This window comes from Quercus suber, unplaced genomic scaffold (genome assembly GCF_002906115.3).
Source record: "Quercus suber isolate HL8 unplaced genomic scaffold, Cork oak 2.0 scaffold_607, whole genome shotgun sequence".
Lineage (NCBI taxonomy): Eukaryota > Viridiplantae > Streptophyta > Magnoliopsida > Fagales > Fagaceae > Quercus > Quercus suber.
Window position 1 is genome coordinate 204,550 of NW_027070050.1, and position 144,179 is coordinate 348,728.

At 34.9% G+C, this 144,179-nt stretch overlaps 5 protein-coding genes, 3 long non-coding RNA genes and 3 pseudogenes across 12 annotated transcripts in view; 1 reads left to right on the plus strand and 10 right to left on the minus strand.

The window, feature by feature from the left end:
- Nucleotides 1-10,985: 10,985 nt before the first annotated feature.
- LOC136063999 (uncharacterized) lies at nucleotides 10,986-11,720 on the minus strand. The gene has a single exon (XM_065765093.1). The coding sequence runs from the start codon at nucleotides 11,718-11,720 to the stop codon at nucleotides 10,986-10,988; it is 735 nt and encodes a 244-aa protein (XP_065621165.1).
- An 11,460-nt stretch (nucleotides 11,721-23,180) lies between these two features.
- LOC136064002 (uncharacterized) lies at nucleotides 23,181-26,272 on the minus strand. 2 transcript variants are annotated; one of them, XR_010625641.1, is made up of 2 exons: nucleotides 25,327-26,272; nucleotides 23,181-23,359 (listed from the first exon to the last, which is right to left on the minus strand). It is a non-coding gene; the product is annotated as an uncharacterized LOC136064002 (long non-coding RNA). The 2 variants fall into 2 exon arrangements; XR_010625642.1 differs by having other exon boundaries at nucleotides 25,322-26,272.
- A 774-nt stretch (nucleotides 26,273-27,046) lies between these two features.
- On the minus strand, nucleotides 27,047-27,967 carry LOC111987669 (uncharacterized). Its single transcript, XR_002880324.2, has 2 exons — nucleotides 27,583-27,967; nucleotides 27,047-27,352 (listed from the first exon to the last, which is right to left on the minus strand). It is a non-coding gene; the product is annotated as an uncharacterized LOC111987669 (long non-coding RNA).
- A 6,998-nt stretch (nucleotides 27,968-34,965) lies between these two features.
- On the minus strand, nucleotides 34,966-40,039 carry LOC112001634 (tetraspanin-6). Of its 3 annotated transcripts, none has more exons than XM_065765107.1 (3): nucleotides 39,331-40,039; nucleotides 37,882-38,198; nucleotides 34,966-35,581 (listed from the first exon to the last, which is right to left on the minus strand). In XM_065765107.1, exons 1-3 carry the CDS (start codon nucleotides 39,820-39,822, stop codon nucleotides 35,299-35,301), a joined length of 1,092 nt encoding a protein of 363 aa, XP_065621179.1. In that variant the 5' UTR covers nucleotides 39,823-40,039; the 3' UTR covers nucleotides 34,966-35,298. The 3 variants fall into 3 exon arrangements, with proteins under 3 accessions (XP_065621179.1, XP_065621180.1, XP_023889576.1); XM_065765108.1 differs by lacking the exon at nucleotides 34,966-35,581 and adding an exon at nucleotides 35,625-35,881 and having other exon boundaries at nucleotides 39,331-40,035; XM_024033808.2 differs by lacking the exon at nucleotides 34,966-35,581 and adding an exon at nucleotides 37,204-37,439 and having other exon boundaries at nucleotides 39,331-40,032.
- A 9,033-nt stretch (nucleotides 40,040-49,072) lies between these two features.
- Nucleotides 49,073-53,709, minus strand: LOC112001624 (serine carboxypeptidase-like 27). Of its 2 annotated transcripts, XM_024033796.2 has the most exons (9): nucleotides 52,804-53,704; nucleotides 52,616-52,711; nucleotides 52,290-52,382; nucleotides 52,088-52,173; nucleotides 51,723-51,983; nucleotides 50,581-50,708; nucleotides 50,401-50,496; nucleotides 49,978-50,083; nucleotides 49,073-49,645 (listed from the first exon to the last, which is right to left on the minus strand). In XM_024033796.2, exons 1-9 carry the CDS (start codon nucleotides 53,156-53,158, stop codon nucleotides 49,505-49,507), a joined length of 1,362 nt encoding a protein of 453 aa, XP_023889564.1. In that variant the 5' UTR covers nucleotides 53,159-53,704; the 3' UTR covers nucleotides 49,073-49,504. The 2 variants fall into 2 exon arrangements, with proteins under 2 accessions (XP_023889564.1, XP_065621175.1); XM_065765103.1 differs by lacking the exon at nucleotides 49,978-50,083 and having other exon boundaries at nucleotides 49,500-49,645; nucleotides 52,804-53,709.
- A 9,210-nt stretch (nucleotides 53,710-62,919) lies between these two features.
- On the minus strand, nucleotides 62,920-92,058 carry LOC111986113 (G-type lectin S-receptor-like serine/threonine-protein kinase At1g11410; annotated as a pseudogene).
- Nucleotides 72,845-75,273, plus strand: LOC111986129 (G-type lectin S-receptor-like serine/threonine-protein kinase At1g11410). The gene is made up of 7 exons (XM_065765109.1): nucleotides 72,845-72,908; nucleotides 72,974-73,150; nucleotides 73,770-73,912; nucleotides 74,192-74,402; nucleotides 74,568-74,805; nucleotides 74,927-75,077; nucleotides 75,157-75,273. The coding sequence occupies exons 1-7, from the start codon at nucleotides 72,845-72,847 to the stop codon at nucleotides 75,271-75,273; spliced, it is 1,101 nt and encodes a 366-aa protein (XP_065621181.1).
- A 26,008-nt stretch (nucleotides 92,059-118,066) lies between the features above and the next one.
- Nucleotides 118,067-120,373, minus strand: LOC112037862 (uncharacterized; annotated as a pseudogene).
- A 3,174-nt stretch (nucleotides 120,374-123,547) lies between these two features.
- Nucleotides 123,548-126,788, minus strand: LOC112037861 (G-type lectin S-receptor-like serine/threonine-protein kinase At1g11410; annotated as a pseudogene).
- A 13,024-nt stretch (nucleotides 126,789-139,812) lies between these two features.
- LOC111986127 (G-type lectin S-receptor-like serine/threonine-protein kinase RKS1) lies at nucleotides 139,813-143,359 on the minus strand. Its single transcript, XM_024017756.2, has 7 exons — nucleotides 142,051-143,359; nucleotides 141,796-141,933; nucleotides 141,443-141,633; nucleotides 141,020-141,230; nucleotides 140,631-140,868; nucleotides 140,360-140,510; nucleotides 139,813-140,280 (listed from the first exon to the last, which is right to left on the minus strand). The coding sequence occupies exons 1-7, from the start codon at nucleotides 143,330-143,332 to the stop codon at nucleotides 139,978-139,980; spliced, it is 2,514 nt and encodes an 837-aa protein (XP_023873524.2). The 5' UTR covers nucleotides 143,333-143,359; the 3' UTR covers nucleotides 139,813-139,977.
- A 410-nt stretch (nucleotides 143,360-143,769) lies between these two features.
- LOC112015062 (uncharacterized) overlaps nucleotides 143,770-144,179 on the minus strand; it is a 2,165-nt gene continuing 1,755 nt past the window's right edge. The window contains exon 3 of the long non-coding RNA XR_002883145.2: nucleotides 143,770-143,830. This is a non-coding gene — a long non-coding RNA (uncharacterized LOC112015062). The remainder of the gene's footprint in view (nucleotides 143,831-144,179) is intronic.

Sequence of the window (144,179 nt, forward strand, 5' to 3'; positions counted from 1 at the left end):
TAAGGGTAGTGAGTGAGAGAGTGTAAAGAAATGCTCAAGATTGTGCAAGGATGCAGGGATTTGTGGTTGGGACTCGCAAGTGACTCGCGATTGGCAAGCCGCCAACTATAGCACATGAGTGAAGCGTACGAGAAGATGAACAGTCATGCCAGCTGGTGCACTATAGGACAAAAGGTCCAGCCTAGCTGTTCTGTTATCTCGCGGCTTGAACTCGTGACTCAATCAAGTTGTGAGGCCAAGCCACCAACCAGCTCTATTTTGAAAAACCTAACTCTTCGCATTCCTTTCTCACTCTAGTATAAATACCCCTTATACCCACAAAATGTAGAGAGTTTCCAAAGAGAATTTTGAGAGAGAAATTTTTGAGAAAAACAAGATTGATTCATCTACAATCTTCACCTAAGAGACACTTTAAATTCCCCTACTCTCACCTTCTCCATTGATACATCCTTGAGAGGTTCTTGACTAAATCCTTTTCTCACCATACCCACGTCTGTAAGAAGGTCTTTTGGTGCTTAGGGAAGCAGTTTGGAGAGTCTATTGCTGTTCATGTATCCCAACTTCATTTTCTAGTGGATTATTGACCCCTTGGAGGGTGGCGGAGAGTTTTTACGCTAAGGGCTTCGGTTTCCTCTTCGATAACACATCGCCCTGTTGTCTTTGTATTTGCATCTCTCTTCCCTTAATCTTTACCATTTAATTTCTGCTGTGGATGTGATTCTAAATTGGTTTAGATTGTTTATCAATTTTGTTATTGGCTTATGTTTATGTTTCACACATTTATTGTTTGATTATAAGCTTGAATTGATAATTTGTAATTTGGGGGTCTAAATGTTCATTGTGTTTTACATTGTTTTTGAACATTCAATATTAACAGCTACATTTTTTAGAATATTATAATCATAATATGAACCTTAAAAACAATGAAAAAAGAAAAAGAACAAGAATTCGTTGACAACAGGATATCAATATCACGTAGGCACGAGGGAGGGATTCAAAATAGAAATGACATGTAGTTTGACACTCTCAATTCCCACCATTCAATTTTCCACTATCCTTTGTCATTTCCAATGCAGTCACATGCTTGGGTTCATAAAATTAAAAATCAGTACAAAAGAAAGCCAAAAAAAGAAGAAGAAAAAGAAGAAGAAGAAGAAGAAGAAGAAGAAGAGGTTAGCATCTGGAGGTGAGGGCGAAACAAAGAAGAAGAGTAAGATGCTTGGGTTAGTCATCTAGAAGTTAGTCACATGGTTGGGTTCACATGATGAAGGCTGCTTGCTGTGAGGGTTGATTTCTTCATTTTTGCTTTTTCCCTTCTTCTTCGTTGTCTTCTTCTTTCTCTACTTCTTCTTCTTCTTCTTCTCTATTTTTTTATTTTTATTTTTCTCCCTTTCATTTGGTTCTAGATCTAAAAAAACCCAAAGTACTGCTGAAGTATTGGCCGAAACTTTGCCCCAAAAAAGGAACCATCTGAACCTCAAAAACCGGTCACGGTTCTCAGAACCATACAGTCCGACCACGGTTCGCATGAGTCCCTATTTTTTTCCCATAGAGCGATTCTTAAAGCTAAAAAACCACAAAACTGAGAGGTTCGCAGTTTTCCCGATTAGACCGTACGGTCCTATCCGAGTTTCAAAAAAAGAAAAAAAGAAGGAGAAGAAGGAAACTGTTGAATTATAAAATGAAATACTAAAAATGATACCTGTAGGGACTGGGTTTGAGCACTATTCCTAAGGGATAAGTGAACTCAAGCCCAACAAGCCCAATACAATAAATTTGTAGAGAATGGGTAGAAGAACTGGGCTTTGATGAGTGTAACAACAGTTGGAGATGATTTAAAGAATGAATAAGTGAAACAAATAGGGACTTGGGCAAGCCATTCAATCCTCGGCACTAGTCCAAGGAGTTTCAACTTATTATTTCTTGAGTGATAGTGACAATGGTTACAAAGTTAGTTTAGATTGCTACAATGCTTTCTCTGATAAAATTTTCGATCCCTTTTCTCAGAGCTCCTTCTTCCTTATATACTACTTTCTTCTTTCATCTCGACCATACACGTGCAGGTTAGATTTGCTGTTGCTGGTCTTTGTCACATCAACCTCCTACCAAAGCTCTTAGGTAGTAGCTGTGACTTTGAAAAGTCACTGATCAAGTATCATTTCCACATTAATGTGGTCAGAGTGTCAGTTGGGGAGCATTTAATGTGAAGGCAGCAACTTTTCCTGGAATTGCTCTACCGCCATGCTCTAGTGTGCTTACTTGCTGTACTTATCATTTTCCTTTGAGTGCTTTGGAGGATTGTCTTTGCTAGTAAATCACTTTTCTTCTACCTCGACTTTGGCTAGCCAGGGATAGAGTTGTCCTCGGCATGGTTTCCTAGGTTGCCATGGTCACCACTGTCTTTGTCATATGCATTTATGGATCTCGGCATGGGCCTCAGGCCCAGTACAAAAGGTAGATGTATATCACTGGGTTTTATGACCCCACAATAGCCCCTTAAAATTCTGCTGTCTAGCACTTCGGACAGAAATGAGGATTTTGATGTCTTCGGGCGTACCTTAGGCTTATCACGTCTTGTCTTCTGCCGGCATCAGTGCCTTTTTAACTGCCCAAGGCATGTTCCTGACGCTTCAGCATCTGGAGCGCCCCCTCATTAAATTCCTGTGGTTGGTTGCCCCCCCCTCCACGTTCTACAGTGCGATGGCAATCCAACAGTGGAGAGATTTTTTTTTTTTTTTTAAAAAAAAAAAACTCTTGAGCAGGAAAACTCCTGCTGCTACTTCGACTTGGGTATAAATACCCATTTAAATCAATTTGCCCAAATTACCTTTGCATCCAAGAGCTCCTGCGCACATACGTTGAATCTGCCAATATTTCTCACTCATTCGTGTCTCTTCAAAAGCCTGTCCGAGGATACTTTCCTCATCCTTGTAAGTTTTTTCCAAACTTTTCAAACTTTCTTTACTTTCCTTTCTCTGTGTCTTTCTTCCTTCGCCTCTTTTTCCCAACTTTCTTTAGCTTCTCTAAACTTTTCCTAGGGATGGGTAGATTTAAGAGTTTGGTAGAGTCTGAGGAAGGGATGGAAAAATTTAAGGCTGACTACAAGATTCCACCCAATGTGGATCTAAGATATTGTAAGGAGGACGAATGGCATTTTCGAAGGGAAGAAGGTGAGGTGGTGATTCCTATGATCGCCTTCATAGAAGGTGGTGTGAGAATCCCTTCGGGGCTGGTGATGAGGGATTACCTTAGGTTTGTTAGGTTAGCCTCCACTCAATGCGTCCCAAACGTCTTCAGAATATTAGGGTGTGTAGACGCCGTAAATGAGAAAATGGAGCTACAGTTGACCCATTAAGATGTGAATTAGGTCTACAGCCTTCACCAATTGAAGGGGAAGGGGTTAAAAACAAGTCAGCCTAAAATCAGGCTCATACAGTGCCTTCCTAAGTCTAGCAAGGGACTAAATAAAGATTTTCTGATTATGTCCGGGGAGTAGCATGATGGCATCCCTTGCCCGACGGAAGAGGGGCAACCAGGTAGGGCTCTAGGGATAGGAGTAGGACTTGTTCACTGCCTTATCGTGATTTGTGTTGTTAGGCTGCTAACCCATTCCTTTTCATGGTTCTGCAGATAGACGTGCCATTGAACCAAACTTCAGTTTGGTTAACAAGGAGAGCTTGGACAACATCCTCAAGGCCGAGGTGTTTATGAACGAGGACGACAATCAGCTCAAGGCCTCTCACTTGATACTGGGATATACGACAATCTCTCATGCTTTCCAACCTCCAAAGTGTGTTATTAAGACTCGTGATCCACATCTCTATAGGATCAGTGTCGCAGTTGAGGTTTCCTGCTCCCTGAGGGTGCTTTAATTCCAGAGGGCGTACCCTTGGTTGGTTCTTCTTCTTCTCATCCCGAGGTAAAGGGAGAGGAAGAAAAAATAGAGAAAAAAGAAGAAAACGTTGAGTTAGGTTCGTTCGAGGATGAATTTGAGGTGTTCAATAGAGCTCAGTCGTCTGAGGCCCCTTCTGGTGATTTCAGCGACCCAAACTGTACTGAAGTAGACTTCCCCTTAGCAATAGCTCCTTTTGAAGAAGATATGGGAATATAGAGGAGACAAAAAAAAAGTTGCTGAACTTGATAGAGTCCCAGCCAGGAAGGAGACACAAGGGAGAACAGCTCAAAACAAACCACCTTCCCCTTCTTAGAGCAAGCTCCCTTCTGCTACATCCAAACTTCCTCCTCCTCCTCCTAAGCCAACCCTACCGCCGAGACCTGAGCCTTTCGACCCCAAATGAAAAAGGGAGTCAAAGGGCAAGGAGGTGATGGAGGTTGAAAAGTCTCGCCCCACACTGGAAGAGGAGGCCCAACAAGCCGCCAAGTAACAGAAAGTTAGGCACAGGGGATCTGAGAAGAGGGTCAATCCTCTGCCTGAGCCCCAGGCCTGGCTCCTAGCTCCAATGCTCGATGGGGCCCCCCTGATGGACAATGCTTCCATCAGGGACTTCTAGGAAGGCACCGGCAGTCATGTGGCTGATGCTTTAAAGAGGGCCCTATTGCTACCCTCGGACATAGCCGAGCTGCGATACTTTAGGAGGCAGGAGGTCTTCCTCAGCCTCAAGAGGTACTTGGGCATGGTAAGGTTTCCAACTTACTTAGCCTTTGTTCTCTGTTTACCTTGTACTTGTTCTTTTTTTTTTTTTTTTTTAGCCTTTGTTCTCTATTTACCTTCCATTTGTTCCCTTTTTTAGGCTGTTCAGGCCACGTTTAGGGTAGAGGAGATAGCCAACAACTGCGGCAGACAACTAAAAGATGAGAGGAATAGGCATGTTGCGGCTGTAGAAGCCTTTAGCATTGCCGTCCAATCTACCAAGGACCTGAGAAACAAGTTGTAGGACAAGGAGAGGGCGCGAAAAAGTGCAGATTTGGCTTTAGTGGGTGCGTAGAAGCAAGTCGAAGACCAAAGGCTACTTCTTCACAAGGCTGAGGACCAATTGGCTGCTGCCAAAGGGCAGATTGAGTCCTTGAAGAAAAAACTGGAAGGTGCAGAGAAAGCCAAGGACACTATGGAGAAGGCTAGTGACAAGGAAGTGAAAGCTCAGGCGGAGGCAGAGAAAGATAGGGAGCAAGTAGAGGAGACTAAAGAGCGAGCCGAGCAGGAAGCTTATGAGATAGGGGTGGCTGAAACTGAGACCAATCTCAAAGCCCAAGTAACAGGGCTATGCAGGCTCTACTGCTTCCAAGTTTAGGTCGAAGCCCTTAACAAAACTAGGGTTGAGGCTTCATCTGAACTTAGGAGAGCAGAGAACGTGTATTACCCCCTGCTCTCCGAGAGTCTGCTCCTACCATTTTTGAAGCCGATACTGCCCCCGAAGCAGTAGAGGCAGGTCAAGATAGTGCCACCAACGCTCTTACTCCCCTTAACAAGCCTGCCAAGGAGACTGAGCATCCTGGGGTGTCAGAGAAAGAGAAAACCATTAACCAGGAAGTACCCCAGGATGTGATGAAGCCTCCAACTGACCCTCAAGTTGTTCCTGCCGAGAAGGAGGCCCTTGAGAAAGTGGAATTAGTCTTGGCCTCCCTTGTTGTGCCCCTCAAAGTCATTCCCCTAAGCTAGGATTCTAAAGCCTCTAACACAGCCTCTCAGCAGCCTTCCAAGGACAAGTTGACTATAAAGCTGAAGAAATAGGCTATTTTTTGTTTATTTGTGTTGTTGTTGTTGTTGTTTTTTCTTCTTCTTTTTTTTTTTTTTAGGTGTACTTGAATTTTTTGTAATGAAACTGCCATTTTTGTAATGAAACGTGTGCACTTCTTTCAATGATAAGGCCCTTTGCTTATATAATTCGTGTTTTTACTAACATTTGAGTAATCCTAGTAGTGTGACTCATCTTTCATTGAACAAACAATCAAAAAAATACTAAGTCCACAATGTAAATTCCAACTTAGGCTTTAATTGATAATTGAGTAATCTCAGTAATGCAATTTGCTTTCTATAGGGTGGGCCACAAAAGAATTTAAGTTTATAATGTAGATCCCATACCTTCTAGGTTCATGCATTATGGCAGGCCATGCAAACGTACATTTTTTATAAACTTATTGATCTCAAGGAGACTCTATAATATTGACTATAAAGGAAAGATAAGCCTAGTGTACCTTGAAATGCTTTAAGTGATGCTCATGGATGGACATTTGTTTACATCTTTGTTGAATAAGGACATGGCAGGTGATCTAAGGAGTCAGGCTTTATTTAGGGTCCTGTTTATCACTTAGATAAATGTCTAAAGTAGCTCATTTCCTCAAGGCTTGTGGTCTGAGGATCCATGCAATACCTTGGTTCTGTGTAACACTTAGATAGTTGCTAGAAGTTATTAGTTTTCCCAAGGTTTGTGGTTCGAGGATCCATGCAAGACCTTGGTTCTGTCTAATACCCAGAAGTTATTAGTTTCCCAAGGTTTGTGGTCTGAGGATCCATGCAAGACCTTGGTTCTGTCTAATACTTAGATAGTAATGAATTGCATGACATGTAATTACAATAAATCAAAGTGCAAACAGAACTGCTTTCATTAATAATAATACATTCTTAGGTTATTTACATTCCATGGGCGGAGTACAGCTTTCTCATCTAAGTCTTCTAAATAATATGCACCCATTCTTGCTACTGAAGTGATGCGATATGGTCCTTCTCAGTTGGGCCCCAACTTTCCCCAGGTCGGGTTCTTGGCACTACCCAAAACTTTTCTCAGCACTAAGTCTCCTAGTGCTAGTGGCCGTAGCTTTACAATAGCATCATACCCTTGCTTGATTTTCTGGTGGTAATAGGCTAGTTGGATCATTGTCTTTTCTCTTTTATCTTCAATTAAATCCAAACTCTTTCCTAGCAGTTCATCGTTGTTGCTCAGAGTGAAAGTACTTGTTCTCAGCGTTGGGAAGCTAGTCTCTAGGGGGATAATAGCCTCGGAACCATAAGTCATGGAAAAGGGAGTCTCTTCTATTGACCGACATGGTGTAGTCTGATATATCCACAGGACGTGTCGCAGCTCTTCCACCCATCTTCCCTTCGCATCATCCAACCTCTTTTTCAGTCCATTGACTATGACCTTATTAACAGCCTTAGCCTGTCCATTTCCTTGGGAGTAGGCCGGAGTAGAATACCTGTTTGTAATTTCCAAGTCACAATAGTATCTCCTGAAGGCCTTGCTATCAAATTGAAGGCCGTTATCCTAGATGAGGGTATGAGGGACCCCAAATCGAGTAATGATGTTCATCTAGATAAACTTCTTAGCATTCACATTCCTGATGTTAGCCAGGGGCTCGGCTTTAACCCATTTGGTGAATTAGTCTGTGTCGACCAATAGGTATCTCTTATTACCTACGACTTTAGGGAAATGGCCTACAATATCCAAGCCCCACTGAGCAAACAACCAAGGACTAGAGAGAGGATTGAAGACCCCTCCTGGTTAGTGGATGTTTGGAGCAAACCTTTGGCATTGGTCACACTTCTTGACATATTCTTGGGCTTCCTTATGCATACCTGACTACCAATATCCTTGAGTGATGGCTCTGTGAGACAGCGATCTTCCTCCTATGTGACTCCCACAAATTCCTTCATGCAACTCATCAGCAATAATTCTGATGCTTCAAGGTGTATACATAGCAAATACGACCTAAAATAAGAGCGCTTGTACAACTTGTGATCCTCGAATAGCCAGAACCGATGAGCTTTTCTTCATATTTTCTCAACTTTTGATTCCTCTTCAGGTAGTGTATCATCTTTAAGAAAACTCACTATAGGATCCATCCAGCTTGGACCCACTCTGACTTGATGGATTTGAACCATGACCTTCTTGACTCTATCTGCTCTGCACAAGTCCTCAACAAGGATGATTCAAGGTAAACCCTGCGCCGAAGAGGTGGCAAGAGTGTCCAATGAATCTGTGTGCATGTTTCCACTCCTGAAGACATGTGACAAGTTGAAGAATTCAAAATCCGATTGCAAGCACCTGACCTGACTCAGGTACTCTTGTATTCTGACATCTCTAGCCTCTAGCTCCCCCTTCACTTGGCCCACAACCAATCTCGAGTCCAAGAATACTTCCACTGCCTTTCCCTCCATTTTCTGTACCATGGTCATTCCTTGCAATAAAGCCTCATATTCGACTTCATTGTCTGTGGCCGAGAATCCTAGTCTCAATGATTTCTCTATGGTAATCTTCTCATGAGATATTAGAAACAGCCCCACCTCGGACCCCCTTTGGTTTGCTGCGCTATCAATATACACTTTCCAGCGTGAGGGTCCTTGCGTGAAGATTGTGCTAACCGATTTTCCATCCATGTTTTGCTCCTCTGTTACCATTTTTATCGAGGGTTCGGCAAATTCAGATATTAAATCGGCGAGGACCTAGCCCTTGACAGAAGTCCGAAGCATGTATTTGATATCAAAAGCCCCTAGAGCTGTGCTCCACATGGCAATTCTTCCTGTGTAATCAGCAATTTGGAGTACAAACTTAAGTGGAAGTTGAGTTAGAACAATAACTGTATGCGCTTGGAAGCAATAAGGGAGTTTTTGCGTGGCATACACTACTGCCAAAATTGCCTTCTCCAATGGTAAATAACGCACCTCGGCCTCATGTAATGATTTACTCACATAATAGACTGGCTATTGTATGCCACCATCAATTTGTATCAACACCAAGCTTATAGCATGAAGGGCCACCACATTATAGGTGAACAAAACCTCGTCGGCTTCAGGGCTGGACATGATGGGTGGTCGGGATAGGTATTCCTTAAGCTGCTGGAAGGCCAAAGTGCAGTCCTTAGACCACTCAAATCCTTTCCATTTTTTCATCAGGAGGTAAAAAGGTTGGCACCTATCCATAGATCTGGAAATAAACCAATTCAAGGCTGTGATCATTCTAGTGAGTTTTTGGACTTCTTTGGGGTTCCGAGGAGGTTGCAAATTATGAATTGCTTTGATCTAATTTGGGCTCACCTCAATTCCCCTATGAGTTACCATATAGCCCAAGAATTTGCTAGACCTTACACCAAATGAGCACTAAGAGGCATTGAGACGCAGTTTGTGTTTCCTTAAGATGTCAAAAATGACTCTAAGGTCTCCTACGTGCTCGAACACCACTTTACTTTTTACCACCATGTCGTCTATGTAGACTTCAATACTCTTGTCCAGCTGTGGGTCAAACATTCTAGTCATCATTCTTTGGTAGGTAGACCCCACATTCTTCAAACCAAAGGGCATCACTTTGTAGTGGTAATTTCCAATAGGAGTCACAAATGCTATTTTTTCTTAATCACCCAGGGCTAGTGGTATTTGACGATAGCCTTGAAAGGCATCTAAGAAGCTCATCCAATGATGGCCTACAGTTGCATCCACTAACTGATCTATCTGAGGTATGGGGAACCGGTCTTTTGGACACGCCTTGTTTAAGTCTGTGAAGTCCACACAAACTCGCCACTTCCCACTCTTCTTCTTTACAACCACGGTGATTGCCAACCACTCAGGGTAGAACACCTCCTTGATAGCCCCTACATGCTTGAGCTTTCTCACCTCGTCCTTGATAGTGTCGGTGTGCTCCTTGGATGGGTGCCGAGGTGGTTGTTTTTTAGGAGTGGCTAATGGATTTACATTTAAATGGTGACATATGAAGTTCGGATCAATTCTTGGGCATCATAAGCGTCCCATGCGAACACATCGATATTTGTTCTAAGGAACCCTATCAATACCTCCTTTTCCCGATGGGGTAGTTGAGATCCCACCTGGAAAAACCTCTCCGGGTCATCGCCAATGATCACCTTTTCTAAATCTTCACATTTTGCTTCCTCGGCTGGTGCATTAATAGGCAATGCCGGGGTCATTAATTGCTATGAGCTTTCTTTAACAAGGGCCGAGGGCTCTGCTCTAGGCTGATATGAGATAATGGCCATCAGGCACTCTCTTGCCGTAGCTTGGCAACCTCAAATTTCCAAGATCCGGCCCTCGGAAGGTAACTTCACTTTCTGATGCAGGGTGGAGGCAACGGCTCCTAAGGTATGAAGCCAAGGTCTGGCCACGATGGCAGTGTAAGGAGAGTAAGTATCCACCACAATGAAGTCGACCTTTACTACCTTCGGGCCAATTTACACAGGTAGTCTAATCTAATCCTTTGGCATGACAATCTTCCCATCAAAACTCATCAAGGGAGAGCTGTAGGGTGTCAAATCTTCTGGTCTCAACTTCAACCCCTTATAGAGATCAGGGTACATGATCTCGGCTCTACTACCATCATCTACCATTACCATTTTCACGTTGTAGCCCTTAATCCGAAGAGTGATTATCAACGCATCGTCGTGGGATTGGATGGTTCCAATTTTGTCTCCTTCGAAGAAACTCAAGACTAGATGAGGATACACTTTGGGTCTTTTCGGCTTTGGGCCAGAGTCATCGGAGAGTAGCCGAGCTACAGACATCATCCTAGAAGGGCATAAGCCCGTCCTTCCCAGAGCAGCAAAGATTTTGTTTATCGTTCTTATGGGTGGTCTTAAGGAAGTGTCTCTCCGAGACTTCTAGTTTACCTAGCCTTGATGATCACTGGAAGGATTCAAGAGGTGCCTCAGTTTCCCTTCTTGGACTAGCTAATCCAAGTGGCTCCAAAGGTTCCTGTAGTCTTCTGTAGTATGTCCGTGGTCCTGGTGGCACCGATAATACAAACTCTGATTACGCTTCATGGAGTCTCCAGCCATCTTATTCGGCCACTCGAAGAATGGCTCATTCTTGATTTTCTCCAAAACCTGATGTACCGGTTCTCTAAATACGGTGTTAATCATCTGCATGTTGGTTGATCCGGATTGCCCTACGAAATCTCTTCTCGGACGATCATTGTTGTATCGGTCCGACTTGAAATCCCTGCTCTTTTGAGGGATAACCTTCTCCGTCCTTTCCTTTGCAGCTAGTCCTCTTCCACTCTTTTGTGTTTGTCAATCCGGTCCATAAGCTAACGTACACTAGTGACAGGCTTGTTAGTCAAGGATTTCCTCAAGCCATGCTCGGTTGGGAGACCGCTTTTAAAAGTGCTGATGGCGACATCATCATAGTTGCCGTTCATCTCATTATACATTTCCCAATATTTATCCGAGTATGCTTTTAAAGTTACTCCCTCATGCATGGATAATGACAACAATGAACTCAGAGGTAGAGGAACCCTGCTATTCGTAATGAAGCAAGAGCCAAAGGCTTGGGTGAACTGCTTATAGGAGTCTATGGAGTTTGTTTTCAAGCTGTTGAACCACCTCATCGCTACAGGTCCAAGGCTAGACGGGAAAACCTTGCACATTAAAGCTTCGTTCTTGGAGTGGACGGCCATTCTTTGATTAAACTGGCTCACATGCTCTACAGGGTCTGTTCGACCATTATAAACAGTGAACATAGGCTGATGGAACCGCTGAGGTAGCCTAGCCCCTTCTATTTTATGCATGAAGGGTGACTTAGAGATTTGATCCAGAGCCTTGCTCATCGCATCATTACCCAAGTCCCTACTAGATGGGCCCTTGTATTTTCGTCTATGATGGTGCTCGTCTTCATAAGAGAAGGTCTCGCTTAGGGGAGTTCTTGATATCTGCCTGTAACTGCCGTCCTCTTCATCATTAGAAGATATGTCAGAACTGGAAGGAGACCGCCTCCACTGTGCATGGCACAGTTTCTTTTTCAAGTCATCTATCTCCTGCTGCATGGCTTGGTTATTGTTTTGTCTCTGGGATACGCGACTGCCCACTTGGGAGTGGCTTCTGCTCGTCTGGGTGGTATGCACACTCCCCTCTCGATTCCTTTCATTTTCCTGATTTTGTTCATATTCAGAGTCAGGAAAATTACCCTGTCACTAGGATCCTATGGGTTCTATCCGTTGGGGACCTGCTTGGCATGGGTTTTCTTGGTGTGGACCTGATCCTACCATGTCTAACTATTGCACTCACGAACACACAAATTCTTTCCCACAGACGGCGCCAATTGTAGGGACTGGGTTTGAGCACTATTCCTAAGGGATAAGTGAATTATAGCCCAGCAAGTCCAATAAAATAAATTTGTAGAAAGTGGATAGAAGAATTGGGCTTTGATGAGTGTAACAACAGTTGGAAATGATTTAAAGAATGAATAGGTGAAACAAATATGGACTTGGGCAAGCAATTCAATCCTCGGCACTAGTCCGAGGAGCTTTAACTTATTATTTCTTGAGTGACAGTGACAATAGTTACAAAGTTAGTTCAGATTGCTACAATGCTTTCTCTGGTAAAATTTTCGATTCCTTTTCTCAGAGCTCCTTCTTCCTTATATACTACTTTCTTCCTTCATCTCCACCATACATGTGCAGGTCAAATTTGCTATTGCTGGTCTTTGTCACATCAACCTCCTCCCAAAGCTCTTAAGTAATAGCTGTGAATTTGAAAAGTCATTCCTCAGGTATCATTTCCACATTAATGAGGCCAGAGTGTCAGTTGGGGAGCATTTAATGTGGAGGCAGCAGCTTTTCCTGGAATTGCTCTACCACTATGCTCCAGTGTGCTTACTTGCAGTACTTATCTTTTTCCTAGGAGTGCTTTGGAGGATTGTCTTTGTCGGTAAATCACTTTTCTTCTACCTCGGCTTTGGCTAGCCAAGGACAAAGTTGTCCTCGGCACGGTTTCGTGGGTTGCCATGATCACCATTGTCTTTTTCATATGCGTTTATGGGTCTCGGCATGGGCCTTAGGCCCAGTACAAAAGGTGGATGTATATCACTGGGCTCTATGACCCCACAATACCAATGGCTTCTTCTTTTTATTGTTTGGTTGATGTTCTTTAAATATAATTTTCAGAAAAATCGTATCCTATTTTTCTTGTTTATAACAAGATTTTGAAAATGGCTAAGAAGATGTTTTCAAAATAAAAATGTTTTTAATGATATAGTTGTAAATAAATTGAAAATAGTTGACCCCACAAGTTTGTCCAAACTCTTCCATCTCTTTAATAAAGGAGGTTATCTTTATTACAAAAAAATTCTCACACTTCAAGTTTGAAACTTATCATTATAAAAAATAAATAAATAAATAAAAAAAGGTACATGAGCTCTATTCCCTTATCATTATTAAAAAAATAAAAAAGTAATCTATAGATTATATACGTTTATTTTTTGTAAATTTTTTTTTTTAAATCTCAAAAATAAAAATGGTCACCCAAACAAATTTTTTTTTTCAATATTTTTAAAATTATTCTTAAAAGTGGGAGCTAAACATTTATGATGTAAAAATTATTATCTAAAAACTAGTTTCAATTTAAAAAATAATTATCTCCCAAACTAGTTTCAAAATAAATTTTTTGAAAAATGTTTTCAAAAAAAAAAAAATCACCTACCAAATAGGTCCTTAATGTTCTTGTCAAAATATTTTAAGAATGATAAAGTTAGAAGTTTTTTTACTTACATATGAACATGATAGTTAATTTTTTTTCTTTTTGAGAAGGTCATTTGAAGCGTGTGCATCATAAGGATGACCATCTGCGATATTCCAAGCTTCGGGTTTTTATTTGTAATTTTTGAGTAGTTCCAAGCTTCAGTTATCTCATTTGTGCGTCGCAGACAATATAATGTTTTCTACAGGCAATACGGTGTGCATTTTATAAGTACTTATACAATATGTATTTATGTATTTATTCACTTATTTGAATATGTGGGCTAACAATATTTGAACAAATATTCATTGGGTTATTTTACTTATTTATATACTGTTCTTTAGGATCTTGAATCTTGTTGTTTTGTGCACAGACTGGGTCGTAAGGCCCATCCTCTGAAGAGAACCAGACCCAACTCTCTTAAACTTGAAAAGTCTTAGACCAGTCCGCAAATAGCACAAAAAAGCCAACTATAGTTATCAAGAAATTTTTAGGCAAAAATGTAAAACTAACCTTCTAACTTTTAGTTTTTTTTATTTTATTTTAGCTCTCTAACTTTTAGTTTTGTCATTTCAGTCTTATAACTTTCGATTGTTATTAATTTGATACTCCGCTAAACTCTAATTATGTCCTGCCGTTTTTAAATAAATTTCGGAATTTAAAGAAAATTATAAAAAAAAAAAAAAAAAAAAAAGGGTAAGGGAACGACGACGTCGTTGTTCCCCTTGCCTGAAATCAAAACCCACGCACGCGGCTACCTTAAATCAAATCAATCAATGAAAACCGATGCCGACCGAATCATGTTCCTTTTGTAACTTTTAATAATTACCTCTCCCACCAAAATGCCGTCGACGACGACTCTCAATTCTGACAGTATAATAAATCCTTAAAACCAAATCTCAACTCTCGTATCTCTCATAAGTACAACAACAAACACAAAACACTACTTATTGGTGCCTTTTTCTCTGTGCCTTGCTTTTCTTACTCAGATTGTTCTTTTGGTGGGTTTTGATTTCAGTCCCCTAAATGTTTTCTTTATTTTTAATATCAGTTTTTTTTTTTTAATTTTCTTTAAATTCCGAAATTTATTTAAAAAAAAAAAAACCAAAACAACGTCATTTTGACTTAATTAATGGCAGAACATAACTAGAGTTTAACAGAGTACCAAATTGACAACAATTGAAAGTTAAAGGATTAAAATGATAAAACTGAAAATTAGAGGACTGAAATAAAAAAAACTAAAAATTAAAAGATCAGTTTTGTATTTTTGCCAATTTTTTAAATCTCATCCTAAAAAATTTTGTCCCATTTAACGGACGACATATGACCTGCCACTAGAGAGCCCCTACGATAGTTTGTTCTATAATATTTTAATTTGATAGCATTTTTAGTCACAACTGTGCTGTTTAGCATGGTCATGTTTACAGTTTTATATGTCGATTGTGCTTATGGCCGGAGTGACTTCTTCGTGTCATTAGCTGTTTCAAGCAATATTTTCTGTTTTGTTTTGTTTTTTGTTTTTTTTAATTATTTGTTCTTGAAAAGACTTTTATTATTAGGATTTGTTTATATTATTATAGATTTGAATTTTAATATTTTAATCCGACTATGCCTATGCCTTTTGAACTTTATAGTTTATACCGATTGATGCTAGACCCACAAAACCAAACAATATCTTGGATTCATGTATTGTTCAGCTGGTTGAAGTTGCTCGTTTGGTAACGCGGTTTCAGGCCGCACCTTTTTACAGTATAACTTTTTTCTAGGCATGGTTGCCTTCCAAACCTCCAAGCATTTTGCTCAATGGATTTTATTAATTGAAGTTGAAGATACATTAATAGTCAACAAGAATGCAGAAACACAACAATTGTGTATTAGTATTTATTTGAGAAATGATATGTCTACAACGTTTTTACAATAAATTCTAAGTGGTAAATTATTACTGGTTGTTATTATTGGGGCAAAAAAGTAATCTTAGTGTTAGTTTCAAATTTGAACCAATAACAACTAACTACCTATGATTTGTTATAAAATTGTTGTAGACGTAACATCTCTCTATTTATTTTACACAAGAATGCGGAAACACAGAAATTTATCACTGAGCAATCAAACAAACACACAAATTACATACGCTTTGGACCTATACTACTTTTGATAGTAAATATTGTTTGTAATAGAGTGAGTGCTAGAATAATAAAAGCCGTGATGGTAGCAGTTCCTTTCCAAGGAGAGTTAAAATATTGATGTATTAATTTCGCCTTATTTCTGTTCCAAAATCCCTCAGCGAATGCATTTAATTTTTCACAGAGATTGAAGTAATTAGCGTTCGTACCTCTCCTTATGATTCCTCTGTTAAGCTTGTTGATCATAGATGTCACTACTTCGCTGTCTCCTAAGCAATTAACAATGATTTCCTTCTTACTAAGCGAATCCACGTCTTTGGTAGTATTGATAAGATGATCCAAAATTATATAGAAATCAGTGAAGTATGTGTTTAATCTAATATTACATTGCTCTAATGCCATAACGTTTCTCACAAGAACTTCCATATCATCCTCGAAAGTTAAGGTTGGGATTTTCAATTCTCCATTTTTGAAATCCAAGTCCAGTACGCGTGTTGTTGGAGCCTTCGTAAACTTTACTCCTGCCTTATGCAGCTGGCTTTCTGTTTGAACCTTCGTAAACTTTACTCCTGCCTCATGCAGCTGTGTTGCAGAGTACTTAGGAAAAATTTTGTCTCCGTCTGTGTCTAATATCTTAGAGGATTCAGGTAGTTGAAAAGTTCTAAGCAGATAGGTGAAGTGATTTATTCCCTCATTAGAAACAGAAATGGGGGTTCTCTTATAAATGTTCAAGGTCTTAAAGAAGTCAAAAGTAAGATGAATCAAAGAACTGTCGTTTAAGCCACTGGGGAATGCAAGGTTGAATAGCATCTGAATAATAACAAAGAACGGAAGCTGATTTTCAAGTAATAACAAGTCGCGGAACACCGTATCAAGTAGCCATGCTTCCACTAATAAAGGATCTTCTCTTGGCCAACTTTCCGAATTAAATTTCAAGAAAAGCTCCAAAATGAAGCTCGCATCCACAGTGGCGACTCCAGAAAATTTTTTCAGGGTGTTCCTCAACAAGCATAAATTACACAATCTAATAAAATATATATATATATATATATATTGACAACAACAACAATAAAAAAAATACGCAAATACATAAAATTTACAATTGCCTTCTACAAGTTTTCATATTTTGAAATTATTGCATGATAGTCTCATTATCAATGCTACAAACTACATCTTTTTCAATATACACAACCAAGCAATCATTCTTCCACTGATCTTCCATTCGATTGCACAATTCATTCTTTATATATTTCATTACTGAAAAACTTCTTTCTACTAAAGGGTCAAATCTAACTTCACAAGCAAATAGACTAATGGATAAGTCTCATGCTTCCCTGTGCTTACTAACTTTTCAGTATGTTCACTAACTCCTTGAAGCTCTAAAAAGAAGTCATTGTTGCGCATATCAAAAATGTAATTCTGAAGTTGAGAGTCAAGTGCTAAAATATCTGGGATTTGTTTACAATTATAGCACACACTGTGTATTTTTTTTTTTTAAATTTTTTTTGCGAAGGACATGTTTTTTTTTTTGATAATCTTGCAAAGGATATGTTAAGATACCAACACACGTATTTAAAATTGGACATGTGCTATAAAAGGCACTTAACACCAACTTCACCCGCTGTTTTTTTTTTTTTTTTTTGAGAAACAAACACATATGAAGGAGAGAGAAATGAATTCTACCACAAAGTCGAAGCACAACTTCACCCGCTGTTGAAAATACAAATTAAACAGTGAAATCTCTTATAGTATTAGAATTTATTGACACCATTCTCTTTCTTCTACCTTGGTGTTAGAAATCTCTTAACTGACAAGGTGGAATCATGAATGTTATACACCTTCCCCAAACTACCCTTGACCAAAGAGTAAAAACTCAAGTCTTTTAGACTTAAAAAGAAAGCCCACAAATGTAAATATTTACTCTGAAACCCAACAACATCACACAACCAGAACTCTCAACATCTCAATTTATTATCCTACGGAAAAAAAACCACTCAATTTATTACAGATACCACCATTAAGACAAAACTAAACCCAAACAGACGTACACACATTTTCTGTTTGAAACTTACAATTGACTATACTCTGAATACAAACAGACATTGCAGATCACATCTGTTGGGTTTGGAAATCAATTCATCAAACAATAGACAGTCACTCTCTCTTCCTTACAAAAAGTCCTATCCGTAGGGGCGTTGACGACGACGATGCGGAGGGGCGAGCGAGCGATCTGATGATTCCGATCCCCGTCTGTTGCTCGGAGCGAGCAATCCGATCTGGCGATCTCAAGCGGCGTTGCAGCAAGCGAGCGAGCGAGCAAGCGATCAGCGATCCGATCTCAAGCGGCGTTGCAGCAAGCGAGCGATCCGATCTCAAGCGGCAACGGCATTGAAAAAAACCCGTTGCTCTGTCTTTAGGTTTGGACTGGATTTTAGTGATTTCTTTTCTTTTTGATAAAGCCTTTAGTGATTTCAGATTTAGACTTTAGGGATTGAGGTGTTGCTCTGGTTTTTTTTTTTTTTTTTGGAGAATCCGTGGGTTTGATACGTTGGGCTTGCCGTGGGCTCTGTTACAATTTTTTTTTTTTTTTTTTTTTTTAATTTGAGGATGTTCCTCATTCTGTGATTGAGGGTGTTCCTAATACAGAGGAAATATAAAAATTAAAAAAATAAAAAAAATTTTCAGGATTTTTTTCAAGTCAGGGTGTTCCTAGGAACACCCTAAGTTGTAAGTGGCGTCGCCACTGACTCCAATACCAAAAAGATCAGGTAACCTCGTCTCCCAGTTCATGCAAACCCTTAGACTACGCACTCTTATTGTATATGATCATTCTGCGTAACTAGGGGTATTCATGAACTAGCAGCCGTGGCCTACCATCACCACCTTTCAGAGTTGGAGTGCAGAGAGCTCCAATGGATCCACTTCAAAAACTCTAGAACAAATACATATACACCACTAACAAGTAGATATACACAACTAGATATGTAGAAGCACGACTAAATATGTAGAGGCAGATTGTGTAATATGTATATATACAGAGAAAGTCACAGATAGACAGGACTAAAAATTTAGAGGCAGATTGTCTAATACACATAGAGTCATAGATAAACACGACTAAATATGTAGAGGCAACTTGTGTAATATATATAGAGTCAAATTTGATTGCACGTGACCAAAACCTAAAAATAAGAAACTACTTTCCAATTTGAAATTGTGAAATGGACTAGTATATAGTCCTCATACCAATATTTAAGAGAACCTTTTCATACAAAACAAAATTGACAGATTACCCTAGATAAATCCAATTGATACAGGTGAATGTGAAGTAGAACTCATTGACCAATTGAAAATAATTTTTGGACCAAAATTCAATGAAGACATAATTAGATCATTTATGTATGTTTTTAGACCCCTTAAAATACAAGTTGTTTAACCTAGTTATTTAACCAAGTGATTACTTAGACAAATTATTCATTTCTAGGTTAACACATTCAAATCATATTATGTAAATAATGCGAAAATATAAAGAACACACGATATAATAATCTAGGAAAACCAAATCAGTAAAAAACCTAGGTAGGATTTAACCTAGTTATCTTCAAGGTAAAACAGATCCACTATGAAAGTATTGAACTTTTTACAATAGAATTTAGACCACTAATATTCTATTGCTACCTCGAGTAGAAAATTTACTACTATGACCACGTGATAGCTCCAAGTCCATAGACTACCTCTTTCTTTGATCCACTGCAACCACAAGTTCTCTTACTTGTAACTTTGAAACTCCACTCAAAGGTTTTAGATCTTCTTTAATTTCTTTATGCAGCAACTAAAGCGGTCACCAAGTTCTTGACATGAATCCTGATCTTGATAACTCTAAGTGTGTATTAAAGTAAACATCTCTAGATCTCACAAAAGATTCAACACATAGCACATCAAAGACCTCTAAAAAGTAGTTAGGGTTTTTCCTTTTATACTTGGAATAAAATATAAAAATCTACACATCAAACCGGGCTTGGGCTGAATTGGAAATTTTGCAGAAAAATTAATCTGCATGTGGTTTCATTGATCGAGTTTAATTTTCAATCGATCGAGCCTTGCAGATTTAGTCCAATAAATTCTGCAATCACTCGATTCCAATTTTACAAATAAAAATACTTTGAGCAAGCCTAAACCTTGACTCTATGTTTTGATCATAGTTTGCCAACATAATACAAAATGAAGTTCTAATACATTAGTTCCTAAAGTCTTAGAACCTAACAATCTACTTCAACCTCATACACCCTAAACAATATAAGTTTCACATTTGATTCTCAAAAAAAAAAAAAAAAAAAATCATACATTTTAGTACTACCAATATAAACTTAAAAATTAATTTTTTTATTAAGGAAAAAAAAGGTTACATTTCCTAATTTCCTTTTCATTTATAGTATGATCTATATTTGCTCCCAAGGAAATGAAAGCAAACATTGAATATTCCCACCTTACCTTTTCTTCTTGTCATTATGGTTGCGTGCAATTTCTGCTACTATTTTTTTTTTTTTTGGCAAAGCTAGCTCCCACCACTCCAATTTCTTCATCTCCCCTGTTTCTTATGCTCCCCTTCAATTCTTTTTGCCTTCCTCCTTACCCTCTCAACATTTGTCTCCACAACAACCTCTCTGATCATCTTTGCCACCTCTTCTCTTTCAAGCGTCCCATTCAAGTATCTCTTCACTTCTATAGACGTGGGGAAAAACGCGGCTATAGGACCAGTTTTTTGTAGTGTTGGTAGGTTATCTTTGGTCTCCCGAGAAATATCTACTTCTTGAGCTCCTCAGGCGGACTCATCCTAACTGGACTGGCCTAATCTAAGGAGTAGTTGGGTCCAGTTGTCCCTCAGGAGGATTTTTACTTCATGATTCCTTTTCTTTGGACTTCCCTCAGTATTAATTTATATATTCTCATTTCCAACCATCCAACTTTCATACCAAATACACAACGAGAAATAATATGGATCCCAATATGATGCTGGACCCAACAATGCTTAATTCTTAGAAAAATAGGACATGATAAAATGGAAACAGAATAATTAAAATATATTCTTTGATTTATTTTATATAAGTTTAGAGACATATATTATGGGATCTTTAAATGTTTACATTGTACTTATAATATAAAATTACGTTGTAGAAACGCAAATTTAGGACGTTGGTCATGTAGAACCATTTGTATCGGGGCCATGGTCCCAAAAAAAAAGAAAAGAAAAGAAAAGAAAAAAAATATATATATATATATATAATTTGGAAGAATTGGCTTACAAAATAGGGCCTGACTTCCTAAAAAAAATCCTTTGATCTTATATAAAAAAAAAAGTAATAAATTTGGGAGTATAATTTAGTGTTCGTTGAATGCGTAAATTTTTTCAAAAATTTGTGTTCGTAAGATGTGCAATATTTTCAGCCTTCCTTGATAAATGGTGTACTTTGAACGTATAAAATTATGTATACTCTTTGAGTAACATTGTATGTTGAATGTGCAACCTTTTTTTTTTTTTTATAAAGTGTGTACATTGAACGTGCATAATTTTGAGCGTTCTTCAAAACATTGCGTACTTCAAAAGTACAAAATTATGTAAATTCTTTGAATAATAGTGTTTGATGAATGCGAATTTTTTTTTTTCAATTGTGTGTGTTGAACATGTGGAATTTTGAGCGTTCTTTGAAAAATTGCGTAATTCGCATTTACAAAATTATGTAAATTGTTTGAGTCATAGTGTTTGTTGAATGTGCAATTTTTTTAGAAAAACTGTGTAAGTTGAACATGCAAAAGACTGAGAGCTTTTCGAAAAATTGCTTACTTCAAATGTACGTTATTATGTAAATTTTTTTACAAGAGTGTACATTGAATGTACAAATTTTTTCGAAAAATTGTATGTGTTCATTGAACGTGCAAAATTTTTAGCATTCGTCGATAATTACGTGCTTTGAACATACAAAATTATGTAAATTCTTTGAGTAACAGTGTACGATAAGTGCGCAACTTTTTTTAAAAAATGTGTGTACGTTGAATGTGTGCAATTTTGAGTGTTCTTTGAAACATTGAGTATTTTAAACGTACAAAATTATGTAGATTCTTTAAGTAATTGTGTGTATGTTGAAAGTAGAAATTTGAGTGTTATTCGAAAAATTGTATAATTTCTAATTAGAAAATTATGTAAATTGTTTGAACCATAGTGTTCTTTGAATGTGCAATTTCTTTTTGAAAAGTTGAGTACATTGAATGTGCGAAAGATTGATTGTTATTCAAAAAATTGCGTACTTCGAACGTACATTATTATGTAATTTCTTTGAGTAATAGTGTTCATTGAATGTGTAAAATTTTTTGAAAAATTGTGTTCGTAGGACATGCAAAATTTTTAGCATTCCTTGATAAATTGCATACTTTGAACGTAAAAAATTATGTAATTTCTTTGAGTAACAAACAATGTATGCTTAATGCACAATTTTTTTTTTTTTTTTAAAAAGTGTGTACTTTGAACATGCGTAATTTTGAGCATTTTTTGAAACATTGCGTACTTTAAACGTACAAAATTATGTAAATTCTTAGAGTATGTTTGGTGAATGCGCAATTCTTTTTTTTTTTTGGAAAAACTATGCGTATGTAGAAAGTATGAAATTTTAAGATTATTCGAAAAATTGTGTAATTCGCACTAACAAAATTATATAAATTGTTTGAGTCATAGTGTTTGTTCAATGTGCAATTTTATTTTTGAAATATTGTGTATGTTGAACGTACAAAAGATTGAGCATTCTTCGAAAAATTGCGTACTTCAAACACGCATTATTATGTAATTTCTTTGAGTAATAGTCTTCGTTGGTTGCGCAAAATTTTTCGAAAAATTTTGTTTGTAGGACGTGCAAAATTTTCAACATTCCTCGATAAATGGCATACTTTGAACATACAAAATTATGTAAATTCTTTGAGTAACAGTATACGTTGAATGTGCAACTTTTTTTTAATTATAAAAAAAGTTTCATTTTATTAATTAATTAATAAGTGTAAATAAATTATTTTATATATATTTTGTTTTAAGGGCATAAAAGTAAATTTATATAGACTATACTTTCTATCCTCTCACTTTTCTCTCAACCAAACAAGCTAGTTTTCCACCCACCCACTCAACCAAACATAAATGAGAGAACTTAAAGTCTCATTCTCTTTTTCCACTTTTTTGTCATCTTTTCATTTTTTATTCTACCACTTTTTCAACTTCCAACCAAACGGTCCTAAATGGCTGAACTCTCAATAGACTGCTTGTTATTCGGCTTTGAACAGTGAAAGCAACGGGTTTGCACATGTCATGGACAATAGGATATGAAGAGGGAATTCTCCGGTTGCATTTTACATAGAGTTGTTCAGGATGTACCTTTTTCGTTTCTGTTTTTGTGTATGACAATATGATATAAAAAAATCAAATTTTTGGGAGGGGGATTTAAACAAGTAACGCCTCAGTTAAAAATAACAAGACGTGCCAGAATACTATTATATCGTAATACAATATAAAGAAATTAAATTTTAAAAAAAAAACATTGGTTCTCTCAGGCCTCGAATATTAATAAAAATTTATATGATTCCTGTGTATTCTTCTGAATTTCTTTAGAGATATACAGTACAAAATACTTTCATTAAAAAGAACTAGCTGATACATTGCCAGCTCCTCCGAAAACACTGTTTACCATGAAAATCTATAATATGGCTTCTCCAAAGATGGCTGGCTTTTGAGTCACAATCAACTTGAAGAAGTTTTCATATGCAGAGCGAACCCAAACCTGCTGATCAGTGCGCTGCAACAATAAAAGAATTCCATCAATGAAAACAGATTTGGTTATAAATTAACTAATATTCTGAGTTAACTTTTTTTTCCCTGGCTAGGCCATGAAGATGCTTGGATTGAACCAGGAAATACAAACCAAACAAAAAAAAAAAAAAGCCAAAATAAATAAATAAATAAATCTATATAGTAACAAGAAAGAAAGGCAATCATAGAGAGATTTATATCTATCGCATCACACAAGTAGAGACCATGGGAGCTCCCTTCACTCCAATACCAAAAAGATCAGGTAACCTCGTCTCCCAGTACATGCAAACCCTTAGACTACGCACTCTTATTGTATATGATCATTCTGCGTAACTAGGGGTATTCATGAACTAGCAGCCGTGGCCTACCATCACCACCTTTCAGAGTTGGAGTGCAGAGAGCTCCAATGGACCCACTTCAAAAACTCTAGAACAAATACATATACACCACTAACAAATAGATATACACAACTAGATATGTAGAGGCACGACTAAATATGTAGGGGCAGATTGTGTAATATGTATATATATAGGGAGAGTCACAGATAGACAGGACTAAAAATTTAGAGGCAGATTGTCTAATACACATAGAGTCATAGATAGACACGACTAAATATGTAGAGGCAAATTGTGTAACATATGTAGTGTCAAATTTGATTGCATGAGACTAAAACCTAAAAATAAGAAACTACTTTCCAATTTGAAATTGTGAAATGGACTATTATATAGTCCTCATACCAATATTTAAGAGAACCTATTTATACAAAAGAAAATTGATAGATTACCCTAGATAAATCCAATTGATACTGGTGCATGTGAAATAGAACTCATTGACCAATTGAAAATAATTTTTAGGACCAAAATTCAATGAAAACATAATTAGATTATTTATGTACGTTTTTAGGCCCTTTAAAACACAAGTTGTTTAACCTAGTTATTTAACCAAGTGATTACTTAGATAAATTATTCAGTTATAGGTTAACACATTCAAATCATATCATGTAAATAATACGGAAATATAAAGAACAGACGATATGATAATCCAGGAAAACCAAATTGGTAAAAAACATGAGAGGATTTAACTTAGCTATCATCAAAGTAATACAGATCCACTATGAAAGAATTAAACTTTTTACAATAGAATTTAGACCACTAACATCCTATTGCTACCTTGAGTAGAAAAGTTACTACCATGACCACGTGATAGCTCCGAGTCCACGAGCTACTTCTTTCTTTGATTCTTTGAGATTCTACTCAAAGGTTTCAGATCTTCTTTAGCTTTTTATGCAGTAAAGGAAGCGATCACCAAGTTCTTGACATGAATCTTGATCTTGATAACCCTAAGTGTGTATGAAGGTAAATACTTCTAAATCTCACAAAAGGTTCAACACACAACACATCAAAGACCTCTAAAATGTAGTTAAAGTTTTTCCTTTTATACTTGGAGTAAAACATAAAATCTTACACGTCAAACTGGGTTTGGGCTTAATTGAAAATTCTGCAGAAAAATTAATCTACACGTGGTTCGATCAATTGAGTCTAATTTTCAATTGATCAAGTCTTGCAGATTTAATACAATAAATGCTGGAATCACTTGATTCCAATTTTACAAATAAACATACTTTAAGCAAACCTAAATCTAGACTCTATGTTTTGATCATGATTTGCCAACATAATGCAAAATGAAGTACTAATACATTAGTTCCTAAAGTCTTAGAACCTAACAATCTACTTCAACCTCATTCACCCTAAACCATATAAGTTTCACAATTGATTCTCAAAAAAAAAAAAAAAAAAAATCATACATTTTAGTACTACCAATATAAACTTAAAAATTAATTTTTTTTTATTACGGAAAAAAAAGGTTACATTTCCTAATTTCCTTTTCATTTATAGTATGATCTATATTTGCTCCCATGGAAATGAAAGAAAATATTGAATATGCCCACCTTACCTTTTCTTCTTGTCATTATGGTTGTGTGCAGTTTCTTGCTACTACTTAATATTTTTATTTTTCTGCAAAGCTGTACTTGCTCTTGCACCACTCCAATTTCTTCATCTTTCTTGTTTCTTATGTTCTCCTTCAAATCTTTTTGCCTTCCTCCTTACCCTCTCAACATTTGTCTCCACAACAACCTCTCTGATCATCTTTGCCACCTCTTCTCTTTCAAGCCTCCCATTCAAGTCTCTCTTCACTTCTACTGATGCGGGGAAAAACGCAGCTATAGAACCAGTTTTTTGTAGTGTTGGTAGGTTATCTCTGGTCTCCTAAGAAATATCTACTTCTTGGGCTCCTCAGGCGGATTGACCTCCTTGGTTTCCTTGACTATGTTATCCTAACTAGACTGGGCTTGATCTGAGGAGTAGTTGGGTCCAGTTGTCCCTCAGGAGGATTCTTACTTCATGATTCCTTTTCTATGGACTTCCCCCTCCCACAATATATATATATATATATATGTATGTATGTATTCTTTTTTTCAATTTTTTTTTTCTTCAGAAAGAACCATTCCAACTGTTCATACCCAATACACAACAAGAAAATACTATGGATTCCAATATGATGCAGGACCCAACAATGCATAATTCTTAGAAAAATAGGACATGATAAAATGGAAACACAATAATTAAAATATATTCTTTGATTTATTTTATATAAGTTTAAAGAAATATATTATGGGATTTTTAAATGTTTACATTGTACTTATAATATAAACTTACGTTGTAGAAACGCAAATTCAGGACGATGGTCATGTAGAATCATTTGTACCTTACGCAAAAATTGTTTGTAGGACATTCAAAATTTTAAGCGTTCCTTGATTGATGGCATACTTTGAATATACAAAATTATGTAAATTTTTTGAGTAACAGTATATGTTGAATGTGCAACTTTTTTTTTTTTAATAAAAAAAGTGTCATTTTATTAATTTTAAATAATAAATAATATTTTTAATTAATAAGTAATAAATTATTTTTTATATATTTTATTGTAAGGGCATAAAAGTAAATTTATACAGACTATACTTTATCCTCTCACTTTTCTCTCATTCAAACAAACAAGTTTTCCACCCATTCAACCATAAATGAGAGAAATTAAAATCTCTTTTATTTTTCCACTTTTCTATCATCTTTTCATTTTTTTTTTCCTACCACTTTTCCATCTTCTAACCAAACGGTCCTAAATGGCTGAAATCTCAAGAGAATGCTTGTTATTTGGCTTTGAATAGTGAAAGCTGCGGGTTTGCTCATGTCATGGACAATAGGATATGAAGAGGGAATTCTCTGGTTGCATTTTACCAAGAGTTGTTCTGATGTACCTTTTTTTGTTTCTGCTTTTGTGTATGACAATATCTATTTTATTTTCCCACTTTTCTATCATCTCTCATTTTCTATCTTACTACTTTTGCACTCTCCAACCAAACCGACCTAAATGGCTGAACTCTCAAGAGAATGCTTGTTATTTGGTTTTGAACAGTGAAAGCAACGGGTTTGCTCATGTCATGGACAATAGGATATGAAGAGGGAATTCTCCGGTTGCATTTTACATAGAGTTGTTCAGGATGTACCTTTTTCGTTTCTGTTTTTGTGTATGACAATATGATATAAAAAAATCAATTTTTTGGGAGGGGGGTTTAAACAAGTAACGCCTCAGTTGAAAATAACAAGATGTGCCATAATACTATTATGTCATAATACAATATAAAGAAATTAAATTTAAAAAAAAAAACATTGGTTCTCTCAGGCCTCGAATATTAATAAAAATTTATATGATTCTTGCGTATTCTTCTGAATTTCTCAGAGATACACAGTACAAAATACTTTCATTAGAAAGAACTAGCTGATACATTGCCAGCTCCTCCGAAGACACTGTTTACCATGAGAATCTATAATATGGCTTCTCCAAAGATGGCTGGCTTTTGAGTCACAATCAACTTGAAGAAGATTTCATATGCAGAGCGAATCCAAACCTGCTGATCAATGCACTGCAACAATAAAAGAATTCCATCAATGAAAACAGAATTGGTTATAAATTAACTAATATTCTGAGTTACTTTTTTTTCCCTGGCTAGGCCATGAAGATGCTTGGATTGAACCAGGAAATACACACCAAAAATTAAAAAAAGCCAAAATAAATAAAAAAAATCTATATAGCAACAAGAAAGAAAGACAATCATAGAGAATTGGTTATAAATTAACTAATATTCTGAGTTACTTTTTTTTTTCCCTGGCTAGGCCATGAAGATGCTTGGATTGAACCAGGAAATACACACCAAAAAAAAAAAAAAATCTATATAGCAACAAGAAAGAAAGACAATCATAGAGAGATTTATATCTATCGCATCACACACGTAGAGACCATGGGAGCTCCCTTCACTCCAATACCAAAAAGATCAGGTAACCTCGTCTCCCAGTTCATGCAAACCCTTAGACCACGCACTCTTATTATATATGATCATTCTGCGTGACTAGGGGTATTCATGAACTAGCAGCTGTGGCCTACCATCACCACCTTTCAGAGTTGGAGTGCAGAGAGCTCCAATGGGTCCACTTCAAAAACCCTAAAACAAATGCAAATACACCACTATCAAATAGATATACACAACTAGATATGTAGAGGCACGATTATATATGCAGAGGCACGACTAAATATGTAGAGGCAGATTGTGTAATATATATATAGAGAGAGTCACGGATAGACAGGACTAAAAATTTAGAGGCAGATTGTTTATTACATATAGAGTCATAGATAGACACGACTAAATATGAAGAGGCAAATTGTGTAATATATATAGAGTCATAGATACACAAAACTCCGAAATACTCTAGGGAAAGAAAAGTTTGTGTGACTAAGAAAAACTTAGGGTTCCTTATATAGGCTCAGGCCAGGAGTGTACACATGAAATCTTGGCCCTTGATTATAAAAAAAGAATCCTGACCGTTGAATTTGAAAGATTGTAGTAATTATAGCAAGAATCTGACGGGGATTTTGCTATCTAAAGTTTTTGAAACGTTGCATTATTTGCGAAATTAGTGCTGATTGAGCATCTTTTTTGTTTGTAGCTTTCTATATATGCGTTATTATTGGTTGGTGTGTATTATACAAACACAAATAGCTATATTATATTGGTGGTATATCTCAAAGATACAAGAGTACAATTTCCGGTCCCAATGAAGAGAGACTATTTAAGGGTGCTTGTGTGGCCATGACCACTTGCTTGGTTGATTTCCTATTTGCCAAAAAAATTGTGTTTAATATGACAAGTGGAATTGATGTCACCATATTACTATCCTTATCTCGAATCAAACAAATATATACATTTTACTATAATTATCATATTTTTCCATAAAAGAGAGAGTCGTTTTTCAAAAATTGATTCCTTTTAAGAGTTTAATATTAGATTCCCGCTTATTTTTATATATTTGTTAATTAGTACTACTTTTTACTTTGGTAAACCAAGGTTGGTTAAGATTTGAAATGGTTTAATTGTGGTGATTGGACATATAACCAAGTTTTAATTATTTTATATATTAGCATTTTCAATTTAAAAATAGAAATTTGAGAGTGAAAATGGCAATATACAAGAAAATTAAAAAGTTTCTTTTATCACCTTATTGCTTTGTTTTTTCATTTTTTGATTTTAGAATTGAGAATGATCCTCTCTTTATTTTTTTTTTTTTTTTTTTTTTTTTTTAAACAGAGGTATTCATAATTTTTTAAATATCTAACTATTTCCTCAAGTATGATCCTTTAAGAAAGGATTCTAAAAAAAAGGCATTTAAATTTAAATTTTTTTTATATGTTATGGTCATTTTTGTCACTGTAGTACCCATTGTATTTTGATACATTAATGGTTAGGCCTTGTTTCTTTGGGGGCAGTTGAGTCAGGTACTCATGTCAATGGATCACCGATTAGTTGTTAACATTGAGTTTTCTCCTAGGCAAAATGTAATTAGTGATGAAAATAACAAATTAATGAGAGAACCAGTTTTCTCAAGCTCAAGTAGTAATTTAGGCCATGAAGCATATAAAAAAAGATGAATAAATACGTTTATATATAGTAAGGTTAGATAAATATATTTAGTGAGACAAAACATATACATTAGTCAATGCCCAAGTAGATATATATTTCTTTCTCAAAAAAAAAAAAGTAGATATATATTTAGCAGCAAATCCATGCAATAAATGTATTTGGGAATTTCATGTAAAGGCATTTAGCAATAAATAAGGAGAGTAAAATTGAAATGGAGAAATTGAAATGGACTTCACAACAACCCAAGTATTGGGCATTATGTGGCTTCTTGTTTCGGGAAATTTGACTAATCTAGTTTTGCGCCGGAAAAGGTAATTTGGTTGGTCTGGCTGGTTTGGTTCAGTTTGTTTCTTTAAGGGAAACAAGAACAACAACATCTGGACCTGCTAAATTTAAGAGATCAAGAAAATAAACACCAGTTGTGATCATGCTAGCATTTTGTAAGGATTTGCAATTTGATGAGAACAAACTCACACCTAGACACAAGGATGCATTATATATAGGTGTGCTTTGGCTACTATATGGTGTGTTATTTATGAGATTATGAGTTTTAGAAATTCTCCAAACCCATTTACAAAATTTCCAAAGGATAAAAGATAGATGAGATGAGAAAAATCCTTTCATTGAGCAAGCTAGTGAGATTCTCCATTTAAGTCAACTTGTGCATTGTATACCTCTCCAAAAAATATTACACATAGGCGTTGTCCATTTGTTTGGGCTTTGTATATTTATTTATTCAGAATAAGTATTTTAACAAGTACACACACACAGTGGCGGAGCCAGGATTTCAATTTAGAGGGGGCAAGATTTAAAGACTATTTTTAAAAAGACAAAAACAAAAACAATTGTATATTAGAACTTTATTTGGACACATTATTATACTTAGGACTTTTCATAATTTCAATTAAGTACAAATATATATTTCATATCAAAACAAAAATAACCAATTCATAGTTACAAACAATTAAAGTAAGAGATTAATATAATTACATAAAATTTAGATACCTAATTTGATTCTTTAAAATTTAGATATCTAAAGTTGTATACATGTCTATTACTTTTGATTGCTTTTAAATAAGATGTACAATTCAAATTTTTTGTTCTCTATTCTTCAAAGTATTTAAATTTGGGTTCATAGTAAAAACCTAAACCTAGAGTTTAAAATTGAAATGTCTAAGAGATGGAGGAGAAAGAAGATAGTGGAGGTTTAGGGTCTGAAACTATAGTACCAATGTACAAGGACATTAGTTAGTTTAAAAAAAAAAAAATTATTTCGTATAAAATATTAAAATATAAGACCCACCATCAATTGAAAATTTATGAAATAAAAAAGAAAAGAAAGCTAGGATAAACTTTCCATGAATAGTAGTGACATGCTTAAATCTGGAACTTGATAAAAGTTTCTTCTTAAATCCATAATGATGTAGCAATGAGTCAATGTTGTGTAACATTTTTACCTTTTCTTTTTCAGTAATAGAGCTCTTTTAGGAACTACATTTTGTTTTTTTCTTTTTATCAAAGTGGGCAAATAGGTTAAACATTTAATAGAGTTTTTCTATCTTCTGCAAGATGGTACTTGTGATGAACTTTTTTTGGGTGGAGTCAAAGGGGGCAACTGCCCCCCGGAGTGGACCCCCCCGACTCCGCCCCTGGATACAGGTACAGCCAAAAAAAAAATAATAATAATAGAGGATGTAACTTCTGAACAACTCTATCTTGGAATTAATTCCTAGGCAGATGGACAAGTGGTGGGATTACCTCCCTCAATTCCATGACAACTCTGTTGCGAATTGCAATAGGACCACGATCGCATGGGACCATTGACCATGTATTAGCGCATCCTGTCAATTTCATGTTGAAAAATGAGCTTTGGTTATTGGTTTCATTCATCCCTCTATCTTCTGTACTCACTTGTCAGCCTCTTTATTGCAAAACATGGGTGACAATCTAGAGTAAAATTATTCTAGAAGTTGCAATTATTCTAAATTTTATGTATAAAATTTTATACATAAGATTTTTAATGAAATACAAAATTTAAAAAAAAAATTATTGTTAAGTCAATTTGATGGATAAGAACTCAAGAAAATACAAAAAAACAAATGGTGGTAGAGAGAAACAAACGGTGCCTGTAAACCCACGTCCTTTAAGAAGTCTACGACATCTATATTCTAATTTCTATCTCCCCACGATACCAATGATACCGCATGGTACTACCTGGTATATACAACTTGTTTACGCATACAATTTTTTTTTGGGATCTAAAATACTTCCAAAACTTTATTGAAACGAAGAAAACAATAATACATCATTTAGAAGAGTTTGTTTAAGGAAACAAGGACTCTCTTCCAGGAATGGACCTAAGATTTTAAGCTAGAAGGGGTTGAAGATAAGCGAAAAAAAAAAAAATCAAAAAAATTCAAATACACATCCATATAGTATTAAGAAACTTTCAACTAAAACAAATACACAAAAATCATTGTTTATTAATATATTAAGATGCAATCATCTATTAAAAAAGACAAAAGACACAGAACACTATTATTTCTTAATACACAAAACACAATTGTTTTTTTACATTTTTTTTTTAAGATTTACATGGGCTGGGTTGATAATTCATGATTTTGAAGAGGCCCAAGCTACAAAGTAAAGGAGCCCAAGTCTAAATTTTTTATTTTTTATTGAAAATTAAACTGCTAAAAAAAAAATTTTGGGCCCAGGAAGGGCCCGGGCCCCCACCTGGGTCCATCTCTACTCTTTTCTATACAAACAGAAAAGTCATCAATGCCTAGAGCATATTTAGCTAAGAGGTGGGCTAATCTATTGACTTGCCGACAAACATGGGAGAACTCCACTTGACGAAAATTATGAGAGGTAGACAAGGAACCATCCACAATAGCAGCGATTGAAGAAGGCAGGGAGGGAGATCTCTTTCAGCATTTATGAGAATCAACGAGTCTCCCTCCAAAACAAACTCTTGAATCAACATGTCCTTTGCAAATTGCAATCCGAATTCAATAGCCTTTGCAAATTGCTCCTGTTGTTGGTACTTGGAGTAAATTATTGACCACGAGTGGTCATGGATGGGGTCAACCACATCCCTAAGGTTGAATTTTGGAAAACGAGAGTTCTAAAGTTACTGGTTGAATAAAAATACTACATCCCTGTTTAGTTTTAAAAAGTGGTATATTTACCTTTTATTTTCTTTATTCTATATTCAAATCTTGAATTTGAATATAGAAAAAAGTATTTATTCCCACATTTGGTAATGTTTGGTAAGTTATTTTGAATATATAATTTGGATATAGAATACATTATACTTGGGTTTGGTCATTGTTTTTTTTTTTTTTTTTTTTAAACTAAATTTTCTCACTCACACACATCACATCACTAACAAAAAAGGTAATTTTGTGTCTTTACAATATTTACGAATATGCCACTGTATTTGTATTTATAGAAAATGAAAACGCTAAAAAGTTGTATTCATTTTTTGTATTCAAATCCAACTTTTAGGATACTGAAAAATGAAAACTGAATACAAATGTTAAAACTAAACTAGTTTTTAAGTGGTGGGACCCACTAAAAACTAAAAATGAAAACAAAAAAACAGTTTTTTTTTCCAGCTAACCAAACAGGCCTTAGTCTTTCACTTTGTTAAAATATGAAGAAGAAAAACATATAGAGAAGATGTAATTAAAGACTTGTGAAGGCTAAAGCAAGGAGAAAAGAAAGAAGACAAAGAACATGAAAGTTATGTAATTCAGTCTAGCAGCTTATGTCTGTAAGATAAAACCCTAGAAAATTACATATTTGATATTAGATTTGTGTGAAATACAAAGACCCCTAATTGGGTATATAAAGATGCTACAAGGTCTAGGGTTAGATGTTGATGAGCTTTACACTAAATTGGGCCACTTGGGCCAATGCATATAATAAACATAAACCCAATATCAATATGATCTTTAACACACTTTATATTTCACCAAATACAGGCTACACAACCTTCATACGACTAATTGTTTTCCTTATAAAATAACCCAAATTTAAAATAGAAGAAAAATTAAACACATAATATGATATATATTAGTTTTTGGTGGAGTATAGAAGGAAACATTGAGAGTAAGACATATTTTTTTTTCCCACTAGTCTTCTATTTGGCTAACATTTTTTTTTTGTTATGCGGAGAAGAGGCCCCTTTACAATTAAGAGGTTTGTGGTCATATCAATGCATAGGTTATCGGTGGGAAAGTACAAATTTATTGGTTAATAATATTTGTACCCTCGATATTTAATTTATGTTCAATTCCTCTTCACCTACGACATCTTACTCTCTAGAAAGTAGAAACTTGCTTCTCTTTTTCTTTTTCTTTTTTTTCTTTTTTTGAGTTATCTTGTGTTTGGCCCCATCCATGACCACTTGAGTTATCTCACTCATTGAGCATTCACATCAGCTCTTTTATAAATATGTAAAATACACATTTTGACCACTTTTACACATTTTGAACAAAAAAACACTCTATATCAGTCTTTTTAAAATCGGGTAAACTTGTGTAAAATTATCAACGAGCTACAGTACTCGTGTAAATTTACACGGGCACTGTAGCTCGTGTATTTAGTTTTTTAATAGTTTTTTCTCTTCCTCTTTACTTGACTCTCACCTCCCTCTCTCTCTCAGACGCTGTGCTCTCTCTTTCTCTCACAAAAAAAAACCCACTCCATCCTTTCATCCTCAGTTCTCTCTCCCTCTTTCACATCTCTCTCTCTCATTCAAAGCATGCCATCGAAGTTCATAGTGTGGCGAGATCGGCACTGTGGGTCACGGCGTGGTGAGATCGGCGCATGGCGTGGTCTCGATGGTGGCGGTGTGGGTTTGGGTCGATGATCGATGGCGGCGATGTGGGGAGGACTTGATGGTGGTTTAATTTGATTTTATGGTGTGAGTTGGTCTTGGTTTGTGTGGGTTTGTTTGGTCTGGGTTGATTTGGGTTGTGGGTTGATTTGGGTATGTGTGGAGGCATGGAGGCGTGGAGACAATGGCGTTTTGATCGGCGTTGATTTTTCTTTGTGTGGGTTGATCGGTGTTGGTTGATCTGATGTTGATTTTTCTTTGATTTTGGGTGGAGATCGGGGTTGATCTAATGTTGAATTTTCTTTGATTTTGGTTGATCTATGTGGGTTAATGGCTTTTGGTTTCTGATGATGGTGGTGATGGTGGCTGTGGGTCTGTGAGAGAGAGGGGCAGTGAGGGATTGAATAATAAAAAAATGTAAAATAATGAATATTTTATTGAATAAATGTGTAAAATAGATAAACTGATGTGGGTGTATTGTAAAAGTGAATGTGTAAAATAGAAAAAGTAGAATTTTTCGTGTAAAATAGACAAAAAATTTACAAAAACTGATGTAAATGCTCTTAATAGTTTACTCTAAGCATTAAATAGAAGCTTGATCTCTTTTTTCTTTTTCTTTTTTGGAAGGCAGCAATACCGACAAATTTATTTAATGCCCAAGTTGCATATACCAACAAATTTCTTTAATACCTAAGTTGGGGATTTTTTAGAAAACAACTACAAAACCCAAACAATATTATTAATTAGGCAACGTTTCAAACATATTGCATTTCTAACAATTCGACTTCAGAGGAGTCGATTTTACTATTCATATCGCCTATTTTTTGCGCCACGTAGATAAAGAAATCGAGTCTTTTGGACTCATTTTTTATACACAGAAACCGACTTCGCTGGAGTCGATTTCTGTACAAAGAAATCGACTTCAGTGAAGTCTATTTTCATGTGTAGAAACCGACTTCACTGAAGTCAATTTCTCTGTATACAAATTCAAAGAAATCCATTCACGAAGATTGCCATAATTCCCTGAACAACCAGAAGACCCCAGAAGAAATCAAATCCAAAATGGAGTTGTACCCGAGCGTGTTCTCCTCCACTGATCCGATCCGATCACCTGAAGCTTTCGCCGGGGTTTGGTCAGAATCGGCGCCTGGAGTTTGTTCTTCGTTTGCTGGGTTCGTTCTTTGTTCTTCGTGCTTCGCCGTCGGTGTTGCTGGGTTCGTCGGGGTTTGGTGAAATCGGAGCCTGGGTTCGTCGGGGTTTGGTAAAATCGGCGCCTGGGTTCGTCGTGGTTTGGTGAAATCGGCACCTGGGTTCGTCGGCGCCTACGAACCCTACTGCAAGTATTAAAATCTCCACCAATGTCAAAAGGCAGTAAAGTGAAAGTAAAAGCTACTAGCATTAACTATTAATACGATCTTTGATTAAAGTTAAATCCATCTTTGTACAAAAAGCAGCAAAAGAAGTCTGTAAAATAAAAAGAAGACATGGAGATCTCAAATGCAACACTGGAAAATAAACTACGTTGTCTGTCCCATCTGTATTAGAGCACTCAGGAACACAAACTCAATCTGAGAGAACATCAGAACTTCTTTAGCTAATAAAGCCCTTCTTTTTTGTCTTGCAACCATCTCCACCTGTAGAAAAGTAAGCCAAAAAAAGTATTTCTTAGCAGTGCCGGCTCAAGGCATAGGCAAGTTGGGCCTAGGCCTAAGGCCCCACCAAAAAATAAATTTTTCCTTAGAAAAAAAAGCCCCACTTTTCATAGTTAAAGACCCAAATTTTTATAAAATTATATATATATATATATTTTTTTTAAATGTTGTACATTTTTTTATTTTTTTTTTTTTTTTAATGTGGGTTTTTGTTCCGGTGGGATTTTGGTGGGCAGTGGTAGTGGTGGCGTGGTGGGCGTGGTGGTGGTGACTGGACAGTGGAGGAGCGGTATAGAGGTTGAGGGAAGGCGGAGAAATTCCCTGATGCTAGTGATTGGAAATAAAAAATAAAAAATATATCGTGGTGGCGGTGTGGGTCTGGGTCGATGATCGGGTCATGGAAGAGGATCGGGTCGTGGTGGCGATGGCTCCGGTGATTATTATTTTTGAATGGGTTTGCTCCGGCTGGGTTTCAAATCGGCGATTGTTGTTGATGGGTTTGCTCCAGTGGTTGTTGATGGGTTGAGGTGCCATGGCTGTGGTTGTTGATGGCTTGTGTGTTGCTAGAGGTTGAGGGAGAAGGAGAGGAAAAAAAAAAATTGTTGGAAAGCGCAGGAAACATGAGTCTGAAAAAAAAAAAAACAATTATAAAGAAATAGTAAAGAAAGATTAAAAAATAATATTTTAATAAAAATAGAGATTTGGAATGTATGAGGCATTGTAAAATTGGATGGTATAATGATAAAGTAAGGTTTTAGAATGGTAAAATAGAGTAGCATTAGCATTTTCCAATACTAATGCTCTTACAATTAAGGGGTTTGTGGTCATATCAATGCATAGGTTATCGGTGGGAAGGTACAAATTTATCAGTAAATAATATTTGTACCCTCAGAATTTAATTTATGTTCAATTCCTCTTCACCTACTACATCATCCTCTCTAGAAAGTAGAAACTTGCTTCTTCTTCTTTTTTTTCTTTTTTCTTTTTTCTTTTTTTTTTAGTTATCTTGAGTTTGGCCCAGTCCATGACCACTTGAGTTATCTCACTCGTTAATGGTTTACTCCAAGCATTAAGTAGAAGCTTGATCTCTTTTTTCTTTTTCTTTTTTGGAAGGCAGCAATACTTGATCTTAGCCAAAAAGCCAAAAAAGGTATTACCGACAAATTTATTTAATGCCCAAAGTTGCATATACCAACAAATTTCTTTAATGCCCAAGTTGCATATACTTCAACTAACCCTACTTTAAGTATTAAAATCTCCACCAATGTCAAAAGGCAGTAAAGTGAAAGTAAAAGCTACTGGTATTAACTATTAATATGATCTTTGATTAAAGTTAAATCCATCTTTGTACAAAAAGCAGCAAAAGAAGTCTGTAAAATAAAAAGAAGACATGGAGATCTCAAATGCAACACTGGAAAATAAACTGCATTGTCTGTCCCATCTGTATTAGAGCACTCAGGAACACAAACTGAATCTGAGAGAACATCAGAACTTCTTTAGCTAATAAAGCCCTTCTCTTTTGTCTTGCAACCATCTCCACCTGTAGAAAAGTAAGCCAAAAAAAGTATTTCTTAGCATGAGCAAGAGAAAGATAGAGAGAATGAAAAAGGTTAAAGTTCAAGTTTGAACTGGGCCTGCATATCCAAAACCAGTATGACAAAGCCTCTAAAGATACCTTGGACCAAGTTTAAGGCCCACCAGATCATTTAGGGTCCGTTAGGCCTTTGAAACTTGAAAAAATGATTCAAAACTAAGGGAAAAAGAGAAAAAGTGTCAATGTCCAATTTATTCAAAAACTCTTTGAATAACTTTTTTTTATGTTATCTAAAGCTTAAAAGTTAGTAATAAAATGTTTTTTTTTACCTTATCCCTTTCTTTTTTTTTCACCTAATAACCAAACAAATGTGAAATGCCCATGTAATTAAAAATGTGAGAGAATGGAACAATTGCAAGAGTGTTTCTCTCAATGCCTGAGTACTCACCAGTGATAATCCCATCTGGGTTTGATATGTTTGACTCGGTTTTCGCCATAAGGGTATTCAGTTTCAGCTCGTTTTGTGTTTCGGAAAGCACAGCAGCCGATTGAATAAATCCCAATAAGGAACACAAGCATGACAATGTTAAGAACAGAGAGCTTGTGCCAGTCCCTTCTCACATTCTCAAGCACCCCGGCCTTGCAAGAATCACACTCGTAGCACAACAAGTCGGGCGCATTGTTCCAATGGTAGCAATCCGGGTCTTGGGCTACCGCTGTTGCCATGTTGTAATTGCATGAAGTTGGTGGCTTACAACAACCAGACTGAATAGAAATTTATTATGATTAATATTAGCATAAACTTATTAATTTTGGCCCCACCCTAAAATTGAAATAAACATAGAAGGTTTATACTTTATACATATTTCTTTATTACTTGTACTAAGATGGTTTAAATATTTTCTTTTGTTGTTCTTTTAAGAGGAGGTGGGATATTCCACTTAGTTTAATTTTAAAGCTTTTTACTATCACATAAGGATCAAGATTCAAATTTCATTTCCATGAAAAGAAAATCAATTAGTGTCTTAGCTAGGTTGATGGCATTATAAATTCAAATCTTATCATATTTATTAATTTTTATAAAAAAAACTAAAAAGAAAAACTATGTTATTGAAAAATTAAGGACTTTTTGATTGGCTTGTATTATTAAGAGTGGCTATTTATGCTTATCACTCCTTTTCATTATTCCGTTTGAAAATTGATGTAAAAGTAACAATAATTTTTCTTTTTATTAGCAACCGAGTAAAAGAAGGTTGGAAAGATATTTTTACAAATTAAAGAAGCAAAAGGAAAGAAATTCAAAGGTTCTTTTTTTTTTTTTTTTTTAAGTATACGTATTTTTAACGTACACAGAAAGTGGGGAGAGTGAAAAAATTCAAGGTTGATACCACAAACTTCAAGACCTACAAATCTCTATATATGATTAGTTAAGAGACTATCTTAATAGAACACTCACCCAAACAAAAAACAAAAAAAAAACAAAACAAAAGAGATGTGCAAAATTATTGTATTAATAATAACGATTCTTGTCAACAAAGAATTGCAGAAAAATTTAATCAACCCCAGGAAAAAAGTTGATTCTTATTGTAGGGGAAGAAAATGAAGCAAATAAATTTACAATTTCTGACATTGAGATAATTTCTTAATTAAGAAAATTGTTTAATTTCCCATGCAGGAATTTATAGGACAAACAATTTGTACCCTTAAACCAGCTGAGAAAGTTTGAGACCTTACTGAAATATTTGCAACCAAAATAATGATTTCCCAAAAATGATAGAGTGGAACTTCAAATTAAAGACACCACCATATGTATAAGCCATAAAAGACAAAATCTTAGTAGTAAAGCTCAACAAATTCAAGCCTTGAAAGAAAAGAAGAAAAAAAAGAATAAATTCACCTGTATTGGAGACATGTCCTTCTCAAGATAATCAAGAGGTGTCCAAAGAGTAATCTTGGCACAAGTCTTAGAGCCCAATATACAACTCCTAATAGTCATCCAATAATTAGGATCCTTAATCCTATTCCTCAACCAAGGAGAGTAGTCCTGTAAACGATACTCCTTATAAACCCTACCAGGTACTTCAACACCACCACCTTGGCTAGTAACCACAAAACCAAACACAGTCAAAGCCATTAGAGTTCCAATAAGGAACAACATGACCACTAAGTAAACCCAAAGTGCCCATGCTACATGAAAGCATGCCCCAATGAAACCAGCTAGGGAAATAACAAGGACAACAAAACCCACAACTAGAAGTGGGGTTTGGAGGAAACTCTCACAGGATGTGCTATTCCTTGCCATCCATAAGCCTCCACCAATGATGGGTATTGAAGCTAAGAGTGTAAAAAGGTTCAGGAAGCCGATCACCGTGTTGCTTAACCGACGCATCTCTCTCTCTCTCTCTCTCTCTCTCTCTCTCTCTCTGTGGCTAATTTCTTTTTCTGATTCTTGTGATGTCTTCTTCAGCTTTCTCTCTCTTTTTAAATGGGTGGCATTGCTTTTCTTTGTTTCAGGTCCTGACACTTCGTGAATTCAAAATGTCCATCACCTTTGCTCTATTTGCTTTTCCTGTAATAGAGTATTGTGAAACTTTATTTGAGAAGAATGTGATGAAAATGACTATACTATACTTCTTAGTCATTAAGGAAGTTTGTTTAAACTTACAGAATGACTGAAATGCCATTCCTAGCACACTGTTAGAGTTTTATATAGCCCACGGTTTTAGGACAATAAGGAGAAATTAGTGTCTTTGGTCATCCGGTACAACCAACGTAACACACGTTAATCTTATACTATACATTCATCTTTTATATACTTTTATTTATATGTATCATACGTGGTATACACGTGTAGGATCCAATTTTATGCCAAAAGAACGTATTGTACACTATTAGAATTAAAAGTTATGCTAGAAATATTACAAGTTTTGATATATAAAGTTTACAAATTAATGTATCAATTTTTTAATAGGAAATAAAAATATAACATTTTTTTTTAATGTTGTTAATATGATGCCAATCATGCTATCACATCAATTCATAAACATTTTGATTTTGTAATAAATTGATAGTAATTTTGACATTTTCCTAATATTACATGTGTTTGGCAAATAATAGATTAATTGAAACAAATCATGTACTCTGAGAGCAAGCAACGCATTGCAGAATAGAATTGATTCAGTGATAACCTTTCTACTGTCAACAAACAAGCGGTAAGTGATTAGCTTATAAAAGATGCATCGATTCATTGTGCATTGTCCAAGGCAAGAAACGAATAATAGACATTTTGGTAATTTTAATATGGGGTTCAATGAGTTGCGAATGGTTTATGGGCCCCATTTTGGACTTCTTTTTGAAGCATGATCAGATGCAGAATTAGGCTATCTTTGGGTGGGAATGGAATATATAATCGATGCCTTTTTCTTATCCACTCAAATTCTTTTTTTAATTGCCTTTGATAATCTTTACGGCTCCACTATGCCCTTGTTTTTCAATATAAAAATATATATATATATATATATTCCACAATATGTTTTCAACCATTTGATTTGTCACTGACAAAAAATAAATTATCAAGTGGTTTTGATCATGTTTGTTATTGTATACTAGAATAATAGAAGTGCAAACACCTATCTTTGATTTCTTTTCTTTTCTTTACTTTTCATTTTCTTGCTTAAGAAATACTACTCCTATTCTATATAGGTCCAAAAATGAAAATAGTAAAGTGTACATAATAGAGTTGTAAAGAATGTATTCCTGAATTTTTCTTTTGCAAAATTTGTCATCATTCATTAAAGAAGACGTTTGCACCTTATCAAAAGCTAATAAATATTGTCTTCTTTTTCTTTTCTTTTCTTGTGTGTGAGATTTTTTTTGGTAGGCTTATTATCTAATAATTTAGATTTTTGGCCCCACAAGTAAAGTATGGAAACAAACTTTACCGGTATATACCTCTCTAATAGTATATTATATTAGTATAATTGAGATTTTTTTTTATCCCACAAACAAATGTAATAATTACACCTAAACAAGCATATATATATATATATATAACTAACTTCTAAAGTGGGTTTCAATTAGCACTAGGGTGTCCACTAACTCACTAGGGTGTCTACGAATCAAGTTCGTGTGGATTTTTGTTCCAACCGCCACCCTACTCAAAGATTTTGGGTTCAAAAAGAGATCATCAATTGTCAACCATATATCAACACTTAGGTGTTCTATTCACCAATGTTCTTTGATGAGCAGCTGTTTTGTAGGTGTGGTGTAGCAACAACAAGGAGGCATACCAAAGGGGCAATTGAGGGAGAACGAAAATCTCTAGATCTCCATTCCCCCTTTGAGTTCTCTGTCGAACGAGTTGGGATTGTTGGATTTCCAAGTGGTAAACCCAACACTCAAATGGATGAGATCATATTTCTAAGGATTTAACCCATCATCAACCGCTTCTAGAATCAAAATTAATTGAAACTTGTCTAGTTGGCTTGAGTTGTACAGGCATATCGATGGTTGATGTTCAAACAATTCTAATTAGCTCAATTGATCAAGTATCTGAAATCTTATTATTTATATCTACTAAAAATTGTCTTTCAGAGATATTATATATATTTGGACTAATAAGGGAAGATTTTATATCTCACGAGTGCATGTGGAATCCATATATATAGGATTCATACATATTGTGAGAAGAGGGTTTTAAAACTACAAACATTCCTTCGAGTCCGAAATGTTAAAACATTTAGATGGTTGATTTCTACGATCATCTTGGGTTTAATCAATTAGTGGAACTATAATAATATATCATCACGATACTGATAGGTGGCTCTCTTTTTCTTTTCTTTTTTTCTGGTATGAAAAGGACTAAACAGTACTAGAATGTTTAGTGCAAGGACTAAACCATGTTCCTCATAATCACATAGGTCAAACCCTTGTATACTATGGCTCTAGCTACGGCCTACCAAGTACCAACCTAAATCATCCGACAGCAAGAATCCAAAAAACAACCACTAGCTATATATTTTTAAATAATGAATTTCAATATAGTAATCGCATAAATTATCAAGAAAATACAAAAACAAACACAAAAAAAGTGTAGTCCTAAAAATTTTCAATAGTGTAATGGCATATATACCAAGCCCAAATTGGGTCCATTCTGCTTTAATTTATATAGTCCATAGTTATGCATATAGTCCATTCTACTTAACCCTAAAGTTATGCATATAGTCTATAGGCTTCTTTTGTACATTTTTATTATAATTAAATAATTTCCAGAAAAATAAAAATATAATATAACTCAATAATATACCCTCAATTTTTACTTTTTACAGTCAAATTTTGATGAATGACACCAAATTATATATACTTTATCCATATTAGAGGCGACTCTACAACCAGCTCAGGAGTTCAAATGAACCCCTTGACCTGGCCAAAAACCAAAAATTATATATGTTAGGTTCTAAAAGTTTAGGAATTTATGTATTTAGAACTCTAATTTGTAATATTGGCAAACCATGATCAAAACAATATGTTTAGTCTCGTTAAAGTGTGCTCAAAGTTGATTAATTATTGTAAAGTTGGAATCGAGAGACTGTAGATGCATTGGGGCATTTCGGTCTGGCTCAATCGATCGAAAAATAGATTCGATCGATCGAAAGTCGACTAGATTGCGTTTTCTGCAGTTTTTCCAACTCAGCCCTAACTCATTAAACGTTTAGGGTTTTATGTTTTTGCCCTATGTATATAAGGAAAAACCCTAGCCACGTTTTTAGAGTTGCTCCAGTTGTATTGTTGCTCATACATTACAGTTTTGTGTAAATCTCTTGTGAGATCTAGAGGAGTTTTCCTTTACACAAAACTTAGGATTTTCAAGATTGAGATTACTTCAACATCTTGATGATCAACTTAGTTGCTACCATTGAAGTTTAAAGAATATCAAGCGTGGGTGCTTGTAGCTGATTAAAGAATTCAAGAAAGAAGGAGTCCGTGAATTCGGAGCTTGCACGGGGTCGTGTCAATAAGTTCTACTGGTAGGTAGCATTAGGAAGTCGAGCGGGGAGCTTGTAAGTCCTTTTGTATGAACTTCGATTCTTTCATAGTGAATTTAAGTTTGCCTTGAGGATAGGTGGGTAAAATCCTCCCTAGGTTTTTTACCGGTTTGGTTTTCCTGGGAGATCATATCTTGTGTTATTTATTATTCCGCTGCTATATATTCTTGATATGATTGTTTGATTGTTTTAACCTAGAATTGCTTAATTTGACTAAGTAACAACTTGGCTAATTAACTAAGCTACTCAATCTGCTTGTGTGTTAAGGGGTCTAAATTTCCATCAATATATATAAAAAAAAAAAATTGACCCCTAAAATAAAATTTTGAACACTCTAACCCTACATTTTGTTTAATCCCAATTGAAATAAGCTTGAATATAATCATTTTAGTGTTATTTTCACAATAATTTTACAATAAAAGTTAAGTGGCAAGTTTTAATTAGTTTTTATCTAAATCCACAAATGACATCACTTTTTTATAATATCGTTACCAACTTGCTACCTAAATGTTGTTGTAAAAGTATTTTGTCAATAGCTAGCTATACTCTTAAAACTGCTGCTTTATTTTTAAAAATAAATAAATCTTCTCTCCGGACTCTGGCTTACTTTGCCATTGGCCACAAAATGTAATTGTTTTTCTTGCACTTTTCTTCTTCATTAGCAAAAAATTGCACAACTTTTAGCACACTAAAATTACAACACTATTGACCCCCCCTAGAATAAAATTCTGGAGCCGCCACTAATCCATATTGATATTAAGAACGTATATCATCTAATTCTCAAACATAATCTAAACATTTATTTAGTCACTGGTGTATGTTTTTAGACCCCTTAAAATACAAGTTGTTTAACCTAATACTAAGCCAAGTTGATTACTAAATTCATTAACAAGATCTAGGTTAAACATATTCAGATCATATCATGTGAACAATGCGAAAAAGTAAATAACACAACGATATGATAACCTAGGAAAACCAAACCAGTAAAAAACCTAGGGAGGATTTAACCTAATTATCCTCAAGGTAAAAAGCAAATCAACTATAAAAGAATTGAAGTTTATACAATAGAATATAGACCACAACATTCTATTACTATCTTGAGTAGAAAACTTACTACCACAACCCCATGATAACTCCAAGTCCACGGACTACTTCTTTTTTTGGCATTTGCAACAACACAAGCTCACCTGCTTGTTACTTTGAGACTCCACTCAAAGGTTTTGAATCTCCTTAGACGTTAATCTTGTATGCAGCAACTTTTACAATACCGAATCTTGAGATCTTCAAGGAATAACACCGGTAGAAGATATTAGAAAGCTTTTGGGTACAAAACCCTAGATCTACAAAAGAGGCACAAGATGCACTCTAATCCCTCTAAAAAAAACTCTGAAACCCTCTTTAGGGTTAGCTTATAATGTCTTTTAAATACTGGAAAAAATGGTTCGCGATTTGGGTTTCAAACGGTCAAGTTATGGCCTTTTTACGTTTGTTGATTTTTGCTGATCTGCGACTTTCAATCGATTGAGTACCAATCGAATGACTTTCGATCAATCGAGTACCAATCGAGTACCAATTGAACAAAACAGATTGTAACTCTCTTTTTTTTCATCCCAAACTTGAGTTTTTTGTCTTGGACTTCAATGTAGACCATTCTAAACCAATGAGACTTAGTTTTTGTCATAGTTTACCAACATTACAAACTCAAAACCTAACAACTGGGGCCATTAAAGTGATTTATTATACAAAATGAATTCAGAATTTTATTAAGGTAAAATAAATTAATTCTACCTTCTTCTATATATAAAAATGTCACACCTTGTGTACAAAACTCCTACTTTTGTTAAGTTTGAGAGAAGTCATTGTAGGCAACCTTACCACCAATTTTTTTTTTTTCAAAGGCTAATTCTCGAACTTAAACCAAACCTACAAGTTACCCTAGGATGTGAAACACGAGGAATTTTCCAAAACTTGCAAATTATAAACTAATAAACTAAATTAAGAACTAAAGTGCTAGCATTTCTCATATATATATATATATATATATATCTCTATTTTTATATAAATTTTTACTGTTACTTTTTTTTTTTTTGGGTGCTGTGTGTAAGCTATAATATGTGCTAGCATTTCTCATATATATATATATATATATATATCTCTATTTTTATATAAATTTTTACTGTTACTTTTTTTTTTTTTGGGTGCTGTGTGTAAGCTATAATAACGAATTGAACTCAGAGGGGGTTTACATAGAATGAAGAATTTTTGAAACCAATGACCAGATTATTGATTCCCTTATTTTCCTGGACCATACATCGAAAAAGCTCGAGAATGTAAAGACCAGAACTCAGAGGCAAAGTTAAAGCAATAAAATAAATCCATGTACAACAAGCCGTAGACAATGTGTCATGGAAATATGTTTGCTAAAGAATCCTGCATGGCTTTCTCCGGCAAGGTAGAGTGGCCTATGCCTTGTATTTAGCGAAACTCTCTCAAACCATTCAACGAGAAATATATAGGCTTCTTTTGCCGCAGTTCCAAATGCATTGGAAAATTAGTTAAGGTAGGTTTATAAATTATGTGAACTAGAACGAGATAGTGTATGCACATGTGTGAGACAGGTGAAGTGTTTGAATAAGGTAGGCTTATAATTTATGTTCTACGATTCCTATGCCAAACTTTGTATATGTCGGGTGAAATGTTTGAATAAGGAAAAGCAAATTTACCTCTACACCTTGTACCAAATAGTAGTGACCCTGTTCCTCAAAAAAAAAAATAGTAGTGACCCTAAGTTTGAACTTTGAAACTTTTTAGGGTAGAGTGTAACACTTGTTCTTTTTTCTTTTTTTTTGGTAATGTGTGTAAGGCATGTTCCTTACTTCAATATTTTTAAGGACCATTTGCTTTTTATCATTTAAATAAATAAAATCATTAGTGTTTTGGGTGAGACTAATGTTTAGATATAACTCAACTCACTTAAGAAAGTGTTTGTCATCTCGTTAACATCCAGCCCTCAAATATTGGTTTTTCAATTGATAAAGGAATTATTATGATCACACCTATATGGCATATAGGTGACAAGGCCAAATATCCCCACTCGTATTCCAATTAGCAAAAATAAACTCACATTATAAGTTATAAGTTATAACCAAAAAACATTTAAGTAACACTATTGCACTGCTTTTCTTTTTTTCTTTTCTTTTCTTTTTTTGTGTAAATGTTACATTGCTATTCTAGATACAGACAGAAAATATAATCAAAATGCTATGAGAAAGGACAATGCTACTGATCTATTTTATATAGGAAAGTTCCATTGATCAAAGAAAACAATTTATCTATGATTTCAATTTTTAACTTTTAGTTTTATTCAAGCGTAAGGACTAGGGAGAGATAAAAGTCTCTTGTCTTAATTAGTCCTGCCTTCTCGACCACAGAAGGCTCCACCTCCTTAGAGGCCTCTTAAGCCATAAAGGATCACATTGGCCCACTCATGAGCCCAAAAAATGAGTGGCCAAGATGAGGGCCCTTTATTAACCTGGGCCTCAAATCAACCACAAAACTGGAGCCTGGCCTATTTGTGGGTCCACAAGTAGCAAAGTAACAAAGACTTGGGCACTGGACCCACGTCTTACCCTAACAGCAAAACCCAAACATAAAACATAGAGAAGGCTACAACTCATCTCCATCTTCTGTAACAAAAACCCAAGAAGGAAGAAGTGAGATAAAAATGGATCCATCCCAATTACAAGGAGCCACTCAATGGCCAAATTGTGAGCCAAAAAATTAATATTTCTAAAGACAAAAATAAAATGCAAAGGCTCTGTTCAAATCAGAAGAAAGCGGGACAAGAAAGCGAAGAAACCAAGGGGGGAATGTAATGTGGTTTTTGCAGAGCTTCAATGATCCCTTTGAAATCTCCTTCAATAGACACACACAAGTATAAACTCATGAATATATATATATATATACACGGATTTTTCCAACGTTGCTCTCACCCTAACTCTACATTCTGGTCCCTTTGGATAAATCATTAAATCAATCGCACAAATCATGAATTCTGTAAACTAGTTTAGCAGCCGTATTTTGATGGTCAAACCCACACACCAAAGTTGTGTGATTATGATTGCTATCTAACAGTTTTGAACTTTCAAATTGTGAAAAGACAATGTCTGATGTGATAGGTAATACGAGCATGGCATTTGAAGTTGGGTGCTTCGATTTTTGAATGAAAGTCAAGAAAGTGAAACTGTTTGACTTGCTTTGGATTTGTTTTTTCGTTATTGTAAGATTGCTGTCTGTGCCAGTGAAATCAAACTGAGCTGGATCAAGATCAGCCATACCTATTTGCTGGCTTGACCATATGCTGCACATGGCTTGATCATATGCTGCACATGGCTTGACCGTACACATTTCAACTTTTTTTTCGATTGAGTTAATGGCGCAGTGCGTTCTCCTAAATCAAGTTACCGACAGCCAAAGTGGGCCATGTTATCGTAATCTACACAGTCCAAAAAACTAGTTTGTAACCCATAACATCAACAAATCAAAGTGTTGAAGGGCCGCTTGAGCAATTAATATAATATATAGAAATCTCAACTTAATTCAGAAAATTTAAGGGGTCGTTTGATAACGTTGTTCTAGTAAACGTTATTTGTATTTTTTGCAAATATGTATAGATAAAAAAATGTGTTAAAATACGTATAATGTTGATTAAAAATTGAAAACATGTGTTTAAACTCCTATACCAAACGGCCCCTAAGTTTATGAGTCTCTAGACGCTCTACACTCATTTATGAAAACTGGCACGTGCATTCCTTTAAACTCTAATATCATTTGTTGGGAGATAACATCTTAATATGACATATAGAGATACTACTTTACCCAAAAAACTTTTAAGCCTTATAAGCTTAGACCCAATTATATTTTAGTAACTATTTCCTCTTGATATTATTTTTCAATGTGTAACTTCATTCACATGTATATTCCCAACAAAATCAAATGCCATAGCAAAAAAATTGAAGATCAAATTGAGCTGCAGAGGATCAATGTTTTTTGGCACCCTATGGGACACTTGTTCTTTCCTCTTTTCTCCCTTTGTTTCTTTTAATGAACTATAAAATTCCTCCTTGGATCAGAAAGAACTATAAGATTCCCAGTGTGCTTTGTTACACATTGCTAAGAAAATAGTTGGATGATAGCTTTATAAGTGCTTGGGTTACCTTGGGAATTAGAGCACTTCTTTTGGACTATTCCTCTCCTTCTCCTAAATTACTTCATGAATAATTTCTAATCCTAAACTTATGAGCTTGATTTATCCCCCTGCTAATTGTTTAGTGCCTCAAGCAGCTCCTGCTGGAATTGTTATAGTCGGGTTAATATTTGCCTCCTTCCCCTCTTTGTTTTATTCTCTTGGTTGCTGGTACTGTCTGATTGTTTTACTTAGTAATGCATGCACAAGTTTCCTCCATGTACTTTAGAAATAAAATTAAATAAAATAAAAAGAGGAAAAATGTCCTAATAGGCAATGGAATGTTCAGTTGCAAACACAGTCCTATGGTTCATCTTATATATATATATATATAGAGAGAGAGAGAGAGATTGCTGGATCCCACAATTTTACCCATAGAATTACTTACAATGTGAACATTTTCAATTCAAGATTTACAAAGAAAAAATAAATAGATCATACAAGTACAACATTGTTGAACAGAACAAGATCAATGATTATTAAGTAGCAATGCACGGTTGTAATTATTGAAATCCTACAAAGAATACATTTCATGTATAAACTTTGAATACTAAATTATTCCATTTTAGTATAACAGACCCTTCGGCTTCCAGCAATTTTCCCTTTTCATACACAACCTTGCAAACTGAAGTTATGGAATGGTGCCACTTGGGGGGCAAGAATGGAGGGGCACTCGAGAGGAATGCTTCTCTTTATTGACTTTACCTAGCCCCTGTATAAGAATTGTAATATATATTTTTGGTGCTTACTTGTTAAGACAGAGTGATTAGGATTAAGTGGCTTTAGCTTGGCAATGGCTTGTTCTCCAAAAATGATTTGAAAAGAATGAAAGCCTGGCGAGGGCGATGAAGTGGAACCTCATGTCCTGCTCCAGTTACTGTGACAAATGTCAATCCTTTGTATACTTGGCTCCAGCCACCAACCTGTGTCACAAAAGAAGAGAGCTTGTGAGGAGATGATTGATCAAATTTAGAGCAATAAAAAGTTAATTTGCAATATTGGCCCAAACAGATATATAAATGGTCGTTATAACAAACTGTTGTAAAATTGTTGTATAATTATGTTGAGAAACAAAAATATAGGCAAATTATTTATAAAGAACGTTTTTACTAAGGGCAATTACCGATTCAACTTTCATTGCACTAGTACATTTTGATGCTAATACTAGAATCAAATGTCACATAATGATCTCTCTGTAGTGTATTCCACAAAAACTGACAGTAATATGTTTGAAAACATCTTTCTGAGCACTAACCTTTCCATTGTCATACCATGGGTACCAGTTGGTAATAGTTGGTAGCTTCAGGGCATCAATGGAGTAACGAGTTGCAGTCACAGGAACCACCGCATCAGTGTCTCCACTGACAAAAGGGTTCATAAAAATCCATGTTCATATAGGGGATGCATATAAATCTAACAAAACTCATTGATAGAAATTCCAACTCCATTCCACACCAACAATATGACAGTGCTAAAAGAAAGCATTAATAAAACAAACTGCAAGCAGTAGCGAAGTGCTCAGGTAAAAATGAGATATCGTTTCCAGAACTACAACTATATCAACATCACTTTCCCATATATATAAATAAAATTACTGACTGCATAGTAAACTCCGTGAAGAAGGGAAGACACACATATACACGCACACAAACAGAGTGAGAGAAAAAGAGAGAGAGACCTGTATACCCATATCCTAAGACCAGCAGCAATGAGTTCTTGGTAAATAGGAAGCATAGAGAGTGGAGAATCCGCCCAGTAATTACCAACGATATCACTGTGAAGGAAAGATTTGAGGCAACAATGCTATTACAACATATGCAAGGAAATTATCTCAAATATCTAAAACAGAACTCTTTACCTGCATGTTTTCCATGGATAAGAAATCCGAGTTAAATTTGCATGGAGTGCCTTCTGAACTTCTGGGCGATTGAAGTACACTTCAGAGTACCTATCGGTGCAGGGATCATATGCTCGGGACATCCATGGCTTAGGTCAAAATTGAGAGAGTCAGATCAACTAAAACAAACCTCATGAGCAGTTTGTAATAGATTAAGCAATTTTTAGACCACTAAGATGAATATATTGATACTGAACAAGTAGCGCAAATTAAAATAGCAATTCTAACCGAAATAAACCAGTAGTTAGGAAATTCAGAATCAGAATTATTTTATGCAGTATCGAATCTAGAGTTAATCCAAAGGTAACAGGAGAACATGGGTCTGGGAAAAAAGAAAAACATATTTAAGTGTGGGAAAAGCCATTTTCGAAGCATGTGTTGCCCTTTAGGACACATTCAGAACAAATTTATATACTCTACATATATTTAAAAGTTATTTACATATAAACAAGTATGTATGTGTGCATAATTAATTAGATACAGAAAATAAGAGTTTAATGTAGTTTAATTGTGGTTGAATGTTCCAAAAATCTATGGCACAATGCCTTCAACAAAATAAAAGATAAAAACTGTGACAAATTCCTAACACATACAACGGTTCAATCAGCACAAAGTTAAACAGGAGAGTTAGTCTGCATCTGTGGGGCTTCTAATCAATCAAGTGATGTCTACTGAAGCTCCTACACACTTTTAGAATGACTGGGAAGATCATAGGCATGCAGAGAAAAAGTATGATATGAGCATGTGCCAAGGGCCTGAGGCCAGGAGACCCAGGACCCACTTCTCAATATGCAACATCATGAAGAACATAAAAGCACTTGGGCACCCTCAACAGCTCAAATTCAAGATCCAAAAGCTCTCTCAAGTACTCAAATGATCCAACAGATCTAAATCTAAGTTCCTTTCTAAGCCAGTCAATGTGAGAACAATAATCTGATTTTTGAAGGGAATAAACCTGTATATTCTTTTTCTTTTCCCTTCCCCTGAAAATTCATTAATCATATCTGTATATCATATATATTACATATAAATCTCTACAAAGACTATTCCAAAATTACCATTGTCCAGGTATGAAAAACAGAAAAAAATTGATGAGAGCTTACATAATGACCCTTTAACTCGCGCTTCAATGATTGAGTGTTATTGCAAGGCCGAGTGTAAATGCTATATGGATCAATCTTTCCCTGCTCCAGCACAGCAACATTGAGAGCCTTCATGCATTCCAATGAGGGGTGCTGAGATGACCCAAAATCGCAGGCAACTCGTAATAAGCGATAGGTGGAATCCGAGATCAAACCATGGGTCCACCAATACTCAAAGGTGCCAACATAATCATGGTAATCATCAGTAACAGCGTTTCCCACCTATAGAAAGAAATCAAGCCAGAAAAGAAAATCACCTGACAATGGTTGATTGCCATGAACAACCAGATGAAAATTGAAAGCATAATGAAATCTAACATTCTCACCAGAAATCCCTTGAAGTTAATAATTGGGTTCTGGACTCCTTTGTTTCTTTGGTAAACAATTTGAGATAACTGAGGAACATAGTGACCTAAAACAGATTGTGTTCACAAGTTAGCTCATCCATTATCATATTAAGTTTCCAAGAAACTTTGTAACATAATTGAAAACAACAATAAAAAAGAATGACTTAAAATAACTCAAGACCTGCATAACTTTCTCCAGCAATGTAGAAATCCCTGTGCTTATACTGTGGAAACCTTTCGAACCAATTGACAAGAAATGTATATGCATCTTCGGCTACAAATGTACAACGCCCAGATCCCAAAAACATCCAAAGATGTCATTTAACTAATGTTGAGCTAAAATACCATAATGTACAATGCTTATCAATCATCCACACTAGTGAATTTTACTTAATTTCACTTGTGTAGTGAATTTCACTTGTGTTTACTTAATTTCACTACACAAGTGAAATTAAGTAAACTTGGGCGTCAATGACAATCTATTTGACAGTTAAACAAATAAATTACCTGTCTTCTTATCACCCGCTGTGTACAAATCTGATGACGTATTTGTATACGAAAAACCAACACCAGCTGGAGATTCGAGGAACAGTAAATTTGCCACTGTATGAAAGTTTGAAAATTGATCAAAAATTAAGTTAAATCTCATCATAAACACAGTAAATGAACATTGGCTTGTCAAATTTAATACATACAACTGCTCCAAGCATAGGGATTTAGGTAAAGGGTCTTCCCGTCAGGCCTAATGTGAAAAGGTCCTATCTCTTCAGCTGCACCATAAGCAACAGAAGAGCAACCTGGACCACCATTGAGCCAAAGCACTAGTGGCCTTGACTCAGGTTTACGACTAGCTGGTGTCTCAACCAACCAGTAAAACAATGCTCTCCCAGCTTGCTCATTCACAGTCACATAACCTGAATACTGAGCGAACCCCACATTCTTTGGCTGCCCTGGCAACTCAGTGATCCTATCACTCACTTGAGAAGAAGCAAAACAAGTTCCCACAATAAGGGACAAAACGCAGACAACAGAGACTACAGATTGGCCCATGAATGAATCAGACAAGTAGTAACAAAGTTAAACAAAACCCAGAAACACAAATCTCAAACTTGTTCAGGCTTTTTAAGGAGTATAGCTATAGAACATTGAGACAGAGAGAGTGAGACCAATAAAGACCTCAAGTTTGAAGTACAAAACCAATGGTCACGAATCCCAAACTAGCCTTGGACTTCCAAAGAATTCTCCTACAAGCATGGAACAGCTGAAACAAAGAAAACCCAGATCCCAAAAAACATCTCTGAGTTCCCAACTAATCTATCTAAAAAGCAAAGTGAGGTTCTTATAATCTTATCATATAGATTTGGAATTTTTTTCAAAACCCCAGTGATTGGGATTAGCTGTGATGGGGGTAAGAATGATCAATTATAAAAACCATGCATTTATCTGTGTTCATTATTATAATCAAAGCTTTGAATTTTCTTCTCTCTTTCTTGGGTTTACTATTATCAGGCAATTCACCAAACAGGTTATAGGCGCACATGGGGTAGGTTCTGAATATTCAAACTTTTTTGCTGAGTTTATTAACATTTTTAGAAACCTCTAAAAACCCAAAAGGAAGGCGGTGAAGTAAGTATAAACACTGTTTTTTTTTTATAAGAAGTATAAACCCGTTAATCATTGACTAATCTAATCAGTGAAACCAATGAATGATAACAAAAGCTCTAGTCTCAAAAAAAAAAAAAAACAAAACAAAACAAAAGCTCTAAAATATGATTAAAAAAAAAAAGCTTTAAAATATATGGATTTTACTAATGCGTGTTTTAAGGATACACAATAATATACTATTTTTTTTAAAAAAAATTTATCAAGAATTGAAATAATTTTGACAGCTTTTTTAATTCTTGATAAAATTTTTCTTAAAACATATTTGTTAATATATGTTCTAAGGACATACATCGAAGGGCAAGGCTTGTGTCTAGTAAAAATTTTCACTAGACACGACAGGAGTTGGACACGTGTTTAAGAGTGGACATGTGTCCAAGATCTAACATGTCAAGTGAAAACTTTCACTAGACACAAGCTGGTCCCTTAATAGAACCCAAAATATATATAGCTTAAAAAATTAAGTTTACCAAAAAAAAAGCTTTAAAAATTAAAAAAAGTCACACTCAGTACCGGTCCAGTTGTTATTAACCACTCTGCCTTGTGGCCCATCGAATTTTGCTCTCATGAATGGAGGGAACAAATAAATGTGTAGGGTCAGTGCAGTGAGCCCGTGCTTAGTGCACTGTTGGTTCTTACAAACCTTTTTCTTTCGTTTCAAACTTTTATTTCTTCTTTTTAGTCTTCTTCCGGGCCCCCTCTTTATTTCTTCTATCTTCTTGAATCTTACCTTTCTTGTAATTAACTTTTTGGAATTAGAAAATTCTTTAAGTTATTTTTCCTTTTTTGGATTAAGGCGTGGTAAAAGAAATCAGGAAAACATTTTACACCATTGAGGGTGTTTGGGTGCACATAAAAATTCGATCAAACTGAAAATGAATTTCAATTGACCGTAAAATAGAGAGCCTCACGCATGAAAATGAATTACGCTTATGTTTTACCTTCAAATCATTTCCGGACTCACAAACTCCTCACACACTCCTCTCACACACACACCAACCTCATTTCAACTCCAGCCCACGCACCAACCTCAACTCCACACACACAGTCCGATGCCAAGCTCCGACCGCCCAACCAAGCCAAGGCCAGCCCAGATCATGCCGCCCCCTCCGCCCAGATCACTCCACCTGAAGCACATCCTCACCAAACTCACACCCAAAGAAAGAAGACCCATCCCTCAAGCCAAGCAAGGAGATTGTCCTCCGCCGACCCATCCCTTGTCCTCGTCCTCTGCCGATCCATCCCTCATTCTCAGGGTAGCCACCGGAAAATAGATCGAACCACTGTGAATCCATGACCCAATGAACGACCCACCCCTGATCCAATCGGATCGCCATGAGTAACCCACCCTTGAGCCGATTTGTCCACCGTGTGCGCAACCCACTCCTAGATCAAACCACCCAATGGGTAACCCACTCCTAGATCGAGCCACCACAAACCGATCTCTCTCTCTCTCTCTCTCTCTCTCTCTCTCTCTCTCTCTCTCACACACACACGCGATTGGTCTTGTGATTTTGATTTTTTATTTTTTATTTTTGTTTCTTTGATTGTTTATATATTTTGATTCTCTGTAATAATACTTGTTTGGATCCTAAGAAAATGTGAAAATTTTTTTGTTATAAAATTTGTTTGGAAGCTGAGAAAATGGCTGAGAAAATGTGAAAAATTTGTAGGAAAATAGTATTTTTAGAATGTTACCAAACACCGAAAATTGTTTTCTAGACTATTTTCCATTGCAAAACCAAACTCCCAGATTTTATTTTCCTTACGGGAATTCACTTTCCCCTGCATTCATTTTACACTCGAAATTCGATTTACATTGAACCAAACGCAGCCTAAGACTAATCATAAGGGTTTATGCATGGATCAGTACATCATACATGTACTGCAAACAAAAGCAAAAGATAGAATTAGAGATGAGTGTTAAATGAGAAGTGTCTACAATATTTTTATAACAATTTTACAATAAATTATAGGTGATAAGTTGTGATTAGCTATAATTTAAACTTACTATTGAAATTACTTTTTTACTCACCAATAATAACTTATAACAACCTGCTATATAGTATGATTTGTTATTAAAATACTGTGTACATAGTATTTTTTTTTTTTTTAATTTCCAAAATAAATAGGTTGATAAATCAAATTTTCTACTGGTATTTTATATTAAATCCTAACAAACTTAATCATCTGAATATGATATAACGCAATTTCTGACTCACATTGTCAATAAACAATATTTTTGAAATGATATGATTAAGTCTGGTAGGAATTAATATAAAATACTAGTAGAAAATTTCATATCAAATTTTCTACTAGTATTTTATATTAACTCCTAACGGATTTAATCATATGAATATGATGATTGATGAACCACAGTGATCTCAGTTGTGATGGCATTTAAAAAGGTGTGTGAAAAATATTGTACTAATAATAATATTCCATAATTGACAGATTAACAAATGTTGGATGCCCCAGATGCTAGATCTTGTCTGATAGCCTCAATCAACAACTTGCGAGACAGCCGACTAAACTACCAAACTAGCTGGCATGTCTTCAATCCGCAAAGGATCTCCTGAGCTAAGTATATCAGACCAAGCAAATATAACAACTTTGTTTTTGTTTTTGTGTACTCTGCTTGCTGCTGATGCTACCAAATTTATTCAAACTACTCCATCAACACTTATATTTATGCAAGCCCTGTTTAGGGGAATAATGTCACATAATGAATTCTTCACACCGATGGGGGAAATAGACTGTCCGAGTAAGATGCTCGAAATGTGTCTTGTTTTATATCTACTTTTCACGTTCCAAATGTAAACATCACAATTTCGTTTTTTAAAATGCGATGTGTCAACGCATACAATTGTGGATATTGTGTGAAATTCTTAGTCTGTTTACAATTGACACATTATCTAAGGTCTAACTTAACTCTTTCATGAACCACAAAATTCCCGAGGAACATGATTATATCAAAGAACATATAATAGAAGCGAAAAGAATAAATTTCAGCCCCTCTTCCATATCAATTGACACAAAATCTTTGATGGGAAAATGATCATTCTAACTTATTTGGTTGATAATTGAGAAATTAAATGGCTATGGTGAAAGCGACAATGAAGCTACAAGCCTACAACAAAAGGGCAATGGTAGAGAAGGTGGACAATAGATTCTTGTTGCTTATTACAAAAAGCAAAAAGGAACACAAAGGACTAATATACTAAGCCCCCACCTAATGATACTAGTAAATAAAACTTTTCCTTCTCGGGGATATCTTGAGGGATTCCTAATTGTAATTAATTGTATAGTGTACATCAGTCATCACATGATGGAACTAAATTCACTTATATAGAGATTAGACAGGTGCTCTAGAATTTCTGTATACCTTAGAATGTTCCAAACTACTTTTCACAACAAAAGTTTAAACATCTCATTAAAACTTAATTTTTCAAATATACTTTCATTCGCGTTTGTCAATTGATTCTCTCTCACTTTTTTTTGTTTTTTTTTTTTGGAAGTTAAATTCGCTCCAAAGTCCAAAGAGAGGGGAAAAAAAAGACAGGCGGGTAGAACCGGAATTCACCTATTTGGGGAGCGAGGCCTAGATGTGACACTATGCTAAGGCTTTGACACTTATATGTATGACAAAAAAAATGTGTCAAATTTGCATATTTTTATCCAAAAATTATCCATATCAATTAAGTTAAAATTGTGTAAATATACAATGTTTCTATCGTAAGCGTGTAAATATATATTGTTGCTATAATAACCGTGTAAATTTACACTTAAACTATTATTCTACATTTATTTTTTATTATTTCTTTACATATCCTAAGAATAAAGTATAAAAATGAATTGTTGTTGTTATATGCGAAAAAAGAGAAACAGTTAAAAAATTAAAAAAAAATTTAAAAAAAAAAAGATGTTTTAATGACATGTAATATAAAATAAATAATCCAATGTATAGTATTTTAAAAAGCAGGTATATGAGATAAAAATATAAGGTTTTTGTGGGGGATAGAAACTCAAACTTATATATTAAGCCCAAAGCCCTATGTGAAGGTTACTGTATGTCTGAAGAGGCTAAAATTGTTGAGGAGACTCCGCATGAAAGAAAGATACTTGGGAGTGAAGAAGATCCGTCCGAAGAGAGCACCAGCCTTCCAAAGAGATCATTCTCCTCAGATGTAAAGATTCTTGGTCAAATAAATATCTGGGGGTTTCGAATGAGCTTACTAATGACTTCAGCAATCTGGATAAGTTTTGGACATGCCTGGAGATAAAAAGAATGGAGAAATATCTAAAAAAAAAAGCTGTCACCACCACATTAAATGCACTGCATCTGCTTTTCTAGCTACATTAATGTAGAGAAGACCCATGAACAGTGTAATCTCAGCTACCACCACTCACAAAAATCTAAAGAAGATACATGACATAACATACACTCAAGTAAGTACACAGATGAAAAACAAGTGGACGATGAGGATGATGGGGAAGGATGCTATATAACGAAGAAGGCCTCCTGATAGAAGAGGAGGAAAAATACGAGAGAAAAAAAAAAAAAGAAAGGCTTGACTGTAGCTCTAAGAACTGTAATCATTATTCAATTTATCATAAAACCTTTAGGGACTTCAACTCATTTCATCTTCACGTGTATCTTTATGCTGGTTTATACTTTGAGGTTATAATCAACCGTTGTAAATTTCATAATCAACCTAGCTCTATCACTCATACTCTACAAATTTATTATTTTGTACTTGGGCCACAAACCCTAACCCCACATTTTTTATATTAGAATAGATAATAAAAAATAAAAATAAATAAATAAATAATGGACAAACTTATGCCGCTTTTGATGTCCTATTGCATGAAATGAGATTCTATGAGTCTCATGGTATATATATATATATATATATATATATTTTGATAATCGAGTCTCATGGACCATGGTATATGTTAAGGCAGAGCGAGGAGAGAGCCTATGGACTATGGGGTCCCAAAAACATATTTTTATAGAGTGTTGTCATTCCATTTGGTAACTTGAAAGGTAAACAATGTTTGTTTATTTTGACCAATTAGCTCCTAACTTGATAATAATAATTTCCACATTTCGAAAAAAAAAAAAAAAACCAATGGATAATAGTCGATGTGGGAATGGTTGGAGATAGATTCTCTATCAGATGGGGACAAAAGAAAAATGGATGGAGCACTTAATTTGGATGGTTTTCAAGGAACTAGAGGCTATTGAAATTCAAACCAAAAACCCAGGAGGGGGGTACCACATATAGAACCAAAAATTGGGGATAAGAAAAGAAGAGATTTCCAGATTCCCAATATCCTTGACAGTGTGAGTTGAAAGAAGATGGACCCACCATGTTTGACACCATGTTTGAGAAGGAAGGAAGAGTCAAAGAGCAAGATAAAACAACGACGGCTTTAAAGCATGGGCCAAAAGTTTATTCGATGTTGAAGCTTCAGCCTCCATATATCGTTTCAACTCAGATGTTTGTTCAATACGGAACTTCTCTAGGTTGTGGTGCAAAAAACAAAATTTCAAATATTATTTACAATTTGTTGCCTTCAAGTTTTATTCTATATTTTTCTTTGTCGGTGCCGACTAATTTAATTGATAAAATTGGACTGTGTTCATTTTAATCTTCTTCCTTTTTTTTTTTTTTTTTTAATTGATCAAATTAGATGATTCCCTTTATTATATTTGTTTACGTAGAACTGTTTGGGATCTACTTATTTAGCTGAAACTGAAATTTTTTTGCCGAAAATACTATAAATAAAAATAAAAGTTAATTAAAATAGTACAGTATGACTCATGAAGTGAAATGAAACTCATAAATAGTAGCAAAAATAAACTAAATAATAAAATAAATTAGTAAAATTAAGTCATGCCAAACGCACACGTAGTATAAGGAATAAAAGTTTTCACTTTTGCTTGTTTTTGAGTTTTGACAAATCAGTACTCTATTAACTTGATGATCACTTTACAAATATAAAATTTTGTGGAAAACAAGAATCAAAGTTTAAGTATTCTAAAAAAAATTATTTCACACATATATATACTTAGATTATGTTAAACTGTTAGAATATGATTTGTTTAGATGATTTCCTTTATTATATTTGTTTATATAGTACGAGTAAAAGTTTTAAAAGTTTTTTCTTTTGTTTTTTTTTTTTTAAGTTTTGACAAATCATTACACTATTAGTTTAATGATCACTTTACAAGCATACATTTTTGTGGGGGAATAATAATCGGGGTTCAAGTATTTAAAAAATAATAATAATAAAAAAAAAACTTCACCCGTATATACACACGATTATGTTAAAATAGGATTTGTTTGGATGATTCCCTCCTCCCTTTGTGTGTTTTAGGTTATTGTAGGTACTTTTTTTTTTAGGTAGTTGAAATACTTTTTAGTGGAATTTATGGTGTATCTTTTTGCTAAAACAACATCCCTCCTCCCTTTGTGTTTTTTTTTTTTTTTTTTTTTTTTTTTGTAGAAATGGACATGACGCTATTGCTGCCGTTCATTGAGGCCTGAACAAATGCTACGCTGGCCCAGTTCCTTTGAATCTCCAGAGGCTCTATCTCGGATATCCCTTTGCAATGACGGCCCAAATAAACAAAAAAGGCACTAAGGTCGCACATATACTCTCTCTTTCTCTCTTCCTTTAAAATAAAAAATAAAAAAAATACACGCGTGCGCGTCCGCACGCACAAAGATGTGCTGCTACTAGAACTTTGATAGTATGGTCTGAAAATATTTAACCAAAAAAAAAGAAAGATAGTATGGTCTGAAAAAAATCACACTACTACTTAACCAAAACACAAAAAACCACAGCACTGATCTTATGAGTGAGAAGTGCAATGTTAGGCAATATAAATTGTTATTAAATGTGGGTATTGCCACCTTCAATGTCTGACATCTACATTTAACAATAAGCCGAATTTGTTCTGTTTTTGGATCTGATTTTGATTAGCTGAAGCGGCTTTGAAAAAAAATTGAGAAGCTATTCAGGTTTGTGCGGCACAATCTGCACAACTTATTAGGAGATGTACAATAATCCAAACACTCTAATTTTGTGTATAAGCATGCACTCTAATTTATTATAAAAAATTATACTCTAATTTGATGATAGGTGTCTTTAGATTTTAGTTACACTCTAATTTTGTGTCGAGTTTCATTCTGGTTTTACTCTAATTTTGCTTCAAGAATCTCTACATGTATTCATGTATCTAAGTTTGAAAAGCATATAAGAAAAAAAACACAATTAAAATTTATTATACTTCTATGTATTATGTAATATTATGAATATGTACAACCTATTGCTTATTAGGTAAACGATCTTAAATACAAATCTTCAAGGATGGCCTCCACTACCCTACTACTAGGGAATGAGGATGACCTAATACAATCATTTACATGGACAAATAAAGCTTGATATCTGCCATACAATCAGTTACATATAAGTTTTTTAAAGTAACTATTAACATTTTTTTTTTTTTTTTTTTTTTTTTTTTTTTTTAATTACTTTTGAACGGTAGCTACAGTAGCAACAAATTTTTTTTGAAGTATTTTGTTTGATTTTTTTTTTCCTTTTATATATATTGTTATATTGACACAACAAATTTCACAAGCAGTATTGTAGCCGCAACAATGTTTTGGTTCCGTGAGTCCTTTTTTTTTTTTTTTTTTTTTTCCAACCCTTTTGTTTATTCAATTGGCACTGTAACTACAGTGCCTAAATTTATTATTATTATTATTATTATTATTATTTTTCTATAATTAGTTTTTTTTTCTTTTAAATATTGATGTAAACTGACATTTATATTGTTATACTGACACAACAAATTTCACAATATTTTCATAATTATTGACGTGTTAATTTCTTACAAGTCGAAATAAAATAATAAATTATGAGACAGTAGCCTACCACAATTGAAAATAAATGTTTTAAAAAAAGTTACGACACTTATTGTTATCACAATATTTTCATAATTGTTAAAATCTCAGTTTTTAATATATCAAATAAAAAAAATGCTAAATCCACAATATTTTAACATTAATTTGACAAAAAATCATAGGTAAGCTATTATTGATGGATAGCACTGGAGCTATAGTGCTTTTGGTTTATTCAACTGGCACTGTAGCTACAGTGCCTGAAGTTTTTTTTTTTTTTTCCCCAGTAATCGGTTTGTGTTTTTTTTTTCTTTGAAATATTTATGTAAGCTGGCATATATATTGTTATACTGACATAACAAATTTCACAATATTTTCACAATTATTGACGTACCAATTTTTTCAAGTCGAAATAAAATAATAAAAGATAAGACTATAACTAACCACAATTGAAAATAAATGTTTTGAGAAAATATTACAACACTTATTATTATCACAATATTTTCACAATTTTTGAGATCTCAGTTTCTTATAGATCAAATAAAAAAAATGCTAAGTTCACAACATTTTAACATTAATTTCTACCGTGCCTAAAGTTTTTTTTTTTTTTTTCTAGTAATTAGTTTGTGTTTTTTTTTTTTAAAAAATATTTATGTAAGCTGGCATATATATTGTTATACCAATACAACAAATTTTACAATATTTTTACAAATATTGAAGTATCAATTTCTTACAAGTCGAAATAAAATAATAAAATATGAGACTGTGACCAACCACAGCTGAAAATAAATGTTTTGAGAATAACAATAACAATGTTATCAGCTTAAAACCAATAATAACTTGTCATTTAGAATTTTTTTCTAAAAATATTATGAATGTAGCATTTCTCTAAAAAAAAAAAAAAAAATCTATTCGGATCCTAAAATTGAAGATATTGTGAAAATATTATGATGTTTTGTTATATTCTCAGACTTCTTTTTTAATATAATCAAATTGGGTGAGCCAAAATTCACAGTTTCACACACAAAATCTATATTAATTTTCTCACTACTAGGGCAGCACATGCCCTGCACGTGCAGCCAACACTAGTAATACAAAAAGGGTAAAATAAAAAATGTTAATTTGACCCACAAATCATTATAGAAGCAATTTAGAAGTAGCTAAACTAAAATCTTTACCTTTAGCGAGCTTCAAACTCAGTTATTGTCACATCATTTATAGAATAAACCCCCCCTCCTATGATTGATCCCAAATCATTGTAGGTCTTCTGAAAATGAAAGCAGGTTGTTTTGGAGAAAGAAGAGTTGTTTTACAACTTAGCATGAGAAGAACTGCCAACATTGTTGGTCGATCCATTGCATCTTCTTGCACACATAAGAGCCCAATTTGAATGCATCTTAAGAGTTCATGGGAAACAAATGAGTCATTTATTGATGAATCAACTATATCCAAGGCTCTACCTTCTCTCCATAATTCCCAAACCTGTATGGTTCATAGCATTATCCATAACAAGCTGAATTATAAATGAAAATGGTAAAGATTGTTGTTTTCTGTTACTTACATGCCCTATCAATGTTAGGGAAGACTACTTGTGATAAGAACCATTATTCTTCTTGCCACTTACGATCTCTAACAATATGACACCAAAACTAAAGACATCTGATTTTATTGAAAATTTCCCAAATATTGCATACTTTGGTGACATATAATCACTGCATGTGAATAGTATCCAATATAACATTAAAGTTTGCATATGCCTTTATTTTTTGTATGTGGCAAGTGTGCACTGTGCAATTCTCCGTGCATGCGTTTGTGTGGTACTTCCATTGCATGTGAATAGTATCAAATATAATCTTAAAGATTGCATAGGCCTTTATCAATTGTATGTGGAGAGTGTGTAAGTCTCTATGTGCAAGCACATGTGTTTGTGAATTACATACTATGTTCCGACAACTCTGGTTGTCTTGTCTTGAATTTGGTCCCCTTTGAATATACGAGCTATGCCAAAATCTAAAATTTTGGGTTTCATCTCACCATCTAGTAAAACATTGCTGGTTTTAAGATCCCTATGAATAATTCTTAATCTTGAATCTTGATGAAGATACAGAATCCCACGAGCAATCCCAATAATGATTTCAAAGCGTTTCCTCCAATTTAGCAATGAACTTCTTGTATGATCTACAAGAAAAACTCTCTAATGTACTCAAAATTTCATCTATCTTGATTTATGTGGTTTTATTTACTTCATATATATAATTTAAAAAAATATAAAAATAAAATAAAATAATACAAATGAAGGAGATAGAATTTTTGAAAGAAGAAATACCAAAAATGAAGGAGTCCAAGCTTTTGTTGGGCATTTACTCATAAATCAGCATCTTTTCTTCCTCCTCAATGCAACAGCCAAGAAGTTTGACAAGATTCCTATGTTGAAGTTTTGCAATCAAGACAACTTCATTTTTGAATTCTTCTATTCCTTGTCCTGAATTCTTTGATAGCCTTTTTACAGCTATTTGTTGTCCATTAGATAATTGACCCTGAATTCATGATCCAAAATTAATTTTACACAAAACTATCAGTTTTAAGCAATTGATTACAATGTTTTGTGCCTCCATCTTCTACTTCAATAAAATATGTCTTAGCTTATGAAACTCATTTTCAGCCATTCAAACCCACACAATATTGGAATATGAAACACAAAGAAAAAGGGGCAAAATATCAACAATGTCATTATGAATTGTAACTGTAGCTTAAAAACAGATCCAAATCCACCTTGCCCAAGTTTGTTGGTCGGAGAGAAATTGCCAGTTGCAACAACTAAGCAACTTAGATAAAAAATTGATAAATCTGGATGTCTACTGCTGTCCTCAAGCTCATTCCCTTCCAAAGAGCCTTTAAATCCAATAAAATTTAAGGATTGATTTTGCAATTTTCTCTTCAAAGTCCTAAAATATATTGACCAAAATTGCTCACTATAATTTCACAATTGAGCATGTATATACCTTGCAATATATGACTGTGTGTGTGTGTGAACAATACAAAGCAAGCGGTTTTGTTACCTTTTTGTTTTCCTCTTCTTCATTTGACACATGTAGGCTATGAAGGATACCAGAAACAATGGCACAACAACAGCTGATATTGCAATAGCCACCTGCCTCTTGTGGCCAAGAAAACCTTCGGACTTGCTAGTGTAAGTAGCTGAAAAAATAACAATAATAAATAAATAACAAAAACAAAAACAAACCAACAAATGGTAGCGTAGAAGGCTACCTAACTCAGTTGCATCCACTCGTACATTTAGATCCCACCATTCATATGTATTCTCCACAACATCCATCAATTCACCATACCACGCTAAGCAACGGGTCCCCATCCCGTCAATATTCATGCTGATAAAAGCTGTGCAAGAGCAATTACTCAAACATGCCTGCTTACACTCTGAGCTACTCATGCTCATGTCCATCCAGGCTGCATTGGATGAATCTGGACCCTTCAAACGTTTCATCATCACAAACCCTTCTCCATTCCCACACATCGACTCCTTCCTCACACACCCTTCAGAACCATCTCTGAGTGACCAATCCCTTGGAGACTTGGGTTCATAGCCTGGCAAACATGCACACTCAAACCAATTAGCATTGTCAGGAGACTCAGGACCACATTTACTAAATGCACCGCACTGTGCATATTTGTCACACCGGTATTTAGGTGCAGACCAGAATTCTTTCCATTGAAGATCACCATCATTCCACACAAGTTTCTGGAGCAATCCAGAGTTATCAACCACTAATCTTGAAATGATGGAGGGGTCATTAACAAAGTAAGCATAAGATACCTCATCTTTGTTGTTTACAAAGTCATACTTGAAATCCAAAGAAACTATTGCTGCTGGTGATGATCTTTGTCTGGCTCTTTTGTTTTTTTTAATAAACATACTACATTTTAAGTTCAATTATTATATAACAGGTATTTAAAATAAAATAAGGAAATAAGTTAATAAAATGCCCTAAAAATAGACCTTTTTTTTTTTTTACAAATTTTTATATTTCTCATAAACGTTTCGATTCGAAAAAGAGTTTTAAAAATTTTCTAAAAATAGTCTATTAACAGAAGAAGAAGAAGAAGGTGAAGTAATAGACTTGTGATCTCATTTATGAAGATACAAGACAATAGGATAGGGGAAAACTTGAACTTGAAGCCATCTTTGCACAAAGAACACGGCAAGAAATTCTGAACATCCCACTCACCAATCTGCATTCCAAGGATACTTTGATTTGGAAGGAAAATAGGAGCCAAATATTCATGGTGAAGATAGCCTACTGAGTTGCATTGCGGCTGAACAACCAGTCCTGGGCAGAGCATTCTTTGGCTCGTGATCACCACCCTGTGTGGAACAAAATCTAGTCCCTTAACATGCCTCCAAAAGTGCGCATGTTTATATGGAGAGCGTGCTTAAATGGCCTACCAACTAGAGACAATCTCCATCGGGCGACGGGTAAGGATTGATCCATACTGTGAAATTTGCCATCACCAGTTCGAAACTATGAGTCACATCTTGTGGGAGTGTCCTTTTGTACAGAATGTTTGGGCTATGTTTAAGGGCAAAACCCAGAAATGCAACAACACGGCCTCAAATTTCTTCATCCTTTTTCGATAGATGCAAATTGTTAGGACATATATGGGAATTGTTAGGACATGTGTGATGTAAATTGGCTAGTCATTTGACAAAACACACTTTACTTGTAATTGGGTTGATCTAGGATGAGTTTGATACTTCAAGAAACAAGTGTTCAAGTTTAGTATTAAAGTCATACAAGTCTGACTAAGAAACAAGTAAAGAAGTGCTATTTATTAAAGCTCGACAGATGTCTTGACAGAATCCTTTCTACCGAGGTTTAATGTTGAAACTCGACAAAAGCTGAATCTTTCGAGAATTACAAAATCAGAAATTCTAGATTTGATTACACACATATCCTTGAGTATTTGTGTAGGGTTTCTTTTCTCATAACTCTAAACATATATAAGGATTATTTTAAGGGCCGTCTCAAGTAATGCAAAAGTTGTTGCAATTGTTGTTACAACACATATTGTGACTGGAGACATTTTGCTTTAGTTTATCATATTTTCTATAGAAGCTACTGAGTCTTTACACCAAGGGTTTTGTAACGAAGGAGCTTCCTAATCTTCATTATTGGATAAATTGAAAAACTTTGCTGTCAACATCTTCCTTAAGTTGATGTGTTAGTCATATATTGGGATCCGTGCATCATTGGTTAGTTAATGTACTAGGATTTGTGCATTGAATGGAGATATTGCCGCTACAATATAAGTCCAATTGGGTATTGGGGTAAGGGTTCAACTGTAGGTTGGTATTGGGTACTGTAATTCATTTTACTTGTAACTGCTTGTTATTGATAATAATAGATTTTAGGGAGTGGTGACCTTTAATTCATCTGGTGGAGTTTTGTCTTGGTGGTTTTCTCCATTCGTAAACAAATTACTTATGTCAAATTTGTTTTCTGCTGCATTTAACTTAGTTGGTAATTTGTTTGTGCTACCACGCTATTGCATATTAAATTGACTTAATTAATTCACTTGGGTAATTAATTAATTAATTTTCCAAAAGTGGTCAATACATTTTTGGTCTATCACAAATGAAACTAGATCAGTAGGAATTGGAGAAGTGGGTAGTTACGATGTGGGCAATTTGGAATGGTAGGAATAGAGTCTATTTTGAGCACTTTCAAACTCATCTAAAGGTGATTTTTGAACTTTCTAATGGTTTGGCCGAAGAGTATCAGCGCCTAATGCATACACATGGAATACCTTGATGTAAAATCTATTTGGCTTCTTGGTAGCTCAGCTACTTGAATCCCAATCTTGGCTTTTGCCTTGCTTGTATACATTTTCCATATTAATGAAAGTTTTCTATCGTTTTAACCTCAAAAAAAAAAAAAAAAAAAAAAAAAAAAAGTTTTAAGAACACCAATTATCCAAACCCTTTGTAAATAAGGAAAAGATTTGCTACATATCGGAGGTATGTGGCAGTACAAGGGACAAGAGTCTAAGGTCCACTTAGTCATGTCCCTTTCTTTTTGTTGCCACACACCCCTATATGCAGCAAACATTTCCCTTGTAAATAATGTAATGTATGGTTGGAATTTGTATCTAGTACTCCTTACAAACGATTCACCCCCCATATGACTTGAATGACTTAAAAAAGAAGTAGATATAAGTAAATTCATCACTTATATTTTTATATTAAAAAAAAACTATAATAACATATGAAAATTATAATTTTATTAAAGAACCTACCAAAATTTGTTGAGAATGTGACATAATTGTCAATAAAGTAGCTCCTCTTTCTACACAAAAATGTAAATAATGTACTGTATGGTTGGAATTTGTATCTAGTACTCCTTACAAATGATTCATCTCCCATATGACTTGAATGACTTAAAAATGAAGCAGATATAAGTAAATTCATCACTTATATTTATTAAAAAAAAACTATAATAACATATGAAAATTATAATTTTATTAAAGAACCTGCCAACATTTGTTAAGAATGTGACATAATTGTCAATAAAGTAGCTCCTCTTTCTGCACAAAAATCTCCCCTCAAAGCATCACTAAAATGGACCGAAGTCAACCGAAATCGACTGAATTGGACCAAAGTGGATGGAGTGGACTGAATTAGACCGAGTATACAACAATGGACCGAATTTGACCAAAGTAGACCGAACTGGACCGAATAGGCAAAAATAGACTGAACTTGACCAAAATGTTATGCCAATATGACTCAACGAGAGCTTAACAATAATAAATATTATGGTTCAGCTTTTAGATATTATATAAATAAGGCTAGATCCCCTCTTTGCTTACACTAACATGAGTGATTTTGAAAAAAGAAACTAGGAGAGGAAGACTTGCATGTATTGTTGCCAAGTGTACGCAAGCAAGCATCAATTACATTGCTCTTATAATTAGGGCTAAATTCCGCTACACAAATTATTTTACAAATCCGTACACACATGCAATATAATTTTCCAATTGAAAATAGTGAAATTTCAATGCATTTTGTGTGTATGGACGAATATGTAAAATTGTGTGTATAACAATTACTATTTGTGGTGGTCTAAGGATTGAGGAAGACTAAGAACTGTATAACCTTCATTAATTTATTTATGAAGTGTCTTAAACCCGAGAAGTTGGTTTGTCCAAGAAGAGGATGGGAAAGTGCAAAATGTTTCACAAATGCCCGAGGGGAAGAGGAAGCCTTAGAGGAGAAGGTCAAGGTAATTATGAGAAGTTTCTTGTAAAAGCTTACCTATTGCCTCTGCATTGACTGCATAGCAACAACCTTATCAGCTGCGTTAATGAAGAAGTGACACATGAACAGTAAATTCGCAGCTAAGCAGCCCCTTGTACTACCTTCAGGAGAGCTTTGGAGGGACAAATGTCAAAAGGAAAGCCTTGAAGTTTACAGATGGAGGGTTAGGATGGAAAGGAAAGATGGTATATAAGAGAGTGGAACTTCCAGTTAAAGGATCCTTTTCTCTTTCTTGAGATTTTAATGAGAGAACATTACCAAAAGACAAGAATTGGAATAGTTAAAAAAGAAAAAGAAAAAGAAAAAAAGCTTAAGACTTGTGTAGAACTTTTGTATAAATACCCATCCTCGGGCTGATCACTGGGAGTGATAATATAAATTACTTTACAGTAATCTTTTCTACTCTTACTTGGATCTTCGGCCGAGGACTTAATCTGTTAATCAAATTTATAGTTGAAACTTCCTTCCACACTCTATCAAATTTCATTGTTTGTGGGCTCAATCCAAAGACCAGGGCCTCACAATTCTCTGTGGGCTTGGGCTGTAATTTTTCTTGTGCCCTTAATACTATTCATTAATTAGTTGTGTACTAATCGATAGTATGTGCGTTCTTGTGTTAATTGCTTCAATCTTTAGATCAGATTTGATTTATATTGTAGTTGTTGTTAATTGGTTAGTACTGTGATCACCAAATTGATCTAATCAAGTCATTGTTAATTAATCCGCATTATTAACAAAAGCTGTAATACTTTTGGATTATAATTTATCCTCAATTTTATGTCTATCGATATTAAACTATCAAGAGCATATTGTCAACGTTTTATATATATTTTTTATTTTTATAATAATTTTTTCTTTTAATTTATTGTTTTAAGCTTGCCCAATTTTCAATTTAATATATCACAGACAAAAGTATTTCTATTTCAAGGAGGTTCTGGTTCACAAATTATTGTAACTAACTTTGGAATCTAACGGCTACGTACAGAGATGACACTGTTTCTAGTACAACACATTTAAAAGTCTTTTATTAAATGTCATCGTTTGTATCTACTAGACTACATTTTTGTTTTGTTTTGTTTTGTTTTGTTTTTGAGAGAGGACGATTGTAGATTTTTTTTTTTTTTATTTTATTGAAAATCACGTCATACAATGAGGAAGAGAAAAGAGGAGTCATTGTTCTAATCAAGCAAAGACCTCCTCATTCTTTTTTTTTTTGCCAACACTAGCAAGAACTAGAGTAACACAATTATAGTTTAAATGAATACTAACAAAAGAATAAGTACAAAAAATCTAACAAATAATGGAAATGTCCTCTAAACTCCAAGTAGATCTAGAGGACAGCTTCAGCTTGGAATTTTCATGGAGGGTAGTAAGGTTGAAGAACAAACTTAATAGTGGAATTGGTTATTTATTTAAATTTGTCTTAAAAGTTGATTTTTTCTTGGGATGGAAAGTTTACAATGGTTTTATTATCAAAAGCATAATTAGGTATTTCTTGGGGAATAATGTTATGTTTACAACATTTTTATAATAAATATTAGGTGGTAAATTGTTGCTAGTTCTAATATGGACTCACCACTAACATAATTTTTTATCCACCAATAATAGCTTGCCACCTCATATATGTTATGAAAATTATTGTAAAAGTGTTGTGGAAGTAACATTACTTGTATCTTAAGATACTTTGTGATTGGAACCCCCCACCTTCTCTTCACCTGCTATTTACATGTCTGGGAAAAAAATACTTACATATACACACAAAAAAATGGCATTACATTAGTCAGTTTAATGATTTTGGTCTAAAATTTACATTTATTGTGTATTCAAATCTATGAGTAAGATTACACAACAAGTTGTAAAACTTCTGCTAACACAACAATATTTACGATAAATTATAAATTACCCGCCTAACTTTCACCTATTTGCAATCCTATAAGTATTTTATTTTATTTTTTTCCATATCAATCTATTAAGTTATGTTTGGTAACCTTTTTTATTTTCTTTTTTCAAAAAATTATTTTTGGGAATAGAAGAAAAACGAGGCATGCCATAAAAGCTCAAGCTCTGGCAGATTTCATTGCAGAATTTACATTGGATTGTGACGAGGTGGGTGAGAAGGAAAGCGTTAAGTGGGTAGTTTATGTGGATGGCTCGTCTACGCAATATGCAGGAGGAGTAGGTGTGGTGTTACAATCTCCAGAGGGAGACAAATTAAAACACAAGGTTCGTTTACAGTTCCAAACAACCAATAATGAAGCTGAGTATGAAGCTCTCCTCAAAGGGATAGAATTGGCCAAGTCCGTTGAAGCAGAGTCACTCCTTGTCCTGGGAGATTCTCAGCTAATCATAGGCCAAGTGAATGGTGTATATTTTTGAAATAAAAAATGTGTTTGGTTAGTTGAAAAAAAAAATAGTTTTATGAAGAAAAAAATAGAAAATTTGTTTGGTAATTTTGATGATGCTGAAATAAGATTATATACATTTTACAAAAGACAAAGCTAAATTATTATCCAAATATGAAATGTAGCACGTAGGGTGATTACAAATTTACAAAGAAATTATATGTTATATAGTTTATACTATATGTGCATGAAGCTATACGATATCATTCTTAGATGGACATTGCATAGTCTTCGATAGACGTTGCACAAAGCTTTTGACAATGTGCACATATTGTATATATCTGTATGAATAGTGTATAATATTAGGGACATATTTGATGTAATTGGCTAATTTTTTGACAAAACACACTTTACTTGTAATTGGGTAGATCTAAGATGTGTTTAGTATTTCAAGAAACAAGTGTTCAAGTTTAGTATTGAAACCATGCAAGTCTGACCAAGAAACAAGTGAAAGAAGTGTTGTTCATTAAAACTCGACAGCAGACTCGACAGAAAGACTTCTATCGAGATTTAATGTTGAAGCTCAACATGAGTTGTATCTATTGAGAATTACGAAATCAGGTTTTCCAGATTTGATTACACACATATCCTTGAGTATTTGTGTAGGGTTTCTTTTCTCACAACCCTAGACATATATAAGGATTATTTTAAAAGCCGTCACAAGGATGCAAGGTGATGCAAAGTGATTATACATGCATATTGTGACTGGAGACAGAAATTGCTTTAGTTCATCATATTCTCTATAGAATCTACTATGTCTTTACGCCAAGGGTTTTGTGACCAAGGAACTTCCTGATCTTCATTATTGGATGAACTAAAGAACTTTGCAGCCAACATCTTCCTCAAGTTGGTGTGTTAGTCACGAATTGAGATCCGTGCATCATTGGTTAGTTACGTACTAGGATTCGTGCATTGAACGGAGAGATTACCGCTACAATACAAGTCCAATTAGGTATTGGGGTAAGAGTTCAACTGTAGGTTGGTATTGGGTATTGGGATTCATTTTACTTGTAACCGCTTATTATTGATAATAGTGGATTATAGGGAGTGATAACCTTTAATTAAACCTGTGGGGTTTAGTTATTTGGTGATTTGTTTGTGTTACCAGGCTATTGCATGTTAAATTGACTTAATTAATTAACTTGGATAATTAATTAATTAATTAATTTGCCAAAGGGGTCAATTCATTTTTGGTCTATCATATAATATTGTACATTTTACATGAACAATAAATATAAACTAATAATTGTTCTTTTCACATTAAAATATATTTGCTACTAATATATATATATATATATATATATATTGAGAACCAACCAGGTTTTTACAAGTGGGGCCTTTTTTTATTTGAGAGCCTTAGGCAATTGCATCAATTGCTTATATGGTTCAGTCGGTCCTGGATCGTTCTAAATACATATGTCGAAGAATGGTGATCTTTAATGGAAGGAATTATGGTCAATACCTAAATACTGGTGTGACAACTATGGACGGTGTGGTGTGTATAGTAAATGTGGTCCTGAGTCTACAGATATGTTTTAGTGTACATGTTTGCTAGGGTATGAACCTAAGTCTCCAAGGGATTGGTATCTCAGAGATGGTTCTGAAGGGTGTGTGAAGAAGCAGTCGATGTGTGGGAATGGAGAAGGGTTTGTGAAGGTGAAACGTTTGAAGCTTCCAGATTCGTTTAATGCAGCTTGGATGGACAAGAGTATGACTAGATCAGACTCAGAGTGTGAGTAGGCATGCTTGAGTAATTGCTCTTGCACTGCTTTTAACAGCATGAACATTGATGGTAAGGCCACCCGTTGCTTGGTATGGTATGGTGAATTGATGGACATGTTGGAGGATACAAATGAACGGTGGGATCTAAATGTACGTGTGGATGCAACTCAACTAGGTAGCCTTTTATGCTATCTTGAGTTTGTTTTTCTAAATTTTCATTTTTTCACTTTCTGAATTTTGGACTCACCATTTGCTTGTTTGTTGTTGATTTTTTTTTTTTCCAGCAACTTACACTAGGATGTCCAAAGGTTTTCTTGGCCACAAGAGGCAGCTGGCTATTATTATATCATCTGTTGCTGTGCCATTGTTTCTGGTATCCTTTACAGGAATCACAACCTATATGTGTCTAATGAAGAAGAGGAAAACAAAAAGGACAAAATTGCTTGCATTGTATTGTTGATACACACACAGAGATATATATATATAGTTCTTACTCCTTAGATCAGCCCAACATGTGAGGTATACAAATACTCAATTGCGAAATTATAGTGAACAATTTCTATCAATATGTTTTAGGACAATGAAGAGAAAATTGCATAATCAAGTATGAAATTTTATTGGAACCAAAGGCTCTTTAGAGGATAATGAGCTCGAGGACAGTAGTAGACATCTAGATTTATTGATTTTCGATTTAAGTTGCATAATTGCTGCCACTGACAATTTCTCTCTGACCAACAAACTTGGGCAAGGTGGTTTTGGCACTGTTTTCAAGGTACAATTACAATTTTGTTACTAAAGTGGAAAATGAGTTACTCAATTTTGCTACTTGGGAAAGTTGCATAATTGCTGCCACTGACAATTTTGTTACTCAAGGAACAATTACAATTTTGTTACTAAGGTGGTCTTCCCCATTTTTCCGTGGGTGTGAATGGCGGAAAATGAGCTCAATAAGCTAAGACATTTGTTACTAAAGTAGCAGATAGAGGCATTAACTGAATTGCTTAAAACTAATAGTTATGAGTAAGCTTAATTTTTTGGATCATGAATTCAGGGTCAATTATCTAATGGACAACAAATAGCTGTAAAAAGGCTATCCAAGAGTTCAGGACAAGGAATAGAAGAGTTCAAAAATGAAGTTTTGTTGATTGCAAAACTTCAACATAGGAATCTTGTCAAAATTTTTGGCTATTGCATTCAAGAGGAAGAAAAGATGTTGATTTATGAGTACATGCCCAACAAAAGCTTAGACTCCTTCATTTTTGGTACCTCTTCTTTCTAAAAATCTATTTCCTTCATTATTTCCTTGATTTGTTTGTTTTCTTTTACTATATATGTTCGAAGAATATATTTGAAGTTCATATAACCATATATTTCAACACTATTGAAATCACATTTTGAGTTCACGGGAAAAAGAAAAAACGTTTTAGAGCCTACAAGAAGTTCATTGCTGAATTGGAGAAAACGCTTTGAAATCATTATTGGGATTGCTCATGGGATTTTGGATCTTCATCAAGACTCAAGATTAAGAATTATTCACAGGGATCTTAAAACCAGTAATATTCTACTAGATGGTGAGATGAACCCCAAAATTTCATATTTTGGCACAGCCCATATATTCAAAGGTGACCAAATTCAAGACACGACAACCATAGTTGTTGGAACATAGTAAGTATCACTCAAACACATGCACGCACGTGCACATTGAGACTTACACACTTGCCATACATACAAAAAACTAAAGGCCTATGCAAACTTTAACATTATCTTTAATATTTTTCACATGCAGTGGTTATATGTCACCAGAGTATGTAATATTTGGGAAATATTCAACCAAATTTGATGTCTTTAGTTTTGGTGTCATGTTGTTGGAGATTATGAGTGGCAAGAAGAACAACGATTCTTATCAGAACCACCCTTCCCTAACTTTAATAGGGCATGTAAGTAACAGAAAACAACAATCTTTACTATTTGCATTTATAATACAGCCCCTTATGAATAATGCTATGACTCACATAGGTTTGGAAACTTTGGAGAGAAGATAGAGCCTTGGATATAGTTGATTCATCAATAAATGAGTCATTTGTTTCCCTTGAAGTCTTGAGATGCATTCAAATCGGGCTCTTATGTGTGTAAGAAGATGCAATGGACCGACCAACAATGTCAACAGTTCTTCTCATATTGAGTAGTGAAACAACTCTTCCTTCTCTGAAACAACCTACTTTCATTTTCAGGAGAGCTACCAATGATCTTGAATCAATCACAGGACAAGAGCTTTATTCTATAAATGACGTGACAATAACCAAGCTTGAAGCTTGCTAAATGAAAGATTCTAGTTAAGCTACATCTAATTTGCTTCTATAAGGATTCTAGTTAGCTACATCTAGATTGCTTCTATAGGGATTTGTAGGACAAATTAACATTTTACTCTTTTTGTATTTAAGAACAAACATAATTTCTTATTCTTATTATTATTATTTTTTGGTTTAGTTATTTATTTTGTCGCTAATAATCCATATTTCTTAACTTGGTCAGTGGCATTGTTTGTAGGGTTCAAACACCCCCCCCCCCCCAACCCCTAAAAAGTATGGTTGTAATAATTGAGTTATCCAAAAAAATAAAATCTTAGTTGTTTTAGAAAATTGAGTAATTGAGACACTAATTATCAATAAGGGACATCCAATCTCTGTGTGTGTGTGTGTGTGTGTGTGTGTGTGTAGATAGATCTAAAAGCTAACGCCTAGAATTTATTGTTGCTACGCTCCTATTAAGCCACCTCATCTTCCACATCACTGCCACATAATTATTTTTTACATATTTATTTTTTACCTTTAATTTTTTTCACAATATTGAATATATAAATACATTGGCTTTACAAATTAATCTTAGGCAGTTTTAACTTTACATATTCATCTGCTTTAATTTTAATATTATAATTAAGTATTTTTTATACGTATTCCTCTTAGATGGTTTTAACTTTACATATAATTTTTTCCATTTATCTTCCTTTATTTTGGCTCTTCATATTCTCATCCTCTTATTATAAATTTGTCATTCTCTCTCATTTTATGCATATTTTATTCTCACACACAAAAAGGTTATTTCTCTCTTCTCTTCTCTCTCTCTCTCTCTCTCTCTCTCTCTCTCTCTCTCTCTCTCAATTGTTTTTTTTTTTTTCCATTTTTTGTTGGATTTTTTATGAGGTTTACTCCCATTGTCTTATTATTGACCAACTCATATGTGTTCCTTGATGCAAATTTTTATTTTATTTTATCATTTTATCTACAACACTAAATACTTTTAATGTTTTTAACTAGATTTAGGGAAAAATCATACTATAATATGTCCATATTTTGTGTCGTTGTTAGGTTTTAGTTTATTTGGAAAACAGGGGGATAGTCTGGACAATGTGATGTAGAACACTTAGTGCAGTTGAACAGTTAGTGTTACAAAATTGACTTAGTTGCTTTATATATTGGAAAATCCTGAATTAACCCTACTTAATCATAGACTAACATAAAGTTAATTTTTCTATAACCACATGTACTTACGATTGGTTTGGACCTCTTGAATCATAATATGTCAAACAAGTGTGATCAAACAAGCTTAAGTTTATGTCCAGTGCACTGATGCACTAAACCTAACTCATGTTTGATCAAACGAGACCAATGTATCGGATTTTGTTAAAACTCTTTTGACTATTTGTACTTGGAATTGTAATATCATAAAGAGTTCTGTTAACAAGTACTCAATTGCGTTGGTTGAGGTTGAGTTTTTTTCAATTAAAATTGATCATTTGTTTTTTTATAGCTGTCGCACAATATTCAATTAAAGGGGTATTTATTTATTAGCTTTTTCCTCTTCTAAATGCAAAAAGACTGGCTTAATTTCTCCTATTACTAATAATATCGTAAGTCATAGCTATTGTTAACCCATTTCCTACTTGATAGTAATTAGTAGCTTGTGGGGGCAATGTCAAAGTTGGGCATAAATGTGGAAGTAAACAAAATACATGAAAGTCAACTTTATTGTCAACTCGTCAAAGGCAACTATCATCAAGATAATGGATCCCTAGACTCCAGTCGCGTCTAGCTTGCTATACGCAAATGCCAGTCTTCTTATGTGTTTCTTTTGGTCAAAATTTTTCACTAACAAAAACGTGGTTTGACATTTTTTTTTCACACAAGCGAAAACATATAGCGAAAGAAAATTGTAAATATATTATAAGTTTTACCATATAAATCTTATAAACAGATGTAATACTGAATGTGATTTGTGGGGGTCGGAGAATCGAGGAAGACTAGGAACGGTAGACTAGGAACGGTATAACCTTCATTAATTTATTTATGAAGCATCTTAAACCTGAGAAGTTGGTTTGTCCGAGAAGAGGATGGGAAAGAGCAAAATGTTTCACAAATGCTCGAGGGGAAGAGGAAGCCTTAGAGGAGAAGTTTCCTGTAAAAGCTTACCTACTGCCTTCGCATTGAATGCATAGCAACAACCATATCAGCAGTATTAATGAGGAAATGACACTTGAATAGTAAATTCATAGCTAAGCAACCCCTTCTACTACCGTCAATAGAGCTTTGGAGGGACAAATGTAAGAAGGATACCTTTGAAGTGTATAGATGGAGGGTTAGGATGGAAAGGAAAGAGGGTATATAAGAGAGGGGAACTTCCCAATTAAAGGATCCTTTTCTCTTTCTTGAGATTTTTCTAAGAGAACATTACCAAGAGACAAGAATTGGAATAGTAAGAAAAATAGAAAAAAGCTTAAGACTTGTGTAGAACTTTTGTATAAATACCCATCCTCAGGCTGATCAGTGGGAATCAATAATATATATTACTTTACAATAATCTTTTCTACTCTTGCTTGGATCTTCAGCCTTGGACTTAAACTTAATCAAACCTATAGTTGAAACTTTCTTCCACACTCTATCAATTTTCATTATTTGTGGGCTTAATCCAAAGACTAGGGCCTCACAATTCTCTGCGAGCATGGGCTGCAATTTTTCTTGTGCCCTTATAATTGGCGCCGTCTGTGGGAAACTTTGCTAATGATTTATTTAAGTTATGGGTAATCTAAAGCTGAACAGGGAAGAATCTGTTGGTTCACAAAGGGGGGATCACTTTGTTAATCTAGATCAAAGGAAGACAGAGAGTTTAATCGTGCACCCAATGTTATGGTAGAAACGCATCATACAGAGCACACTAAAAGGAGTCATTCAAAGAGCAGAGCCATGTTTCGCACAAATAGGAAACACGGAAGCTGAAGCTTGAGATAGATCATTTGCGCAAAAAGTTGCGTCGGAGGGAATGTGATAGAAGAAGCACCTCACCCTCATCAAGCAATGAATCTGAGTAGAGTAAGGATCGATCATATCGTCGTAGATCTAGGTCTCCACCTAGTGAATCCTTTTCTACCTATTCCCATTTGGATAAACTGGAAAGGAAAAAGTCCAAGCGTGGTGAGGGATCATTTCATCCTAACATGGGAAATAATGCAATGAGTAAGGCACTTCGCCCAATTTCAAAGTCACCTTTTGTAAGGAGAATCAAAAAAGCTAAGCTTCCCCACCTCTTTACACAGCTAACATTCACCATCTATAATGGCAGGATTGACCCAGTGAAGCATGTGAGCCATTTTAACTAGAGAATGGTTGTTCATTCTAGGAATGAGGCTCATATGTGCAAAGTGTTTCTTTCCAGCCTCGAGCCCGTGGCTATGCAGTGGTTTGACGCATTAGAGGAATGGTTAATAAGGTCTTTTAAGGAGTTAACACAAGTGCGTTCAGGGCTAGATTTGTAACTTGCAACAAAGTGCCTAAACCTTTTGATTCTTTGCTATCTATGGTGATGAGGGAGGGAGAAACTCTTAAGACTTACTCAGATAGGTATTGGGAGACATTCAATGAGATTAATGGGGATTTCAAAGATATGGCAATGAGGACCTTTAAAGTAGGACTCCCTACAAAACTTAATTTGAGAAAGTCACTAACGATGAAGCCTACGCATAGTATGCATCAACTTATGAACAACATCGATGAGCATAAACGGGTAGAAGATGATGAAACCCAAGGAAAAGGCAAAGCTAAAGCTTTCCCTAAAAGAAGGGATCCTTGGGTAGGAGGATATCACGATAACCAACCTAGGAGGGACTTTCCCAATCAAACACCAGCAATAGGTGCACAGATGGTTAATTCAGTGTTTAAGGAGCCAATTTATCAAAATTTAGAAAAGATAAAGAATGAACCGTACTTCAAATGGCCCAATAATATGGGTGGAGACCCGTTTAAGAAAAACCAAAACATTTACTGTCACTATCATCAGGAAAAAGGACATACAACTGAAGAATGCAGGACTTTGCATGATCATCTGGGTCAGTTAAAGAAGGCGGGAAAACTGAAGCAATTCTTACACCAGCCTACAGGACAGTCCGGACAATTTGGAGTTGGGTATCAAAGAGATGGAGCTCCTCCGCCATCCCTGGGCACAATTAACATCATTTTTGCTACGCCCAAAGGCAATGCTGGCATTTACTCGGGAATTATGTCCTCGGCTTCAAATTGTGACCTGGGGCATAGGGGTCAAATTCCTAAGAGGGCTAAAGTAGTGGCCGTGCCAACTTTGGGTTTCTCGGAGTAAGATAAGGAGGGCACATTCCAGTCACACGATGATGCCTTAGTAGTAACCTTTCAGATCGGTGGATATGTCGTAAAAAGGGTCCTTGTGGACCAGGGGAGTAAAGCAAAGATTATGTACCCGGATTTGTAATAAAGGGTTAAATCTTAGGCTCGAATATTTGGAGAAATATGATTCGTCACTAGTGGGCTTTGATGGGAGAGTGGTAATCCCCTGTGGGATGATTAGATTACCTGTTCAGGCTGGGGACGAAGAGGCACAAGTTAATTTCATTATGGCTGAAGCCTATTCTCCTTATACCACTATTCTGGTGAGGCCTTGGCTTTACGCTATGGGGGTAGTATCATCAACTTTACATCTGAAGGTTAAGTTTCCCACACAGGGATGAGTAAGGGAATTGGTGGGAAATTAAGCAATGGCTAGGCAATGTTTGGTGGCAGCTGTTACGCAGCATTCCAGGGATTAAGCTTTGGTGGAAAAGGAGCAGATCCCATAGCAACTAAATGGTCCCAAAGTCGAATTTGGGACTGAGTCACTGGGGCTATTGTCCATAGAGTTGGAAAAGGTTTTGATCAGTCAAGATGAGGAGAAATAATTTCAAGTAAGGGCTCAGTTACCCCCTTTGGAGAAAGCAGCATTAGTGAGATTTTTGGAAGACAACATAGATGTGTTCACTTGGAGTACTTATAGTGTACTAGGGATTGCTCCCGAGTTTATATGTCATTGGTTTAATGTGAATTTTGATGTGGTACCAAGAAGGAACCACCCCGACATTTCTTAAAAGAACACGCTGAGGCTGTAAGGGTGGAGGTGAACAAACTTAAACAAGCGAGAGCAATCAAGGAAATCTTTTATCCTGAGTGGTTCACCAATACTGTGGTGGTGAAGAAGAAAAATGGAAAATAGCAGGTGTGTGTAGATTTCACGGATTTGAATAAAGTTTGTCTAAAGGATCCTTTCCCTGTTCCTTAGATCGACCAGTTAGTGGATGCAATGGTTGGGCACCCTCAAATGAGCTTCTTAGATGCTTTCCAGGGGTACCATCAGATACCTCTAGCATTATCCGACCAAGAGAAGACTGCTTTTCGAACTCCCATTGGTAATTATCATTACCAAGTGATGCCTTTTGGCCTTAAAATGCTGGATCCAAGTATCAAAGAATGGTGTCGCGAATATTTGAAGCATAGATTGGAAGGAATGTAGAGGCATCTATTGATGACATGGTGATAAAAAGCAAACAAATTACAAAACACTTAACAAACTTGGAGGAGGTGTTTTCAGTATTGTGGGAACATAAACTACGTTTGAACACATCTAAGTGCTCTTTCGGAGTCAGTTTGAGGAAGTTCTTGGGTTACATGATCACCGCCAAGGAATCAGGGTCAATCCCCATCAGATTAAGGCCATCAAAAGTTTATATCCTCCTCCGAATCCGAAGGAGGTACAAAAGTTGACAAGGATGGCAGCAACACTAAATAGATTTATTTCTCAATCAGTAGATAGGTATTGACCATTTTTCCAACTTTTCCATAAATGGAAGAATTTTGAATGGACTGAGGAATGCGTGCTAACCTTTAAGGAGTTAAAACAGTAATCACCCTATTCTCTCCTAACCCGAGAAATACGAAGTGTTATATGCATAAATAGCAATCACAGATCATGCAGTAAGCTTAGTTTTGGTCAGGAATGAGAACGGAGTGCAAAAACCTATCTACTATGTTAGTAAGTCCTTGCATGAAGCAAAAACACGTTATTTTCCCTTAGAAAAAGTAGTATTGGCCATTGTACATTCTACGAGGAAGCTTCCACATTATTTTCAAGCACATAATGTAGTCATACTCACACAACTTCCCTTATAGGCACTCTTGTGAAATTTTGACTACACGGGCAGGATTGCTAAGTGGGGAACCATGCTTGAGGCCTATAATGTTAGGTATATGCCTCGTACTGCTGTAAAAGGGCAAGTTTTGGCTAATTTTGTGGCTGAGTTTATTAAGGATATTGCAGATAATGAGAAAACAGCAGTGGGTGCTATTGTGGCTTCAATCTCTACCATTACAACTTGGGAAATGTATAAGAGTGGAATAGCAAATCGAGAAGGCTCTAGAGTGGAAATTGTGTTGGTATCCCTCGAGAAACTGATAGTGGAGAAATTAGTGAAGCTGAGTATGAAGTTTTATTAGCTGGGATGGCAATGGTCAGTAAGCTAAGGGGGAGTATTATAGAGGTATATTCAAATTCTCGTCTAGTCGTGGGGCAAGTTAATGGAGAATTCGAAGCTAGAGATGAACGAATGCAAAGATATCTTGTTAAGGTCAAGAGAGTTTAAACTCAGTTCAAGAGTTTCACATTAAAGCAAATCCCAAGATGGCAAAACTCTCATGCCAATTCATTGGCTATGTTGGCTACTACTTCGGGATTGGGCCTGCCTTAGATTATCGTTGTGGAAGATGCGGTCACACCTAACCATGAGGTGCAGCTTTTGGTCGAAGTTTATAGTATCCAAGTAGGACTGAGCTGGATGAACCCTTTGGTTATACTTTTAAAGCAAGGACATTTGCCTAAGGATAAGGATGAGGCCAAGAAGATACGTAGGAAGGCCCCACGTTATTGGCTGTCTGAAGAACAAAAGTTGTATAAGTGTTCCCACTCAAGACCATATCTGTTATGCATTCATCCAAAGGCTGTAGAGCCCCTATTGGAGGAGCTACATGAAGGAATTTGTGGAAGTCATACTGGTGAGAGATCTTTATCTCATAGAGCCCTCATCCAAGGGTATTGGTGGCTAAGTATGCAGAAAGCTGCTCAAGACTATGTTAAGAAGTGTAACCAGTGTCAGAGGTATGCTCCAAATATCCATCAGCCTGGAGGAGTCCTAAATCCGCTTTCTAGTCCTTGGCCATTTGCTCAATAGAGCTTGGATATAGTAGAACCATTTCCTAGGGCTGCGGAAAACAAAAGATAGCTCATCGTCGGGACAGATTATTTCACCAAGTGGGTGGAGGTAGAACCTCTCTCAAATATTAGAGATGTTGATGCAAAAAGATTTATTTGGAGAAACATTGTTACTAGGTTTGGGGTCCCTCATACGTTAATCTCGGATAATGGGCTTCAATTTGATAGCAAAGCCTTTAAGAGGTATTATAGAGAGTTGGGAATTAGAAATAGGTACTCTACTCCGGCTTACTCGCAAGGGAACGAGTAGGCTGAAGCCATGAATAAGGTCATAGTGTCTGGGTTGAAGAAAAGGCTGGACGATGTGAAAGGGAGGTGAATAGATGAATTTCCCCATGTACTGTGGACTTATCGCACCATACCCTGAAGGTTAACAGGAGAAACACCTTTTTCATTGACTTATGGATTTGAGGCAGTCATACCCCTTGAGACAGGGTTCCCAACCTTGAAAACTAATTAGTTCAGTGTTAAAGAGAATAATCGTCAAACTTCCACTAGCTTAGAGTTGATAGAAGAAAAAAGAGAAGTTTCCATGGTTAAAATGGCACATTATTAGAAAAAACTTAAGCAAGAATATGATAAGGGAGTAAAGTTGAGGCTGCTAACCCCAGGGAATTTGGTCCTAAGTAGTAGATGAGAATGCAATCCCACATTCGTGGAATGTAAATAACCTACAACGTTACTATTATTAATAATATGAAAGTTTTTTTGTTCATTTCTTCTTCATTTACTTATTGTTGTAGTGGAAAGTCAAAACGCAATGACTTATTTGAAATTGTTTAAGTGTTAAATAGAACCTTGACCTTGTTTGACTCCTCAAGTCACAAGCCTTGGGTAAATTAACTCTTATTTGAAATTGTTTAAGTGTTAAATAGAACCTTGACCTTGTTCGACTCCTCAAGTCACAAGCCTTGGGTAAATTAACTCTTATTTGGAATTGTTTAAGTGTTAAATAGAACCTCGGTCTTGTTTGACTCCTTGGGTAACAAGCCCTAGATAAATTAATTCACAATTGTAATTGGTTAAGTTTTAAATAGAACATTAGTTTTATTCGCTTCCTTGGATTATAAGACTTGAGTAAGTTAACCTTTAGGTAAAAACATCTAATTATTGGGTAGAGTTGTACTCATAGATAATTCTCAGAATTGCAATTAAGAGAAGTTAATTAGACTAATAAGAGAAAACAATGAAAAGCTTGCATATATTTTTATTTCATAGCTGAAGATCATAATAGGTATAAGCCTCATCCAAACCTAGCGTTCTACAAAATCATCCTATGTGCTAGAAGCTAAAAAGACCTATTCAGTTACATCTTTGGCTTTCTCTTTTTTCTTCTTTTTCTGTTGTTCAATCTCAATAACTTCTTCTAGTTCGAGTTCAACAACAGGAGATTCAGTCTTTCTCTTTCTCAGAAGAAATGCCAGATGTTGAAGTTGCATCAAATTTGGGTGCTAAGGATGTAAAACTGGGATCGAGGGGAGAAGGAGCCTGGGCAAGAGCGATACGTAGGGGCTGAGGGTAATAAACCTTCTTAGCCTCCCTCAACTCGGAGTTTGCAGCTACCCCGACAGCATTGAAAGCCTCACCCCAGACCTCAGTGCAAAAGGCTTGGGCAACATCTCGAAGCTAGGCAATTAGACTTTGAGCAGTCTTTGTCATGCCTGCATCGTATACAGCCTGTTCCGCCTTCGCCTTTTCAGCATCTTTTCCTTCAAGTTGTTGCTGCTGCTTGGTCTTTTCTATTGCTAAGGCCAAATTATGTTTCAGCCTTCTTTAGGGAAGTCCGCACTTCTTCAACATGTTTCTCAAACCCAGTCAAGGCTGATTCAACATTTTTGCGTGCTTTTTCCACCTCAACTAGGTGGAATAAGGTGTCCTTATATTCTTTTTCTGTGTTAGCATGGGCCTTCACAGATAGCTCCAACCTATTTTCTGCCTTATGGGTCTTGGAAAAAGCATGGTCCACCCATTCTTTAGCAACAAAGGATTCTTGCACCGCCTATAAGATCATATGTATCAACATCTTTATGAAATATTTTGTAGTTATAGAGGGTAAGGATTTAAACGCATACCTTGGCAAGGTCTCTCTTAAGTGCCAGGAATACCTCATGCTTTCGTAAGGACTGAAGTTCATGCATATCCTCTGGAAGAATGAATGCCTTCTCCAGACACTCGAATAGGATGCCATACCTACCTTTCTAGGCATCCCGAAGGGTGTCATCATCCATGACCGGATCCCCCAAGTTTAGTTTGAAGCTCAGATTCCAAATTGCAGCTTTGGGATGTTGTTCTCCTTCGGAACCTTTTGAGGACCCAATGGGTGCGCTCTTTTTCTGTTGAACCCTTATAACTCTGGACTCCTTGGCAGGTGGTTATTGAGTGGAGTAAGTTATCTCCCTCTCTTCAATATTTTCTGATCCTTTTCCCCTTTTTTTCTTCTTTTTGAGGGCATCACTGGAAGGAGCAGGTGTAGGAGCTGGGGTTGGTGGTCGAGGCACCACCGGAATGGTGGGAGTGTTACCCCTAGCATAAGTGGTGAGTAGTGCCAGCAAGTCCGGGGTTTTTTCTTCTAGAACCATGGCTTCGAGAATATTGGTTGTTTCTTGATTGGTACTCACGGAAGCAGCAGGAAGAGGATGATGAAGTGGAATTGAGAGCTCCTCAGGATCTTCTTGATAAAAGACTTCAAAGTCTTTATCTAAATCCTCTTTGGTTGGCTCAAGTGCACATTCTTCCTGCTCGTCATCAGAAGGGATGGGTTGCTCTTGGGAATAAAGTAATTTTGTTGCAAGGGGGCCTAGTAGTTGTGCGTCTTGAGTTTCGGACAGAAGGGGTTATGTCAAAAATCCAAGAACAGCTACATTGATCAATGCTTGCCTAGCGTCCTTCGCTTTGATCACGTGCTTGGGACTCTGAAAGCGGTTGGAGATGGGTATGAATCCAAGGATAACGTGTACCACCCAAAGTTGTCCATCTCAGTGGAGGAAAATTTCTAATTTGAGGATTCGGTTAAGATCTGCAAAGTTTACTAGACTCCTAGTCGGGGCTGTATGGAGTTCGTCTGCAAGTGAACAGAAAATATGAGTCATAAACTAGTCTAAACATGTATAAAAGAAAAGAGGATTGGAGAAGAATGAAAGACCTAAGTTAATCTGTAACCTATGGGAACCCTACCTAGTTCCCCATCTTGTGTAAGACAATGTAATCCATCATGCCATTCTCCCGAGACAATGAGGAAGTCTTCATCGATGCCTCTATTTGATTTCGGTATATAAGAAACTAACCTAATGGAGGGGACCCTACATTTAAAATAATAACTGGTGTCTTTTCCTTTTTGGTAGTTTTATACCCAATTTACATCATTCCAAGTGAGGTTAGTTCCCATTTTTCGGTTTATCATATCTACACTGCCGAGGACCTTAAAAAGATTAGGAGAGCATTAGGTCGAGGATAGTCTATAATTGATAAGAAAGTCCCTAGTAACCCTACCCATTGGAATTTCCATCCCACCTTCTATAAAGGCGATCATTAGAATGACTACTGAACCAGGTGGTCTATTCATAACTGACCACTCTCCTAGTTCGCAATGCTAGATTTCAACATTGTCGAGAATCTTATACTTAGCTCTAAAAGCAGCCATGCCCTCAGAGGTGTCTATTAGCCTAGCATACCTAGCCATGGTTCCCAATAAGGTTGAAATAAATAAATAAACAAACAAACAAACAAACAAAAGCAAATATAGCAAGAAGTAAATCCCCTTTTGGAATGAAGTTTGAGACCAAACACACCTACGAGCTCTAGAAGAACTTCTCCTCAAACTGCTACTTCAACGAAAATATTGTTAAAGCAAGTAAAATGGAACAGAGCCAGACCAATGCCTCCTTATATAGGGGTAAAAATGAGCGGTAAATTTCCCGCTCAATAAATTACGGAAAATGAGGACCGTAGGATCACCATCATATCGTTGAATGTGGGGGAGACATGCATTCACCTGACACATTAACTACAAAAATGTGGATACCGAAGCATCAATAATGTACAGAAAACAATTGAAACGACATCTTCATGTGGGAGCGCATTTGACACGTATTAGCTAGCATGGTGTGGCTAAAACCTTACTCTTAGCTCAAGTTTTAATAGCAAGGTTTTAGGAGGCTAATGTGGGGGTCCAAGGATCAAGGAAGACTAGGAACGATATAACCTTCATTGATTTATTTATGAAGCGTCTAAAACCCGAGAAGTTGGTTTTTCCGAGAAGAGGATGGGAAAGTGCAACATGTTTCATGAATGCTCGAAGGGAAAAGGAAGCCTTAGAGGAGAAGGTCAAGGTAACTGGGAGAAGTTTCCTGTAAAAGCTTACCTACTGCCTTCACATTAAATGCATAGTAATAACCTTATTAGCTGCATTAATGAGGAAATGACACATGAACAATAAATTCACAGCTAAGCAACCCCTTTTACCACCTTCAACAGAGCTTTGGAGAGACAAATGTCAGAAGAAAAGCCTTGAAGTGTACAGATGGAGGGTTAGGATGGAAAGGAAAGAGGGTATATAAGAGAGGGGAACTTCCCAGTTAAAGTGTCCTTTTCTCTTTCTTGAGATTTTTCTGAGAGAACATTACCAAAAGACAAGAATTGGAATAGTAAGAAAAATAGAAAAAAGCTTAAGACTTGTGTAAAACTTTTGTATAAATACACTGATCAGTGGGAATCAATAATATAAATTACTTTACAATAATCTCTTCTATTCTTGCTTGGATCTTTGGCCTTGGACTTAAACTTAATCAAACCTATAGTTGAAACTTCCTTCCACACTCTATCAATTTTCATTGTTTGTGGGCTCAATCCAAAGACTAGGGCCTCACAATTCTATGTGGGCTTGGGCTGTAATTTTTCTTGTGCCCTTACATGATTAATAGGCTTCAACAACCTCATAACTAAATATTTAAACTGTCTCTTTATAATGATAATGCATCAATTTTTGAGTTCAATGTAGTAAAAACAGTAGCACTACTTGCTAGTAAATGGCTCAGTCTGTACTTGTTTGTAAAATCTAGTATTATCAATTAGTAAAAGATTTGTTGGATTGAGTTTAGCTGAAGAACAGGCTGAGCAGCCCAAACATTGGGATTCAAGCTATTAAGTTGGCCGAGATGGTTTGCCCTGCCATGGTAACTCAAGATTACATAACCAAATTTCAAACCCATGGTCTTGGCTGCAAATTTGCTAATCTCATTAAACTACCACTTACTTACTCAAGTAAGGGTTTTGTGTTAAAATTAAAATTATATTAGGAAGGACTAAACTTAGGTACAGTGTTTTAAGTGTAGTATATTTGGTTTCTCAACCATATTTAAACATAATTGTATTAAATTTAATTTTTTTTTAGAAAGATAATATGGTGTAAATGCACTTTTAGTCCCTACATTCTACATTTTTCCATTTTAGTCCCTCTATTTTATTTTTACCACTTTTAATCCCTAAACCAACACTGTCGGACATTTAAGTCCTTGAAGCACTATTCCGTCAGCCAACTAACGTGGAAACTAACGTGAGCATTAAAATATTATTAAAAAAATTATTTAACATTTTTTAAATGCCAAAATAAAAAAATTAATTACTCAATTTTAATTAAAAAAAAAACAAACAAAGAACATGAAACCTAAAAAAAGAATAGAAACCCAGCTCCTGGCTCCTGGCTCTAAGTCCCACTCACCTCACGAGTTCGAGGACGAGCTCAACCCTGGCTCCTGGCACTCAATCTTCGAACCTAACTCCTTCTCCTCCGCCTTGGCCCCACCTGATCCAGTCCCCACCTCGGAGTCCGATTCGCTCTTGATAGGGTGGCCATGGAGATCGACGCCTTGTAAGGTATCCTTGGCGGCCTTAGCAACTTCGATTCGCTTGAAGAAGACGAAATCGTACCTGCAAGAAGAGTAGGAGGTGACACTATTGAGCGCACTGTACTAGGCAAAGAGATCCATGAGATCTGAGTCTGCAACGTCGCTGGCTAGGTTACCGACCTAGAGATTGTTTGACGGCGTCTCCGATTCGTTGGAGTTGCCGCCAATTCTTCCTGGCCTGGTGTTCATCATCATTGATTTGTTGTTTGGAGGCGGCATTTGCGGATTGATTGGGAAGAGGGTCTCACCACAAAGAGAGAGAGAGAGAGTGATTAGGTTTGGGAGAGAGAGAGAGAAAGAGAGATTTGATTTTGGGAAATGGTCTAGAGAGAAAAAAGAGAAGTGGATGAGAGTGAAAAAAGGGCGGATGAGATTTGATTGGGTTTGGTGTTTCGGGTTGCTACTGTGTTTATTTTAAATTTTTGGGTTTGTTTTTTTCATGTGGATTTTTTATTTTTCTGGCTTTATGGGTTTGATTTGTTGGAGGATTTAGTGGAGAAGAGGGATTTTGAATGAATTTTTGCATGTTTAATTTTTTGGGCAACCTTCATGCTCTTTCCCGAAGAACATAAAGAACATGTTACTTTGTTCTTTCGAAAATAATGAAAGAAAAAAAAAAAAAAAAACTTAATTACTCTTTTTAGTTGGTTTATGTTTGTTATTGTGTTCTTTGTGTTTGTGATCTTGTGTTAATGATTAAATTTGAGTTTGTGTTTTTTGTGTTTGGTAAGAATATGAATCATATACGGGGAAGAACATAAATAACATGAATATGTTCTTCTAAGTTCATCAAAAAAAGAATATGTTCTTCTAAAAAAAAATGGAATAAAAAATTCATTTTAATTAAAAGAAAGTAAATTTTTGTTTGAAAGAAAATAAATTTTTTTGTTTGTTTTTTTTTTAATTAAAATTGAGTAATTAATTTTTTTTTTAATTTTGACATTAAAAAAAATGTTAAATAATTTTTTTAATAATATTTTAATGTTCACATCAGTTTCCCGTTAGTTGGCTAACAGAATAGTGCTTCAAGGACTTAAATGTCCAGCGTTAATTGGTTTAGGGACTAAAAGTGGAAAAATAAAATGTATGGACTAAAATGGAAAAAGTGCAAAATGTAGGGACTAAAAGTGCATGTATGCCAAATAATATTGTTTGTATTGCATGGTTAATGAAACCATATGGTTAAATTTAATTAAGGATCCCTAATTTTGACTTATTTTTTAATTTAATCCTTTAAGTTGATTTTTTTTTTTTTTTGGTAATTTTACTAACCTTTCATCTAGTTTTATCCAATCTCACTGTTATTTTTTAAAATGATGTTGTTTTGATAATGGTGTGGATTGGACAAAATTATTGCGTTGGAGACCAATGAACGTTAAGGGTATATTTGGTAACTATTTTATTTTCTTATTTTTTGTTTTCAAAAACAATTTTATATTTTTAGACTAAAAAATTTTTTGGCAACCCAAAATGGACAAAAAACAAAAAATGTTCTCAAAACTCAATTTGTAAAGAAATTGAAAATAGGCAAAATGTTATTTTCAGTTTCTAGCTTTCAAAAGCCAATGAAAACATGTGCCTGATTTAATGAACCCATCCCATTTAATAAGTTAGCACCAGAGTTCAAATCCTAGCAACAACAAATTTCAGTTTTTTTTTTAATCTCCTTCTCTCACTTAGGATTCTCTCTCTCTCTCTCTCTCTCTCTCTCTCTCTCTCTCTCTCTCTCTCTCTCTATATATATATATATATACATACATATATATATATATATATATTTTTTTTTAAATTCTATTGTGTGAAATTCAACAGTCCTATAGAGAAGCACCATCTTATGGGTAGGAAGATCTTAGGCTAGCATATTTAAAAGTATTTATGCTTATTGTTAGAAAATTGCATAAATTGTTCATAATATCTTGGTGGGCCTCCATTTGCAATGTTGGCTTAGTTCTTTATATATATATATATATAATATATTTATCTATATATTTTAATTACAAAAAAAAAAAATTTAGATACTTTTATTGATCAATAAAATGCATTAAAAAAGCCACATTACATCCTAAAATACAGAATACTGCACTATAACAGTGCACCAGAAACTCTGCAAAACGTCCACAAGCACCTGAGAGTGCGCCAAAGCCCAAAGAGCTATAGTCTTTAAGTTTTCACAACTTATATTGCATGTTTATTTTTATACGTGTGGCTCTGTATTATGCTCAACACTAGAATGTATTCGGGCTGGCTACTCTAAGCTGAGGTGGCACTAACCACGTCTTTGTTTGAGCACACCTGTAATTTACTCATGCAATATATATATTTAAAAAAAAAACTGCACAGTGCACATAGCACTGTGTAGTCTTGTCCACAAGCCCCCAACACATCACAAAGTCAAAGCTAAGCTGGCCCTCACATGACTTCACGCTAATTAATAAGTTATCACATTTTTTTTAATGCAAACTCTTACTTTATCAATTATTATAAATTATCACACTAATTAATTATTTGATGTATATTATATTAACTCATTTGTATAATAATGATATTAATTTATTAAACCATGTAATAAATTAATTTTTATTTGTACAAATTTAGATTTTAAAGTTAAAAAAAGAATCCACTTAAAATTTTCGCTTAAGGCCCCCAAAATTGTTGAGCAGGCCCTGGAACGATCCTAAGTTGTCAACCACTAGTCTAGAAATGATAGAGGGGTCTTCAAAAAAGTAGGTGTAAGATACCTCATCTTCGTTGTAAACAAAATCATACTGAAAACCCATTGAGGCTAATGACGTTGTTGGTGATGATGAAGATGTGCCATGGCCATGGATCTGACCGCCAATACAAGGTCGAACCCTTATAGAAGGAGGCTTGTGGAGTGCCGGTAGGCTTCATCTTATAGAAGTAGTCCCCAGTTCCCAGATCATCTTGTGACTTCCAAGATGTCAAGAACCTGTCTAGCCTAGTTATCCGATTCAACCCAAGCCTTATGCCCGGAAGCAAAGTGTCTGTAGGATAGTCAAAGCTTTGCCATAACACCTTTTTGTTATTGCCCTGGACAAATACCAGGTTTCCTGAATCTTGAAGCTGAACAACAGAGGAGGTTGTCCCTTGGACAGAAATATCTGTAGACATTAAAACTGTCGTGGGGGACAAGGTTTCCAAACTGGTTGATGGAGAGAACTCCAGAAAAATCATTGATAGGATCATTCCTGTTCGCAACCCACACGACAGTTTGTTTTGTTACTTTGATGTGCCAAATGCCAAGATACCGATAGCTAGAGTTGCCAGGGCTGAAGAAGCCCAAGGCAAAATTATTTTCTTTGGAAATCAAAGATTGGTTATCCTTGATGGATTGGTCTGGTGTTAAGGTATCAAGGCAAGTGCAAAATGGGAAGAGAAGAATTATCAGAATCAAAGACATAATCATTTGTTACAGAATCGAAGACATAAGAAGAAAGAAAATTTTTTGGTTTGATTGAGTATAATGATTCTATGAAGTATTCTCTGCTCCCTTTGATCCCCGACTTTGACTTTTCTTTTAGGACTAAGCAGTCCCTTCAAACTAATTAAAAAGTAGCGTATCAAAAGCGATATTGCACCAAGTCAAACAGAATTGTGTCTAGGAACAGGAGGCATTCTCAGCATCAATTTTCAACGAATAAAGGGTATGCATTTTTCTACCCGAAAATGACAGGCGTATTAAATCTCTTTAGATTTAGAGAAATTTAATGTATGTATACAACATGTTACATATCATTAACTTTTAGCACGTATTCCTTACTGAAGTGAGAAATTTTGATAGTTTGATGAAGTTGGCAGATGCATGGTCCAAAAAATTGGCTTGAGATTGACATACTGGGATATAAAGATTATATAGCGAGTCATCAAGGCATTGCCAAATATTAATTCTTGGCTTGAGCTAGTAATTGGCAATTTAGCATCATGACTGATCGTGACGAGAAGAGATTAGAGATATAGAGAGACCAATTATATTGAAGAGAGAGGCAATGCTGAGAGTAGGGGTGGCAATTTGTGTTCGCGTATCGGGTTCGTGTCGTGTTAACTCATGAGTATCCGATTATATGGGTTAACACTAACCCAACATGTTTATTAAACGGGTCAAGATTCCTCAACTCTAACACGACCCATTTATTAAACGGGTCAATCGTGTCGACTTGTTTATCAAATTTTATCAAAATGAAAAAAAATATGAAAAAATCAAACAAATAAAAATTTTTAATATAAAATTCAAAACTAACGAGTAACTGCATCACAAATAATCATTCAAAACTAAAACATATCTCAATATCACAAATAATCAATCACAATATGTCAAAAGAAATAAATCACAACAACTAATAAGTTTATATACCTAGGGTTTGAAAAATATATTGGTAAAATGTCATTAAATTAAACAAGTTAGACTATTCAAACGGATTACATGGGTTAAACATTAACTCAACCCGTTTATTAAACGAGTAAGTTATGTCAACCTAAATATGATACGAACTCATTAAACCTCAACCCATAATCTGCTAAATTTGTGTCCTGTTGTGTCAAATTCATGGGGCGTTTTCAATTTTGCCACCCCTAGCTAGAGAGAGAGAGAATAAGTACGCATGTTGTTTTGGTCCATTCAGTCCTACTTAGTCCATTAATTTGGTCCATTCGACCTCTTTTTTTATTCTTTTCTTTTATTCTTTTTTTAAATTTTATAAATGAAACAGTGGCATTTCTTATCAAGCCTCATATACCAAAAATTATATGTTGTACCTGGCATATATGCTAGGTACACCATATACTTGCTCCTCATATACTGTCATTAAAACACAGATGTGTCCATGTAATATTATTGATACAAATGATGTCATTTAATTAAAGCCTTTTAAATGTATTCCACCAAAAGGTGACGTCTCCCTGAGTAGCTGTTAGATTCCAAAAATAGTTAGTTTGTTAACTAGAACCTCCCTGTAATACTTTTGTTTGTGTTTTATTAAAATCCCTGATACATTTAAAAATTAAATTTTCAATTGAAAATTGGGCCAAGCTTAAAAAAAAAAAAAAAAAAAAAAAAAAAAAAAAAAAAAAAAAAAAACAACAACAACAACAACTACAACAACAACAAAACTTTGATAGTATGCTCTTGATTTCCCTAGTTTAATTTCTATGGACAATTAGATTGAGGAAAAATTATAATTCTAAAGTTTTAATTTAAACCCCTTTTGTTAATTATGTGGATTAATTAAAAATAATTTTATTAGATCAATCTGGTGATCATAGTATTAATCAATTAACCATATGGTCCACAACTACAAATATAAATCAATTCTAAAGAGTGAAACAATCACATATTTTGATAATGAAGTGAAAAGTTAATGAAAAACCAACTCCAAAGGAGGGAAAAAAAATAAAATAGAAATAAAAAACTAACAAACTCTGATGGTACCTCTACTTCTATAAATTAATCCACCATATGAAGCGGAGTTATATAAACTAGTTCAATTAAGGCATCCTTTATGCAAATTAGTTCCATTGAGGTTTGCTTTATGAATTACTTTTGCAAATTTTAACAAAATTTGATGACGGGGCAGTTGCCAACAACATTCATTGGACAAGAATTAAAGAAAAAGACTATTCTATTATAAAATTTGTTCCTTAATACATGTGAGTCCGTTTGGATACCGCTTATTTTGCTGAAAACAAAAAATACTGTAGCAAAATAATTTTTAAATGTGTGAATAGTGTCGTTGGATCCATTTTTAATGAAATTTTTGTTGAAAAAAATGTATTTGTGGGTCCCGTGAACAGTGCATAGGACCCACTAACAGTGCATAATCAAGTGATGGAACTCTTCCCAGCAAAAAAAAAGAAAAATGAAAATGCCAAATGCCAAAACACAGGATAGAAACGCTATCCAAACACACAAACAAAGTCACAAACCCAAATGAGAATTAAAGGAGAAAGTTAGAGAGATAACCAAATCTTGGGGTCTACCTTTTTTTTTTTTTTATTTTTTATAAGATAGAATTTCTACTCTAACCTAATCTAAGTGTATATGTGTGTGAAGCTCTCTCCTAGAGACTTGAACCCCGACTCTTACCCCACACACCCCACAAGCATTTATACTTGTGAAGTGACCACCACACCAAGGGTGCGCAATGATCCACCTCACCAAGGGTGCGCGATGATCCACCTATCTTTAATAGCATGTTCGTGCTAAAAAGGTATTTATCTCATGCATTAAACATATGCTACATCTCTTTTATAGAGCATAGGTCCCACATAGTTGTAGGATTTAGTATTTACACAGTATGAGAGAAAATATACATTTATCCATTGTATGAGATAAATACTTTCATGTTGACTCGATGAGCCATGGCTTGAATCACAACTTCTTAGACTTTTCTATGGCTTGGAGCTGAGCTAGCACTCAGCTAATGACTTGTAGCCTCTCCTCGACTTTCGTATCTCATATATGCATCGTCACTCTCATAGCATATGTATCACATAAGTGTGTAGGCGTCACATACCATGCAAAAGAAGATGCATATATCTCGCTTCAAAGTCACAACTCAAACACCATATACCAAACACTTCTAAATTTTGGTAAAATAAAAAATTATGCTTGACAACCATATGGTTCATCCTTTTGGTTGAGAAGGATGCTGCCATTTTCAGGAAGAGTTTATATTGCGAGAATTTTATTTTATTTATTTTGGAGAAAAAGGATAATTTAGTTTAGTGGTTTGGTAATATGGCTATTTAGGTGAACTAATTAGTTGGGGGTGTTTCCATCATTTTATTGTGGAATATTCTAGGAAGGAAAAGATTCCATTATGTATTAACAGTTTAACTAACGGTAAGGGATATCTACTCATTTTGAGAATTATGAACTCTCCCATAAATAAATAGTGAAAAGTGATTTTTATATAATACTAGTACATTTATTTGTAACTATTAAGAGGGAAACATTATTTACTTCACCTATTTAAAAGAACCATTCTTTAACTTTTTGTCTACAAAAGGTTCATTAGGTCTATAGGCAGGAAAAATGCTCTTAACACTCTTTGGCCATAACGCCCGCTTAAAATTTTAAATTTGTCAATTTACTTTATAAACTATTTATAACTGCCAAATCAATACATAAGTTAGTCTCCTTTTAGAATACTAACAGCACAGTCACGTGAGAGTCAGGTGGACTTCAAAAAACCAATTCTAATACATGAAGAAGATGCTAGAGGAGAGAGAAACCTGGGGTCAGATTTAGAGAGAGAGAGAGAGAGGGAGAAAGCCCATAGAACCAGACTTGTCTCACTAGCGTTGGAACCCATTGAACCAAACCAAATTTAGTGCACTCAACTCAAATCAACTCAAATACCAGCTTTGTTCTGTTGTGTTTATGAAAAACAAGTTCAATTAAAGATGTCCTCTTTATGTTCAAGTTCAAGCTCAGGTGAGATTTCGGTGGTGCCCAAAATTGCGGAAGGCCATCTCTTCCCCTGTATTGAAATCTGCAAACTCCTCCTCTCCCGAAATTACAACATTACCCTTTTTGTTGGTTCTGATATTACTTCTTCTATCCCTTCCTCTCTCCTCCATTCCCCTCTATTCCATTTCCAACCAACCAAAGACATAGATGGTATCGCCAATGTCTAAAATTATTACTAAAGAGTTCGTTTCTAAAAAAGATGATGAAATATATATTATTTATTTATAAAACTTGTTGTAACGACCTAGTGGTACATGAGTACTAACCACTATCTAACTATTTTGTTCCCATAGTGCTATCCATCACAATCTGCATGTTTGACTTTAGCTTTCTTCGAACTCATAAATTTGTCAAAGGCTAGGTAAGTTTCCAATATGTTTAGCTTGCAACTTCGTAAATAAACATAAGATACATTTACATATAAGCACAACTAAATGTGTATTAAAATTTTATCACGATTATACATATAATATATATATATATAATGTTTGTATATTTGAAAATATAAAATAGCTACTAATAAAATAAATATAAGTTTATTTGAAACAAATGAAAAAAGAAAAAAAAAATCATTTAAATTGTTATCCATGAAATTCTTAATTTTAGTTTGTCTAACTATTATTTATATAATAATAATACCATAAAAATGAATCAATGATGGTGACTTTTTTTAAGGTTTATTAATTTTGATTCTATAATTTTCACACTTAATAACTCATTTAACACCAAAAATTAAGAAATTTAAATTAGATTCCTTGATTTTTATAGTGTAGTAAGCAGTTGCACCAAATTAAAAAAAAAAAAAAAGGATGAGACACCCATAGCATAAAATTAGACTCAAATTTGAGATTTAGTTGAATTTTCTTTTAGCTTTGGCTTTAAATACACACACAGATATATATATATATATATATGTATGTATGTATGTTGAGGCTTGCACTGCGTTATAGTCTATAGATCTTGAAAGATCAACGTCTCAGCCAAAAAAAAAAAAGAAAAAGAAAAAAGGATGATCTTGAAAGGTCATGGAAGAGTGCAGTCCACCTAAGGAGGTCATATTCACCATCAATTCTATTTACTTTTGGATCACTTGGAGTAAAAGGAGAGTCAATTTATTTTTATATTTCATCTTATTTAGAAATTAAAGAATATTATTGTTACTTTCGCAAGGGAGCTGAACAAACTTGGAGAATTAATTGAAAAATCGAACTAGAAAGGTAGTGGTTGTCTCAATTATTGAATCTTACGATAAAAAACTAAGTTAATGTGTATTTATTTTTAAATAATTTAATAGTTACAATAATGAGAGTGGAATTTCAAATCCTACACAAAATGCCACTGACTAAGTTAAGAAAAACAGATTATTAGGAACAATATAAGTAGTAGTCGTANTTGGACAAGAATTAAAGAAAAAGACTATTCTATTATAAAATTTGTTCCTTAATACATGTGAGTCCGTTTGGATACCGCTTATTTTGCTGAAAACAAAAAATACTGTAGCAAAATAATTTTTAAATGTGTGAATAGTGTCGTTGGATCCATTTTTAATGAAATTTTTGTTGAAAAAAATGTATTTGTGGGTCCCGTGAACAGTGCATAGGACCCACTAACAGTGCATAATCAAGTGATGGAACTCTTCCCAGCAAAAAAAAAGAAAAATGAAAATGCCAAATGCCAAAACACAGGATAGAAACGCTATCCAAACACACAAACAAAGTCACAAACCCAAATGAGAATTAAAGGAGAAAGTTAGAGAGATAACCAAATCTTGGGGTCTACCTTTTTTTTATTTTTATTTTTTATAAGATAGAATTTCTACTCTAACCTAATCTAAGTGTATATGTGTGTGAAGCTCTCTCCTAGAGACTTGAACCCCGACTCTTACCCCACACACCCCACAAGCATTTATACTTGTGAAGTGACCACCACACCAAGGGTGCGCAATGATCCACCTCACCAAGGGTGCGCGATGATCCACCTATCTTTAATAGCATGTTCGTGCTAAAAAGGTATTTATCTCATGCATTAAACATATGCTACATCTCTTTTATAGAGCATAGGTCCCACATAGTTGTAGGATTTAGTATTTACACAGTATGAGAGAAAATATACATTTATCCATTGTATGAGATAAATACTTTCATGTTGACTCGATGAGCCATGGCTTGAATCACAACTTCTTAGACTTTTCTATGGCTTGGAGCTGAGCTAGCACTCAGCTAATGACTTGTAGCCTCTCCTCGACTTTCGTATCTCATATATGCATCGTCACTCTCATAGCATATGTATCACATAAGTGTGTAGGCGTCACATACCATGCAAAAGAAGATGCATATATCTCGCTTCAAAGTCACAACTCAAACACCATATACCAAACACTTCTAAATTTTGGTAAAATAAAAAATTATGCTTGACAACCATATGGTTCATCCTTTTGGTTGAGAAGGATGCTGCCATTTTCAGGAAGAGTTTATATTGTGAGAATTTTATTTTATTTATTTTGGAGAAAAAGGATAATTTAGTTTAGTGGTTTGGTAATATGGCTATTTAGGTGAACTAATTAGTTGGGGGTGTTTCCATCATTTTATTGTGGAATATTCTAGGAAGGAAAAGATTCCATTATGTATTAACAGTTTAACTAACGGTAAGGGATATCTACTCATTTTGAGAATTATGAACTCTCCCATAAATAAATAGTGAAAAGTGATTTTTATATAATACTAGTACATTTATTTGTAACTATTAAGAGGGAAACATTATTTACTTCACCTATTTAAAAGAACCATTCTTTAACTTTTTGTCTACAAAAGGTTCATTAGGTCTATAGGCAGGAAAAATGCTCTTAACACTCTTTGGCCATAACGCCCGCTTAAAATTTTAAATTTGTCAATTTACTTTATAAACTATTTATAACTGCCAAATCAATACATAAGTTAGTCTCCTTTTAGAATACTAACAGCACAGTCACGTGAGAGTCAGGTGGACTTCAAAAAACCAATTCTAATACATGAAGAAGATGCTAGAGGAGAGAGAAACCTGGGGTCAGATTTAGAGAGAGAGAGAGAGAGGGAGAAAGCCCATAGAACCAGACTTGTCTCACTAGCGTTGGAACCCATTGAACCAAACCAAATTTAGTGCACTCAACTCAAATCAACTCAAATACCAGCTTTGTTCTGTTGTGTTTATGAAAAACAAGTTCAATTAAAGATGTCCTCTTTATGTTCAAGTTCAAGCTCAGGTGAGATTTCGGTGGTGCCCAAAATTGCGGAAGGCCATCTCTTCCCCTGTATTGAAATCTGCAAACTCCTCCTCTCCCGAAATTACAACATTACCCTTTTTGTTGGTTCTGATATTACTTCTTCTATCCCTTCCTCTCTCCTCCATTCCCCTCTATTCCATTTCCAACCAACCAAAGACATAGATGGTATCGCCAATGTCTAAAATTATTACTAAAGAGTTCGTTTCTAAAAAAGATGATGAAATATATATTATTTATTTATAAAACTTGTTGTAACGACCTAGTGGTACATGAGTACTAACCACTATCTAACTATTTTGTTCCCATAGTGCTATCCATCACAATCTGCATGTTTGACTTTAGCTTTCTTCGAACTCATAAATTTGTCAAAGGCTAGGTAAGTTTCCAATATGTTTAGCTTGCAACTTCGTAAATAAACATAAGATACATTTACAAATATGCACAACTAAATGTGTATTAAAATTTTATCACGATTATACATATAATATATATATATATATAATGTTTGTATATTTGAAAATATAAAATAGCTACTAATAAAATAAATATAAGTTTATTTGAAACAAATGAAAAAAGAAAAAAAAATCATTTAAATTGTTATCCATGAAATTCTTAATTTTAGTTTGTCTAACTATTATTTATATAATAATAATACCATAAAAATGAATCAATGATGGTGACTTTTTTTAAGGTTTATTAATTTTGATTCTATAATTTTCACACTTAATAACTCATTTAGCACCAAAAATTAAGAAATTTAAATTAGATTCCTTGATTTTTATAGTGTAGTAAACAGTTGCACCAAATTAAAAAAAAAAAAAAAAAGGATGAGACACCCATAGCATAAAATTAGACTCAAATTTGAGATTTAGTTGAATTTTCTTTTAGCTTTGGCTTTAAATACACACACAGATATATATATATATATATATGTATGTATGTAGGCTTGCACTGCGTTATAGTCTATAGATCTTGAAAGATCAACGTCTCAGCCAAAAAAAAAAGAAAAAGAAAAAAGAATGATCTTGAAAGGTCATGGAAGAGTGCAGTCCACCTAAGGAGGTCATATTCACCATCAATTCTATTTACTTTTGGATCACTTGGAGTAAAAGGAGAGTCAATTTATTTTTATATTTCATCTTATTTAGAAATTAAAGAATATTATTGTTACTTTCGCAAGGGAGCTGAACAAACTTGGAGAATTAATTGAAAAATCGAACTAGAAAGGTAGTGGTTGTCTCAATTATTGAATCTTACGATAAAAAACTAAGTTAATGTGTATTTATTTTTAAATAATTTAATAGTTACAATAATGAGAGTGGAATTTCAAATCCTACACAAAATGCCACTGACTAAGTTAAGAAAAACAGATTATTAGGAACAATATAAGTAGTAGTCGTAGCAACTAAAAAAAAAAAAAAAGAGAGAGAGGAGAGAGAATCTAGTATTAATTAGGTAATAAGGTAGAAAACAATTGCATTTAATGGTACTTTTTTAACCATTAGATCTCTTATAAATTTACGGTGTAAAAGAGATGTAAGTTTGTAAGAGTTATACTAGGTGTAACTTGAACCCCTCTCTCTCTCTCTCTCTCTCTCTCTCTCTCTCTCTCTTCTCTCTATTATTATATTATAAGTCTTTGAATGGAGGTTTAACCACCATTACCAAAATTTTTGAAAATTTCATTCAAACTTATGCATCGCACATATATTAATCCATATTGTTGGGTTTGGAATCTCTTCCTTTCTAAAGTGGAGTTGATGAGAATGAAAGAAAGATTGGAATGAGTTAGAGTTAGACTAAATCACTAACATATATATATATATATAATAATGCTCATGCTCCTTGCTCAATCATAATTGTTCAACCTCAATTTGGCGCTCACGTTATATTACATAAGATATAGTACCACAAAGTTGTTCTAGTTAAGCAAGATTTATCACCATTGTGCCTCGTGGCTTATTTGGTGTTCTATTTATTATTAAGTGATTAAAAACTCATTTTCTAAAGAACAAGAAATGACATATTATGATTTCCCCTCTATTATATTATGTTTGTGTTTCTACATCCATTATTGCATTAATTGAAGGAAACAATGTTGAATAATGTTAAAAAAATATATAATTAGAAAAATACATCATTATTATTGGTAAATTTTCATTTTTGAAGTATAATGTTAATTTTTTAATCCTACCCAAATTAAAAACCCTTTTACCAAGTATAAGATCCCGATTTTAACAACTTTATTGCAAAGGCTAGAGTATATGATGCTAGTAGAAAATTAATGAATTTCCTTTAAGTGTTCTAAAATTGAAATATAACACATGGGGGGATAAAAATGCCATTGATCTCTTCGGACTCAGCCAAAAAACTAAGGAAAAAAGGGGGAGAAAATGAACTCTTCGAACTGAAGCAATTTATTTAAGAAATGCCAACCAAATTTTCTAAGCACCCTTCTGCAAATCAACCACCTTCTTCCATGAGTCTCGGCTCGATATCTCGTCCCACCATCTGTCCACATTTTCTCTATTAGTGTCACTGACCAAGTACTGAGTGTTGGGCGAGTGTGAAAGATCAGCCAAATAAAATTCATCACTAGCCAAGAACCGAGCCTCTTTTCATAGATGTCAAGCACTTTCGATAACTTCTCTTCATTTTGCCTGAAAACTACTTTGTCTTGCTTGATATTCATTCGAGGCATGAATGCAAGTTGAAATGCCTGTTAGGTCCCAAATAATATTATTACAAATATAATCAATCCAAAATAACACACAACAACACAAAATTTGCGTGGAAAACCCTCTCTCTTTGAAGGGAAAAACCACGGGACAAACTCCGAATAATTTCACCATGATAAAATCAATTACAATAATTCTTGTGTACGTCTCTCGGCTGAAGAAAAATCGCCCTTATTTTTCTTTGCTCTCTCACACACACTAATTATCTCTTTCAAATGCGACAACACTTTGCTCTCTCATTTTTGTTTTCTTCTTCATGCACAACTCTCTTTTGGCTGTCTTCTTTTTCTCTAAGTTGCTCCCTCTTGGCTGCTATCTCTTCTTTTTCTTTCTTGTACGGCTTTCTCTTTCTTTGCTCTTGCACATACTCTCTTTGTGTCTTCTCAAAGGCGGTAGTACCTTGCTATCTACTTCCTCTTGTGTTCCTCCCAAGTGAAAATCCCTTTTCTCTCTCTTGGTTTCACACTCTATTTTCCCTCTCCCTGTAGGGAGGACTCTTAGGCCAAAGATATCAAAATCTTTTTGTAGCATAGTTTATTTATAAGACTCTTTTGCTATTGCCTCTTAGACTTGGAATACATTACTGCTTTAACAAGGAATAGACTTTCTTCCACACCAAAGAATAGTCTTTCCTTCTACAATAAGGAAACCTAAATTAATTTTCCCTTCTTCAACTAGGAAACCTAATTGACTTTCCAAGTCACAATTGGAATTTGAGGCAATTTCCTAACAATCTCCACCTTGACTCAAATTGCACCAGTTGTCCTCAACTATCTTCTTTCCTCTTGGGATAGCTCCTACCTTAATCAAGTAGTCCTCTTTTCATCTTGGAATAGCTCCACCTTAATCAAAGCAATCCCTTCTCTTCTAACTTAATTCACATAAAGAGTCATCCACTAAATCAACCAAACTCTAATACCACTGTTGGTCTTTTCTTTCACAGCATTGTGTGCAATTGATCTTAATAGAATTAATCGAATAACTCCCAATACCTTTTTATCAAGAAGGTTCCATTCCTCATCCTTCATAGTATCAGGTTTCTTCCCCAAAAGAGGCAGATACAACTTCTTCCCATAGAGATAATCTTCAATTTGCATCCTCCAATATCCAAAATATGTTCAATCAAACTTTTTTCAAATCCTAAACTCTTACCCTCTTCTCCGGCCATCGCTTCTACTCTAACCTTAACTCTGATACCACTTGTTGGGTCCCAAATGATATTATCACAAATATTAGTAATCTAAAATAACAATCACACACAATAACACAAAATTTACATAGAAAACCCTTTCTCTTTGAAAGGAAAAACCACAAGACAAACTCTGAATAATTTCACTATTATCAAATTAATTAAAATAATTCTTGTGTTGTCTCACAGCTAAAGAAAATCTCTTTTATTTTTCTTTGCTTTCACACACACACACACACACACACACACACACACACACACACACACTAATTATCTCTTTCAAAGGTGGCGACACTTTGCTCTCTCCTTTTTATTTTCTTCTCCACGCATAGCTCTCTCTTAGCTGTCTTCTTTTTCTTTAAGCAACTCCCTCTTGGTTGTTCTCTCTTTTTTTTCTTTCTTGTGTGGCTTCCTCTTTCTTTACTCTTGCACATACTCTCTTTGTGTCTTCTCAAAGGTGGCAGTGCTCTCTCTCCTTCCTCTTGTGTTCTGTTAGGACATATGTGGAGCTTGTTAGAACATATGTCATGTAGTATTGGCTAATCCATTGACAAAATGCACTTTACTTGTAATTAGGTAGATCTAAGATGGGTTTAGTACTTCAAGGAACAAGAATTCAAGTCTTGTATTGAAGCCATGCAAATCTGTCCAAGAAACAAATGAAGAAGGGTAGTTCATTAAAACTGGATAGATTCCTGATAGATATCTCGACAGATGTATCTATCAAGGTCTTGATAGATAGCTCGACAACTGTATCTATCAAGAATTACGAAATTCAGATTTCCAGATCTGCTTTTCGGCCCATACTAACATGTATGTGTAGTGTTTCTTTTCTCACAACTTTAGACATATATAAGGCTTATTTTCAAGGCCGTCACACATGAGAATATAAGGGGAACACATGCAAAAAATGATTGAGTGCCTTATTGCCTCTAAAAAAAGCTACTACGTCTTTGCGCCTTAGGATTTTGTAACCAAGTGCTTCTTGATCTTCATTGTTGATGAAGTAAAGAACTTTGCAGCCAACAATCTTATTTAAGTTGGTCTATTAGTCACATACTGGGAGCCGTCCATTTTTTCTTAGTCACATACTGGGATCTGTGCAAAAAGGGTGACGTTCATATATTGAAGAGTTCAAAGGTTTTGAAACAATCGAAGGTTTCTGCTGTAAGTTCATCTACGAGGATTATAGAGTCTAGGGACAAAAGTTTTGTACTAGATCTGAAACTTCTCTTTACTATAGTAGATTGCTATTCTGGAAGGTTTCCCCCTAGGTTTTTTACTGTGAAAGTAGTTTGTTTTATTGGTTTTCTTGGGTTATCATATCTTCTCTTATTTAATTTTTTGTTATGCATGATATTGACATGATATTGATGTTTGTTTATTTTAACGAGGGTCCTCCCTATGGGGAGAGGGAAAATAGAGTGTGAAACTAAGAGAGAGATAAGGATTATTTTAAAAACCGTCACAAGAATGCAAGGTGATGCAAAGTGATTATACATGCATATTGTGACCAAAGACAGAAATTGCTCTAGTTCATCATATTCTCTATAGAAGTTACTACGTCTTTATGCTAAAGTGTTAGAAATTTAGACCCCTTAAAGCACAATCAGATTGAGTAGCCTAGTTAATTAGCCAAGTTGTTACTTAGTCAAATTATGCAATTCTAGGTTAAAACAATTAAACAATCATATCAAGAATATAAAGCAGCGAAAAAGTAAATAACACAAGATATGATCACCCAGGAAACCACACGGTAAAAACCTGGGGAGGATTTGACCTAGCTATCCTCAAGGTAAACCTGAATCCACTATGCGAAAGAATCGAAGTTCATATAGAAGGACTACAAGCTCCCCGCTTGACTTCCTAATGCTACCCACCAGTAGAACTTACTGACACGACCACATGCAAGCTCTGAATCCACAGACTCCTTCTTTCTTGGATTCTCCAATCAAGATACAAGCACCCCCGCTTGTTTTTCTTTAAGCTCCAATAGCAGCAACCTTGCTGATCATCAAGATGTAGATAATATCTCTACCTTGAAAACCCTAAGTTTATGTGAAAGAAGACTCCTTTAGATCTCACAAGAGATTCACACAAACCGCAAATATGAGCAACAAAGGCTTAGAGAGGTTTGGGTACAAAACCCTAAAAACAAAAGGAGGCACAAGAGGCACTCTAATCTCCCTCTCCAAAGTCCCAAAAACGTGGCTTAGGGTTTCCTTTATATAGTGGGAGAAGTAGATCTGAAACCCTAATCCTTAATGGGCTTAAGCTGCTGTTTGGGCCGACTTAAAATTCTATAGATACGATTTTAGATCGATCGAGCTTGTTCTTCGATTGATCGAACCAAGCAGAATATGAAGTCTTCTTCCTGCAGCTTGTATGTTCTTGAATCTTGACTTGAATCACCTTGAGCATTGTCTAATAAAACTTATAGACTCTAAGATCTATATCTAGACAAGTTTTTGTTCATGATTTGCCAATTGTTCTAAATATTTAGAACCTAACAAACTCCCCCTTTGGCAATTCGTGACAAAACTTTCATACAGAATGAAATGCTCAAATACAAGAACAACCCAATACAATAAAATGCTCATTACAATAAATTCAACCTAACTACTATCCATCAATTGCAAGTGTAGACAGTAGCTCAATTGAATCAACTTGTATATTTCCTGAAACACTCAACAAACGCATAAACGCATGTGTGACAAAAAAAAAAAAACAGTTAATCAACAAATAAATTCTTGACTTTACAAAACACAAAACAAAGACATATATCATGAATAACTCATAAATATAAATCAATGAGTAGTGAACAAGAAACAAAAATAAAAACATAAGTAAACTAACTCTTCCCCTAAGTTAGATACAACAAAAAGTTTTTATTTATATTCTCCCCTTTCAAAAATAATTTCAGCTCCCCCTAAACAAGACAAACATGATTCCCATAAATCAATAATTTCTCCCCCTTTTTGTCACGTATTGACAAAAACAACTCATACAAAAGTAAACAGTCAACATACGCAATAAAGGATAAGAAAAAAATCAAGGGGACACAAAACAATTCAACTCTATAGAAAATAGAGACAATTCCTCTTATGAACAACACATGTTAAAAAAACTTTTCTCCCCCTATCAAAAATAGGAAAAACAAAATAAGTTTTGGGAAAAACAGTTTTGGAGAAAAATAAAGGAGGTGGGGGAAAATTAGCAACAACAGCAACATCACCAACAGGATCAGGTACATCCTCACCAGCAGGACCAAAGTTAAAAACACACAAACCAAAGTTAAAAACGAAGGTGAGGATACACATGAAGAAAAAATATTCTCTCTTTTAATAAAATGCAAACATAGCATTATGTGACCCATAAACAGTTGCATGAGTAGAGAAAATATTTGCATATTGATTATCCATCATATCTCTTAAGAAAAATATTTTCTACAGTTCACACATAAGAAATAGCATATACTAGAATGTACAAAACTCAAAAATTAATCAATCAATTTTTAAATCAAGTTGAGTATCCAATTTAGCAAAGTGTATGCATGTTATGTGTGAAAACAATGAGAGATATGACTGCAAAACTATAAGATGGATACAAAAACAATGCAATGCATGTGAATCCTAAACACAAATGATGCATGAATTTTTTACTGTGAAAGTAGTTTGTTTTATTGGTTTTCTTGGGTTATCATATCTTCTCTTATTTAATTTTTTGTTATGCATGATATTGACATGATATTGATGTTTGTTTATTTTAACGAGGGTCCTCCCTATGGGGAGAGGGAAAATAGAGTGTGAAACTAAGAGAGAGATAAGGATTATTTTAAAAACCGTCACAAGAATGCAAGGTGATGCAAAGTGATTATACATGCATATTGTGACCAAAGACAGAAATTGCTCTAGTTCATCATATTCTCTATAGAAGTTACTGCGTCTTTATGCTAAAGTGTTAGAAATTTAGACCCCTTAAAACACAATCAGATTGAGTAGCCTAGTTAATTAGCTAAGTTGTTACTTAGTCAAATTATGCAATTCTAGGTTAAAACAATCAAACAATCATATCAAGAATATAAAGCAGCGGAAAAGTAAATAACACAAGATATGATCACCCAGGAAACCACACGGTAAAAACCTGGGGAGAATTTGACCTAGCTATCCTCAAGGTAAACCTGAATCCACTATGCGAAAGAATCGAAATTCATACAGAAGGACTACAAGCTCCCCGCTTGACTTCCTAATGCTACCCACCAGTAGAACTTACTAACACGACCACATGCAAGCTCTGAATCCACAGACTCCTTCTTTCTTGGATTCTCCAATCAAGATACAAGCACCCCCGCTTGTTTTTCTTTAAGCTCTAATAGCAGCAACCTTGCTGATCATCAAGATGTAAATAATATCTCTACCTTGAAAACCCTAAGTTTATGTGAAAGAAGACTCCTTTAGATCTCACAAGAGATTCACACAAACCGCAAATATGAGCAACAAAGGCTTAGAGAGGTTTGGGTACAAAACCCTAAAAACAAAAGGAGGCACAAGAGGCACTCTAATCTCCCTCTCCAAAGTCCCAAAAACATGGCTTAGGGTTTCCTTTATATAGTGGGAAAAGTAGATCTGAAACCCTAATCCTTAATGGGCTTAAGCTGCTGTTTGGGCCGACTTAAAATTCTATAGATACGATTTTAGATCGATCGAGCCTGTTCTTCGATTGATCGAACAAGGCAGAATATGAAGTCTTCTTCCTGCAGCTTGTATGTTCTTGAATCTTGACTTGAATCACCTTGAGCATTGTCTAATAAAACTTATAGACTCTAAGATCTATATCTAGACAAGTTTTTGTTCACGATTTGCCAATTGTTCTAAATATTTAGAACCTAACAAACTCCCCCTTTGGCAATTCGTGACAAAACTTTCATACAGAATGAAATGCTCAAATACAAGAACAACCCAATACAATAAAATGCTCATTACAATAAATTCAACCTAACTACTATCCATCAATTGCAAGTGTAGACAGTAGCTCAATTGAATCAACTTGTATATTTCCTGAAACACTCAACAAACGCATAAACGCATGTGTGACAAAAAAAAAAACAGTTAATCAACAAATAAATTCTTGACTTTACAAAACACAAAACAAAGACATATATCATGAATAACTCATAAATATAAATCAATGAGCAGTGAACAAGAAACAAAAATAAAAACATAAGTAAACTAACGCTTTCCCTAAGTTAGATACAATAAAAAGTTTTTATTTATATTCTCCCCTTTCAAAAATAATTTCAGCTCCCCCTAAACAAGACAAACATGATTCCCATAAATCAATAATTTCTCTCCCTTTTTGTCACGTATTGACAAAAACAACTCATACAAGAGTAAACAGTCAACATACGCAATAAAGGATAAGAAAAAAAAATCAAGGGGACACAAAACAATTCAACTCTATAGAAAATAGAGACAACTCCTCCTATGAACAACACATGTTAAAAAAACTTTTCTCCCCCTATCAAAAATAGGAAAAACAAAATAAGTTTTGGGAAAAACAGTTTTGGAGAAAAATAAAGGAGGTGGGGGAAAATCAGCAACAGCAGCAACATCACCAACAGGATCAGGTACATCCTCACCAGCAGGACCAAAGTTAAAAACACACAAACCAAAGTTAAAAACGAAGGTGAGGATACACATGAAGAAAAAATATTCTCTCTTTCAATAAAATACAAACATGGCACTATGTGACCCATAAACAGTTGCATGAGTAGAGAAAATATTTGCATATTGATTATCCATCATATCTCTTAAGAAAAATATTTTCTACAGTTCACACATAAGAAATAGCATATACTAGAATGTACAAAACTCAAAAATTAATCAATCAATTTTTAAATCAAGTTGAGTATCCAATTTAGCAAAGTGTATGCATGTTATGTGTGAAAACAATGAGAGATATGACTGCAAAACTATAAGATGGATACAAAAACAATGCAATGCATGTGAATCCTAAACACAAATGATGCATGAATATTTTTTGGTCAAAAACATAGAAACTGAAAATTTTTCAGTTACGATCGATCAAGAATCGATCGAACATCAATCGAGTCAAGCAGACTTAAACCTAAAATTTTAATCGCAATTTCGATTGATCGAAAAACAGGTTCGATCGATCGAAAGTCTGGAAAAATTAGATTTTTGAAAAACAGAGCATTTTAATGCAGAAACTCCTCAAAGCACATTGTTTTTAAAAAATGCATGAGTATGAGATGAAAAGTTTTTCAAAAACACTTGAATTTAACTCAAATCTTCCAAAACCAAGATTTTCAATCAAATTGTCCTCAAAGCACAAACATTAAACACAATTTGCATTAAAATCAAGGACCTTTTAATTTTGGATGGCCACAACAAAATCACACATAATAAAATGTACAAAGTTTAGCAAAGAGTAACTTGTGTAGTGTGTGCAACTAGCAAAAGCTTGAGATACATGTGAGGTGATATGTGAATAGTAATCAATCACAAAGTCTACAAAATTTATCACATAAAATTTAAAAGAAACTATCACCTAAAGGGTTACATTATATAACTTCGACATCTCCTAGAACAAAAGCTCGAAATCTTGTAAGTTTCTTGAATTTTTCCTCATAATTTTGTGGATTGGCATCAAGCCTAATAGTACACACCAATTTTAATTATGTGAAATGACATCAAGCCTAATAGTACACACCAATTTTAAGCATTAAGCAATTAAGCCGAGGCATCACCTTATGTTCTTTTTGTGCATGTGCTACACTTTCTCGAACACAGAATCTTATGATTGTGTACTAAGGTGTTCATGATTGGCTAGTGAACAATGGTGAGATGGTTATTTATGTTTTTCTCAAAAGGATCAAGTCCGACAGTCAAACAATATGTGACTTCAAGATCAAGACAAAGTGATAAACACCATAAACATCTTTCCCACACAACATGCACTACAAAACTTCAACTAGTCAAGTGCAATAAATAAGCTCATCAAAGCTAAACAAGGTACATAAGACATGTTATGTAAAGATAATATGGCCAATCCTTGATTATAAATCCAAGATGTGAAATACAAAACACAAAAATCCTTTTGGTTCTAAAAGAAACTTTATGACCAAATACAAAAAGCACATATTATGCTAAATGAACAATGCAAATGCAATGCATGAAAATGCTTAACTAAGCTATAGAGGGTACACAAACAAGAAATATCAATTTCTTAATTAACCTATGAGTACATGTACAAACTAGTACATACTCATACAAAATAAAAAATAGCTTAGCACAAACTATTCAAGTTTCTCCACAATGTCAAGCATGTTCTAAATTAAGAGAGAGATATCATAATTCATGTAATCCTCAAAAAGAAAAACTAGACACAAAATAAAATATTTTTGTCTTTTTGAAAATTTTCAATGTTTTTGGATTTTTTTTTAATAAAAAAAAATAACCTAAAAAACAAAACAACCAAAAACAAAAACAAAACATGTCCACAAATAATTGAAAGAATTAAATCAGGGACAAGTTAGCAACACTCACCTTGGAGAATCTTTTCTCACCCATTTAGCACGTGACTTCGGCTTTGTAGGTGAAAATCCATGAGAAACAGTGTGTATTTGAGGAATTACACCAATCTTCTGAGAGAGACTGAAATCCTGCAAATTCCTTTCCCTAGCCAACAAGCTCAAATTTTTCAAAAGCATATGAAATAATTTATATGGACTTATGGCAAGAGAAATATCATCACATGTCCTAGATTGAAATACAGAATGTTTAAATTTCAATTTATGACAATTAGGATGAATATGACCATGGACACCACATAAGTGACAAACAGGAACAAATTTAGGAACATCAGTATTCCTAACAGCAAATCTAGTCTCAGATTTTGATTTTTGCTTTAACAAAGAACAATTTGGTCTAATATGACCAACAACACCACAATAGTGACAAGTAAGCACAAAAACAGATTTCTTTTGCACACTAGTAGCAGGTTTAGACATAGGTTTAGAAACTTCAGCGTTAACATCAGAACTTTTACCTTTGTCTAACCTAGCAAAATAAGCTTTTTCTTTATTATTCCTCTTGAAAGGATGGATATAAACTTTCTCAGTCTTAGGTTTAAGAAAAACAGAAACACTTCTGTTATCAACAACAGGGTTGGTACTAGTCAAATTTTCAATTTTAGTTTTAGGTTCAACTAACTCTTGTTCCAAGCTTTTCATCTTCTCATCTTGAGAGGAAATTTGATTTCTCAAAAATTCATTTTTTTTATTAGATTCATCCAATCTCAAAATCAATTCCTCTTTTTCAAGGTTAGCCAATTTTAACTCCTCCTTGAATTTCTTAGCAACTTTCAAAGATTTAGATAATTCCTTCCGAAGAGTTTCAAAAGCATCAAAAAAATCAACAGAAACAATAGTGTCCTTTTTATTCAAATCATCACAGGTATCAATAAAATCAGCAGAAGCATGAGCATAAAGACACTTCAAATTATCCATGATAATAGGGGTCAAGGATCAGTTTAGAGATCAAAAGATCTAAAACAGAAGAGCTACCCGCTCTGATACCATTTGTTAGAAATTTAGACCCCTTAAAACACAACCAGATTAAGTAGCTTAGTTAATTAGCCAAGTTGTTACTTAGTCAAATTATGCAATTCTAGGTTAAAACAATCAAACAATCATATCAAGAATATAAAGCAGCGGAAAAGTAAATAACACAAGATATGATCACCCAGGAAACCACACGGTAAAAACCTAGGGAGGATTTGACCTAGCTATCCTTAAGGTAAACCTGAATCCACTATGCGAAAGAATCGAAGTTCATACAGAAGGACTACAAGCTCCCCGCTTGACTTCCTAATGCTACCCACCAATAGAACTTACTGACACGACCACGTGCAAGCTCTGAATCTACGGACTCCTTCTTTCTTGGATTCTCCAATCAAGAACAAGCACCCCCGCTTGTTTTTCTTTAAGCTCCAATAGCAGCAACCTTGTTGATCATCAAGATGTAGATAATATCTCTACCTTGAAAACCCTAAGTTTATGTGAAGGAAGGCTCCTCTAGATCTCACAAGAGATTCACACAAACCGCAAATATGAGCAACAAAGGCTTAGAGAGGTTTGGGTACAAAACCTTAAAAACAAAATGAGGCATAAGAGGCACTCTAATCTCTCTCTCTAAAGTCCCAAAAACATGGCTTAGGGTTTCCTTTATATAGTGGGAGAAGTAGATCTGAAACCCTAATCCTTAATGGACTTAAGCTGCTGTTTGGGCCGACTTAAAATTCTGCAGATTCGATTTTTGATCGATCGAGCCTGTTCTTCGATCGATCGAACCAGGCAGAATATGAAGTTTTCTTCCTGTAGCTTGTATGTTCTTGAATCTTGAATTGAATCACCTTGAGCATTGTCTACTAAAACCTATAGACTTTAAGATCTATATCTAGACAAGTTTGTGTTCACGATTTGCCAATTGTTCTAAACATTTAGAACCTAACATGAGGGTTTTGTGACCAAGGAGCTTTCTGATCTTCATTATTGGATGAACTGAAGAACTTTGCAGCCAACATTTTTCTCAAGTTGGTGTGTTAGTCACGTACTGAGATCCGTGCATTATTGGTTAGTCACGTACTAGGATTCGTGCATTGAACGGAGAGATTACCGCTACAACATAAGTCCAATTGGGTATTGGGGTAAGGGTTCAACTGTAGGTTGGTATTAGATACTGGGATTCCTTTTACTTGTAACCGCTTATTATTGATAATAGTGGATTCTAGGGAGTGGTGACCTTTAATTCACCCAATCAGGTTTTGTCTCGGTGGTTTTCCCCATTCGTAAACAAATCACCTATGTCAAATTTATTTTCCATTTCATTTAGTTATTTGGTAATTTGTTTGTGCTACCATGCTATTGCATGTTAAATTGACTTAATTAAATACCTTGGATAATTAATTAATTAATTTACCAAAGAGGTCAATTCATTTTTGGTCTATCATATAATATTGTACATTTTACATGAACAATAAATATAAACTAATAATTGTTCTTTTCACATTAAAATATATTTTCTACTAATATATATATTGAGAACCAACCAGGGAGCTAAGCCAACATTGCAAATGGAGGCCCACCAAGATATTATGAACAATTTATGCAACTTTATAACAACGAGCGTACATACTTTTTAAATATGCTAGCCTAAGATCTTCCTACCTATAAGGTGGTGCTTCTCTATAGGACTATTGAATTTCACACAATAGAATTAAAATAAAATAAAAATAGAGTGCAAGATAAAGAGGGAAAATCCTATGCGAGAGAAGGAGATAAAAAAAAATTAAAAAAAAAAAACTGAAATTTGTTTTTGCTAGGATTTGAACTCTAGTGCTAACTCATTAAATGGGATGGGTTTATTAAATTAGGCACATGTTTTCATTGGCTTTTAAAAGCTAGAAACTGAAAATAACATTTTGCCTATTTTCAATTTCTTTCACAAATTGAGTTTTGAGAACATTTTTTGTTTTCTGTTCATTTTAGGTTGCCAAAAAAATTTTTTAGTCTCAAAAATATAAAATTGTTTTTGGAAACAAAAATAAGAAAAAAAAAATAGTTACCAAACATACCCTTAACGTTTAGTGGTCTCCAATGTAATAATTTTGTCCAATCCGTACCATTATCAAAACGACATCATTTTAAAAAATAACAATGAGATTGGATAAAACTAGATGAAAGGTCAGTAAAATTACCACCAAAAAAAAAAAAAATCAACTTAAAGGATTAAATTAAAAAATAAGTCAAAATTAGGGATCCTTAGTTAAATTTAACCATATGGTTTCATTAACCATGCAGTACAAACAATATTATCTTTCTAAAAAAGAATTAAATTTAATACAATTATGTTTATTTATGGTTGAGAAACCAAATATGCTACACTTAAAACATTGCACATAAGTTATGTCCTTCCTAATATAATTTTAATTTTAACACAAAACCCTTACTTGAGTAAGTAATTGGTAGTTTAATGAGATTAGCAAATTTGCGGCCAAGACCATGGGTTTGAAATTTGGTTATGGAATCTTGAGTTACCATGGCAAGGCAAACCATCTCAGCCAACTTAGTAGCTTGAATCCCAATGTTTGGGCTGCTCAGCTTGTTCTTCAACTAATCTTAGTCCATCAAATCTTTTACTAATTGATAATACTAGATTTTGCAAACAAGTACAAACTGAGCCATTTACTAGCAAGTAGTGCTACTGTTTTTACTACATTGAACTCGAAAATTGAGGCATTATCATTATAAAGAGACAATTTAAATATTTAGTTATGAGGTTGTTGAAACCTATTAATCATGTAAGGGCATAAGAAAAATTACAGCCTAAGCCCATAGAGAATTGTGAGGCCCTAGTCTTTGGATTGAGCCCACAAACAATGAAAATTGATAGAGTGTGGAAGGAAGTTTCAACTATAGGTTTGTTTAAGATTAAGTCCAAGGCTGAAGATCCAAGCAAGAGTAGAAAAGATTACTATAAAGTAATTTATATTATTGATTCCCACTGATCAGCCTGAGGATGGGTATTTATACAAAAGTTCTACACAAGTCCTAAGCTTTTTTCTATTTTTCTTACTATTCCAATTCTTGTCTTTTGGTAATTTTCTCTCAGAAAAATCTCAAGAAAGAGAAAAGGATACTTTAACTGGGAAGTTCCCCTCTCTTATATACCCTCTTTCCTTTCCATCCTAATGAATAGTACCGTGAGACCCATTTTTAATTTTTTTTTTTAATAAGGTGGTTGTGGGTCCTGTGAACAGTGCGTAAACAGTGTGTGAACAGTGATATTTCTCTACCTGAACGCATGAAAAAAAAAAAAAAACAAAAAAGGAAAAAGAAGAAGAAGAAGAGGAAAACGCAAAATTGAAAACGCAGACGCAGTAAACGTGCTATCCAAACAGTCACTTAAGTTACCCAAGGCTTGTGACTTGAGGAGTCGAACAAGGCTAATGTTCTGTTTAACACTTAAACAATTTCAAATAAGTCATTGCGTTTTGACTTTCCACTACAATAATAAGTAAAAGAACAAGAAATGAACAAAAAACTTTCATATTATTAATAATAATAACATCATAGGTTATTTACATTCCACGAGTGTGGGATTGCATTCTCATCTAAATCTTCCAAGTAATAATCTCCAATGCTCGCCACTAACATTATTCGGTAAGGGCCTTCTCAGTTGGGGCCTAATTTTCCCTATACGGGATTTTTCACCATGCCTACTACTTAGGACCAAATTCCCTGGGGTTAGCAGCCTCAACTTTACTCCCTTATCATATTCTTACTTAAACTTTTTCTGATAATGTGCCATTTTAACCATGGAAACTTTCTTTTTTCTTCTATCAACTTTAAGCGAGTGGAAGTTTGACGATTATTCTCTTCAACACTGAACTGATTAGTTTTCAAGGTTGGGAACCCTATCTCAAGGGGTATGACTGCCTTAAATCCATAAGTCAATGAAAAAGGAGTTTCTCCTGTTGACCTTCAGGGTGTGTTGCGATTAGTCCACAGTACATGGGGAAATTCATCTACCCACCTCCCTTTCACATCGTCCAGCCTTTTCTTCAACCCAGACAATATAACCTTATTGATGGCTTCAGCCTGCCCATTCCCTTGTGGGTAAGTCGGAGTAGAGTACCTATTTCTGACTCCCAACTATCCACAGTACCTCTTAAAGGCTTTGCTGTCAAATTGAAGCCCATTGTTCGAGATTAATGTATAAGGGACCCCAAACCTAGTAACAATATTTCTCCAAATAAATCTTTTTGCATCAACATCTCTAATATTTGAGAGAGGTTCTACCTCCACCCATTTGGTGAAATAATCTGTCTTGATGATGAGCCATCTTCTGTTTTCCCACAGCCCTAAGAAATGGTCCCATTATATCCAAGCTCTATTGAGCAAGTCGCCAAGGACTAGAAAGCGGATTCAGGACTCCTCCAAGTTGATGGATATTTGGAGCATACCTTTGACATTGGTCACACTTCTTAACATAGTCTTGAGCAGCTTTTTGCATACTTAGCCACCAATACCCTTGGATAAGGGCTCTATGAGATAAAGATCTCCCACCAGTATGACTTTCATAAATTCCCTCATGTAGCTTCTCCAACAAGGGCTCCATGGCCTCTGGATGAACGCATAACAGATATGGTCCCAAATGGGAATGCTTATATAACTTTTGTTCTTTAGACAACCAATAACGTGGGGCCTTCCTATGTATCTTCTTGGCTTTATCCTTATCCTTAGGCAGATGTCCTTGCTTTAAAATTATAACCAAAGGGTCTATCTAGCTCGGTCCCACTTGGATACTATGCACTTTAACTAAAAGCTGCACCTCATGGTTAGGTGTGACTGCATCTTCCACAACAATAATTTAAGGTAGGCCTGATCTCAAAGTAGTAGCCAACATAGCCAACAAATTGGCATGAGAGTTTTGCCATCTCGGGATTTGGTTTAATATGAAACTCTTGAACTGAATCTGAGCTTTTTTGACCTTAACGAGATATCCTTGCATTCATTCATCTCTAGCTTCGAATTCTCCATTAACTTGCTCCACGACTAGATGAGAATTTGAATATACCTCTATAATACTCCCTCATAGCTTACTGACCATTGCCATCCCAGCCAATAAAGCTTTATACTCAGCTTCATTATTAGTAGCCAAGAAGCCTAAATGTAAGCATTTCTCCACTATCAGTTTCTCGGGGGTTACCAACACAATTTCCACTCTAGAGACTTTTCGATTTGCTTCTCCATTCGAATATATTTCCCAAGTTGCAGTGGCAGAAATTGAAGCCACAACAGCACTCATTGCTGTTTTCTCATTATATGCACTATCCTTAGTAAACTCAGCCACAAAATCAGCCAAAACTTACCCTTTTACAGCAATACGAGGCATATACTTGACATCATAGGCCCTAAGTACGGTTCCCCCATTTAGCAATCCTAACTGTGTAGTCAGACTTTCGCAGGAGTGCCTGTAAGGGAAGTTGCATGAGTATGACTACAGTATGTGCTTGAAAATAATGTGGAAGCTTCCTCGTAGAATGTACAATGGCCAATATTAATTTTTCTAAGGGCAAATAACATGTTTTTGCTTCATGCAAGGACTTACTAACATAGTAGATAGGTTTCTACACTCCGTTCTCGTTCCTGACCAAAACTAGGCTTACTGCATGATTTGTGACTGCTATGTATACATATAACACTTCCTCTTTCTCGAGTCAGGAGAAAACAGAGGGATGTGATAGATACTATTTTGACTCCTTAAAGGCTAGCACGTACTCCTTGGTCCATTCAAAATTCTTCCATTTATGGAAAAGTTGGAAAAATGGTCGACACCTATCTACTGACTGAGAAATAATTCTATTTAGTGTTGTTGCCATCCCTGTCAACTTTTGTACCTCCTTAGAATTCCGAGAAGGATGTAAACTTTTGATGGCCTTAATCTGGTCAGGATTGACCCCGATTCCTCGATGCGTGATCATGTGGCCTAAGAACTTCCTTGAACTAACTCCAAAAGAGCACTTAGATGCATTCAAACGTAGTTTATGTTCCCACAATACTGAAAACACCTTCTCCAAGTCTGTCAAGTGCTCTGTAACTTGTTTTCTTTTTATCACCATGTCATCAATATATGCCTTTACATTCCTCCCAATCTGTGCTTCAAACATTCACGTCACCATTCTTTGATACTTGGATCCAGCATTTTTAAAGCCAAAAGGCATCACCCAGTAATGATAATTGCCAATGGGAGTTCGAAAAGCAGTTTTCTCTTGGTCGGATAATGCTAGAGGTATCTGATGGTACCCTTGGAAAGCATCTAAGAAGCTCATCTGAGGGTGCCTAACCATTGCATCCACTAACTGGTTGATCTGAGGAACATGGAAAGGATCCTTTAGACAAACTTTATTCAAATATGTGAAATCTACACACACCCGCCATTTTCCATTTTTTTTCTTTACTACCACAGTATTGGTGAACCACTTAGGATAAAAGATTTCCTTGATTGCTCCCGCTTATTTAAGTTTGTTCACCTCCACCCTTATAGCTTTAGCGTGTTCTTTTGAGGAATGCCGGGGTGGTTTTCTTCTTGGTAATGCATCAAAATTCACATTCAACCAATGACATATAATCTTGGGAGCAATCCCTAGTACATCATAAGTACTCCAAGTGAACACATCTATGTTGTCTTCCAAAAATCTCATTAATGCTGCTTTCTCGAAAGGGGGTAATTGAGCCCTTACTTGAAATTATTTCTCCTCATCTTGATCGATCAAAACCTTTTCCAACTCCTTGGACAATAGCCCCAACGACTCAGTCCCAAATTTTACTTCGGGACCATTTAGTTGCTATCGAATTTGCTCATTTTCCACCATAGCTTAATCCTTAGAATGCTGCGTAACGGCTGCCACCAAACATTGCCTTGTCATTGCTTGATTTCCCATCAATTCCCCTACTCATCCTTGTGTGGGAAAATTAACCTTCAGATGTAAAGTTGAAGATACTGCCCCCATAGCGTGAAGCCAAGGCCTCACCAGAATAGCGATATAAGGAGAACAGGCTTCAACCACAATGAAATTAACTTGCACCTCTTCATCCCTAGCCTGTACAGTTAATCTAATCATCCAACGGGGGATTACCACTCTCCCATCAAAGCCTACTAGTAGCGAATCATATTTCTCCAAATATTCGGGCCTAAGATTTAACCCTTTATAAAAATTTGGGTACATAATCTCTGCTCCACTCCCCTGGTCCATAAGGACCCTTTTTACGTCATATCCACCGATCCGAAAGGTTACTACTAAGGCATCATCGTGTGGCTGGAATGTGCCTTCCTTATATTCCTCCGTGAAGCCCAAAGTTGGCACGGCCACTACTTTAGCCCTCTTAGAAATCTGACCCCCATGCCCTAGGTCACAGTCTGAAGCCACGAACATAATTCTCGAGTAGGTGCCAGCATCGCCTCTAGGCGTAGCAAAAATGAAGTTAATTGTGCCCAGGGTTGGTCGAGGAGCTCCATCTCTTTAATACCTAACTCCGAATTGTCCGAACTGTCCCGTAGGCTGGTGTAAGAATTGCTTCAATTTCCCCACCTTCACTAACTAACCTAGATGATCACGCAAAGTCCTGCATTCTTCAGTTGTATGTCCTTTTTCCTGATGATAGTGACAGTAAAGGTTTTGGTTTCTCTTAGACAGGTCTCCACCCATCTTATTGGGCTATTTGAAGTATGGTTCATTCTTTATCTTTTCCAATATTTGATAAATTGGCTCCTTAAACACCGAATTAACCATCTGTGCACCTGTTGCTGGTATCTGATTGGGAAAGTCCCTCCTAGGTTGGTTATTGTGATATCCTCCTACCCGAGGATCCCTTCTTTTAGGGAAAGCTTTAGCTTTGCCTTTTCCTTGGGTTTGATCATCTTCTACCCGTTTATGCTCATCGATACGGTTCATAAGTTGACGTAAACTATGCATAGGCTTTATCGTTAGTGACTTTCTCAAATCATGTTCTGTAGGGAGTCCTACCTTAAAGGTCCTTATTGCCACATCTTCGAAATCCCCATCAATCTCATTGAATGTCTCCCAATACCTATCCGAGTCAGTCTTAAGAGTTTCTCCCTCCCTCATTGCCATAGATAGCAAAGAATCTAAGGGTTTAGGCACTTTGCTGCAAGTTACAAATCTAGCCCCGAATGCTTGTGTTAACTCCTCAAAAGACCTTATTAACCATTCCTCAAATGCATCAAACCACCACATAGCCACGGGCCCGAGGCTGTAAAGAAACACTTTGCACATAAGAGCCTCATTCCTAGAATGAACAGCCATTCTTTGGTTGAAATGACTCACATGCTTGACTGGGTCAGTCTTGCCATTATAGATGGTGAATGTCAACTATGTAAAGCGGTGGGGAAGCTTAGCTTTGTTGATTCTCATTACAAAAGGTGACTTTGAAATTTGGCGAAGTGCCTTACTCATTGCATCATTTCCCATGCTAGGATGAAATGATCCCTCACCACACTTGGACTTATTCCTTTCCAGTTTATCCAAATAGGAATAGGCGGAAAAGGATTCACTAGGTGGAGAACTAGATCTACCACGATATGATCAATCCTTACTCTGCTTAGATTCATTGCTTGATGGGGAGGGGCTTCTTTTATCATGTTCCGTCCGACGCAATGTTTTGTGCAAATGATCTATCTCAAGCTTCAGCTTCCGTGTTTCCTATTCATGCGAAACATGGCTCTCGCTCCTTGAATGACTCCTTTTAGTGTGCTCTATATGATGTGTTTCTACCATAACATTAGGTGTACGATTATATTCTCTATCTCTCATTCGCTCTAGATTAACAAAGTGATCCCCCTTCTGTGAACCAACAAATTCTTCCCTGTTCTGCTCTAGATTACCCATGACTTAAATAAATCAATAACAAAGTTTACCACAGACGGCGCCAATTGTAAGGGCACAAGAAAAATTACAGCCCAAGCCCACAGAGAATTATGAGGCCTTAGTCTTTGGATTAAGCCCACAAACAATGAAAATTGATAGAGTGTGGAAGGACGTTTCAACTATAGGTTTGATTAAGTTTAAGTTCAAGGCTGAAGATCCAAGCAAGAGTAGAAAAGATTACTATAAAGTAATTTATATTATTGATTCCCACAGATCAGTTCAAGGATGGGTTTTTATACAAAAGTTCTACACAACTCTTAAGCTTTTTTCTATTTTTCTTACTATTCCAATTCTTGTCTTTTGGTAATGTTCTCTTAGAAAAATCTCAAGAAAAAGAAAAGGATCCTTTAATTGGGAAGTTCCCCTCTCTTATATACCCTATTTCCTTTCCATCCTAACCTTCCATATATACATTTTAAGGCTTTCCTTCTAACATTTGTCCCTCCAAAGCTCTACTGAAGGTGGTAGAAGGGGTTGTTTAGCTATGAATTTATTATTCAGATGTCATTTCCTCATTAATGCTACTGATAAGGTTGTTGCTATGCATTCAATGCGAAGGCAGTAGGTAAGCTTTTACAGGAGACTTCTCCCAGTTACCTTAACCTTCTCCTCTAAGGCTTCCTCTTCCCCTCAGGCATTCGTGAAACATTTTGCACTTTCCCATCCTCTTCTTGGACAAACCAACTTCTCAGGTTTAAGACGCTTCATAAATAAATTAATGAAGGTTATAACATTCTTAGTCTTCCTCGATCATCAGACCCCCACAAATCACATAAAGTATTACATCAGTTTATAAGATTTATATGGTAAAACTTATAATATATTTACAATTTTCTTTTGCCATATGTTTTCACTTGTGTGAAAAAAAATTGTCAAACCACGTCTTTGTTGGAAAAATATTTTGACCAAAAAAATACATAAGAAGACCAGCATTTGTGTATGGCAAGCTAGACATGACTGGAGTCTGGGGATCCATTAGATAGTTGCCTTTGATGAGTTGACAATAAATTTGACTTTCATGTATTTTGTTTACTTCCATATTCATGCCCAACTTTGACATTGCCCCCTCCAGCTACTAATTACTATCAAGTAGGAAAAGGGTTAACAATAACTATGACTTATGATATTATTAGTAATAGGAGGAATTAAGACAGTCTTTTTGCATTTAGAAAAGGAAAAAGCTAATAAATAAATACCCCTTTAATTGAATATTGTGCGACAACTATAAAAAAACAAATGATCAATTTTAATTTAAAAAAAAAAAGAAAAAAACTCAACCTTAACCAACGCAATTGAGTACTTGTTAACGAAACTCTTTATGATATTACTTTTCCAAGTACACATAGTCAAAAGAGTTTTGACAAAATCCTATACATTGGTCTCGTTTGATCAGACATGAGTTAGGTTTAGTGCATCAGTGCACCGAACATAAACTTAAGCTTGTTTGATCACACTTGTTTGACATATTATGGTTCAAGAGGTCCAAACCAATTGTAAGTACATGTGGTTATAGAAAAATTAACTTTATGTTAGTCTATGGTTAAGTAGGGTTAATTTAGGATTTTCCAATATATAAATCAACTAAGTCAATTTTGTAACACTAACTGTTCAATTGCACTAACTATTCTTCATCATATTGTCCAGACTATCCCCCCATTTTCCAAATAAACTAAAAACCTGACAACAACACAAAATATGGACATATTATAGTATGATTTTTCCCTAAATCTGGTTAACAACATTAAAAGTATTTAGTGTTGTAGATAAAATGATAAAATAAAATAAAAACTTGCATCAAGGAACACATATGAGTTAGTCAATAATAAGACAATGGAAGTACAAACCTCATAAAAAATCCAACAAAAAATGAAAAAAAAAAAAACAATTGAGAGAGAGAGAGAGAGAGAGAGAGAGAGAGAGAGAGAGAGAGAGAAGAGAGAAATAACCTTTTTTGTGTGAGAATAAAATATGCATAAAATGAGAGAGATGACAAATTTATAATAAGAGGATAAGAATATGAAGAGCCAAAATAAAGGAAGATAAATGGGACAAATTATATGTAAGGTTAAAACCATCTAAGAGAAATATGTATGAAAAATACTTAATTATAATATTAAAATTAAAGTAGATGAATATGTAAAGTTAAAACTGCCTAAGATGAATTTGTAAAGTCAATGTGTTTATATATTTAATATTGTGAAAAAAAATTGAAGGTAAAAAATAAATATGTAAAAAATAATTGTGTGGTAGTAATGTGGAAGATGAGGTGGCTTAACAGGAATGTAGCAATAATAAATGCTACGCATTAGCTTTTACATATATATATATATATATTGGATGTCCCTTATTGATAATTAGTGTCTCAATTACTCAATCTTCTAAAACAACTGAGATTTATATTTTTGGATAACTCAATTATTACAACCATAATTTTTAGGGTTGGGGGGGGGGGATTTGAACCTTACAAACAATGCCACTAACCAAGTTAAGAAATATGGATTATTAGTGACAAAATAAATAACTAAACCAAAATAATAATAATAATAAGAAGAATAAGAAATTATGTTTGTTCTTAAATACAAAAAGAGTAAAATGTTAATTTGTCCTGGAAATCCCTATAAAAGCAATCTAGAAGCAGCTAACTAGAATCCTTATAGAAGCAAATTATATGCAGCTTAACTAGAATCTTTGCATTTAGCAAGCTTAAAGCTTGGTTATTGTCACGTCATTTATAGAATAAATCTCTCGTCCTGTGATTGATTCAAGATCATTGGTAGCTCTTCTAAAAATGAAAGCAGGTTGTTTCGGAGAAGGAAGAGTTGTTTCACTACTCAACATAAGAAGAACTGTTGACATTGTTGGTCGGTCCATTGCATCTTCTTGCACACATAAGAGCCCAATTTTAATGCATCTCAAGACTTCAAGAGAAACAAATGACTCATTTATTGATGAATCAACTATATCCAAGGCTCTATCTTCTCTCCAAAGTTCCCAAACCTGTGTGAGTCGTAGCATTATTCATAAGGGGCTATATTATAAATGCAAATAGTAAAGATTGTTGTTTTCTATTACTTACATGCCCTATTAAAGTTAGGGAAGGGTGGTTCTGATAAGAATCGTTGTTCTTCTTGCCACCCATAATTTCCAACAACATGACACCAAAACTAAAGACATCAAATTTGGTTGAATATTTCCTGAATATTACACACTCGGGTGACATATAACCACAGTATGTGAAAAATATTAAAGATAATGTTAAAGTTTGCATAGGCCTTTGTTTTTTGCATGTATGGAAAGTGTGCAAGTCTCAATGTGCACGTGCGTGCATGTGTTTGAGTGATACTTACTATGTTCCAACAACTCTAGGTGTCATGCCTTGAATTTGGTCACCTTTGAATATACAGGCTGTGCCAAAATCTGAAATTTTGGAGTTCATCTCACCATCTAGTAGAATATTATTGGTTTTATGATCCTTGTGAATAATTCTTAATCTTGAGTCTTGATGAAGATACAAAATCCCACGAGCAATCCCAATAATGATTTCAAAGCATTTCCTCCAATTCAACAATGAACTTCTTGTAGGATCTAAAACAAAATTTTTTTTTTTCCAATGAACTCAAAATGTGATTTCAATAGTGTTGAAATATATGGTTATATGAACTTCAAATATATTCTTTGAACATATATAGTAAAAGAAAACAAAGAAATCAAGGAAATAGATTTTTAGAAAGAAGAGGTACCAAAAATGAAGGAGTCTAAGCTTTTCTTAGGCATGTACTCATAAATCAACATCTTTTCTTCCTCTTGAATGCAACAGCCAAAAATTTTGACAAGATTCCTATGTTGAAGTTTTGCAATCAACAAAACTTCATTTTTGAATTCTTCTATTCCTTGTCCTGAACTCTTAGATAGCCTTTTTACAGCTATATGTTGTCCATTAGATAATTGACCCTGAATTCATGATCCAAAAAATTAAGCTTACTCATAACTATTAGTTTTAAGCAATTCAGTTAATGCCTCTATCTGCTACTTTAGTAACAAATGTCTTAGCTTATTGAACTCATTTTCCGCCATTCATACCCACAGAAAAATGGGGAAGATATGAACAATGTCATTATGAATTGTAATTGTACCTTGAAAACAGAGCCAAAACCACCTTGCCCAAGTTTGTTGGTCAGAGAGAAATTGTCAGTGGCAGCAATTATGCTACTTAAATCGAAAATCAATAAATCTGGATGTCTACTACTGTCCTCGAGCTCATTATCCTCCAAAGAGTCTTTGGTTCCAATAAAATTTGATACTTGATTATGCAATTTTCTCTTCATTGTCCTAAAACATATTGATAGAAATTGTTCACTATAATTTCGCAATTGAGTATTTATATACCTCACATGGTAGGCTGATCTAAGGAGTAAGATCTATATATATATATATATCTGTGTGTGTGTGTGTATGAATACTACAATGCAAGCAATTTTATCACCTTTTTGTTTTCCTCTTCTTCATTAGACACATATAGGCTTTGAAGGATACTAGAAACAATGGCACAACAACAGATGATATAATAATAGCCAGCTGCCTCTTGTGGCCAAGAAAACCTTTGGGCTTCTAGTTTAAGTTGTTGGAAAAAAAATCAACAACAACAAGAAAATGGTGAGTCCAAAATTCAGAAAGTGAAATAATGAAAATTTAGAAAAACAAATTCAAGATAGCATAAAAGGCTACCTAATTGAGTTGCATCCACACGTACATTTAGATCCCACCGTTCATTTGTATGCTCCAAAATGTCCATCAATTCACCATACCATACCAAGCAACGAGTGGCCTTCCCATTAATGTTCATGCTGATAAAAGCAGTGCAAGAGCAATTACTCAAGCATGCCTGCTCAAACTCTGAGTCTGAGCTAGTCATACTCTTGTCATCCAAGTTGCATTAAACGAATCTGGAAGCTTCAAACGTTTCACCTTCACAAACCCTTCTCCATTCCCACACATCGACTGCTTCCTCACACACCCTTCAGAACCATCTCTGAGATACCAATCCCTTGGAGACTTAGGTTCATAACCTAGCAAACATGTACACTCAAACATATCTGTAGACTCAGGTATTTAGGTATTGACCATAATTCCTTCCATTGAAGATCACCATTATTCCACAGAAGTATCCGAAACGATCCTAAGTTGTCAACCACTAGTCTAGAAATGATAGAGGGGTCTACAAAAAGTAGCTTTAAGATGCCTCATCTTCGTTGTAAACAAAATCATACTAAAAACCCATTGAGGCTAATGACGTTGTTGGTGATGATGAAGATGATATGTTCCATGGCCATGGATCTAACTGCCAATACAGGGTCAAACCCTTATACAAGGAGACTTGTGGAGAGCCAGTAGGCTTCATCTTGTAGAAGTAGTCCCCAGTTCCCGAATCATCTTGTGACTTCCAAGATGTCAAGAACCTGTCTAGCCCAGTTATCCGATTCAACCTAAGCCTCATGCTTGGAAGCAAAGTGTCTGTAGGATAGTTAAAGCTGTGCCATAACACCTTTTTGTTATTGCCCTCGACAAATACCAGGTTTCCTGAATCTTGAAGCTGAACAACAGAGGAGGTTGTCCCTTGGACAGAAACATTTGTAGACCAAAGAAGATGGTTAAAACTGTCATGGAGGACAAGGTTTCCAAACTGGTTGATGGAGAGAACTCCAGAAGAATCATTGATAGGATCATTCCTATTTGCAATCCACACGACAGTTTGTTTTGTCACTTTGACGTGCCAAATACCAAGATACCGATAGCTAGAGTTGCCAGGGCTGAAGAAGCATGAGGCAAAATTGTTTTCTTTGGAAATCAATGATTGGTTATCCTTGATGGATTGGTCTGGTGTTAAGGTATCAAGGCAAGTGCAAAATGGGAAGAGAAGAATTATCAGAATCAAAGACATAGTCATTTGTTACCACTACAAAAAAAAAGGGTATTTGGCCGCGTTTAAAAAACGCAGCTATAGACCCCTAAAACGCGGCTATAGGATAAAGTCGCATTTCCTATAGTTGCGTTTACAAACATGGCCTAAACACCGCAGCAACAGGCCTATGGCTGCGTTTTTCAAAAACGTGGCTAAAGGTCAGACTTGAAGCCGCGTTTTTAACCCGGTTGGATATATTGGGGCCTATAGCTGCGTTTTTAAAAAACGCGGCTATAGCCCGCTTTGAGCTGCGTTTAAAACGCGGCAAATAGGTTTTTCTAAAAACAAACAAAAAAAAAAAATTCTTGGTTTTTGTTCTCCCTAGAAAATTCAAAATTCAAAATTCAATTAAAAAAATTCAAAATTAATCACAAATCCAAAAAATTCAAAATAAAATACAAGCCAAAAAAATTCAAAATCAAACACAACATACTCACAATACAAATACACTCAAAAAATTCAAAATCAAACACAAACCCAGAAAATTCAAAATCAAACATAACATATTCACAATACAAACAAACCCAAAAAAATTTAAAATCAAACACAAACCTAGAAATTCAAAATTAAATACAACATGCTCCAAAATATAAGAACACAAACCCATTTAAATGTAATCACAATATCAACAACACAATAGCACAAATTCAAGCACAGATCCACAATAGCATTTCCTCAATTTTCTTACTGACTAAACATAAAATAACCAAAAAAAACAAAAACTAGATCTATTGACAAATCAGTGTGCTTGAGAAGAAGAAAAAAAAAAAAAGCAGCAGCTCCAAAGAAACAAAGGAATTTTTTTTAATGGGTCACTTCTTCCTTCTTTCTTTTATGAAAAAAAAAAAATGAAAAAAAAAAGAGTTATCCAAATGTGAAAAAGGAAAAAAGAAAAAAGAAAAAGAAGAGTTACCTAGATGTGAGGAAGGAAGAAAAAAAAAAAGGAAAAGAAAGAAGAACCTTATGGAGGAGCACCAGATGTGAAGAATGAAGAGAGTAAAAAAGAAAGAAGGAGAAATAAGAAAAGAAGAAAGTGGGGGTAGGTGGGAAAGGGGAGAGCATGTGGGAAGCGAAAGAAAATTTTTTTTTTTGTTACATATAGCGGCGTTTTTGAAAACACGGCTATAGGTAACATCACAAAAGGGTGACCTAAGCTGCGTTTTCAAAAAACACGGCTATAGGTCAGTGACATATTTATACCCTGGACCTATAGCCGTGTTTTTAAAAAACGCGGCTATAGGTAACGTCACTAAAGGGTTACTAAGCCGTGTTTGATAAACGAAGCTTCAGGTTATACAGCTGGACCTATAGCCGCATTTTTTGAAAACGCGGCTATAGGTAACCTTTAGCTGCGTTTTAAACGCGGCTAAAGATTTGCTATAGCCATGTTTTTTAGAAAACGCAGCTATAGGTCCCCTTTAAAAAAATTATTCGGTAGGACCTATAGCCACGTTTTAAAAACGCAGCTATAGGTTGAGGCTTTGGCCGCGTTTCTTAGAAACGTGGCTATATGTTAGCTATAGTCGCGTTTTTCATAAACGCAGCTATAGCCCGCATTTTTTGTAGTGTACAGAATCAAAGACATAAGAAGAAAGAAAAGTTTTTTGGTTTGATTGAGTATAATGATTCTATGAAGTATTCTCTACTCTCTTTGATCCCCGACTTTGACTTTTCTTTTAGGACTAAGCAGTCCCTTCAAACTAATTAAAAAGTAGCGTATCAAAAGCGATATTGCATCAAGTGAAACAAAATTGCATCTAGGGACTAGAGGCATTTTTAGCATCAATTTTCAGTGAATAAAGGGTATGCATTTTTCTACCCAAAAATGACTGACGTATTAAATCTCTTTAGATTTAGAGAAATTTAATGTATGTCTACAACAACATGTTACATATCATTAACTTTTAGCATGTATTCCTTACTGAAGTGAGTAATTTTGATAGTTTGATGAAGTTGGCAGATACATGGTCCAGAAAATTGGCTTGAGATTGACATACTAAAATATAAAGATTAAACAGCGAGTCATCAAGGCATAGCCAAATATTAATTCTTGGCTTGAGCTAGTAATTGGCAATTTAGCATCATGACTGATCGTGACGAGAAGAGATTAGAGATATAGAGAGACCAATTATATTTGATAGGCCACAAACTGAATGACCGCTTGTGATAAAACCAATTAATTAATTAGCCAAGTTTTTAATTAATCAATTTATCATGCAATTGCGTGGAAGCACAAACAAATCACCAAAAACTAAATATGCAGCGGAAATTAAATGACACGGTGATTTGTTTACGAATGGGGAAAAACCTCGCGGCAAAAACCCCACGGGGCGATTTTCAGGTCACCACTCCCGAAACTCCACTATTATCAAATCAAGTGGTTACATGTAAAGGAATCCCAAGTACCTTACCAACCTACAGTTGAACCCTTACCCCAATACCCAATTGGACTTGATCTGTAGTGACAGTTCCCACCTTTGATGCATGGCTCCCAAGTACGTGACTAACCAATGCGCGGATCCCAGTACGCGACTTCAAACACCAACTTAAGAAGAAAGATTGGCTGCAAAGTTCTTCAGTTCATCCTTTATGATGAATAGCAGGAAGATGCTTGGTTACAAAACCCTACGGTGCAAATACACAGCAACTTCTTGAAGGAAGATGAACTAGGTCAAGAACTTTGTCTTATGATCACAATTTGCTTGCACAGGGATTGCTCAATGATTTTGCAACTTGTGTCACACTTGAAGGCTCTTAAAATAATCATTTTATATGTTTAGGGTTAGAAGAAAAGAAGCCCAAAAACATATTCACGGATCCCAAGAAAATCATATTGGAAATCTGAGTTTTTAAATCTCGACAGATAGCAGGTGTCGAGGTAGCTATCGAGCAGGTGTCGAGCTTTAATGAAATTGCACTTCAGCTTACTTTTTCTTGGACAGACTTGATGACTTCAACACTTGACCTTGAAACCTTGTTTCTTGAAGTATTAAAAGCACCTAGAACTACCCAATTACAAGTAGAGTGCGTTTTGTCAAAGGATTAGCCAATTTACATAAATGATTGACATATGTTCTAATCAAGTGAAAACATATATGTCCTAACAATATTGAAGAGAGAGGAAATGCTGAGAGTAGGGGTGGCAATTCATGTTCGCATGTCGGGTTTGTGTCGTGTCAACTCATGAGTATCCGACTATATAGGTTAACACTAACCCAACATGTTTATTAAACGGGTCAAGATTCCTCAACCCTAACACGACCCATTTATTAAACAGGTCAATCGTGTTGACTTGTTTATCACATTTTATCAAAATGAAAAAAAAAATATGAAAAAACAAACAAATAAAAATTTGTAATATAAAATTCAAAACTAACGAGTAACTGTATCACAAATAATCATTCAAACCTAAAACATATCTCAATATCACAAATAATTAATGACAATATGTCAAAAAAAATAAACCACAACAATTAATAAGTTTATATACCTAGGGTTTGAAGAATATATTAGTAAAATGTCATTGAATTAAACAAGTCAGATTGGTCAAACGGATTACATGGATTAAACATTAACTCAACCTGTTTATTAAACGGGTAAGTTATGTCAATTTGAATATGACACGAACACATTAAACCTTAATCTATAACCTACTAAATTTGTATCATGTTGTGTCAAATTCATGGGCATTTTCAATTTTGCCACCCCTAGCTATAGAGAGAGAGAGAGAGAGAGAGAGAGAGAGAGAGAGAGAGAGAGAGAGAGAGAGAGAATAAGTATGCAAGTTGTTTTGGTCCATTCAGTCCTACTTAGTCCATTAATTTGGTCCATTCGACCTCTTTTTTTTTCTTTTTTCTTTTTTTTTTTTAAATTTTATAAATGAAATAGTGGCATTTCTTATCAGGCCTCATATACTGAAAATTATATGTTGTACCCGGCATATATGCCGGGTCTCTCACACATAGGCGGGCCCCACAGTCTGTGGGACCCGCTAGTCTGTGAGTGACTCGGCATATATGTCGGGTACACCATATACCTGCTCCTCATATACTGTCATTAAAACACAGATGTGTCCATGTGATATTATTGATACAAACGATGTCATTTAATTAAGGACATAGCTTGTGTCCAGTGGAACTTTCCACCGAACACGTGTCCAAGAGTGGACACGTGTCCACCATCCAACGTGTCCAATGGAAACTTCCACTGGAAACAAGCCACACCCTTTAATAAAACCTTTTAAATGTATTCCACCAAAAGGTGACGTCTCCTTGAGTAGTTGTTAGATTCCAAAAATAGTTAGTCTGTTATCCAGAACCTCCCTGTAATACTTTTGTTTGTGTTTTATTAAAATCCCTGATATATTTAAAAATTAAATTTTCAACTGAAAATTGGGCCAAGCTTTAAAAGAAAAAAAAAAAAACACTTTGATAGTATGATCTTGATTTCCCTAGTTTAATTTCTATGGACAATTAGACTGAGGAAAAATTATAATTCTAAAGTTTTAATTTAAAACCTGAACGGTTTTAGACCCCTTAAAACACAACCAGATTGAGTAGCCTAGATAATTAGCCAAGTTGTTACTTAGTCAAATTATGCAATTCTAAGTTAAAACAATCAAACAATCATATCAAGAATATAAAGCAGCGGAAAAGTAAATAACACAAGATATGATCACCCAGGAAACCACACGGTAAAAACCTGGGGAGGATTTGACCTAGCTATCTTCAAGGTAAACCTGAATCCACTATGCAAAAGAATCGAAGTTTATACAGAAGGACTACAAGCTCCCCGCTTGACTTCCTAATGCTACCCACCAGTAGAACTTACTGACACGACCACGTGCAAGCTCTGAATCCACGGACTCCTTCTTTCTTGGACTCTTCAATCAAGTACAAGCACCCCCGCTTTCTGTACTACAAGTTCCAATGGCAGCAACCTTGTTGATCATCAAGATATAGATAATATTTCTACCTTGAAAATCCTAAGTTTATGTGAAAGAAAGCTCCTCAAGGATCTCACAAGAGATTCACATAAACCGCAAATATGAGCAACAAAAACTTAGAGAGGTTTGGGTACAAAACCCTAGATACAAAAGAGGCACTCTCTTCTCTCTCACAAAAGTCTCAAAAACGTTCTAGGGTTTTCCTTATATATAGGAGTGTTTTACTTGATCCCCAAGACGTTTAAATAGAGTTTGGGCTTAACTGGAACTCTGCAGAAAAATAAATCTGTACGTGGTTCAATCGATCGAGTCTAATTTTCGATCGATCAAGCCTTACAGATTTAGTCCAATAAATCTGCAATCACTCGATTCTAGTTTCACAAATAAACATACTTTGAGCAAGCCTAAACAAGACTAAACAACCTGTTTTGATCATGGTTTGCCAACAATACAAATTAGAGTTCTAAATACATAAATTCCTAAATCTTTAGAACCTAACAAACCTTTTGTTAATTATGTGGATTAATTAAAAATAATTTTATTAGATCAATTTGGTGATCATAGTATTAATCAATTAACCACAAAGTCCACAACTACAAATATAAATCAATTCTAAAGAGTGAAACAATCACATATTTTGATAATGAAGTGAAAAATTAATGAAAAACCAACTCCAAAGGAGGAAAAAAAAAATAAAAAAAAAAAAAACAAACAAACAAACTCTGATGGTACCTCTACTTCTATAAATTAATCCACCATATGAAGCGGAGTTATATAAACTAGTTCAATTAAGGCATCCTTTATACAAATTAGTTCCATTGAGGTTTGCTTTATGAATTACTTTTGCAAATTTTAACGAAATTTGATGACGGGGCAGTTGCCAACAACATTCATTGGCAAAGAATTAAAGAAAAAGACTATTCTATTATAAAATTTGTGCCTTGTAATACATGTGGGTCCGTTTGGATACGACTTATTTTGCTGAAAACGAAAAATACTGTAGTATGAGATAAATACTTTCATGTTGACTCGATGAGCCATGGCTTGAATCACAACTTCTTAGACTTTCCATAGCTTGGAGCTGAGCTAGCACTCAACTAATGACTTGTAGCCTTTCCTCGACTTTCGTATCTCATATATGCATCATCACTCTTATAGTATATGCATCACATAAATGTGTAGGCGTCACATACTATGCAAAAGAAGATGCATATATCTAACTTGAAAGTCACAACTGCCATTTTCAGGAAGAGTTAATGTTGCGAGAATTTTATTTTATTTTATTTTATTTTGGAGAAAAAGGAGAATTTAGTTTAGTGGATTGGTAATATGGCTGTTTAGGTGAACTAATTAGTTGGGGGTGTTTCCGTCATTTTGCTGTAGAATATTCTAGGAAGGAAAAGATTCCATTATGTATTAACAGTTTAACTAAAGACAAGGGATATCTACTCATTTTTAATTATTAAAGAGAGACAGCTCAATTTATAGTTTAGAGTGAGAATTATGAACTCTCCCATAAATAAATAGTGAAAAGTGATTTTTATCTAATATTATTACTTTAATACTAATACATTTATTTGTAACTACTAAATGGGAAACATTATTTACTTCACCTATTTAAAAGATCCATTCTTTAACTTTTTGTCTACAAAAGGTTCATTAGGCCTATGGGGAAAAAAAAGCTGTGATACCTAACTTTTAATTATTAGCAAAACACTTCTAAACTTTTAAATTGATCAATTTACTCCAAAAATTATCCACAATTGGCAAATCAATACATAAGTTAGGCTCCTGCTAGAACACTAACAAAACAGTCACGTGAGACTCACGTGGACTTCGAAAAACCAATTCTAATACATGAATAAGATGCTAGAGGAGAGAGAAACCTTGGGGTCAGATTTAAAGAGGGAGGGAGAGAGCTAGACATGGCAAAACGGGTCAGAATTTTCTGACCCGACCCGACCCGACCTGAAAAATACCCGACCCGAACCCGATTTTTTTGACCCGAAGCAAAAACGGGTTGACCCGTGACCCGACCCGTGTTTTTTGCGGATCAACCCGACCCGACCCGCGACCCGACCCGAACCCGAACCATTTTTTTAAAACTTTTTTTTTTGGTAAAAAAAAAGTAAAACTAAGACAATATTGGTTTAATTGTTTATTGTGAACGTTAAGGAAACAATTGATACATTTACATAATTATATGCAAATTAATTAAAAGATTAATGGTTGAACATTCTGTAATGAGTAAATATTTTTAGATATCAAATAGTAAAGTACATGTCAAGATAATCTAGTTACAGTAGAGTTAAAAACATAGATTTAAAATTGTAGACATGTAAGAAATATTCACAAGTGTGAAAATAGTGAAGCTAAAGTATCAAATTAGCATAAATTATGAATACTTAGACCTATTTTTTAATAATTTATGTCCAAAATAAACAGCTTTTCAAAATAAATTATGATATATCCTAGAGTGTGTGTTGCTTAACAATAATATGATATTCATAAAAGAGACCATGTATGAATAAGTAAGCAATCAAATTTTAAAGTATATCTCAAATTGAAATAGAGTGTCAACCACAACTGATAATAGATTATAAAATTAATTTTCAAGATTGTAAATTTCTTATATATTTTTATTCTTTATCAAATGAGTTATCCAATAAGTCATTTGTAATTTTGTTTTATATTTGGAATGTTGATATTGTGCAGAAATAAAACTTGTGTATTTGTTTTACTTATCTTTGTGTTATTTTGTTTTAGATAGTAATGTTAGGATTTGTATAATTTTAAAATTGTTGAATAAGTATTAATAAGTTTAATTGAGTTCATTCTTGATATAAGTGGTGAATTCAAAATAATGCATTTTACATTAAGTAATTTGTTGCATAACTTTCCAAATGACAGATACATGTTGTTTTTTATATAAAAATTAAATAAAAAAAATTCATGTGAAAAATACGGGTCAACCCGACCCGACCCCACCCGACCCGCAACCCGATTGACCCGAACCCGATTTTGACCCGCTTAAAGTGACCCGTTTTTGACCCGTGACCCGTTTGAATCGTAACCCGATTGACCCGACCCGAACCCGACCCGACCCGCCCGTTTTGTCATGTCTAGAGAGAGCCCATAGAACCAGACTTGTCTCACTGGAGTTGGAATTGAACCATACCAAATTTTAGTACACTCAACTCAAATACCAGCTTTCTTCTGTTGTGTTTATGAAAACCAAATTCAATTAAAGATGTCTTCTTTATGTTCAAGTTCAAGTTCAAGCTCAGGTGAGATTTCGGTGGTGCCCAAAATTGCGAAGGCCATCTCTTCCCTTGTATTGAGATTTGCAAACTCCTCCTCTCCCGAAATTACAACATTACCCTTCTTGTTGGTTCTGATATTACTTCTTCTATCCCTTCCTCTTTCCTCCATTCCCCTCTATTCCATTTCCAACCAACCAAAGACATAGATGGTATCTCCAATGTGACCCGGGTACAACCCGACCCATTTGTGCCATCATTGACCACATCATGAACAAGACCACCCACCATGTGTTCTCCAAATTTGCCATCCCCACTAGTTTTCATCACATCTTGAGCTTTCAGGGCCGCCGTCCACCAACCTTTGTTTGCTTCAATGATAAGCTCTGTTATGGTTTTCTTTCCTTTATTTTTTTATTTTTCACTTTTTATTAGGTTTCTACTATTTGGTTGATGTTGAGTTTGTTTTTTTTTTTTTTGGATGAAGGTTGATGTTGAGTTGATTATGTAGATGGGTGTCTTTCATGTTAATATTATTTGATTTTGCATTTTGTGTTGGGTAAGTTTTCTGCTCTGGCCTAATTGACTTGCATAGGAGTTGGACAGTGAGATCGGCGGTGGGACACAAACTTTGGCTACGGTGAGACAACTCTCTTGTTTGATTCGTTTCCTTTAGAACTCTACTGGTGACTAAGGAATAAAAACAAGCTCTTTTGTACTACTTTAATCGCTAGCCTATAATCCAGCCTAGCAGATTGAAGCAAGGAATCCTAGAGTTCCCAAAGCTTCATTTAGTCGCCTATGGATATCTTGAAAGTAAAAGTACAATATCGATTTGGATGAAACTATAGATGGCTGGTTTGGTTCAATGGGCTCTCTCCCTCTTTCTCTCTAAACTTGACCCTAATGTTTCTCTGCCCTCTAGCATCAGGTTCATGTATTAGATTTGGTTTTTAGGAGTGCACATGAGTTTCACGTGACTGCTCTGTTTTGTTAGTATTCTAATGGGAAACTAACTAATGTATTTATTTGATAGTTGTAAATAGTTTATGGAGTAAATTGACCAATATAAAAATTTAGGAGGTGTCTCAGCTAGTAGTGAAAAGTTTAGGGGGGGTGTTACAACATTTTTCCCTCTATAGGTTGCATAATTGAGAAGATAACACCTTTGTTATTTATTTATTTATTTATTATTTTTAATTTGATAGCTAGGGAGGAAAGGATTTGAACACTAGATGTTCTAGAGTCATTAGGAGATGCCAACTATTAAGGAAAGCGCAGGCTTTAAACTGCCGTAATAGGTCAACCTATTGTGGCAATTCCTAAAAACACTACTATAAAACCAGTTTTATTGTATTGATTTTGTTGTTTGTATCCATAGATTTTATCAAGTTTTTAATGTAACTCCAACATTAAATTCTCAAAGTTGCATCTATTCACGATTAAATGAAAAATTCAAGTGGGTTCCAGTTAGCTCATCTAGTAAAGTCTCAGATGAATGAATAAGAAATTTAGAGTTTAATTTCTACCTTCACCAAAAACTGGTTGGTTTCTTGGTTTGATGATAAAGAGCTATTATAAGGAGTGGACACCATAGGTTGAAACTCTCTAAAAAAAAAAAATGAAAAATTCAAATTTTGTCAATATTTAAACAAACATTGGCTTACACTATTTTGATATGCATTTATGATATTGATAATGTAGTAAAATCTAAATCATTTATATAACTATAAAATATTAGATTTTTAAAAATAGGTAAATTTCAAATTACACTTCTAAAGTTTGGGGATGTTTATTTTACACTCTAAAGTTTCAGAATTTGAATTTTACTCTTTGAAATTCAGGTGTGTTTGGATTTTACACTCTAACGTTTCAGAATATGGATTTTACTTCCTAAAGTTTTGGAGTGTTTGGATTTTACACCCCCAAATTTTGAAATTTCAGGATGTAAAACCCAAATATCTCCAAATTTTAGGGGGTAAAATCCAAACACCCTTAAAATTTTCGGGGTAAAATCCAAATTTTGAAACGTTAAGATGTAAAATCCAAACACCCAAAAATTTCAAAAGGTAAAATCCAAATTCTAAAATTTCAGAGTGTAAAATCCAAATACTTCCAAACTTTTGGGGTATAATTTGCAATTTGCACTTTAAAAATCTATTATAATGTTATTTTAATAACTCTAAAACACTTGCAGATTCCATTTCCACTTCCTTAAATATATTACACTGATTAAGCCAATTGACTATTATTAAAAGGCCCAATCTTTCGCCACAAAATTGAACATTAATTTTCTCCTCATAAAAGAAGAAAAATAAGTGAACATTAATTTAATAGACCAGCCTCTAGTCTTTTCAATATAAATGTTATGGTGAAAGTTTTGATGCATATTAATATGCAACAACTTTTGCATAATGGGTTATGAGGCAGCAAAAAAAAAAGCAGCATATGTCCAAGGGTTCACCTGATCATGACTCTTAAATACATGTTGCTTTCCTTTTGCTGCTATATAACCTATTATGCAGCAAAATTTTTCCCTATTTATCTTTACCTATTTAATGACTCCTTTACTTATCCCAAAAAAAAAAAAGGCAAAGCCAATATGAATCACTTACTTTGCCACAATTAAACTTAACTACCCTCTTGGACACTCTTCTCTATTTGAAATTGATCCATTTCATGATTGAGATAAAAAAAATTACATAATCTTTTTTTTTTTTTTTGAGAATAAAAAAAAATTACATATTCAAAGGTGTAGTGATTGTCATCTCATTTAATGACCATCTGAACATTGTTAGATCTAAAAAAATAATATCTTAACCAAAAAATAGAATCTCTTTATTTCAAGTAAAATGGAGAAGATCTTGTTCCTTTTTTCATCCCAAAAACCCATGCAAGAGGCTAACCCAAGCTGACATCACTGTCTCAAGCCTCAGCATCAATATTCATATGTTCAAATCTTTTACACCAAGCCCCTCTCAAATAGTTTGTTTGGATTTAGGGGGAGGGAGGGAGAGTGAAAGGGAGTAGAGGGAAGTTGGCCGAAAAATAAGCTATTTTTATTTGTCAGCCAACTTTACTTTACTCTCCTCCACTCACCTTCCCTCCCTTTCAATCCAAATAGTCCCTAAGTCTCTCTATCTCTCTGTCTTCCAAGGTTGTAAATTTTGTACCAATTTCAAATACTCTCAAAATGTACTAAATAAATTATTGAGCTGTACTGTGGGTTTCTCAAGTGTTTCAATTGGTATTTTTTTTTAATTTTTATTTTATTTTTTGAGGATAAACGGCAGAAGTGTTTCAATTGGTTTTAATATTTCTACTGATACAAGAAATCCGAAAAAAAATGGGGGTCATAAAACAAGCTATTTGGACTAATATTTTGCGCTAATGTATTTGGGCTTCTAAAATATATGGATTTTAATGTTTATGTTTAGAAATATAAATTATTCTCATAAAAAAGAAGAAGAAATATATATTATTTATTTATAAAACTTGTTGTAACGACCTAATGGTAAATAAGTACTAACCACTATCTAACTATTTTGTTCCCGAGTGCTATTCATCACAAACTGCATGTTTGGCTTTAGCTTTCTTGGAACTCATAAATTTGTCAATAGGTTAGGTAAGTTTCCAATATGTTTAGCTTGCAACTTCGTAAATACACCTGAGATATATTTACAAATAAGCAAAACTAAATGTGTATTAAAATTTTACCACGATTATACATATAATATATATATATATATAATGTTTGTATATTTGAAAATATAAAAAAGCTACTAATAAAATAAATATAAGTTTATTTGAAACAAATGAAAAAAAAAATCATTTATATTGTTATCCATGAAATTCTTAATTTTAGTTTGACTAACCATTATTTATATAATAATAATGGGAAATGCTAATGAATGCCCTTAGGGCATTGGTTAAAAATCCATTTAAAGAAAGTTTTTATAGGAAAAGAAAAAAAAAAATTTAATGTTTTGACAGCTTTTTTTATTTTCCATAAAAGTTGTGTCAAAACTTTCCTAAAATGGATTTTTAACCGATGCCCTAAGGGCACTCGTTAGCATGACTCAATAATAATACCATAAGAAAAATGAATCAATGATGGTGACTTTTTTTAAGGTTTATTAATTTTGATTCTATAGTTTTCACACTTAATAACTCATTTAACACAAAAAATTAAGAAATTTAAATTAGATTCCTTGATTTTTGTAGTGTAGTAAACAGTTGCACCAAAATTAAAAAATAAAGAATTAGATGAGACACACAACATAAAATTAGACTCAAATTTGAGATTTAGATGAATTTTCTTTTAGCTTTGGCCATAAATACATATATATGCTGAGGCTTGCACTGCGTTATAGTCTATAGATCTTGAAAGATCAACGTCTCAGCCAAAAAAAGAAAAAGAAAAAAGAATGATCTTGAAAGGTCAAGGGAGAGTGCAGTCCACCTAAGTAGGTCATATTCACCATCAATTCTATTTACTTTTGGATCACTTGGAGTAAAAGGAAAGTCAATTTATTTTTATATTTCATCTTATTTAGAAATTAAAGAATATTATTGTTACTTTCACAAGGGAGCTGAACAAACTTGGAGAATTAATTGAAAAATCGAACTAGAAAAGTAGCGGGTGTCTCGATTATTGAATCTTATGATAAAAAACCAAGTTAATGTGTATTTATTTTTAAATAATTTAATAGTTACAATAACAAGAGTGAAATTTCAAACCCTACAGGCAATGCCACTGACTAAGTTAAGAAAAACAGATTATTAGTAATAACATAAGTAGTGGTAGTAACAATTGAAAAAAAGAGTTAAAAATTTAACACTTAACAATAAAACGAATAAGAAATTACATTTTTTTCATAAATACAAAAAGGGAAAAATTTTAATTTGTCCTAGAATCTAGAAATCCTTATAGAAGCATTTTAGATGCAGCTAACTAGAATCTTTACCTTCAGCGAGCTTTGAATTCGGTGATTGTCACATCATTTATAGAATAAAACCGCTCACCTGTGATTGATCCCAAACTATTGGTAGGTATTCTAAAAATAAAAGCTGGTTGTTTTGGAGAAGGAAGAGTTGTTTCACAACTTAGCATGAGAAGAACGGCTAACATTGTTGGTCGATCCACTGCATCTTCTTGCACACATAAGAGCCCAATTTGAATGCATCTCAAGACTTCATGGGAAACAAATGAGTCATTTATTGATGAATCAACTATATCCAAGACTCTATCTTCTCTCCATAGTTCCCAAACCTATATGTTTTATAGCATTATTCATAAGGGGCTGTATTATAAATGCAAATGGCAAAGATTGTTGTTTTTCATTACTTACATGCCCTATCAAAGTTAGGGAATCGTGCCTTTGATAAGAACTGTTATTCTTCTTGCCACTAACGATCTCCAATAGTATGACACCAAAACTAAAGACATCTGATTTTGTTGAAAATTTCCCAAATATTGCATACTCTGGTGACATATAACCACTGTATGTGAACAATATTAAAAATAAAGTTAAAGTTTGCATAGTCCTTCATTTTCCATAAGGATGATAACTGTGCAAGGCTTTGTGCACGCAAGCGTGCATGTGTTTGGGTGATACTTACTATGTTCCAACAACTCTAGTTGTCGTGTCTTGAATTTGGTCCCCATTGAATATACGAGCTATCCCGAAATCCGAAATTTTAGGATTCATCTCACCATCTAAGAGAACATTACTAGTTTTAAGATCCCTATGTATGATTTTTAATCTTGAGTCTTGATGAAGATACAAAATCCCACGAGCAATCCCAATGATGATTTCAAAGCGTTTCCCCCAATTAAGCGATGAACTTCTTGTATGATCTACAATAAAATTTAACTCTAGTATACTCAAAATGTGATTAATTAGTGTAAAAATATTTGGTTGTATGTAGTCCAAATATATTCTTTGAACATAAATAATAAAAGAAAATAAAACAGATGAATGCAATCAATTTATAGAAAGAAGACATACCAAAAATGAAGAAGTCCAAGCTTTTGTTGGGCATGTACTCATAAATCAACATCTTTTCTTCCCCCTGAATGCAACAGCCAAAAAGCTTGACAAGATTCCTATGCTGAAGTTTTGCAATCAACAAAACTTCATTTTTGAATTCCTCTATTCCTTGTGCTGAACTGTTGGATAGCCTTTTAATAGCTATTTCTTGTCCATTAGATAATTGACCCTGAATCCATTATCCAAAAGTAAGCTCAGTCATAACAATTACTTCAAAGCAATTGAGTTCAATGCCACAATCTGATTCTTCAATAACTTATGTCTTAGCTTATGTAAATCATTTTCCTGCATTCACACTCACACAAAAATGGAATTTGAAAAAGAAAGGAAAATATGCAACATATTTACGTTAAACGATGTCATTATGAGTTGTAACTGTACCTTAAAAACAGAACCAAAGCCACCTTGCCCTAGTTTGTTGATTGGAGAGAAATTGTCAGTGGCAGCAACTATGCAACCTAGATCAAAGATCAATAAATCTGGATGTCTACTACTCTCCTCTAGCTCATTTCCCTCCAAATAGCCTTTAGTACCGGTAAAATATAATGATTGATTGTGCGATTTTCTTTTCACTGTCCAAAAACATATTGATAAATCGCTCACTATAAATTTGCAATTATGCATTTATATAGCTCATGTAGACTACTAAAATGACTTTTAATTTAATATGTATATATATATATATATATTCCTCCGTGCTTGTGTGAACAATACTGTGGAAGTGATTTTGTTACCTTTTGTTTTCCTCTTCTTCATTAGGCATATATAGGCTATCAAGCATACCAGAAACAATGTCAACATAACAGAAATTATTGGAATAGCCAGCTGCCTCTTGAGGCCAAGAAAACCATTGGACTTCTTTGTGTAAGTTGCTGAAGGACAAAAAAAAACAAAACAAAACAAAAAACAAAACATCAGTCCATGATTTGTAAGGTGAAATAGGCAGAAATGAAAAATTACGAAAAATGCAAGCAAGAGGAGAAGGCCACCTAACTCAGTTGCATCTACACGTACATTTAGATCCCACCTTTCATATGAATTCTCCGAAACGTCAATCAATTCACCATACCATGCCAAACAACTGGTCCCCTTCCCATCAATATTCATGCTTGCAAAAGCTGTGCAAGAGCAATTTCTCAAGCATGCCTGCTCGCACTCTGAGCTACTCATACTCATGTCCATCCTAACTGCATTAAATGAATCAGGACCCTTCAAAAGCTCCACCTTCACAAACCCTTCTCCATTCCCACACATCGACAACCCTAGCTGCTTCTTCACACACCCCTCAGAACCATCTCTGTGATACCAATTCTTCGGAGACTTGGGTTCATACCCTGGCAAACACGTACACTCAAACTTATTAAAACTGTAAGCAGACTCGGGACCACATTTACCGTATGCGCCACAGTGTCTATAGTTGTCACAACGGTATTTAGGTGCTGACCAGAATTCCTTCCATTGAAGATCACCATCATTCCACATAAGGTTCTGGAGCAATCCAGAGTTGTCAACCACTAGTCTAGAAATGATGGAGGGGTCATCGAAAAAGTAGCCGTAAGATAACTCATCTTCGTTGTTAACAGAATAATACTTATAACCCGATGAGGCTGTTGCTGCTGCTGATGATGTGCGCCACGGCCATGGACATGACCGCCAATATAAAATCGAACCCTTATACAAGACGACTTGTGGAGAGCCAGTAGGATTCATCTTATAGAAGGAGTCCCCAGTTCCGGGGTCATCTTTTGACTTCCAAGATGTCAAGAACCTGTCTAACCCAGCCATCCGATTCAACCCAAGCCTCATGCCTGGAAGCAGTGTGTCTGTAGGATGATCAAAGCTTTGCCATATAACCTTTTCGTTATTGCCTTGGACCAATACCAGATTTCCTGAATCTTGAAGCTGTGCAACAGAGGAGGTTGTCCCCTGGACAGACACATTTGTAGACCAAAGAAGACGCTTAGAACTGTCATGGAGGACAAGGTTTCCATAGGGGTTGATGGAGAGAACACCGGAGGAATCAATAATAGGATCATTCCTGTTTGCCACCCACACTATAGTTTGTTTTGCCACTTTGACAAACCAAATACCAAGATACCGGTAGCTAGAATTGCCGGGACTGAAGAAGCCTAAGGCGAAATTATTTTTCTTGGAAATCAAAGACTGGCCATCCTTGATGGATTGGTCTGGTGTTAAGGTGTCAACGGAAGTGCAAAATGGGAAGAAAAGCACGATCAGAATCAATGGCATGACCATGGTTTCAGTATCCATGTTTGTGTGCAGTGGTCTTTCACGAAAAATAATTCATGATTTTCTCTCTCCTTTCTTGTAGTAAGGGCCCGTTTGGATACAGCTGAAAACTGAAAACTGAAAACTGAAAATACTGTAGCAAAATAATTTTTAAATATGTGAATAGTATCGTGGACCTATTTTAATGAAAAAGTTGCTGAAAAGTGAAAATTGTGGTCCGTGAACAGTGCACAAATGTACTGTTTATTGACAAAAGTCAACAAGTGCGGCTACTGTTCATTGAACAGTAGCCACACAGTACCGTAAACAGTACATTTACATTTACAGTTGAAAAGGTGAATTTATACGGCTGAAAGCAAAAAAAAAAAAAAAAAAAAAAGGAAAAACGCAAACGCAAATCGTAAACGCTGAGGCCAAACGGTCTCTAAGGCTTCATGCCCACCCACCACCCCCTCCAAAAAAAAAATTNAATCCTTGCCACCTCTAATACTCTCGCTGCTTTCAGGAAAAACCTGTGCACTGAAATATAAAAGGGTGAGCTGTGAAGCCCAGTAAGGTTTTTAAGCTCCATGGGTCCTTGATAAGAATGCATGTAAATTACATATTTTATGGATATGCCAACTTTGATAAAATAGTCTTCATATTGTTCTTATTGTTCTCAAAATAATTTACGAGCTTTTAGATGAACTACTTCATTTTCCTTTCATATAATAATAAAAGGACAAACATAGTTAGTAACCTTATCTTTGAACAGATTGTAATTACTTTATCATAACTTCTCATTAAACTTATAACACATTCAATATACCTTTCTTATCATCATACTTTTCTTATAATTCCAAATAGCTCAATAGCTCATTTATCATAT

Bases quoted from the DNA above. Each gene is read 5' to 3' on its own strand.
- LOC136063999 (XM_065765093.1), bottom strand. From the start codon at position 11,720: ATGCAGCAGGAGATAGATGACTTGAAAAAGAAACTGTGCCATGCACAG.
- LOC112001634 (XM_065765107.1), bottom strand. From the start codon at position 39,822: ATGCGTCGGTTAAGCAACACGGTGATCGGCTTCCTGAACCTTTTTACA. The intron at 38,199-39,330 runs GTGAATTTATTC...ATTTCTATTCAG, and splicing joins AGGACATGTCTCCAATACAG to TCTGGTTGTTGTAAGCCACC. The intron at 35,582-37,881 runs GTGAGTACTCAG...TAATACTTGCAG, and splicing joins CCCAGATGGGATTATCACTG to TAGGGTTCGTAGGCGCCGAC.
- LOC112001624 (XM_024033796.2), bottom strand. From the start codon at position 53,158: ATGGGCCAATCTGTAGTCTCTGTTGTCTGCGTTTTGTCCCTTATTGTG. The intron at 52,383-52,615 runs GTAATTTATTTG...GTACATTTGTAG, and splicing joins AGCGGGTGATAAGAAGACAG to CCGAAGATGCATATACATTT. The intron at 50,084-50,400 runs GTCTCTCTCTCT...CCCTTTTGTCAG, and splicing joins CTTAGGATATGGGTATACAG to TGGAGACACTGATGCGGTGG.
- LOC111986129 (XM_065765109.1), top strand. From the start codon at position 72,845: ATGGTGATCTTTAATGGAAGGAATTATGGTCAATACCTAAATACTGGT. The intron at 72,909-72,973 runs GTGTGGTGTGTA...CATGTTTGCTAG, and splicing joins TGGTGTGACAACTATGGACG to GGTATGAACCTAAGTCTCCA. The intron at 74,806-74,926 runs GTAAGTATCACT...TTTCACATGCAG, and splicing joins ACCATAGTTGTTGGAACATA to TGGTTATATGTCACCAGAGT.
- LOC111986127 (XM_024017756.2), bottom strand. From the start codon at position 143,332: ATGGATACTGAAACCATGGTCATGCCATTGATTCTGATCGTGCTTTTC. The intron at 141,934-142,050 runs GTGGCCTTCTCC...TTTGTCCTTCAG, and splicing joins TGTAGATGCAACTGAGTTAG to CAACTTACACAAAGAAGTCC. The intron at 141,634-141,795 runs GTAACAAAATCA...GTTTTTGGACAG, and splicing joins GAAGAAGAGGAAAACAAAAG to TGAAAAGAAAATCGCACAAT.